The sequence below is a fragment of the Megalops cyprinoides genome, chromosome 15 (assembly GCF_013368585.1).
Source record: "Megalops cyprinoides isolate fMegCyp1 chromosome 15, fMegCyp1.pri, whole genome shotgun sequence".
In the NCBI taxonomy this organism is placed as follows: Eukaryota; Metazoa; Chordata; class Actinopteri; order Elopiformes; family Megalopidae; genus Megalops; species Megalops cyprinoides.
The window spans coordinates 11,889,031-12,007,403 of record NC_050597.1 but is presented as its reverse complement, the minus strand read 5'-3'; the positions used below and the strand labels follow the sequence as shown (position 1 = coordinate 12,007,403).

Sequence of the window (118,373 nt, the reverse complement as noted above, 5' to 3'; positions counted from 1 at the left end):
AATAACTCTAATTGATTACCATGTTATTTGCTGGAATCATGGGAACACATTAGGTCACATAGAGGGGGGCAACTATAAAATCATTCTGGATGATTGTATTCAAATCAAATTTCTTCCATCACAAGGTAAGGATTTAGTTTTTTTTTGCCCACTGCATGGAGCACATGGTTTGAGTTCGATGGTTTGAGAGTGATGGCATGTTGGGCACCCTCTGTACAAACAGATGGAATATATCGCACAGGAGAGATTACACAGACACCCAAGAATGTGATTTGAAGACCAGGAAACAGATTTTCTAGAATCAAGATTTCAGGAATAATGTACCAGGTACTAGCTGTTGGGCAGATGTTGCTTATTAGAATTTCCATTTGACTTTAATTCCTTCAGTTTATCATAGATTTTTTTTCCAGGAAATTATTTAGCAGTGCATTTAATAGAGTATCTTCAAATTTAACATAATGTTGTGTGCAGGGGCCAGAGCTGACATGATTACCTCATGAACTTCATTATTCTGTGTTTCCCCTGGTTTCATTTGAATTGGAATTGAAATTCCAAATCTTGTGTTGCAAGAAACTAATCATGGTTGAACTAAAATGTATGGATCAGTATTAGAAGGTCTGTTCCCTCTTTTGACTTTTGTTTTAACCTCACTGATGTCCCAAGTTTTCCTGACTTCCTTTGACTTCACATTCAACTCCTCTCTGCAGGTCTAGCACTCACAGCAGGAGATTATTATCGGCATTTATCGTTGTGAAGTAGTGGTTGCCTATGTTATGCTAGACACAATACGATGATACATACCAGTAAAACCCTTTGAATGAGGTTCCTGCAGTTGCACTGTGAGGCAAACTCAACATGTGTAGTACTAACAAGTGCTCACAAAATATGACAGTTTTGCTCTTCTAATGGTGATAATGTGGTGGTAACATTTTTTAAACTTTAGATGTGGTTCTAAATATCATCTGTTACTTTTGGCCTTTTCATCCAGCTTCCCACTGTACCTTTGGCCCAGCTGTGAGGTTTTATTCAGGCCTGCACAGTGGGTCTTGGTTCTCCTGAAGAGCAGATTCAGGCACGCTAACAGCATGTGAAGGGTAACACACACACAGTGCTGGCACGAGTTAAGCCACATTCGCACCACGTGGCTGCCGTGACAGAGTTTGCACAGTCTTAGTTTACCTTGGCAGCATCGCAGCACAGTAATCATGACGTGGTGATCATTACGGTGGCGCTGACGGCCTTCGGAGCTGTGGCCAGGCCAGGAGGTTCAGAGCGGATTACTGTACTTTGTCTGGAGCATGTGGAAAAAGTCCTTGTTATTATTGTTATTATTATCATTACAGAAAGGAGCTGTTTAGGAGCGGCTTGTCAGCCCTCAGACGCAGCCCTGGCAAAACAATGTGGCACTTCATGGGAGACACACACCAGGTCAGGAGCAATAACAAAGTCTCTTTAAAGGAAAACAGAATGGAGAAAGTGAGAAATGTACTCACCCCCCTCTGCATCAGCAGGGCTACTTGGCAGGGGAATACAGGGTCTTTCTGTGCTTCTCTGCTCTGATGCAAATGCACGTCAGCGTGCAGAAAATGGGCTTCTTGTGGCTGTATTTTAAACGAATGTGTGCTGGAAATGACAAATGACTTAATCCTGGCTGATTATTTCCCTTTTAGCGTTAATGGAAGAAAAAAAAACCCAGAGGAAAAACAGCTTTAAGGATGCTAAACATATCAACATTCACAATATCTTTTTTTACTTATTCAAAATGAAGAATGTCAGGCTGTGCTTTTATGAATTCTGGAAGTAGGTCACCTTTATTGGATAAGAGTATATAATTCATTTTATGTGAGAGGTGCTAGTATTTTATTGCTGACACCTGTGGGTCCTTTAACTTGCCAGGATGGTGCATTGGACACGGATTTGGGCAGGTAGAACAGCTGTAGTGTAAATTAATATTGCATGTTCTGGAAATAAGTGTGAGGGGGCCATTGCATTATACTTTCCTATTTATTTTAACACACCAGTGGAGAGGGCTATTGCGGTGAAAATTTTCATTGCTGTCCACACTTCTGGCAGTCATGTTGGACGAATGTTTAACTGTCTTCATAGCAGCTGGAGTTTGAATGAGATTGAGAGTGCTGATGAAAGTGCACTTCAAGGTGTGATGTGTGAGCCTGCTGCTCATTGGCTGCTCCCCAACAGCAACTCCCTCCTGGGATTCTAGATGTTAGAGCCAAAGGGGCGTGTGGTTCCTGTTCCTGAGCTGTAAGTCTCGCATGTTGTTCTAGTTCTGTTTGAAGTCAGAGAGTGTCCTTTCTGAGCATGGGTCTGCTCCATTTCATCGGTTAAATCAACATCTCTTATCCTGTTTATTACCGGACCAATAGCTTACAGTCGCTCCATGAAAGCATTCCAACCATAGATTAGTCTGTCAGCCTTAAAACCAAGCTTGCACTAAAATATGCAGCAAGTTATTTGAAAAACATACAAAGAGATAATGAGTAAATAAATCTGAGATTCTCTGTTCATGCTTGTGGAAATTTTTACTTTCTTTTTCGAAGAGTTGATTATAACAACAATCTGATTCTTCATTGCATCTTCCACTGCACTTGAAAAGGGTATTTTTCCACTTCATTTTACTGGCTGAAAATGGATGTGATGCACTCCACAGAGATACATCATCTATTGACTTGACTGCATGGAAGCTCACCTTTTCAACTACAAATTCATCCTTGAGGTTTTTTAGTACTTTTTTGTCTTTGAAATTCCAGTTATTAGATGAAAGACCAAGGATGGTCAAAGACCAAAATCGAGCTTGAATGCCAATAAACATGGCCTACAACTTCTATCTGATCTGCAGTACATCTGTCTTCTTTCACAAATATATAATTACTGACTTCTGGCACCTGGTACATCATGCGTTGACTACATATTAATTTGGAAAAGAACCTTTCAACCCTTGAAGAATGTGATAGGAAGAATAAACTGCACAGAGAAACAGTACTACACTTCTACATGCGTTATTGGTCATAATTAAGCCTTATTGTTTGCCTCCTCTTAACATGTCTTTGACAAAGTGGTTACCTAATCAATGACAGGGGCAGACTGGCAGAATGAGTGAATGATTGGATCGATACATTTGATATTAGAATGTCAGTATGTTCTGTGAAATGTGTGGGTTCTGATCCACACTCCAGCACGATAGGTAGGTGGCAGGGTGCTTCTTTTTGTCGGCTTGTGTCCAGCTGAAAATCCACTGTAGATGAAGAGGGAAAGGATGAACAGTGTGATAACCTTAAGAAGACAAGAAGAATAGCTTCTACAGTACATGATGTTACATTTGTCCATTATTGTCAAGTTGCTGTGGATAAGAGTATCTGTTAAATGACAAAATGACAATTTATATAAATTCATTTGGCAGATGTTCTTACCCAGAGTGACCTAAAAGAGGTGCACTGAATAGGGTTAAGCGACTATCCACACAGATACTGAATCATTAACAGCATCTATGATCTAAAACTAAAGAAAAATGCAAAGCCTATTATTTTGTCGAACAGTATCATACAGAACAATGCCAAGTCTGCCTCATGTTGTTTGTGTCCCTTTTGTAATAATTGTACTCATTGCTTTGTTTTGTGTGTGTGTGTGTGTGTGTGTGTGTGTGTGTGTGTGTGTGTGTGTGTGAAATGATGGAGTGGGGCATCATTACTTGCTAGCTGTTGTAGGTGTAGTACAGTGATGTGCTACAGTTATGATCTGTGGTAGACAAAATCATTTGTGTCGTCTGACCAGCCTGGAAAAGAACATTACTTTGTTTAATCTGCCTGGGTATTCATTTTTCTTTTTTACTCCCTTCCCTGTTTAATGTACGTGAAATTAATGTAATGTAATCCAAATCAAAGAACCAGTTCAGTGATGATGGACAGGTAGCACAGCTCTTTCTGTTCTGTATGAAAAACCATAGAGGGCATAGTCATGGATTTTGTCTTATGCAAGAGTAGAAAGTGGCATAGTTTCCTCTGTTAGTGGAAGGTTGTTGGCTCCACTCATGAATAAACATTTATATAGGAACGTTGTTTAGGGGGCCATATTTTTTATACAAACCCACTATTTACTCAAGAAGCTAACTTGGTAACATACCTAAGTAGGTCCCATTTATTATAGAATTTATGCTGATCCCACAGGAAGTTAAATGCTCATTTATATGATGAAGGGATGTTTTGCCAAAAAATAAAATCATTTCCACAAGGAAACCGAAATGTGTAAATTCAAAACCAGATACACCGTGAAAGCAGCAAAAATATAGGGGGTGAATGTGGTCCAAGTTCTCACAACACTAGTTAAACACGTCAAGTTCTCTCTGTGTGGCTCTGCTGCCATTCTGCTTACAGTAAAGGTACCTTTGATCTTCTGCAGAAGGTGCATTTGGTTCTGAATTACAAGTGTACCATTGGACAGGGGAAATATATTTATTTCAAAATATCTGCATCTGTATGAATCTGACCTTCATGTCCCCACATTTCACATCCATAGAAAAAACGTTTTGTCAGAGGCATGCTCCATCAATAAAGATTTTGATCACGTTTCCTATAGAAGCATAATACCTGCTTTGTTATCTTAATTGTGGTTCTGCAGTTATTATTGGTAAAGAGCTGAAAAGAACAAATATTTCAACATAATTCTATATTTTTTTATTGTCATGCTCCTTTTTGCCATTCAAATAAAACACAACATAGTTTAAGCATTTCTCTTTATATGTCCTTGATTCTTGATTTTATGAACTGTTTTTATTTGACCTTTTTTGTAATTGCATTGGCAATTGGTGCCAATAGCTAGTCTCTTGAATATAAAACCTTTCAGAGGATAAGTTCATATTTTAACAACACTAAATTGAAAGCATGTGAAGGGGCTTGTAGATCTCTGTACCTTTCTGTAATTATTCCACCAAAGGACTCTGAGACCCTTGAACAATGAGTGAATTGTACCATAAGGCTTTAAAAAGATATTTCTCAGAACAAGGTTCCTGAAGCCTCCATTTTGGATCAAAGCCAATTGGACCTATGTGGGTGGGACCAATAATTCTGCTGTGACTGTAACCATGGGAGAGAACTCCAGTGCTGTGCATGCAGAAGCAGTCCAAAGACTGGCCAGCTTAAAGGACTCACCCCTGACTCATGACTGTCGACAGCCTTTTTGTGCATCTCTGATGACTCAGTGCTGAACGAATAATTGATGATTCTTATCATCTTATCAAAGATTTCTAGCAATTACTATGTATCACTGTCAGACAAGATCTCTCATCTGGTATATATCTGAATAAATAGCTTCTCCTCTGTCTTTTATGGTGGTCACATTGCCAGGGCCAAGGTTACCACTGTGTCCCTCTGATTCTTTTGATAAATATCGCTGCTCGCTTACGTGCAGTACACACTCACCTTGGCCATCTCTATCTCCTTTTTTTTTTTTTCAAAATTTAGCTATAGAGGTGAACACATGGAATGTTCCACAGTTTTTGAACTCACAAATAGATCCTGCCCTAAAAATACCAGTATGACTAAGCCTTGTATAATCATGTATGAGAGTTACTGATGTTGAACTATTATAAAGTTTCTTTTATAGTGCACAGTGAAGATGGGAATAATGCAGATGCAAGTCAGATATGAAATTTAAGATCTATTGTATAGACCTTGAAAGGTGTTACAGTATGGTGTAATGATTTATGATCTGACGCCATTAGCTAAGACTATAATGAAATTAAAAACCAACAATTATCAATGACCAATATCGATCTACTGTTTAGGTGTATAACACTTTAAGGGGAAAAATGCTACACTAAGAAAAATGCCATATTTGGTAAATTACTGGGTTAAAAATGGTGACTCAACCCCTCCCAGATGTGCAAGATAGGCACTTAGACTGTCTTACACCTGTATTAATATTAACAGTTTCATATCTTCAAAAACACTGAAAATCATGTTTTAATTAGGTACAGATACAGTAAGGTGACAAAAGCTATGCATTGTAAATTATTAGAATCAATTTTTAGTAGACAGCCTATATATGTGATATAACAAGTAACCATTTTATGACTGCATTTATGTGCTATATTAATAAAATATGAATCTTGAAAGGTATCTAAGGCACATATGGACAATATATAGGAACTACAAAAAGGAGCAGTGGAAAGAATATGCACCTAAAAAATCCCAGCTGGTTTGAAATCCATCCAGGTTAGATTTTAGGTTGAATACATCATCTTTTAGGGTCATTTAACCCAATATTTAAAGTATGTGTCCATGTGTTTGTATCATTACAGAGAAAGCTTTTAAGGATGTAATAATGCACATGACCTTCTTAAAGAGCAAGGCCCAAAAAAGGCTTTCAGAGGAAGCTTGAAAATTAGACTGCAGTATCAATGGCATAATGAAATATTTGCCTCAGCTTAGTACAGATGGGTTATTTTTGTAATATTGATAAGTACCTTTACCTCTTCTCCTGCAGCACTCTGAAGGATTCTCCATATGCTATACTGTTCACCCCTTCCTAGTTTATAATTAAGTTTGCAGTCTTACACCTAGATAAAACTGCTGTCTAGTTCTTCATTTAATGAGACCTGAGGATCAAAGGCTGGTCTTTTTTGTGAGGAAGTATGGTTAAGAATAAACAATGTAAACAACGTCTGTAAGGATTAGACTGATGGCAGTTTACTTATTGCCATAGAAAGCAACTACCAACGCATCAAAAATAAATGCTGAATACTGTTATGAACCTCAGAGCAGACATTTCTCTAAGAATTGCTGTCTTTCTGCTTTTGGTGCCTGTAACGTATCTTCCATCTTTCTAAAAGAAATTGACACTACCAGATTGACTGGGGCTGAAGGTGGAGCAGAGGTAACACTATGAAAGGGAATTCAATGAAAACACAAAAAGAACCCACACCATCTTTTGATCTGTGGTCATTACATCCTCCTAAATTTTGGTTTATATAGTTGAAAATGGGAGGTTGGAGCTGTACCCTAACTTTGTGAGTGAATTTGCTGAAGGGGCAGATCAGGCACAGACACCTTTTATTGTGTGAAGAAGAATCACAGCGAGGGAATTCTCCCCTTTTGCAGGGGAGGATTCTGGCTGTAGAAAGGATGCAGGAATGCAGAAAGGGTTCATTAAGACGAAAGCTTGCTTTTTCAGGGACGTGTTGACCACTATTGATTATGTGCTCTGCCTTTCACAGCCTTTTTTAAAGCTTCAAAGTGAGTGCCAAAAGAGACAGTTTAGTGTGTGTGTGTGTGTGTGTGTGTTTGTAGGGGGGGGGGGGGGGGGGGTTGGTGCATGGATCATTACACTCCTTAGCCTGCAGTCTGGCTGCCTCTTTGTTGGGCTTTATCTGGAGGAATGCCTGCGCTTGAAGGTTGCACACCTTGGACATGGTCCACATGGTGCCCTGAGGGAGAAAGGCTTAAAGTGAATCTTCTCTCTTTGTGACTCAATGCTGTGGCAGTGGGACAGAGCCAAAGGCTCTGTCTGAACCTCCATCTCTCCCTGAACCCCCCGGGGTTCCCTCTCCATCTCCACTGCAATTCCAGGAGCTCATCCATCCACCCCCCCCCTCCTTTTTGCCAACCCACTCAGGCTCTCCCTATTCCTTTTAAATCTGCAGGGCTCCATAGCATTGTAGTGCTATGACTATCAGAGCAACCAAATGCACCTCAGTCAGGTAGACCTAACTATGTTGTAATAACTAATTTCAAAGAGGCACAAACTGACTGTACACCACTAATATCTGTCTGATTGCCAGATGAGCTGAAAATGCTTCCATTTACAATTCACAAACCACACCATTGGATTGTTGTATTGTTCCCTTTTCTGAGGAGTCAGACATTTATTTTCTTGCCAGGCCTTCTCAGCCAGGGTAAATTACATAGCTTACTTCTTAATGCTCAACAGTCCCAATAGCAGGTATGCACTGCTGCTCAGGATAAGATTCAATTCAATGGGTGCCGATCACTCCCTCAGTCGCGGCCCAGAAGACCGAGTCAACATGACAGCTCTCCCCAGGCTTCCCTCATGGGTCGAGGGCACAGTTCACGCGTGCTGGGACCTTTAAGAGGTCCGCCTGTCTCCCCCGGCGGGAGAACTCGCCCAAGTTATTCCAACCGAGGATCATGCTCACTGACCTCCTGCCCCACAAGTGCACATGTATCTGTCCCGGTCAGAAGGGTGCAGAGATTAAAGAGCGATTGCAGGAGCCCCAGGGAGGGGGAGAGAGCTGCTCCCTGCACCACCTCTGTTTACTCATAATTCAGAAGGACAGGACAGCTAACGGCTCCTCTTTCACGTGTGCCGAGGCCTTGCAGCCCCGGAGCGCTAAGGGGGTCAGGTGATATTCCGACATGTTCCGTTCACGTGGCAACCAATCTAGTTGTCTGCAGCACCAACACAATACTCCCCTTGCATTTCTCCGGTGTAGAGAGGACAAGGATGTGTGCCACTAAAGGAGGGAGTGCTTTTATTGAAAGCACAAGCTCTCAGGTTGGCCTATGGTGCATTTCAGCTCATAAGTACTCTCCTCCCCTCTCTCCTTCTCTCTTTTCATCTCCCACTCTCCTCCGATATCACTTCTCCTCTCTCTTCCTCTCTCTCCTCTCATCTCCCTTCTCATTCTCTCCTCCCTTCTCTCCACTGCTATTCTTATCTAATCTCTCCCCCTCTGTCCTCTCCCCCAATGTGCTGATATCTTCCATACACGACCTTCAACATCACATGATTTTCAACACTGCACACATCTATGAGTTCCTGTCCTGCACTAAACAGAAATAACCAAATGAACACAACTGGAGCGAACAGAGATCAGAGAGAATGCAGTTATGTTTCGTTTCAACGTAATCAATTGCGTGAGAATCGTTTCGTTGGAATTCTTGCAGCTTTTTTTCATAAGGAGAGGAAACCTGTCGGAGCAAGCGATCATTTTACAAAGGGTCCGTGCTAATGTACCTTCCCTCCTGACCGAGCACAGACCACACATTCCAGGTTTCTTTGCAGAGACAGCACAGCGCTGCCCGGTTCCCCAGCTGTAACGCAGCTGTACCCTAACACAGTGGGACAATGTAACGATGGCATTCTTTACATAGTGCCGCAGTGAAATAGGGAGACGGATAGCGCGTCGCATACCATGGGCTATTCATGAGAGTGCCGAGGGAGGACCTCCATAAATCTGCTGGCCTCAATACCTGCTCAGCATCCTGCAGGAGAGGTTAACGGCATGTGAGAAAGTAAACTCACCGCATCCAGTCCCGCGTTAAACTCTCTGCCCATCAGTCACACCGCGCCCCTATTTCCTCTGCTGGTGAACTCAGCCACTCCCATCAAAATCTAGAACAGGCTCAGGAGTCCGCCGTGGTGACAAATGGATGACAAGAGGAAAGTGAAACTCCTCCCATGGATTTCAAAGCAACTTTGAGTTCCTTTTTATCAGAACAAACGTTATCTATGTGGAAGCTGGACACAATGCAGGTGTCATCTGCAATGTTTAGCTTAATACAGTCCTGTTTGGAAGATACGTCCTCTCTGTGCTTCACAAAGCAAGATAGTGACAGTACACTCACGCTGAAGTAGGACATGGAACATTATGTAATCTGCAAGATTAATGAATACATACAGTCTATAGGAAATGAAATGTTTTGCAGCGTGCACTCTGTTAGAGTGAACATTGAATGTTATATAAATCACAGTTGTTTTCAATGTTCAGATCAGGCCTTGTGTTGATATCCTCCATTATCAAGACCCGTTCCATCCTGCCGCCAGGCTGTATACGAGAATGACAGCAGGAGCGTCGACTGGATGTTATTATTGGCGCATGATTTCCAAGGATTTTGGTCTGCGTGGAACTGAAAGTGTTTACGTTCTTGCGTTTCACCAGCAGATCCGGGGCGCTTTGATCTCCGCAGACGTGGCGTGCCTGGCCTCCAGGCCCCGCTCCTGGGCCACAGATTGCCCAGAGCCAGGGGCACAGCTGTTTTCCCTCCGAACAAAGCCCTGGGCCTTCAAACCACAGGAGCCACAGATGGGAGTTAAACACTTTCTCTGGGAGCCCCCCCGCCACAAGCCACATGTGTCACTGGTATCCCTGTGCCCTTAGAGAGCCAACCGCCACCGTGACGATGTGGTGTCTGAGGTTTCTGGGCCTATGCAGGCTTTTGCAGGGATGATAACCTGTAATTTATGCAGTGTCAACAGGGAGGATCGCGTGGCAGTGGCGTAGGAGGAGTGGGTGCTGGAAGCGGGCACACTGGTCTCGGCCTCCCGTCGGGCCTGGTGGTTTGGATGGGACGAGGGAGGTGCAAGTGCAGCGCACAGCGCGAATAGTTTCAAGATGCGGTAAAGCGCTCGTAATGAGCACGTAGGGGGAAGACGTGCTCGGCCTGAATTTTCACGTCTCTCATTAAAAATAGAACATTTTTGGGAGGGGAAAAAAAGAGGAACACGGTGACCCACACGAAGGAGATAATCATTCAGGCGTGGGTCGGTCACGGTATGTTTGAAGGAATGCCACTCGCTCTGCCTGGGGGTGCACAGCACTTCCGTGCACACACATGTCGTTTTATTAATGTGACGACGTTCGGCACATTAGGGTGTTTTAGCAGCGGTTGAATGCACTTTGCCTTAATTACGGGGTGATTTGCTCTGAAAGCCATGACAGCTGCAGTGAAAATGGATACCTTTAATCTGTTAAACTCTACATGCCACGTATGTTTTACTCTGATAACATAGGACTTGGAAATGAGCATGTACACTGAAACAGCAGTGGGTGATCCCTGATCTGTACAGAGATATGAAATACCTAATTGATACGAAATAGTTACGTAAGGGTTTTCTACATTCAAAGTTACTGTGCACCCACATCTTGAACTTGATAAGATTTTACAACCATTTCCTGTTATTCAGCATAGTTATGCCTCTCTCCCCTCAAATCTATGTTTAGTTTCACATATACCTCTCTTTCAATGATAAACTATATTTACGTGTTGCATAATACAGGGTTTAGTGAAAATTCTCCAGTTAAAAAAGGAAAGTAACAGCAAGTTTCCAGATGTCTTTCTCAGGGAGGCCAAAGTCAAACCTCTTCTTGACTGGACCGTCTTACAGTGGCACTCAGCGGTACAAGCAGAGCTCTGTTCTCAAGGTCATGTGACAAGGTCACGCCTGCTGTTGAACTCAACGTGTTTGGCTGGCGAGGGCTTAAAGCACTGGACTTAAGGCACCGGCGGGGTTGGCAAGGTGACCCGAGAGGACCTTGCTCCAAATGGACAAGCCTTGGTTTAGCTTCTGAAAGGAAAAAAACCAGAGCCCTCTTCCAAAAACAGCATTATTCGCCTTCAAAGGGGGAAGTGCAGCCAAGGGGGGCGCGTGCCTGAGGTTTCCCTCACAGATGCAGGCCTTATAGACACTCTGCAGAGGGGGGACTGGCGTGGGTGCTGATGTTTGGCAGGGTGTAAAGGTAAGTCTGTGCCTCTCTAGCAGTAGAGGTTGCAGGCGTCTGCCAGCTCCAGCACCTGCAGGTGTAAACAGCTCGGACGAAAATGTCAAATTAAAAAATGCCGCCGGTATGTTCCTGTATGAGGCTCCAAGATGACGCCTTTGAAAATCAATGAAATTAAATCTGCTACATAAGGCCAGGTCCTTATCATGTCATAAATCTAACTTTGAAATATCCTGCAGTATGTGTAAATATGGATTATATAAGTTGCTCCGGTATGTGGATGATCTGTGAAGGCTCTCTGCGATGTGAACGTTGCGTGATACTTGATAAAGAGACCAAGGGTAGGGGCTATGGAGCATGTAATCAACGTTGACAGAAAATTAAAGTGATGAGTTTCTGGTTCGCTAGGTGATGGAACGCTTTAAGGTGTAATTCACTAATTATGGTAATTCTGTCACAATCCCTATTCAATTTGAGCATTTCTTCTGGAGTTATTCAGGACAAAAACTGAACCAGCTATATCTCAGGTAGTGTTATAAAATGTATATTTTTTTATCACAGTCAGAACCACCTTGCACAGTGTCACTTTTAACAAAATGTCATAAATTTTGAAAAGGAAATTACACACAGTATTTGTCTATATATGAATAGTAAGGCTCACTAGGTTTGACAGATGAGTTAACCATTTGATATTAAAATAAACCACCAAACATTTGCCTCACCATTTTTTGTGCTAATCATTGATAGCTCATTCAAATTTCACTACACTACACACTAAACCTCCCAGCAATAAGTAATGATCCAATGGCTTATTTATTTCAAGGGTGCATAAAATTGGCTTAGCATGGTATAAACAAAGAAGATGTTCAATAGATACTTTTGAAATTGTAAGAACTGTGGAATGCACAATTATATACAACCTTACATAAGCACATTCATTTCACGAGAGAGATATTGTGGATGTAAAGGCACATTCTCCCAGGCACATTAAACAACATGGAATGAAAGGTGTCATATTTGATCACAGTTAATTTTAATACACCCCCCCCCCCCCCCGCCCCAAATTCTGCTGCTTAATTTCTTTGAAAGCATGTACTTTTTAGGTATTTTGAGTTATTTTGAGCATGGAAAAAGCTCTATCTATCACAAAATGTGGTACCTCCAGTGTGTTCTGACAGCAGCAAAGACATGATTTCAAAAATGGCCAACTGGACATTAGGTCTTATACAAAGAGTTCTCCTTTAGATGAATGAAATATATGGTGCTGTGGAACAGCAGAGATGTCTGAAAGTGCCATACAACATCAGAAAATGCACGGAAAGAGCAACACCATGCTGAAGTGCGGATTTGGAGCATGCATATTTTTCTGCTCATTAGTCATCGGTAAACTTGAGTGCTAGCCACAGGACGTCAGGCCCACATAGCAGGGTTTGACCACATCCCCCCTGGGCCGGGGAGCAGTAATCCAGGGGGGTTATGGGAGGTGGGGGATGACTGGCATCTGTTGAGGGCCACAGGCCCAGGCTGGTCTCTCTCACCCCAGGCCAAGCTGATGAGAAGCGAAAGGTCAATCCATTTTGGTTTGTTTTTTCTTGCAACTGTGTCCCACCCCAGTTCGTGGCAGGTTTTGGTATTATGAGAGAGGCAATATGTTCTGTTCTCCTTCTTCTGTTTAGTGTCATAGTAACAGTCTAAGAGTTTTCTTCTTAGAGAAATGGTGAATAAAAAATAATTCCTAAAAAATACAGCATTAAAACTGTAACTGTCCATTTATCTTACAAGATGTCCCCTTTGTCTTTGTGCTCTGACTTTTGGGAAAATTGTATCTGATTTTCTATTTCTGAGGACATAATATATGACTGAGACAATGGCCTTGTGGGGATAAGGATGTTATATAATATAGCACAAAGTAGGAGTCTGTGGTCATGTCTGCGTGTTTTGAATTATCTGTATTTCTGACAACCTGTAGCTCTGGAAGAACGAGGTCTGTTCAACATCAGACTTGAGCATACAAGAGCATGGTGGGGAGATGGGTGGAGGCATGAGTATGTGAAATAACTATAATTGTATTTATTCAAATTGATGGTTCAGACATACAGTAGGTTAAATGCACAGTGCTTTGTCCTTAACTTTAATAGTCCAGCTAAGCATGTGTTACTTTTTTCCAACAACATTATTGTTTGAAAGTTAGTAGAATGAATTGTGATTAGCAAAAAAATTCAAGTCTTTCTCAAATTTATTTTCATAAAGGAAAAACTGCACTGCAGTTTGAATGGGATGCGCCCTTAATTGCATCCAGTGTCCATTAATATCTAAATGACCAAGGACTTGACTGGACTGGTACTTTGTGCAGACCTCCATGTGGGTCTCAACAGTAATGTTGGCTAGGTCATTTCACTGCTACCTTCAGGTGAACACTTTAAGTATGGCTCTCTGGGGGGGAGCCAGGGGTTGGGGGGGGGGGGGTGATGGTGCACAGCAGTGTCTTGATCAAAGGACTCCCAGCTGTCAGAACAAGGAATCAATGGGGCGCGTGAGGCAATCGCAGAATCACAGAGACAGGATGTGCGCAGAAGCCACGAGTTCAGATCTGGGTGCAGACATCGGGCAAATGAGGGTGAGGTTATGCTACTAACACCCCCCCCCCCCTTCTGTTGAGACTGACATGGTGATTTCGCCCTCAATCACACACACAGCAGGTGTTGTTCAGGCGGGTTTGAATCAGGAATTCATACGCCCTCCAGGACTGAAATCACTCACTTCTGAGTTCCAGCAAACAATAATGTGCATGCTTACGTAAATTAATCTAGATCTTTGTCTTTGTAAAGCAATATTGCAGGCTTACAGGGCACTTGGAGATGCTGGTGCCATACCACACATGCCAAGTGTAATGTAGTCTGACAGCTTGTAGGAATCTCCCAGACTGGGTTCTGTCTGCATTGTTTATTTGCCAGAGAGATGCCCCAAGCTTGGGTGACTTACAGTTTTCAACTCATTTCACTAACTGTTGTGCTACACTCCCTCCTATTGATGGATTTGTAATGCTGATTAGTCTGGGATCCAGCAGCCCATTATGGCTGAAATCATGTTTATATTAGCTCAGTGCTTTGGGACTCTGCCCATGTCTCTAGAAGACATAACCTCAATCCTCAACATTTTCTCTGCACCATTACAACGTAAAGAAACTAATCTTCTACTTTTGAAGATGCTCCCAGGCATTTGCATTGGTCAACGAGTGCTCAACATTTTACATATCAACAATATGAGTGAGCAGAGTGTACACTGGCTACAGTTATCAAAATTAATTTAAGAACCATTCTTGCCTGACTGACCAAAAAGGAAGATTGAAAAAGTATAGTGAAGAAAAGAAAAATATTGGCGCAAAGTCTAAAATAATCCAATGGAAAGATGAATATGCATTCTGAAACTTGGTAAGACTGTTATTTGAAGTGTATCAAAACTACACATGTACCTTTTAGATCAGAAAATTCTTAGAATCAGAATCAGAATCAGACTTTATTGGCCAATTATGCTTTTACACATACAAGTTACACATTATCAGTGTTATGTCTTGTGGATTTACATACCTGGTCCATCACAGTCAGTCATATGGCTTTTATCAGGTGGATGGATTATCATCAGCAAATAAAATATTCATCCATTTGTACAGGTGGACATTTATTGAAAATATTTGGGTTGCTAAACAGCACTGCCCCCTATGACCACACCATCTCTCCTAGTTTTAATATCAACACACTACATTTTCATACACAAAACAAAAACCTTTTTAAGGTCATAACAAACGTGGGTGTTATTATTCCGCTCCCATCTGTAAGCCTTGTGTCAGATGTTTCGTGCTTGTAACACACGTGCTGGTGAGTCTCTCCTGCTTGACTTCTGAAACACACAAACCGACAACAAGGGTCAATCAAGTTCTAATCCTGGCCTAAGGCAGGCCTCTCCAGCTGCTCTGCCTCGGGCGTCAGCACTGCTCACCTATACAACAGCACCTTCATTTTGACTCCCTCCCCTACCGCAACCCGACTGCCAACACACCCAGACAGGTAACGCAGCAGCAACAATTAGCCCTCAACAGATAAGGCCCAGAAAAACATTCAACGTTGCCCGGCTCTCAGGAGGGTTGAACACTTCTCAGTTGTCTCAGGGGTATTAACTAAAAGCTTCCCTACTTGCATGAGTGCATGCATGATCTCTGCTGTCTTTGGATTACTGCCATGGGTAACCATGACTTCATGGAATTCAATTTCCTGCAGAAATGTTCCAAGTGCACACTTACAAGAGGTTCATGTGTTCATTGCTGCTGGCCCTGACCTGTAAGACGATGCAGGCTTACACACAAAGATCTGCAATGAGGCTAAGTATCTGACTGGTCAAGCGCAATGCGTGCCTAGCGGGGAGGGTTTGATAATTGCATCAGGGTAATTTCAGAGGTGCTGGATGTTAAGGTCAGAGGTTATGTGGATCAGTGGGTGTGGGTGTACATGGGGGCGTGCATGTACGGGGGGAAGTGATAATCCCCTCTAAGACACAACCCTGCTCCAAAGGCAAGAGCAAATGCAATCGCTGGTCAGCTAAACCCTGTCCTCTGGAAAGTGGGGCAAAGGGGCAGGAGGACAGTGGGGCAGGAGGAACAGTAAAGTAGAAGAGCTTTTTTCCCTCATCGTCGCATCAGGAGGGCACCCTAAGGTGCCTTCCTGCGACATCCCCTTCACATTGTCCCTCCTTCTTCACTGCACCCCACTGCCAATGCCCCTACAGGTCTGACCAAGCCCAGAGTTCGCTTCAAAGTTCACCTGAGAGGAATGCGCTCTTTGAGAAAACAAAGCTAATTAAATAAGAATGCCTCAGTGTGGGAGCCGGTCTTCAGGTGTGGAGTTTCAGCCCTGTCACTCACAATTTTCACCGCAGACACGGAGCACATGCAAAGGGTAGACTCCCCCTCAGACCCACAGTGCTTTGGTAAGAGAGACAGAGAGGTCTGTGTTGACATGCACTAAAAATGCAGCTGAACTGTTGTACACTCAATACTTTGTATGCACTGCTTGACTTCTTTCCCAGGAAGTAAATTAAGATCAATGTAAAAACTAAGCCTGAGCTCCACATTTCAGCAAATGGAGCATGCATACCACTAATTTAGGCAATTTAGCTTTTGAGCTGCTAAAAGTAAAATGTATTCATTTATAACAATATGGTTAATAATTTGCTTTGTATTAAGTTCATTTGTAATAAAGGGTCAAACTGAAAGGTTTTTCCCCTAATGGGTGGTTCACAGAATACATCCTAGCCTGCTCTAATTATATGCAGTGAAAGAATGTTTAATAAAAGATTACCATTGTTTAATTCCTGAGGCATTTGGAAAAAGAAAAAAAAGTATGTGGAAGAGAATTTAGGTCCAAAAAGCTCTGAGAAACATTTCTGTGTGTCAAGTTTAGACATGACAGATGTTTTTTTTTTTTTCTTCATTTAATTTACGGCTCTCTGGCTGCAGGGTTTGGTGTTTTAAAAATTGTCAAAATGTCACACTAGAGGCAACACAAATGAATCAAGATCACATGGGATGCACAGAATTTTGTTTATGATCTTGACATCATCCTAACAATGACTGTCTTCTATAAATCTAAAATCACATCAAACTAAAACCATGTTTAAACGTTTTTTAAAAAAATTTAAATTTTTTTAGATTAGTTGATTTATTGTAACTTTCGGAGTTAAACAAAACATGTAGTTTACCAACTGGAAAAAAAAATGTGTGTTAAAACAGTCATGCTTTCATGAGGTGCCAATGAGTTACAAAGTTGTCACTGAGAGACGATCCAAACCATTAAACAAATGCTGGCTCTCCTATACCACACTGGGGGCCTAGAGCAGCGATTGGCCACATGCGAGCATATCAGCGGATTTCTGTCATTGTGTTTGCCAGCAGTGCCACTGAGCCACTTTGCTGCTGAGCATTAGTCTTTCCAAATTTTGGCTTGTCTGTCAATATAAAGCAAATTGTATTTGAAAACGCAGAGTTTCTTAAAATAGCCTTACTTTCAAGCCAATTATACATTATATGCAAGCACAGAGCTATCTTTCATTACAAGACCATTAGGAGAAGACAGCAAGCCATGAGCTCATGATATTCAATGCAAAGATTCAGTGCAGCTATTTACTGTAATAAAGGGTCCCAACATAACACAGGAGCACAGGAGACGTGTTCCTTACCAGTTCTGTTCACAGGCAGCATTGGAGAAACTGAAGCATTTTGTATGTGAGGCACGTAGATGCATCCTACAAGACTGATGTTGGAGAGACGGATGGATTCTCTGTCCACGAATCTGGGAGAAGGAGGGAAAGCACTCTGTCACAAGTGCTTTCCCTCCTCGGGCCTGTAAAAACACTGTAATTTCACTCAATTAGACCCTATGTGGCAGGAGGGAGGACATTATCTAACCACAACACAAAACCACTCTTCACAGCGGGGAAGTCTTTTCAGAGGCACCTTGGGGTGGTTACTCCACATTTAGAGATAACTAATAAGCGAACTTAAGCTTTTTAAATTGAATAAGCTTTTAAAATTTAATGTGTAACTGTGTAATGTGTACTCCACTACGTGCAAATCTTTACAATTCACCCATTAATGTGCTGTGACTCAGGCAAAATCCAAATAAATAGTACGCGCACAATTTGACAGAGGGCACATAACAAGCTAATTGGCAACAAGTTAATTCGTCTAAAAAAATATGCTGCTTTGTTGCCAGCACAGACGATGTCAAGGTTTCAACAGAGGTAAGCGCTACAATGCTAATTAAATTTCAACCATCAGAAGCAGATGCCCCTCCATATGTTTCAAAGGCAGTGCCGGGCAGTGCGACTGCATGGCAGCTTGCATCAGAGTACCAGTGACTATCAGACCATGAATTCAGGCTTTTGTTCACACGGGCTCTTATTTAATTAGGCTTTATTGAGCGGAATACAAATGAATACTGATCTGGATTTGACATCACTTAAATATTGGCAGTTGGGGTTCTTTGTTTCACACATAATGCATTTTATCTGTGCAAAGCACAGAGAAAATGTGTTTCTGACATTTTTTCTATTCATTTCATCCCCTGAAACAAATTAGTAATACAGACAGGCCTTCAGACTTACTGATTGAGTAATTAGTTGTTCAATGGGGCCTAGAATGAATAACTGAACAATAAAGCTGCATCACGCCAGCTACAGTGAACTTCTGTTATGTTAAAACATGTTGAATGAGTTTCCTTTAAATGCAAACACACTTCCAACAGCACATTTCTCTCACAAAGAATTTATTTGAATGTGAAGATGTCAAATAAAGATCAATATTCACTTAACTCAGTCTAATGTAATTTAGAGCTTGGTTAAAGTGAACACCGGCATTGCACATGTGAAACACTGCTAAAACAAATTTTCTGCATTAAGCGGGCCACATGGACAGCCACTCCCTGTTGCTATTTGAAAGCAGAATACAGCCTTGGTGTTTTAGGAGGCACAACTAAATGGCTACAGTGTCTGTTGTGCGAACACAAGGAGATTATACTGTCAGTTTAACTCCCTGGAAATTCCTGGAATTTCCATTATTTCCTGTCAGGTCTCCCAGTGGACCACCTATATATATGAAATACAGTGTCCGGCTTGAGTGATTTTTCATGGACGTAATTAAAGCGTATAGGCCATTTTTTGTTCTTCCCTGTCTCTTTTTTCCCTTTCATTTTTGCTTATTTTAGTTTTCACTTCCCCCTTCCTCAGTCTGCCACCTCTCCTTTCAAAGTAATCTTTTCATTAAACACCCCCCCCCACCCCCCATTTCAAGTGCTCATTTGAGATATATATTTTCTCTGACCAAAAGGGGGATTTTAAAAATATCCCAGACATGCATACATGCCATTGGACAGGAGTTCATAAACAAATAATGAGCTAGAAAAACAAATCCACTCAGACAAGACAGGCATTGGAATTGGATATTAAATTGACTTCTCTTCTTTTCTCCCGAGGGAGTGGAAGATAATATTCCCCAGGGTAATGCAGTTATGCTCTTACTTAGAGTGTATGGGAAAACCTGCTTTCAGGAGTGGCGCCACATATAGGTCTGAAGACTCTCTTCCATGTGACATCTAAAATGTCAGTTTAAAGGAAAGGTGATAAAAAATGACTAAAATGTATAATTTGGAGAAAATCACTTCCCACCAGGTAATAAATCCACAAATAAATGGGGCAGGGGTTCGAGTGGAAGTAAATTTTCCAGTCACTTTATGAAAAACACTATAATTAAAAATGGTCGGATGCATTCGTGACTGGCCTGAGGAAATTTTCACCGAAGGATACTGTAGTGCAAGTACATGCGGAGAGTCAGTCACGAAGGTGGGTCACACACATCGTGCACTGTAATGTTTTGATAACATGTCATTTGAGGAAACATTCAGGTTTATTTTCTCAGTTGGTGAGTGGCTCCCCGCTCAGCGTGGTGAATATTATTTCAGTTAATATGGGCTGGTGTGTTTCAGCGTCAGTGGCTGGAGGATATTCCTCCCCCACAGGCCCTTAAGAGTGGAGAGCAGCCCATCAAAGGATCTCTGTCCAAGCGGAGCCATAGTTTAAGCAGGATGCTGGCCACAGACTTAACTCTTGACATTGCTGTACATTAATTTAATAATTGATGTGACAAGCCTGAGGGCTAGTTTCTGAAGATTGACAACTTTGGAAAATGGAATTTATACATAACTGCAGAATGCTCATAGGGATCATGATGGAAGGGATCTTCCTTTTCAAAAGCTTTTATAACATGGCTGAAATACAGAGTAGATTAGATTTTTTATCTGCACAATTTTTGCTCTCAAAGAGACCAATTTTATGATAATATAATTCATTCACCAAGCCTTTACATCACCTCTGTTTAGCAGTAATGGCTAATGATTGGCAATTCTTTGAGATTAGGCCTTATATTATTTTGACAGATATTATTTAAAGAAAAATAAATAAAGTGTCTCTAGAAGGTTTTATAGTTCTGATCTGAGAGGTAATATGATTTTTCATGGCCACTTATGCAAAGGAATGGTAGTGCCAATTAAAACTAAATTTATGTCTATTTTTCTCAAGGTAATGACACAATAATTATACAGTTCGGAAATGCTAAAGACAAAATTGAATATGTTTTACAGCATATGAATCGCAATACTTTCTGCAAAGAAAATCCTAGTATTCTGGTGAAATAAATCCAACTGGATGAGTAGACTGAAGAATATGGGGGCTGTTAAAATGACATTTTTATCCCTGTGAATAAGGATGTCTGCTTAAGCAAATAAACCAAACAGTAGATTAATAAACCTCAGACAGCATAATTAGAACTGAATTAAAAAAAATGCTGCAACCCCTTGCCACGCCTGACCACCATGGGTTAAATCAGAGTAAATCTTGAAGAAGACTGCCTGTGTCAAGGACACTTGAGGTGAGTGCCATTTTCCCCCCTTGTGCGTGAGAAGAAAAACACAGGGCCCAGCACAGTGCACCCCTTGCAGGACAGCTCTGAAAGGACCTCTTCAGCCTCAGCATCTGCAGTGTGTTTCCCAAGAGCCCCAACCTCAAATACACCTTTCATTCTCCCCCAGGAACGAGGCACACACACCAGTGTTTTCACTGCCCTTTCCCCTCACCTTGGGGCCACTCTGTAATAAAAACGCAGCGCCGGGCACAGGCCAGAGAGCCCAAAACTTCTATTTTTACATTAAAAAAAACATGATTTCCTCCACTTTTATTACATATAAACGTTTGGAAGGAGAGCACTAAGCAGATTAAAAAAAAAGTTCTAACGTTATAACGTGCATTATAGTAGCTGCTCTATGTGAATAACCTGACTGTAAGAACCACAGGGGACTGGATTTGTTTTAAATTTAGATTGAAATAAATATCCATAGATGGTGCAGCCTTAGTGGGAAATGTGCCATGTGTGTAATCACACACCCAAGTCAGTGAGTGTACTGACTGTGGCAAAACCTGAATTTATTTACTGTACTTTATATATATATGTTAATGTCTTGCACACAACGCTGCGTTCATTGAAAGAAAGAAAGAAAAAAACAAACAACACGTAGCTATTCATCTGACCAGGAGATCTTGCCTGTGCATCATTCAGACCTGTTCTGCCAGGTGAGGTCTCACATCAGAGTCGCTGTGCCTCCTGCCTGAAGTCTCATTCTGATCATCTCTCAAACATTTGAAACCTGGCAACCTCCAATGTCCGCCACTTCACTGCTGTCCACAGTCATTGCAAATAAGACCCAGGACATGTAGCTACTCAATTCAGTGCAGGCTGACCACAGCAAACTGTTGAGTGACTTTTGGTGCTTTTTTTGTTTCTAGCATTCAACCCGGAGCTAAGAGATGGAGAAACGTGGAACAGTGGCGCCATCTTCTGAAAGGTGGTGACCCTGCATGTTTGTGTGACTGATTCCCATTATATATTACATTGTGAAATTTCAACTTGAAAAGTATGTTAACCATAATGAAGAATAAGAAATGAATCTCAAGAACACTGACAGAATTACAAAATGGGTATTTGGCTCATCTTTTATTCAAGAGAAGCCTCTCTCCATAAATGAAATTTGCCAATTGGAAAGAAAATGGCATAATGCCTTCCTCTGGAAATAATCTTTAGTTTTAGCTGAATGCACAGCCACTTCATTTCTCCCTGTAATATAAAGGTGTTAGGCTGATGAGCAAAGTCCAAAAATGTACTGAGACAGTAACTGTCAAATAAAACCCAGCATGTAAGATCTTTATTAACTTCATGTCTTAACTGAAGCCTGCCTCAGCAATCCTGTAGCCAAATGAGTCTTCAGAGAACTGCATTCAGACATGAGCTTTCTGTAAATGAGCACATGATTCATTGCTGTAATTTGATAAAAGCCAGTAATTATGCCAAAATTAGATCATAATAAAGTCATAATAAAGAAAGGGAACTAGAATTACAGCCTATTCCTATTAAACACGTTACATAAAACAAGGAAATTTCTCTTCTAAATAAAGCACCATTTAATGTTTTCATCTAATTTTTGGTGATCATATCACTTTCCACAACATTCCCACACTGCTCACCTTTCTATACAGACAATGTGCCACCAACCCAAACAGATCTTTCCTGAAAGGCACAAATTCATGTCAAATTTATTGTGTGTACAAAATATTTTATGAAGTCATTGAGGGCTACTGAACATAAAAATACATGCAGTTTTTAATTTGCTTGGCTGTGATATGGCTTGGCTTGCCCAATTATTTTTCTTGAAACCTACAGTATTTTCATTAGTATCTTCAACTTAAGCTGAAGCATAAATGCATTTATTCAAAGAGCAAAAAAGAAACCTTGCACATTTCTCCCCAGATCATTGAAGTCCTTTATATTAATGTACAACTAGGTACTAATGATGAATCTGTAAACAGACTAAGCACATAAAAAGACAACATAGTTGTTCTGAATCTGCTGAATGAAAAATGAATATGTATTGTAATATAACTTGTAATATGCAAGTTATTTTGCCCCATTCATATAGAGACAAATGTTATCTCCTGCAGTGCAGTTCAGAAAGTCAAACACATTCGAGCATTAATAGCTCCTACCCCTTTTTGTCATCGGTTCAAAAGGCAAACTTACTTAACTGTAAAGGTAAGAATAATCATTCTTACCAGAAAGGTTCTCTTGACCTTCCTAGTAATTTGCCCTTTATCTCAGTGCATACTGTATACAAGCTACATGTGAGATTGTACACATCAATACAGACCAGCTGCTCATTATTTGCTAACTAAAGTATTCTCTCTTTAGACAAACGCTTCATGTTCCTAATTATTAACATGAATAGCCGGGGAGATGCCTGGTTGGGTTTTCATGTCCAAAACAGCTTTTGGATGGTCTGGATAAGACCATCATGGTGTCTTTCATTGGTAACTCTGGAGTGTAATGCTATAATATTCAGGCCTTGACTGAGTCTTAAATAAATATGCGTTTTTTTCCCATTAGTGATAAAAACATGTTCATTTCAGAGGCCACCAAATTCATAATGACCTATTATTAGCAGTTCAACTGAGCATGCGCCTCAGTCTGACAATGTGAAATTTTTTTGGAATTAGACTCATTTGTACCTTATGAGTTTGATGACATAAAATTTGAGAGCAAAGGTGACACACTTCAGAAGCTTGTTCTTCAGTCGGCAACCATTCCATGCATTTGTGTTTCACCAAGGGAGGTATCGATATAAACAGACCTGCAACCCACCTCACGAGGCAGGACTGGTTATCTTCTTTTCCATAAGATGTAGCTAACCTTTTAAACTCCACAACATGACCGTCACAACAAAAAAGCACAAAGGGACACAAACCCACAGATAACCAGATGCAGCAGGTGTCATAAAAAAATGTAAGCCCTGAATCGGTCTTGTTAGTTTATGTATACATATTAAAAAAAAAAAAAAAGACACACCCTTGGAGAATTAAGAATAAAATTCCTTTGGCACAAAATGCAGACAGGATTTAAGCAATTGTAGAGCAATTGGAAAAGAATGAATGTGTAGACACAAGAAGTAACAAGTAATACTAAGAGTAGTAACAAGAAAGTAACCCTCCTATTTAATTAAGGCACAGGTTTTTCAAGGCCCTGTATGCAGTCATTTAACTCTAGAAATTCAACCTATGTACACAAAAGAGAAAGGACTTTCGATTTGGGCTTCTGCTACATCTTGCATTTGAATTATATTTTTCATCATTTCCCTCTGCATTTTGTTGGTGTACCTTTATTGCCAAAGACATTCAACATGGCCAATGGGGTCAGGATTCTATATATTACAATACATATCAACATGAAACTGTACACTTACATTCCTAAGGGTACATGTTCAGATGCAACATCAGATCACAGGATAAAGAGCTCTATTTTTTGAGCTGCAGTTATTTTGTCCTTGCATGGACTACTCTTAGCTGATGGGAAACCATATGAAATAAACCAGAATCCTTGGCTTGGTGTAGCGTTCCCATTTGCTTTTGTTCTTCCAGTGTCAGTTTGTTTTTCAGCTCCGAGACCGAGGCAGGACAGTCACACGGCAGTGGTGTCCCCATACTCTTTGTTCCAGCGCACATACAGGTCAAGAGTCTGTGGGCTCACACTGCGCTTGATCTTCTTCAGCGACTCAAGGAAATCGCAGAATTTGATATTCCGCATCTGCAAAAAAGAAAAAAAAAACCCAAAGAATCATAAAAGAGTGCGCAAAATCTTAAGTCACATACACAGTGGCATTGATGGGTTTCTTAAATGGCCTCCTCCATCAAAATGAGATTATTTTACAATGTAGACAGAAAGATACGTTTTTGCAACAGTACATTGTGCTTTGTTTTGTTATCCTTTAAATAAAGTCAGATGATTTCCTCCTCGTCGTTGTGGGTACAGCAAATTAAACGTGCAGGTTACACATGCTTACCTCGTTTGCAGCCATGTTCTTTACTTGCTCCGGTCGAAGTTCTGTGGGAAAGCATCCAACTTATTTAGCGAGCACAGAAATAGACAACATCCATTAACCCTGAGGTTTTACAATTGGACCACCGAAGGTAATTAACACTTACAACATTAAAGTTGTTAAAAGCAAGGCCGTTAAAAACAAAGGACTGCTTTTATAGGAAATTCGTTAACTGATCTATCAAAGGACACATGAAATGAGACTCTTGTCTCTCTCCTAGTGTCTCACCTCTGATAGGTCCAAGTGCAGCATCTTTAGCCAGTGAAGTCAGGTCACTCCCTGAATATCCTTCCGTTAGCCTGAAAATATGTATATTACAATATTACTCGAGGCCACTTAACTCACAGACATTCTGGCTTAAACTTAACTTAAACATAAACACATTAGCTCATCAGGGACATATTCCACTACAGTGCATCTTGTGGAGATCAACTTCAATGTACACAGGCAGGAAGAGTGCCCCTCTACAGCTCAGTTTAACTGGGATCTTACTTTGCAAGTTGGACCAGTTCCTGATGGTTAAGTGGGTTTCCATGCTTTCCCAGGAGGTTTTTCAAGAGACTGAACCGTGTCTGAAACAAGCAACATTAATCCCTTAACCTCTTTAATTCCAGAAGCATGTTAATAGTTTTAGTGGCACTGTATATGGTAGGAGGACACTGATATATTAAACGACCGTGTATTTCCAAGAATTATCTGGAATGAAACAGTCTTTCAGACTGTCTCCCATTGCAGCCGTAGTATGGCTACAAAGTACACAATGGTAATCAAGTCGACTTTACTGACAAACATACATTTCAAAAGACGCAACAGTGAAGTACAGTGACACAGACACAGCTCTGACATACCTCCTCTGATGGTAGAGTCACATACACCCTTTTTGGAAATCGCCTGTGGAGGGAACGGGTCATCATCAATGTCATTAGTGGTAATATGAAAACAAGTATCAGTAACAATTGTGTACAAGACTACAAGAGGAAAGTGACAAGTCTGCTCAGGTAACACTCTACCTGAGTACTGCCTCATCCAGCTCCTGTGGCCTGTTGGTGGCTCCCATCACTAGCACCCTGTCATCCCCTCCCGACTGCACCTGTCGAGGAACGACGCCATGGTTTGTGTGCATTACAGTATCAGAGCCAGTGGTAAACACACACAGCCAGATGAATAACTACCATAAAGCATGCAGGAATAATGTAAATGACAAGCACCTGGACTAGACTAGATTTCAGTTTCATTGAAATTCACCTAATGCTGTCCGACACGCACAGAGCCGCTTGAGCGAGCTCGCACTGAACCTGCTCCACGAATGATCCATTCCAAGCCACAGCGCGAACAGCCTGCGGCCGCACACGCACAGGAGTCTTACCCCATCGAACTCGATTAGGAACTCCGTTTTGAGCCTCCGGCTGGAGTCATGCTCGCCCTCTCTCCTCTCACAGAGCAGGCTGTCGATTTCGTCTGCGAGGGAGAACAGACAGAGATAAAGTGGCACGCTATGAGAGAGAGTGCCCTCTTTCAACATACAGGGCACGGGTGGGACTTCAGGGAGGTAACTGAAAGCCTCCATAACACCCATCTTACCTATGAAGATGATGGACGGCTGCAACTCTCTAGCCACAGCAAACAGGGCCCGAACAAGCTTCTCTCCCTCTCCCACCTGCAAGTCACAAATTACACTGAGCCAAATGGAGTTCTCAGCTACATCTAGTCCCAAAGAAATAATGTTTGCCCCTTGAAACATACTTACATATTTTGAGGTCAGGCTAGCAGCACTTATGTTAAAGAAGGTGGCATTGGATTCCATTGCTACAGCCTTGGCCTGTTTATGAAAGACAAGAAGATACATTTTAAAATAGACACATTGAGAACAAAACTATGTGCCCAAAAATTGTTTCTGTTATTTCAGATAATTTTGAAATTCTGGTTAATTTTAACACTAAAAGCCCAAAGCCCAGACACTATGAACTACTTCATTCCATGTGAAAATGGAAATTTTGTGACAAGGTTTAAAGAATCTGGACAGATCTCATTACTGTATCTGCCTCATGTTATTACACTTCATTTCAACCCTGAGTCATTTTAGATTAGCATTTTATGTTAATGATTTGCAAATGAAATGTTGCCTCATAGCTGCAGAGCAATGTGGACACTACACACATAAGAGGCAATGAAACAAAGAAAAACAGCAGTTCACTTTAGGCGCACTGATTATTGCATATCCTGCTGTGCCCTGAGGCGAGCTTTCACATGCGTTTAATCAAGTTCAATGCAACTTATTGCCATGAGTAATACCAGTCTAATCAATATTTGAAATATGAATCATGAGTCATAACACTTAGAACTGATCTGCTTTCATTTCTGACCAGCAGGAATGCAAAGTCAAAATGAACTCATTGACTTGCTGCATGGCTCAGCAGTGGAGATTCACAGGGTCACATGCACTCCCCTCCGCCCCCCCAGCACTGGCTCACCAGCATGGTCTTCCCATTCCCCGGGGGTCCGAAGAGGAGCAGACCGCGTGCGGGGGCCCTGAGGCCAGTGAACAGCTGAGGACAGAAGTACAGACTGCATTCACCACGATATACTGTGAGCAAATGACAACCAAATACAAGCACAAACCATTCTGACATCCCTCCTCAGCAAAACACGAAAAACTGCACAGAACACTGGTGCCCTGAAGCGAGATCAAGCTACTCTCGGATCTCTTTTCTACCCACCCTTCATTTCACGCCACAGTAATATTTCCTTTGATCACAAAGCACCTAATAACCCATGGCTTTTTCCTGCCTGCAGACATTGCTCATCATATTATTTTTAATCTCTTCAACTGCTGCCTTCATTTTTAATATGCAATATGCTTGATACGTAGAAACATTTTTAAGATGTTGTTTGATAATGCTACATTACAGGCATTTAGTAGACACTCTTATCCAACACGACAGAACATAAGTGTATCCATTCAATTTAAACGAGCAGCTGTGTCAGACCAGGCTAACAACACTCCCAGACCAGTGATCATGGTACCATAATTATGTCATGCCTTATAAATTCCTATCCCGCCCTCACCTCTGGTCTGAGGGACGGAAGAATGACGATCTCCTGTAGTGCCTGTTTGGCCAGTTCTTGCCCTGCGATGTCCTCAAATCGAACCATTGTCCCACTGAAACAGAGCGGCATAGATCTCAGCGGGTCCCTCTCTGGCACCCTCTCTATTGGGCCAGCAGGGGCCCCACTTCCACCACAGCAGCAACAATCCAGCACAGAACCATCTCTCACCTGTCCACGATCTCGTTCAAAATGAGGTTCGCCAGCCTGCTGTCCACATTCTTGAAGTTTTTCATGTCTTTCTTTCCAGTTGTCTTTGGTGTTGTAGGTTTGTAGTTCTGTCGGTTTCCAGCTTTACTGGGGACCTTAAGGTAAAAATTCAAGTGCAACAAATATGTCAAACAATTGTTGGGCACAAAATTCGAAAACCCAACACTGAATGGCTCATTCAACAACTGTACAGAATTTGTAAAATTCGACATTTTCTTGTATGTTATCCTAACAGAACATGAATTTTCAGTACTTTTCTATTGTACAGTGTACCTATGTTTTATGCTTCTTTCCTGTTCTGTAAGTCACACTTGATGAGGCCATCTCTAAACAAATAATAATGTTCACTTACATTACTGTTTTTAATGAAAACAGTATTTTTTAAAACAAAGATGAACAAGACTGGTAATTTGCATGTGGTCTCAACCTCTACATAAATGTGGCGCTGTACATACAACTGAATGGTATCAGAGTAGACAGCTCTACCCATGGTGGTGCGTTTTGGGACACAGAAACAGAGCTATACCTGTGTGATTGGTCCTTTCTGGGACTCAGAGACAGGGCCATACCTTGCTGTTGCTGGAGTGCTGAGAGGCTGGCCTGGCAGTGGTGGAGCCGTGGGAAGGTCCAGGCAGGTTACCGGAGGAATTTCTGGGTAAGTTCTTTGACCGAGGGAGTAAATGACTGGAAGAGGTCACGGGATCCTTCTTTTTGGGAGCTGCTCCACCTCCTGCAAAGGACAGCATTTAAATCCTTACAGCTCAGACATGACTTCAGAAACGAGTTTCTGAAGAGCTTCCCTTCCATAGCTAACAGATATCACAGGCTATCTTCAGTCAGTCAGGAAAAATGACCTGTTTTTTATGCCTCAGAGCACATATTCCTGTGTACAGACAGCAACATTGATCCATCTGAATTGATTTAGCTTGTTTTTTGTGACTGGCTTCATCATTATTAACCAGAACATTCTGCATCATTGGCAAAACAAACAAGGCAAAACAGATCAATCCTCCAAACCTGAAATATAAATCACAAACCCATGTGTAAATTATTAAAGAAACTGTCAATGTCTTCCACAGGAGAGGTTTATGATGCTCTATCCTCTGAATATGAAAGATGCTGTCTGGCACAAAGACATCCTCACGTGGATTTTGTCAGGCTTGATATATTTCTTTTTAATATTCCTCTGCTTCTGCCTCCTGCGAGTCCCTCGTAGTGTCATCCTCAATCATCCTAACTCTGCCCTGCAAAGCCTGGCCGACAACTCATCTCTGCCCTCATATCGGTGATACGTCTGTGCTCAATAACAGGCTCGGAGCAGTGAAACATCACTCTTGTGACACAGGAATGCCCCATACACAGAGCACACCATGAATACATTCACATGTAAATACAGTACCAGTCTAAAGCTTGGAGACGCGTGATTAAAATAACAGGAAACATGCATTCAAAGAAATTTTTATCTAAAGACTTATGCTTAAATGCTCAAAATTTGTTTCTTCTCACAAATATAAAGAGTGAAGTTGATGCCTATGTATTAATTTCTTTCCAAAAAAAAAAAATCATTTTAAAAAATATTTTTTGACTACTTTTAGAATATAAGATAGCGTAACACGTTTTTGGTCACTGCATTAATTCCATTTGTGTTATTTCATAGTTCTGATGTCTTTACTATCATACTTAAATATGGAAAATAGTACAAATAAAGAAAAACCCTTTTGTCTGATACTGTACATCTGGAGCACAACAGCATGAACGAGTTGACTGCACTCTCCAAAAAGACTGTTACAAGCTACTCTGGATCAAAGAAGCTAATAATTAATGTGATACTACTATTATTTGGGTCCATGCATTTTAGTTCACTCTTGTCAGCATACTTGATACTTTCATGGATGCAAAATATAGCAATTTTAATGTTGCAAAAATATGAAAGCACATTAAAAGGTGTTTCAAGCAGCTGGCAGTACATCAGCACAAACAATACACTCATAACAGATAAGTACTGAGGTTTACACAAAATGCATAATTCATAAATTATTCAATATTCTGTGAAATGTATGCCAATGTAAGGACAGATGTCATTTGGAAAATTCCCTTAATTTCCCATAAGCATAACATTAATACAAGCTTAATTTCACAACTCAGCACTACCAATGAAGCAGCAATATGCCTTCAGGTACAGATTTAATTCTTGAAATAAGGTTAGTTATATCCCACATCCTCCACTTTAAAAAGCAAAGAAAAGGCTGCCAAATCTCTCATCTTGGATGAATAAAATATGAGCCCCCCATTGGGAATTATGAAGGGAATGTTAAAAAAAGAGATAAAATACATATCAGCCAAAAATGAAATTATTGCTACATATTACTGAGCAAATTTATTCCTCCTTTTTAAAGCAAGCAAACCTATTAGATCTTCTATCATTGCCCATATTTTAGGTAGTAGGCACACAATTATTTAGAACATATTCTCCTTAGTTTCAACATACTGCTGTTCAGTGACAGACTTCATTAACTTCAATTGGAACGGCTGCATTCTGCTCTGTTTAAAATTTTGATTTATAAAATGACATGCCTTTCAGCAAGTACTGTGATCATTCCTCTTTAATGTTGTATTCCTTATTTCCACTTGAAGGCGCTTCTGGTCCTTTTAAAGAGTCGGTTTATCAATTCCACATGACAAGTGCAGTGATCCCCCATTCAAATAGCAGACAGTCTTACAGAGATTCTGTAGTATACACAAGCTTCTACTAATTACTTACTGATGACAAAGTACCTGTCTTCCTTTGTTTCCATGTTCATTCTCTGATGAAATATCCAACTGCATACCATTCACAGACAAGGGCTATACTCTGCATAAGTAAACTTGATCATTTTAAGGATACTGTTCAATAACTACAATTACAACACATGTTTGACCTGTGTGTAGGTGAGTAATGCAAACAGATGACTCAAAAGGCAGTCTGCACTCACCTGAATGGAGATTGCCACTGGAGTTTGTACCTTCTGTATAGATATCTTTCTGAATGGCGCCTGAGAGCTTTGCTACCCAATTGGGAAAAGAAAACATATCCATGAGGGGAAAAAAATGGACCCTATCTCAGTTAATCAGTGATGTGACTAATGTGAGAACTCAGAGGCTTTTCAAATCAATATTTTAGCAACATTTTAAAAGCAGCAAATTTAAAAGCACTGCAAGACTTTATTGATGATTAACACCAACCACCCATCAGCAACTACCCATCAAGCACTGTATACCACAGAGTGACTATGACCCCTAGGTTAACAATAAATGAAATACCACAAGACAAATGAGAAACCATTGTATTACAATGGAAAAGGCAATTTGCAGTGAAAGACGGCTGTGCATTGCTCATTGTGAGAATGGCAGCAGTCACAGGCAGAGTGCAGGTGCAGTAGTAACAGCAGCAACAGCAGTAGCAGTGATAAAAGCAATGAGCTGGCAGCTGCAGAAGCAGCAGTATCAGCAGTGGTGGCAGGGGCAGTAGCCCCTTTTTGCCATTTCGATCTCTCAATTTTGTAAGAAGCCACTATACTTGTAAAACAATATATACTAATTATCATGTTTCAGTGACTTTTACAACATTGTATTCCACTCACACACAACTATTTCAAATTAGGAGCACAATTATGAAGGTAACGTCAGGTAATTGTCTTAGGACAAGCACAGTCAAATGCAAGAGGATATTGGCGAAGTAAATTTCTGCGTAAAAGTCTTTGCACTTATGTCTCACCTAAAAGCTCCAGGCGATCCTTGGCCATGATCAGGTTGGTGGACATCTTGGCCTGCAGGCGTTTAGCTCGCTCATATTGGTCCCCTTGAGTGTGACGGGCGCCACCGAGGGTATCAGAAAGAAAACACATCCTGGTTTGAGCTCCACTGTGATATACTGGCTCACAGCTACAGTGTAACATGACATCAACATGTTAGCCTACAGAGAAATGGGCAAGACTTGATATGAACCAAAAATAATGTGCACGTTAAATATGAATGAACTAAATAATTAAAATATGATCTGTTTTCCCAACAGACCCAGGAGGATAAATCACAACTTTCACAACCTATATAAATGAACAAATAAATTGACAGCTGGAAAAAGCATAGATTATGAATAATGCAGACATCGAGTAGTTTTATGAAGACAACTTTAAAGTGAAGGAAATTACCTTCCCCTTTAATGTGAATAGCAATGCCCTTCTCCAGCTCTGCAATGCCTTTCTGGTACCACTGGACAGCCTGTTCCTTGTTACCTGGAATTAATGGATCAATGAATAATGAAATAGTCCTACACTCACACATATTAATAAAGACATTAAACCATGTATTCATCAGAAACAGCATGATAGTGCTTACAATAAAACAGCACACAAGAAGCCTTCATGAACACTATCCCATCACCCCCCCCCCCCCCCCCTTTCTTTTTCATCTTTTATATTCAGTAATAAAACCTCTGGATGCTTTTCTTAATCACATAAAACCATCAGTGCAGAAAATTAGGTTTCCTCTTCATCAAACAAGGATGCAGACGCACATTTTCATGTCTTCAAAACCACTTCAGACCATTGCAACTTAGGAGAGAGCTATGTGCAAAAAACAGCCTCCCCAAAATTCCCCAGTAAATGAAAACATTCAGAATTTTACCGAGGTAGGGGTAATGTTTTTGGGCACAGACAGATTAGCATGTTATGATTCCTTTAATAGTATTATTACCTTCAGGCAAAAATCATCATATTGCCTGTACGGATTTCTCTCCACAGACACATTAATAAAATTGCCCATGCTGATATGCTGTTATGCATTTGAATAAGCTACATTGTGATGAAGGAATTCCATGGCTGCCGGTGGCAGTCATGTGCTGGCAAAACTGCAAGTCAGCTGTGCTGATCATTCATCCCAATGAACCGGGGTCATTTTATCTATCTGTGCTTAATATATCACATCAACTCTATTGAATTCACTGCCATATACTGACTACACTTTTCTTTGTAACAGAAGCTAGAGCCAGAAAACCATCCACAAAACATGCTGCTGTCACTAAGGTGGAGACCACACTGACTGTCAGTTGTACAATGAAAGCAAAATTTTGTAGCATACATTTAAAAAAGGCATTGCAAAAATACTTAACTAAAGGTGACAAAGTTTTTAAAGTGAGGAAAAAGCTTTGAATTTCCTTTTTCCCGCCAAAACTTTTAGGGTCTTTATCTTAAGAGGAACTGCAGCCTGGTCTAAAAAATAAAAAGCAAAAATGCAATCAGAAGGACCAATATTGTCTGCTGTAGGTATTCTGAGGACAGCAGACAAAACAATTAAATCTATTCAATAACTGATGAAATCTTTCCATATTATGTATGTATTTAGTTATTTAGCAGCCGCTCTTATCCGGAGCGCCTTATGTAGATTTCAGTTCTAACATGTTATTCATTCTGGGTTCAGTACTTTGCCCAAGAATACATCCCAAGCACCCCTGCAGGAAACTGAACTAGTACCCTTCGGTTATGAGACCTGCTCCTTACCACCATTCAGTATTCAGCCATAATACACTGCCTACACTGTTACGGGGATATGAGGTTAGTTTACCTCATGATCTTAAATGCGGTAAAGGATCATTTCTAATTTTGCATATTGCAAATGCATATTGTTGCTAAATGTTCAGTCCTGAAGGATCTCTGTCTCGACTATTTTCGATTGTGTTCTGTAATGGCATAACAAATAATGTGGTCAAAACTGTTTGTCGACACCAAGACCCTACGTCTAAAGTATTATGGCTGAGTTCAGCCAGAAAAAAAAAAAATCTTCTGAATGCACAGATAATTACTGACGTTCGTCAGTGTCATTGATGCAGAATTTCTCCTAGCTTATTTTTATCACTGGTCTCCGTCATAACACGGAAACACCACCAAGTGCTAGAATTCACACACTGCCACCACCATCGGTCACCGGATGCAAGAAAGCCTGAAACCATGGGAGCACAACAGTAAATATGCACACAGGCCAGGCTATCACCAATTAATCATATCAATATCAGGTTTTCAAACAAATGCTCAGAGCCACAAGACTCCTATATGCGAGAGGCAGGGCGACCCAGCCGCGTGGAACAAAGGAGATGGAGAAGCTAAGTGAATCGGATCCTTTGTTCTGTCATGCCACTGCGGCACAATGAGGTTACAGAGGGGGAGTGAGTACGCCATATTTAAGTGCCAGCGAATCCCTGTGGCAGGATGTATCCATGTGCAGAGACACAATAATTAAGAAGTGACATCATCTCTCACACATCGCCCCTGAAATAACAGAGGAGGAACGTAAACAAAAAAAGCAGTAAGGTTTCTGATACTACACTACTGGCAGAGAGGACTCAGAGGCAGCCACAGACAAAACTGAAGATGAACACAGCATGGTCACCTGGGTGATGCCATCTGTTCTTGCACAGATTTGCTTCAGAACCCTCGCACCACTGTGTTTTGCCGCTCTTTAACCACAATCTATCATCTTTTTCTCCCTATACTCCCTCACGTCTAATAAAGTTTCCATCTGCCATCTCTGAGCTGGTTTCACCCCAGCTGGCCCCACAAGACACAAGACGCAGCAGTCAGAGGGACTGTGATGCTTTCAACATTCAATCAGCCGGAGACTTGCCTAAACTCGTATGTGATGAATATGACATTAGGCTTGAAGTCATTTGCACAGCAGACTTTAAGTATCTTTTTGCTGTGTCCTTTATCTAGGTCACAAAATGAACAAAAAGGCTAGGATGAATAGTGGTTACGGCTGAAGTGGTAAAAGGGAAGCAACTGAAAAGGCAGTACAAGACAAACTAATCTGTACAACAATATTGGAGATATAAGAGAGAATCAGACCGAGTAAGAGCAGCGCACCGCTCTTGTCATCATTCATCAAAAATGATGAATGGATCCTGAAGATTACTCCTTGTGGAAACAAATAATCAGCTCGTCTAATTTATGCCTACTGAACGGTTCCTCATGCTTTCCACATCATCCTAACTTCCCTCTAGCATTTGGGACTGTGCACTGATAATATATCACATAATGCATCACAATGGGAGGGAGAGAGGCCACACAGCTGTCCTCTGGGAAACCCGCTGTGGAACTCAAGAGATATACCCACTGATTGCCAACTCTCCCTGCCAGCGTTATAGTGGTAATCACAATTAAAGCGAAGGTCCTCCAGGCAAGAGAGGGGGTGAGATGTGTGGCAGAAAGGGAAAAATAAGATTATACGGCAAAAAGGTAGCTACAAGCATGTGTGCTTACTCTGCACCAAAACAGCTAATATTTCAACCAGCTAACCTCATAGTGCTAAATTGCAGGCTGATGGCGTGGGTGCCATCAAGCCAGGTGCTGGCAAAAGTGCACCTGCTTGAAGGGGTACCTGCAAAAATTGGCTAGTTTTTCTCACTCTTAACAGTACTGTTAGCAAATCTGTCTCATTTAAGAAAAGAAGAAGTTAAGAAGTTGATGTTGATGCTGCCATAAGCAACATATTTATGCTGCTTGCCCAATCTGCCTGTAGTTTCTGTGTGTAATTAGGCCAGTACCACTAATGCTGGCAAGCTGAGCCCACAGGGAGCAGCAGGACAGTCAAAGATCAGTCTGGTTAGACTATAAAATGAACAGACTGTAGCTTCAGGTGCAATGCATTGGGGATGTTTCTGTTTTATTAGAATTGTCAAGGGTTCTCTCATCTTTCCAATGTGATCTGACTTTTCTACTCCAAAGATAGAACCAGACTGGCTCACACATAGTTCACCTTCCTTATGGCTTCCCATGATCTTTTACTGTCCTGCTACTCCCTGTGAGATCAGCTTGGCAGCAGTAGTAGTACCGGCCTAATGATGTCAACAGGCACACTAGACAAGTCCACTGATTGTAGACAGGGCAAGTTCCCATGATTCACTGTAAACACTAGTGGTTCAGAACACCTCGTGTAAACATGACGGGCAATTGGAATTCAAACCCACGCTCCCACATACTCTTCGACGTGACGTTTCCAGAGAGAGCACGCGGACTTTCACATTGTCATCCCTTTAATTGACCTACACACCTACGGACCTAGAGGAACATTGTATTTTGCTCTGCTGGGACGATATCTAGAGCACTTATTTAATCCAGATGCTTCCTGCAAAATCATCAAGATAAAATAAATGGTGGGCGTTTTGTTTTAACGTACGTCTGAAAGTAAGAGTGCATTTGCAATTATTCGTAATGGTACGACGAAATAAGTTCTGTGATGTATATGGGGGAATTCATCAGATTCATGACAGGTTTAGGCGTGCAGTATTCTGCAAAATGCTCAGGTTGCGTTTCGAATCGAGTGATGATCAAGCATTAGTCTTTGATTCATTCCCTTTAAATACGTTATCTGGTCAAAGAAAATACGTCTGTGTATTCGATTAGACGTAATGTTCTGACACTCTCCGTTTGGAAACATGTTGCCAAAATAAGTAACTAGTCTAACGTTATTTGCAAGTCAATGTCAATCAAACAGCTGTGTCTATTTCTGATAAGAGCGTGAGACTGACAACAGCTATAAAAATGCATTTTAAATTAATTCACCACCATCTATAAAAAAGCATGACCCAGTAAAAACGAATGTCAAAGACTGGAACCAGACACACTCAGGTGTAAGCAAGCCAGAAAACTATCTTGTTTGGGGCCTGTCGATTACAAGAAGCAGCCTAACACTGCCACCAAGTACATGCACATGAGACAGTATGAATTTAACTTTCGACTTCGCACTTACAACAGCTATAACAGCTAGCTAGCTGGCTACATGTGAGGATACACCTTGCACCATGGTCATCAAGACGGGCAGCTGCTTCCTCAGCTACATCCCTCTCATTCCAAAGGAAAGACAGCATCCGTTGTTTACCTTTTTCATCTTCGTCGATCCTTAATGCCACAGATATGTACTCAAACGCCTGTTTGTGATAGTTTCGGATCTCCTCGTATTGTGTGTCTCCGACGTCCGCATCTCTTCTAACTTTGGCCGCCATGACTCTGGAAGCTTGCTGACACAACCAAGCGATCAGAATGCCCAGACAAACGACAAGGAGTCGTACAAGAGCGAACACGGTCAGAAGTGGGTAAAAGATGTAGCACAAATGACGCTTGAGTAACGACACCTGATCGGGCCCGTTGAAGCAAACACTGCCATCGGCTGAGCCTTTCTGTCTACCTTTTCCGTTTAGCGAACTCATTCACCTTCCTCACCGCCGCGTCCATGACATAGCTGGCCAGCAAGTTAATCGATATCTAGCTAATTCGGTACTCCACCACACTAGTCCCTTAGCTACCTAACGGCCTAATTGTCATAGAGCTAATTGTTAAATGCTCTGACAGCTAGCGTTAGCTAAAAACGAGGGGCGTTACCAATCGGACGTCACCAAGGAAAATGGAGAAGGTTGAAGCGTTTTCGTTCGCTAATTCATACGCATGCGCATTGACGTCGTCCCAAAACACTAGTGCGATTGAGCTTGGCAATAGTGAACTTTAGCTTTGATTATCACTTTTTTTCTAATGTACATGGTGGCCGAGGTTTATGGTTAGTTAGTCTGCTAGCGTGTCAGCTAACCAGTTGGGTCTGGATTAGCTAAATAGCTGCCTACGATGTGGTAGGCCATATTAAAATATTATATCACAAATGTATTTCTCATGAAATGTAACATTATAATGTGCATATGCATTCATATCCAGAGTCGCCATGGCGGGATATATAAGGTAAGTATAAAAAGCGAACGAACAAGAACATGTATGGATAATTGCAATGCAAAATCACGAAATCAGATACAAATATATACCTTATATATAAAATGATCTGAAATCATAAACCTTTCCCCATTCCAATGTCTGTACTGCCAAACACCTTTAAGAACCATATGAACTTAGCCAAATCACATCCACAAACAGACCAAACACTGATCGATAACAGCAGCTATACCAGACTTTACACGCCTAAGGGGTGTTTAAGGAGCTGACCACAGGACACATTCTTGTTCTGGGAAGCATAACAAGCATGCGTACATGAAACCGGTTTGCAAGCTAATGACATAGTACAATGGTTTGAACATAAAGTTCCAAAGTAGAATGCCTAATATTCCTCCCGGAACTCATATTCCCGCTGATGAATGTATGGAATAGAATGGATTGCTTCCTATAGATGACAGAGTTAAGATGAAACTCAAGCACATGTTCAGTATCAAAATAGAAATATCCCAGATTATTTGAGTTGCCCAAGTAGAAAAAAATCATCGCAAATATTATAAGAGCAAGTACAGTAGGCAGCAGTGTTCCAAAGTAAACAGATGTAATAAGTTTATTATTATTGCTTAAGTTACATTATTTATTAACTTATGGAACAGCCACAGGAAACGTCACAAAAAAAACTGATACTGAACTGAGGAACTGCAACTGTTTCGATATAGACTTCCGGTTTAATCGTCTAACCAATTGAGTAGCTGCTTTACTTTTCGTTGTTGTAATTGGTGGGTTAGTTTTTCTTGCGGCATCGTTCAGAAGTCAAATTGCGACTATGGCGGATGGTATGTACTGTTAATGATTGTAGCGATTGGGGACTTTATTAAGGTTATAATGCAACACAAATCAATTCTGAAGTTAGGCACAGACAGCTCATTGACGATCACACTGTAGAATATCGAGTGCTTTCCGTCGACGTAGAGGATCCCTAATGTGTCGCAGTCATTGTTGTCTGTAGTTGCAGAGAGCCTTTGTATTACTAGCTTGCTAGCGATTACTGAGCGAACCGCATACTATAGCTAACGTTTGCTAGATGCAGTAGAAAGCTAGCTCAGCTGCTGAAGTGTATTTTGCTAAAATACATTAAAGTAATGAACAATCAGCTATGCAGCTACTCAGCATTAGCTACATATTCTAATATGCGTAGACGTTATAACAATGACTATTCGCAAGGTGGCTATATTGCTAACTGTAATCGGTCTCCTTACTACCTTGGTTCAATCTATCATATCTTTAGTTAGCTAGAGTAGCTGAATTGTTAGATAGATAGCTTTAGGTACTCTGAATTCGAGGAAATGATTTTAGTGCCAGAGGCATCAGTTAGAGAAGCCAAGTAACGTTTGCTTTTATTTCACATTACACTTCATTTCCTGCTTAGATCACACTGATGCAGACCAAGGCATGGAGGGACACACGCCGGTAGGTTCCACAGTTCGTTAGCCGTGTTAATCGTCTTTAATAATTTATTGTTATGTCATCGTAAACAAAAAAAATATATCTTTCGTTGCAGGTTGCAGAAAATCCACATGCGGAATATGGGCTCACGGAAAACGTTCAGGTACTGAACATCTTTGCCAAAACGATGTAAATGTCTTATGGGTGAAAATGTGATATACTTACGCGTTTGGTTTTTCCTGTCCTTTCGCCTCAGAGAATCGCAGAGAACGAGAAATCGAACGCAGAAAAGGCTTCAAAACAGAAGGTGGACTTGCAGTCCCTCCCCACACGAGCATATTTAGACCAAACAGTGGTGCCAATTCTTCTACAGAGTCTTTCTGTTCTGGCCAAGGAAAGGTACGTCATCCATTTTGATAGGACTACATTTTTGTAACATCGTTCGATGTATCGATACCACAGCTCCACAATTAAAACATATTTCAGCTGTAAGATCTTTTAGTTGACGTGCCTAAATACCCGTGTTTTTCCCTTTAGACCTCAAAACCCCATCGAGTTTTTAGCAGCACACCTTCTCAAGAACAAGTCACAGTTTGAAGATCGAAATTAGCATCGTGGAAGTCTTACTCCTCAGTGGCCATATTTTTATTTTGTCAGTTTCATTTGTGTGTTATAATGACTGCTAAGTATAATTCTGTTTTAAATATTCACAAAACAGTTCCTTTTGAAGGAACATGTTCTTTTGTTTTTAGTCAAATAAATAATCATTGAGATGACATTTTCTTGGCTGTATGAGACAATTTGTCGACTCTTGATTTTCACCTGGAATAGTGTAAGTGGTATATTCCATTGTGCAACAATCTAGATGGATCTCACCCCCTTTATGTAATCCTGCAAGATTCCTTTGACTAGAGCAATGACAAAATGGCTCCATCTGAATGTGCTTAACAGACATACATATGTGTTTTATTGGACACTTAAAAAACATGAAAGGACAAACAGTTTATGACATTTTAACAAACATTCTATGGTAAGATAAAAAAAAATGTTAAATATTTTTCTTTTAAAGATGATACACTTTCATAATGTCAGATGGCCTTCATTAAACAGTGAAGTACCCAGAAAAGTTCTAAATAAGTTTTTATAGCTACTTTCATCACAGTTGAGGTGAGCTTAGACCTGCTTGGAATTTTGGTGCTTTATCTTATTTGTAGTGCATTCCTTCAGCATTGCATAACACATACACACTTCAGCCCTTTTTCTGAATGAAATGATTCCTTACATATTCCTTGTATGAAATAAGGAATGGAAATGGAGCAAACAACCCATTTGCCTTAAATTTTCACTTCGTAGGTTAAAAATAAACATTTTAACATTGAGTCAAAAATTGCACTGTTGATTGCAGGTAAGAGTGAAACAGATTCTCTGTACTGGCCTTGACATGTCAATAGATAATTCATTGTTAAAGGGGCAGAGATCCATTACACCATCACACACATACTTAAGAATCAAAACGGCACTATCAGCTGAAATATCTGAGTAACAGAAAATCCATTGTAATTCCTCTCATCACCCTCTCCTCTGGAACAGTAGTGGCACATGGTGGAAACAACCCAGAACCCTTAAAACATGTCATGTCCATGAAGGTGACACTGTCGTCAGCAAAAGTCAAATGTAGTACTGGTGCGCAGCCAGTTTGTCCATGAAAGGCCGGACCAGGTTGTCAGTGGAGAAGTAGAAGATGAGGCCAAATGTAATTGAGATGGGGAGGGCAGGAAGGGCCTTCTTGAAAATTGCCAGCAAGAGGAGCGTGAGGCACAGACCCTAAGTGACAAAGAATGGAGTTTTTTTTATTAGAACATGTAGTTAACTTGCAGACATTCTGCATTTTTTTAAAAACTGAAGTCTATTTTTCTTTTTTGTGTACTAGTTCGTGCTGCAGTGGGATATTTGGAGGCTTTGTTGTTTCTTATGTAGCCGATAATAAAAACGCTCATAGTAAAACTAAATGGTTGCGCGGCGTTGCTACAGTTGCGACCTGCTGTTCAGTCACTCACAATGAGAATTGCCACGAAGCAGGCCAGGGTTGTGTTCCAGTCTTCTCCTGTGGCTGCAGCCTTCCCCACCAGCACACTGTAGAAGATGAAATCCCCCAATCCCAGCTTCACCCCTCCTGTAGCAGAACAGAACACTCAGGAACAATGTGCCTTGTTGCTGTTGGGATTAAAACTGTATAGTACTTTCAGTCATAATATTAGTAGAATTAGTAGTTTTTTAATATACGTGTATTTTATCATAATTTAATTCAAACAAATACGGAAAGGAAAAAATCATGCTACATAGGAGTCATACAAAATATTGCATTTTCCCGGTTTAATCATACTTAATATAACTGTTCAAATCCATGGGTTTATAGAGAAATTCATTCCATAACTTAATCAGAAGATATGTGGCAACTCCACTCTTAAGAATGCCATTTCCTAAAGCTTGCAGAGGTGGACAGACTTTAGAACCAATGTCTGGATTCACTTACTTTCCTCCTCTTGCTCCTCCTCTGGAGAGTATGTCCTGCTCCTCTCTGTGAACACCTGATTTTCTGCCTCCTGGTTCCTCTCAAGGACCCCATCCTCACCCAGGTGTACCTCTTCATCTGGGAAATACAAAAATGGCATGTGCTGGAGGAAACCAAAGTCTGGGTTGTTTCAGCTGCAGTTAATTTTGGACATAACCACAGACGTCACAAAACAGCACAATAATGAGCAAGCAATTCTGGGCACATATTTATTCATTAAATATGTGAAAGAAGCCCTCGTGTTACTTGTCATTGGAACAAGCTCCTGTCCTCATTCTGTGGTTTAAGACTAGGTACACCACGTACATTGTAGGTTTATTTTAAGATGTGTAAACACTGTAATTCTTCTCTAAAGTGAACTGCAAGGCACTGTTCCTCTCCTAAAATTTCCCAAAAATGTAATTTATTTTTCAGGCTGTAAAAAGAAAATGTCAGTCCAATAAAAATCTGCACTTCCTTAACATTCTTATTTAAGTATCTGGCCACGCCACTCTACTCTGTGACTGGAAAGAAGTGCTCCCTTTATAAAATCCATGTGAATCGATGTTGCCCACTGACCTGTATCTTGATCAGAGGGCTCTGCAGCAGGACTGGATGTTTGGGCCATCCCCACCGTCCACATCATAGCAGCTGAAGAGCGGGGACCAACAAAGTGGGTATAAGAACTTGGTGCTCTTGACAAATTGGCTTCAGCACAGCGTTTAAACCTGTCAATTAATCTTGCCCCTCAAAATGGGTTAACCATTTGTGTCCTCCCCATTCTGACTAGACTCAGAACAGTCAATTCAAAGTCAATCTAATATATGCACAGATGCAATGAGGAAAAACACATGACACAGCTGTACAACTGTTTTGCTAAACAAGTAGCACACATGCTCCAGTCCAACCACTTACAAGAGTATATGAGAGCAGGGAAAATGGGCTCATTACGTTCCTGGGCTGTCTCCACCAGCATCCTTAGTGGACCTTTTGGACATAGCACTGCGATCAAATCTGAAAGAAAACAAAGCCTTTAAACCTCAGAATCCTTTCGATAGCCACCCATTGAAAACATGTCACGAGCAAATAAATTTTAAAAACACTCCAGATTATGCAAAAAATCCAGAGGTTTGCAAAGCAGTAAATGTCAGGGATACGCTTTACATTTCGGTTAGTTTAATGTGGGAGAGCCTCAAAGTCATAGAATAGCATAGCAAAGAATGTCAGTTTTATTTTTACCATACACAGAGATGGCACCCAAGATGACCCATGCTGACCACTCAGGCAGGTATTTGATGAAGATCAGGGCCATGAGGGCACTGATGAGGATAAGATAGGCCTGTTGGAGTTGCAGGGGGCCCTTCCAGTGGATGCAGACCATCCCCACTGCCCCAAAGTTCCAGATGATCATGACCAATGTGGGATAATCCATTGCCACATTGTAGGTCTTGAACACCTCCCTGTAAGTTTGTGATAGAGGGGGAAGAGAAATTTAATTTATGTGGTCTTTGAGGACACAGAGACAATTCATTGTAGTGTTCAGATATGAGTTCATTGCTAAAAATGTTTTTCAATGATGCAGACAAATGTATGTTTTTTTTTTTTATTTTCTCCTGCTGTCATGTGTGATTCAAGGTTGAGGATGCCATAGCCATACAATATAAGGCTTCACTTTACTTATGGTCATTTTAGTGACTCAAATCTGGTTCTATGGAACACCAACTAAAGTATGACTAAAGAATGTAACATATAAACCCTGTTATAAGTCTCTGTCGACAGCTTTATGATTCTAATGTTTGGTTTAGAAGCAATTACATTTTTAAAATGAGCCAATTATGTTACTTTGTAGTTAGAAATTGTAGTTATGAAACTATCACAAAATGACCTTATGTGCCACAGACCACACAGAGATTGTTGCCATTTTCTGAACTGACAGAATTATGATTTGAAATATAGGACCTACTGATATCCCTTCCTTCTTAACAGCCCCACCCCCAACAAAAATTAACATAATTTTAGATAACAGACTTGATTAGACAATTATATCCTTATCCTGAAGTTGAAGCCTTGGTCGGGTTAAGATCAATCACATGTTACACGTGTTCAACATCTTTCATGCTATATTGTTAAAACAACAATGGAGACACTCACCCTAAGTACATGAAGCTAAACCAGAAGAGTAGAATTAGAGATGAGAGAATCAACCACCCATGAATAAACTGAAAATATAAAAAGGACATTTTCGCAAAGTCTGAGCTAATGTGAAAATGTATAACAATTATTATGATCTTATAATTGAGCTACTGGAATATTAAGACATTGATCACTGTGTAGGTAGTGAGACAAGAAGCCCCCCCCCCCCGTACTTTATGGTTCAACCACAAATGGAACATGAATTTAGGATGATGTTCTCTATTCACATATAAGGCAGTTTAAGATCCTGTGCCTGTACTATGACATGGAATTAAAATATAGAAATAAGGTAATTTTTTGATGCCAAGGGAACTGGGTACTCTCACCTTGTAACAGCGATACTTGTATAGCACAACTAGGAATATGGTCATCACTACAATGACGCTGATCAGGATGATGGTGTTTAAAACAGAATTGAGTAGCCGTTGACCCACTGATGGTGTGTCCTCTGTGAATGGTGTGTAAATCCTGTTAAACAGAAAGTTTTTGTAAGTGAGCCCACCGTGGGTGTGAAAATTCACTCTTTATATTGAAATGGATTGACTGGTGATGTGTTCATGCCCTGTATAATAGGACCACAAACTCAGCCAACAGAACTGGAGTAAGAATATTGTCTCCAAAGCCAAAACAAAAAGGTAATCTCATTTGTCTATTTGGCTGTGACAAAAAGTAAAAAAAAAAACAAACACCTACAGCTGCTGGCCATTCTTCTCAGTGTAGAAGCTGACTGACTTGATTGTAGCCACAACAACGACCATGCATAGCGTGACCGGCACGAAGAGCATGATCACGTGCTTGGCGCCATACTTGAGTGTGAGGTCCTCATCATCTCTCTCCACTGCAGATTCTTGCTCTGCTGATCGCTGTTCCTGCGTTTCTGATGCCTGCTGGTCACCAACCAGCTGAGGCTATATGGGGGACAGAGGGCAAAATGATAAGGACAAACACACTCCCCTGTGGCATATTATGTGTCTCCACAGTCCAAATAAAACCTACCCTTCTGATGTCATCGTTCACTGATATAGAATGTTGTGAGTTCTGGTTGTAAGATGGTATGGATGGACTCTCAGCTGAAACCAAAGCTGTCCTCTCATTGTAAAAATCTTCTTCGCTGTCTGAGGTACTCATGAATGGACTCTCACCGTGAAGACAAACAGCTTAAAATGTACAGAGAAGAGACAGAGGGGAAAATAAATCATAATCATAATCCTCTTAATGACTATAATTACACCTGCACAGGTTATATCCGCACACCTCCCCATTGGACGTTCATGTCTGTGCATTTCAAAAATAGGTAACTACGCAGCTGCAGTTTGCAAAAACAATCAATAACATTAGGGGATGTAAACCAAACATAGTCTACATGTCATTATCAATTTTTAAGTCCGTCACAGATATGCGTCGCTGGATATAGCCACCATAACCAATTAAATTAACTACACTAGCCAGCTTGCTAGCTAACTAGCAACTTCTTAAAAAAAAGTCTCTGTGTCCACACATATATAGGCTAAGGCACGAATGGTTTTCGGGAAACTTACAAACAAAAGTTTCAGATTACTTCTATTGATTGCAGCTCGGAAAAGAATGGACGGGAATTATATGATCCTGTCAGAGTAGTACAGAATACCCCAGCTTCGCTGCGCGAAGTCCAACTAGGAAGTAAACATTCATCAGCTGATCTAGAACAAGATCACATGACACAGACAACGGCAACGTGTACGGGTTAGTGGAAACAGTAATGGGGTAGTATGTTAGCGTGTAATGGCTGCCCACAAACACTGTACCTCTGTTTTTTAATATAACAGCATAGCCCCCCCCCCCCCCCCCCCCCCCGTCCAACAACCCACAACAGGTAAAGTAGGTACGGGTACCTGTGTGTACTGTTTTTTTCCCTCACAAAAAAACCCACCCGCCTTTCACAAACCCACCATTTCAGCCTATGCCACTACGATTAATTAATGGATATGTGCTGAATCTGTGATAATTTACCAGTATAATTTACCAAAATTATTTTAAATATTTATTTTATCCAAAGTAAAGCAAAGGTTATTGAGGGGGCATTGAAACACACAGATTGTTCTTATTCACTCGCTCATTAATGGTAGGTGGATGGGTGTTATCTGTGTCCATTATCAGTCAAACCTGACGATACGACGACCTAGGCCAGCTCAACGCCTACTGTAATGTGAAGCTCGTGTACGGGACCTGTGCTGGTGTTGCTGCACCTGCAACAGTGTCTCCCTGTTTCAATGCTACGATATTGGCATTTCATTTTATTGTAATGCATGTAGAATAAAATGAATACCTCCACAATGAGGCATACATGCAAGTAGCACGTGATTCATACACCAGAAGACGTACAAAAAACAACTACTAAAAATGATTAAAAATTCTGTGTTCATATTTTTAGTGAATCAAGAAACATTTTGCAATCGCAGGTAAAGTGCGAGCAGGAAACACTAGATACCCACAAGGACAGGTTCTTTACCAGCTGCCATGGCCCAAAATATGTCAACGTTAACTGATTCATCCCGGTGACACATACTACTCTCGCTGCTTGATTTTTTTTTTTTTTTTTTTTTTTCTTTTAGTTGAGCGTTGAGCTGAAAACTGTCTCCAGGAAGATCAAATACGCCAAGTGTCTCCTCTTCGCCAAATGTAGAGCCGACCTATGATTACAGGATGCATTATTATATACCATTTATGGGGTTTATTCGATTTACATTGCTCAACTAATGGTCATCGGCACATGTTTAGACTGATTTTTGTATGCAAGTTAAATATGCACGTATGTCCACATTCATATGATATATCCACCTGAGAATAAATTGCTTGATACGTGAACTGGCCCTACACTCAAGGCACTTGGAATTTGAATAAAGGGTCTATTTAAAAGAAAGTATAGATCAGGTAATTTTACACTGTTTTTGAGATGTGCGCCAGCATAGTAGTCACTAGTGTATGTGATGTCACTCATTCCGGTTAGATCAGTGCCTAATAGTGCACACCCAACAACTACAATGCAAGTGTAATGAAAGTGAAATGCAATGAAAGTGATATTGTGAGGATCACAACTGAAAACAACAAATTGTACACTCAATTATGTTATCTTTGAATTTGTTAGATATGTATTTTAACGCATATTTACAGTCAAATCAAAGATTGAATTTTCTTCTTTGTGGATTGTTCAGTAACCTATACATCAAAACAGGCTGTGGAGTGTCAAAAAGGATGACATTTCCCCCACTCTATACTTTTTCTTCTACACGCTGACGTCATGTTAACCTTTCTGACTGATCTTCCCTTTGACCATAGTGACAGAATCAGCCAATCCTGAAGCTGTGTGCTTAATATTTATACAGGACGGTGTCAGCCACACCTACAGCAGTTTCTCCACAAACCAAATCCCCCACCAGTGCTGCAATTATCCAATCCAGTTAGCCTTACGTAATTCCTTTAAATACTTGAGCCGCACCTCTTACCTGCCTCAAAAATATAGCCAATAGAAATATACCAATTGATTATAAACCAATAGGAGTGAGCTGTCTTTCCTAAGGCACGGTAGCCGAGTTATGCCAAACCACCGCCAGCTAGCAGTGCGTTTCTACCAGCAGATAGAAAACTGGTCAGGGCTTTTGTTCTTCACTTAGCTAAAACCAATCTTTCGGTTGGATTTTTGTTTCTTTCACAGGCTATATTTTTGGCGTGCCGTTCTGATCTTTATCTCAAAATTGCTGTATCCTTTATCAGATACACCCGCATCTTATACTTCTGTTAGTGGCTAGCTAGCAAGCTAGCTAGCATTTTTTTCTGTTTCCCCAGTGTTTCTACTTTTTTTTCCCTGATAAGGTTTTTAACTGACCAAGATAGGCGGCTCGGGCACTAAGATGTCGAACCGAGTGGTGTGCAGAGAAGCAAGTCATGCCGGCAGCTGGTACACCGCCTCAGGTAGAACCGGATACAACGGGGTATAGATTGGGCTTCTTGGGGCCACGGTCCGGGAAATGTTGCCATGGGGTGGAGGGCAGGGATCAGCTGGGAGCTTTAAACACCACAGGATTTTGAAGGGAAAGAGACAGGCCGAGGTTTACTGTGTCGATGTGTGGCTAGCTAGCGACTGCTTATCGTTTGTTGGCTGACTCAGCACGTGTAAATTAGCTAACGTTAGTCTAGCTAGTTAACTGTTTAATGCACCTCTAATGACACGTCAAAACTTTGCATTTGTTACGGTGACATTTGGCAGCAAACGACTTTGCTATTTGTTTGGTTTTGTTTTCCGGCTCGGGCCGCGTCCCCTCCCTGTGCCTATAAAAACATAGATTGCTAGCTATCCAGCTGACAAGGCATTGCTAGCCGGCTAGATTAGTTAGACCAGTTACCTAGCTTGCTGTCCTTGATCTAGCGATAGCTTAGTTACCTGGTTTGGTTGAGAACAGCGGTGTGCCACCAGGATAGTTAAGACTAGTTGGCTGGCAAACTAGCTAAAAAGTCATTAATGCTAAACAAGCGTTTATTTAGTAATAACACCCTGGTTGAATGGAACTTCAACCACACTGTCTTTGTGTAGTCTGGCTAGCTAGCTAAACTTGGCTAGGCTATTCAAGGTCTGTTTCGCACGGATCAGGCGTAATCTAACAGCTACCTAGGTAGTCAGTAACTGAAACTGCAGCACAAGTTGTGACCTCAATAGCTCGCTGTGTTGTTGTAAATTACTGTGTTTTTAAAATGCGTGTGAGTGGGCGCATTCAGCACCTTTGTGTCCGGGCCGGCCGGCTGCTTAAAATACTCAAAACAAAAGGAGGAAAAAACAAACGATTTAGATGGGTAGGGCCCCGTTTGAAAATACCGGTGCACCTTATGAGAGATTTTAAGACTAGCTGGAAGTAAACGAAACTTTCTAGAATAACATTGGCCCAGGAAAGTTATTACTTTTAATCTTAGCAAGTTTAGTACTTTAGTTTTATTTAGGGAGCTGTTAAAGACTAAATATTTGGGAAACATTGTCCGCAAACTAGTGTTGGTAAATTAGTATCTGCTTAACTAACGGCTATTTAATAGAACTGCATATGTTCAGCGTTGGATAACTTTATATCGGCTCAGTCTAAGACATATCTTCCCCTGGTCTAGTTAGACAAGAACTGGATTTGGCAGCCGTTTTTGGGTTTCCAGTTTCATCGACATGTTACACCGGGGTGTGCTAGCTAACTAGGTGCTTTAGTGAGGATTAGCGTTAGCCACAGCAAGATACGCCTCGGCAAACGTGCATCTCAGTTTTTTATGGTTGCACTTTAACGACCTATTGGCTAACGTTAGCTAGATTTGTTGGTCGTGCAGTTACCTGTTACGTTAATATTACTCATAAAGGTAGCTAGCTAGTAACTTGCTTGTTAGGTGGGAAAGGGTTCTCAAAGAAGGGAGATCTAAGTGTGAAAAGACGGGGGTTATCTGAAGGAATCTTCCAGATAACCATGGTTATCTAAAACGGAAGCCCACCTTACAAGACTTTGAAAGACACCATTTAAATGACCATATGAAAATTACATTCGTTTACATTGGGCGGAAGTTATGGTACCGGATTTTGATTCCCAAATGGTGGCAAAGGCTTAATTTCTTGCAAAAATGAGAATCTCAGTCTGTCATTTTTATCAGACAGCATGTGGCTTGGAAGTAAATGGCTAGGTGTTTTTTTTTTTTTTTTTGTCATGAATCCATTCTTTTGTCTGTGTTCATTGGTCAGGTACAGTTTTACTTGAATGGATTCTGTGGCCTAAATGTCAGGAGTGAATGCTTTCTGTAATGGGAAATGGAGTTTCTAGTCATACCACAAAGATGTGCATGCTGCTGAACATGACTGGCAATCTTAGTCAGAAAAAACGCAATATCTAATGTTTTGAAGGTTTAAAAACCATTCACCTTTCATGTTTTTAGCTGTGTAACCCATATTCACATTCACTAAAAGATAATGTAGTGAGTGTGTGGCAGATATACTGTTAGTATGTACACTTGGGGTGGTTTGACATTGATTTCCCTAATGTGACATGCATTACTTACATTTTAAAAATGTGCTGTTCAGTAAAAGAGGGAGACTGAAGTTAATCTGTAAATACTTCTAAGAAAAGTATTGCATTATTGCATCAAAGTCAGGAGTAAAAGTTATTTTTGTCATTGTAAGTGCCATTTCTGTTCATAAACATCTATGTGCCTAATCATCTCTGGGGTCTGAGTGCTCTTCTTACTGGCCCTTAAGGAGCTTTTACAAAGTGTAAATTGATACCACCATGCATGGACCTGCTCAGTGTCTTTCAGTATCTATTCTCTACATCACATTGTTCCATAACCAAAAAATGTTCTGAGTAGACTGTGTCTGTGTTAAATATATACCTGTGTATGTGTGGGGTCTAGACCTTGCTGAATTTCTGTTTTGAATTCCTGACTGAAGAAGCTAACCTGAGTTTTGCAGCTTACTTTTCCCCTGGCTTTTCTCTCCAGTCTCATCACCCACATAATCAGACTGTGACACCATGTGAAGCTATCTCTTGCTTGGGGAAACGGGGAGCAAAGAAGGGTTTTGGAATGCAGCCCCAATCTCTCTATTGAGCTTTCCACAGAGTGGCTTGACAGCACTTTTAATCACAGGGATCGATGAGCTCATAGCCTGACTCTGAGCTGCTGATCTCTGCTGTGTGGAATTTTACAGCTTACATGGTTGTTTTGGGCATGTCTCTGCACAGTGCATCAATACAGAACTAATAGATACCACAGAGAGGCTGGGCTTATGCTGCCCCCCCCCCCCCCACACACAACAAAAAAGAAAAAACATTACTCCCCTCAAATACAAAGACCTGATAACCAGGCTGCTGGAAGACTAGATAAGGGGCTGAGAGTTGGATAGTGCAGTACATTTTCAGTGAAGTAATGGTGGGCTGTCTGGGAGTGATGTGTGCAAGGTCAGTGGTGGCCAAAGGACATGGAGAGTGTGGTGAGCCTCTGTGCAGAAGGAATGGGTAGAGTTCTCTAAATGGATTAAAGTGCTCTTACTGGCTGGTGCTCTCCCTGTAAGTGTGGCCAAATCGCTGGTGCCTTCCTACAAAGGTCATGCTGCTGCATGAGCTCCAAGCTGCAGCTTAGGTGACATCCCAGGTGCCACCTCTGAGGCGGCAGTGGAGCAGTGTAGACGTGTAAGGAGAATCCCTGCCTGCTTCATCACAGAGAAAGCAGACCTCTCACCACGAGGTGGATGGCTTAATGGAGTGAATGTGGCTTTGTAGTTGATGAAAAGTGAAGTCCGTTTTTCATCACCCTTGTATTACTGCTTAGCTGCACTCGACACAAAGCTCTTTTCAGTGTATCTCATACTGTAAGATATGGCCTCTTATAATGCACTCCCATTTAGAGGTGTTAATGGCAGCTCCATTATAGACAGTTTGCACCTGTACAGACATAAGGGGCTGTTCACTTTTTTGCTATTAAACGTGTTTTCTGAACAAGCTTGTCAGCTTCATTCAGTGAAAATTAACCGTCAAGATTACGCTATAAAATGGAAACAGACTTGTGCACTCTCTCCAGATCTCCAGTGCGAGACAAGCTGCTGCCCACTGTCAGTTTCTTCATAATCGTCTACATTCTGGAGGGCCTCTTATACTCTCCCAAATGATCAGCCCACAATGGGTGACAATTAGCAAAACGTAGGCAGCTGTTTGTTGGAACCAGTTACTGAACACATGTCATCTAATCTTTCTGTCATCCAATCTTTCTGCATGTGGAAAACCTGGAGATTAAAATGAATGTGTGCAGTTATGTATTGTCATTAATTTTGTTTGTCATTTCTAAAAGATTTACAGGGTGGCAGGAAAAAAAAATCTCTGGAATTGAAATTTTAGTATTAAATGTATTCCATCTCCCTCTAATTGAGTTCTCACTTTCTCACACTCTCACTTTCTCTCTCTCTCTCGCTCTCAAGGATCCCAGCTGAATGCACAGTTAGAAGGCTGGCTGTCTCAAGCACCGTCCTCAATAGGACCTGCAAGAGCCATCATAGCACCGTAAGCACAGATATTCAAAAAGCCATGCTATCAGGCTTTTCATTTTGACCATGTTCTGGTAATGAATAAGATGTTTTTGTACTTTGGTCTTTAAAATTTCATAGCAAAATGATAAAAATATATTAATTGCCATAAATTGTTGTATATTTGTTACTGTTCTGTTGCTATTACATGCTTATTGGCCTACTCTGCAACTTATTTGTGTGTAGGCATGCCGGGTACACCTACTGTGGAGCGTGTGCCGCTCACGCCTACAAGCAGGTGGATCCAGCCATCACGTGAGTGAACCCAAATTCCAGTTTGAACATTGTTTAATGTAGAAATTAGCTGTCTGAACATCTAGCGTGCTACAACAAATGAAAAAATACTGTTCAGAACATTTGTGTGACAAATCGCCCAGGCAGTAAGACTCAATGCTCAGATAGGTAGCTAGCTGTTTTTTTTTTTTGTTTAACTAATTCTCAAGCAAAGCAGTAGCAAATTAGGTAGCTAAACACCTATCGTATGTACAGGTGTGTACACTTGTAGGCCCAGTACCTTCAAAGAAAAGCATTCTTCCATATCCATGTATCAAATTGTTTTATGTCTAATGCCATAGAATCTTAATTCCTTGTAGTCTCACCTGTCAGGTGAGTCATTCCCCACACTGTAATGAGGAAGTAAACAAATACTGATGGGACTGGTGAAGGCAATACCCTTTTCCAAGTTACGTCATGCCTTTCTAGAGCCTGCTATTGGGCCACGAGAGGTGGTCTTTTCCAGCTGCCCTGAAAGGACCCTTCAGGATATCTGGGTGACCCCTGTGCTGTTTGTTTTTCATTTTCATACCTGCACCTGTCCTCTGTTGGTTAGTGGACTATTCACCACTCATTGCGCGAACGCAATCAGGATATTATTCAATTCACCAAAGTTGATATCAGCTGTTTGTGGGTCCAGCCTGCAGCTGAGTAGGATGTCTGCTTCTCCCAGGTAGCTAAAGACCAGACTCAAAGAATATCAGACTATTCTGCTTTACCAAGGTGTAGCTTCAAATAGTCTCGCAGTTAGTATATGTGCCAGGACTTGAAAACGTTATAACAGAACAAGTGGATGTATCTAAAAGGGCTTTGCCAGAGTTATGAATAGCATATTAACTGAGTGTCTTCAGACACAGGGCACTTCGGGTAAAAAGCTGAAGGATTCCAAATGGGTGTTCAGATTTGAATAATTTATCTATTTTTGTTAGAGACTAAGAGCCGATTGAGAGAGCCCTGGGATAATTATGAAAAGTTTAACACTATTGTTGGCTAACTTCAGCGTGCCCCACCCTGAATGACTTCATGATCGCATCATTAAGGGTTGGGTTGTTTAGTACTTCAGATGCTACTCATTTGAGGCCCAACAATGTCAGTGAAATCTCCTCTGTAGATAGTTCATAAAATAAACTATGTACTCAAAGATTGGTAAACAAAGAGTGCAAGTCAATGAACAAAAACTTGACACAAACTTCCAGGTAACCACAGTTGAGATCTGCAACTCTAGCCGTGTGACAAAGTGGGCAAGTTGTAGTTACGGTTGCCGGTGCGAATCAGTGGAACATCTCTTCTCTTGCAGGCAGAGGGTGTTCATTCTGGGCCCGTCCCACCATGTCCCCTTGTCCCGCTGTGCCCTCTCACAGGCCGAGATCTACAGAACACCGCTGTACGACCTGAGAATTGACCAGAAGGGTAAGATTCCAGAACCCCAGGTACCCCTTAGCTAAGGATTAGCATACACCACGCAGCTGGCTGTCTGTTTCATCAGATACTTCTACCTTTAAACACCAGCAGAGAGGCGAGTTAGAAGGTTCTCTAAGGAACAGGTATAGCTACATTTACTCATGATGATTTGATCATCATAAATTGTAGACATATGGCAGCATAAGGGATGCACCTGGAATGGTGCCTCTTTTGTACACACCATAAACCCATATTTCTTGTGTGGATAAACCTTGCTATCAATGGTTGATTTGTTAATGGGAGAGAGAGTTAGGTGACTTCCTTTATTTATGTTGTAGGTCCAACAACATTATGTTAATATGATTAAGTTGGGAACATCTTTGAAAAACTGAACAGAATCTTTGGCTTGGCACCTTTTTTGTATATAAATTAAGCACTGAGAGCTGTGTAAGTGGACATCAGAGTTCCACTGAGAGATCCGCTGTCACAAGAAAGAAGCACGAGTGTTGGCACAGCTTGTTGTAACTTGCCTTCACATGGTTGTTTTTCAATAAATGGTGCAGTGTATAAATTTATTCCTGTGGAACAAAGCTATATATAGTCACATGCTTGGCTTTTTTGTTTGTTTTTTTTCAGTTTATGCTGACCTCTGGAAAACTGGGATGTTTGAACGGATGACTCTGCAGACAGATGAGGATGAGCACAGCATTGAGATGCACTTGCCTTACACTGCAAAAGCCATGGAGAGGTAGGACGAGCAAGGTGCTCTCTGAAGAGCGCGGCAATAATCAAATGGTGTCTGAAACAACCGCATGGTGCCCACTGAGTTGTGAACAGAACCACAGGAAGTAACCTGACGGAGAGAAAAAAAAGTAAAGTGAGTCTGGTAAACAGATGACAACAAAGCTCACCAGTGGGTCCTAAAAACATACCATGCATAAGGCCAGCTTTCAAACATCATTATATTCTAGATGCTGTGACTGTACCTACTGCTGTTACAGCATTGTTATAAGTTCTCTAACCTGAAACATGGAGATCAGCTTTGAAAATGACTAGTATTTATCTTGCTATTACAGAAAACAGTATTTACTAAGAGCCAAAATACATTTTAATGTATTTTAGGAAAACTGTTTTTAAATGGATCTCCGGGTGAAGTATTTTGATGTATCAAGGATGCAACAGATCGGTGACCCTTATGAGCCTTAGTTTTCTGGTGTTTGCCAGGTCCAGCCAAAGGCTGTGCCTGAGTTTCTTTTATTATTATTTTTTTTTTTTCTTTCCATAGAACCACCCAAGGTGCCTTAAGTCATTGCTGCTTCCACTGTCCTGCAAAGGCCTAATTGGATGACTCAAATGAAATTAAAGGCCTAAGCTAGAATGAGAAGCACATCCCCTGGGCTTTGTAGTTGCTACAGTTGTTTTAAGTGACTCATCAAGGACTTCTTACCTTTGCTGTGACTCAAATAATGCATTCAGGTGCTCTGCAGTTTGGCCAGATGTAAAGTGAGTTGGACAGGGTTCTGTGGATGACGATGTGGGTGTTTTCAGATCCAGACTGTGGCTGATGCAGAGAATACTGATGAAGTCCTGTGACACTTTTTCGCCGGTGCACACTTCTGTTCTGTGCCCCACAAAGGCTCACATGAGCTTAGGAGACTTTCGCAACTTCACAGAGAGAAATCCATGGTGGCACCCAATGGGAGGCTGTAACTTTGTGTCTGTACAAAGTGTGTAGATCTTGGTTTCCCTCTTCCCATGATTCTTGGCCTTTAGCGGGATGGGGAAGCCATCTTTCTCAGTTCTCTTTGGCAGTATATGGTTTATGCTCTGCACTTTTAAGGTCTTTGATTTCCATCTTTTTCATTCTCCAGAATTGCCAATCTCTTCTCCCATTTAAAAAAAATAGTTTGAAGTGCAGTTTTCAGTCCCACATAGCTCTCCCAAAAGTGCTGTTTATTACAGTACATGAAGTGTAACTTGATGACTCCAAAAGTATGTTTTGAGTATATTCCAGTTTGCATTGGCAAAAATTCTTTTGATGCAGGTTTTTGTACGGTTTAATTTCAGGTTTTCACTCTGTCACTTCAGGAAAGCATTAAATTCCCTAGACAATTCAAAATGTAGCAGTAAAAAAAAACATCTTGCAGTAATAAGTCTTAGCTTTGTACAACCTCCTGAGGCTGATTGTGCCACTTTTTTTCCTTTTGTCAGATGCACTCAAATGTCGCTAAAGTATGCTACAGAATAAATATATTTTTCCCTTTCTTCCACTGACTGTCACTCAGTGCCCACACAGACATGGTTTATAGCCACCACTGATGAACTGGCAGTAACGCTAGCAGATTGCAGCCTGAGGTATTCTGTGTTTTTTCTGCATGCATCAAGGAACAAGAGGGGTCATGTTCTCGCCTTGCAGTCCGTTTCCTCATCCAGTTTCCTGCTTTGTATCCAAGCAGCCCCTTCTCTCCGCTGCATATGTGAATTCTGGCTTCTGCCCTGAAAGGAAGCTCACAGAGCTCTCTGCTAGTCACTGGTTATCAAGTGACAGGTTTGTCCGGATGACCAACTCATTATCATGCGAAATGCAAAGCGGCAGTCATTGGCCAAAAGCTGCTTTTTGATTAATCTCTCCCATCTCTAGTCACTATGATGTGAGATCTGTTCACAGTGTCTTTGCTTAATTTATCCTCATGATGGATGTCCAGTGGTGAAGCCAGCTATTAACAAATCTGACATCAAGTGCTCCTCTTCCTTGCTAATGGAGTGTTTGCTCAGCAAGCTGACGTTTCTCTAGGAATTCATCAGTAAATTCCCCCCCCCCCCCCCCCTCTTGCAATCACAGCCATAAAGATGATTTTTCCATCGTTCCGGTGCTGGTGGGAGCCTTGAGCGAGTCGAAAGAGCAGGAGTATGGGAAGCTCCTCAGTAAATACCTGGCTGACCCCTCAAACCTCTTTGTGATTTCATCCGACTTCTGCCATTGGGGTGAGTATGATGGAGCTGACAGGGCAGACTGACAGAAGAGGACACCCAGGGAATGCCTTAGCAGTGTTCGCACGCAATCGAGCTGTGGGATTTAATATAAGACAGAGAAGAGAAGTTGCTAGGAAAGAACACCATATGCTGGCGATGCTCTTCTTTTTTTATCTAGCAAACGCGCACAGTCAGGGGCAGATTCAGTCTTCTGTTCAAAGTGGGGAGCGGTGCAGCCCTCGGGACACCATGCAGCCTAAAGCACTTTCCATTTTCCACATTAATTTTTACAGAGGGGTATAAAGTAATGCACCCGTGTTGTGTTCTTTTTTATGTTCGCATTTTGTGAAAAGAAGCTTCCAAAGATATGTTTACGCCACAGTTGTCATGTAAATTGATCAAAAGAGATTACCTTGACCTAAAATAATTTTTCAATTAATTTTCGAGATGAACGTTATATGTATGTATTATACATACACTATATGTATGAAGGTTTTTGCATGTATTATTGACTGTGAAGGCCAGACATAATTGCTGCTTTTATCAGGTTGTCTGTCTTATACAGCCATGGGATTTCAGCCTCTATGACTGCAGAAGACATAGTAATTTTTGTTCTGAATTCTGCTCGACATTTACATGGATCTACAAAAAATGGAATAATTAGCTTTGGTGAATGTAATTACCTCTAATGGAGAGCTGTGAAGCACTTATCCAGAATACCAGATAATGTTGATGGTAACATTTCGTATAGAGCAGTGACTCATCTGAATGCATCATTGTTGTGATATTTCCCTTCGTGAAGGGCAACGATTCCGCTACACATACTACGACGAGACCCAAGGGGAGATCTATAGATCCATCGAGCACCTCGATAAAATGGTAGGCCATCTTTGTTTTCTGTGCAGGCATTTTTGCCAGTGTGCAGATGTATTTCTCAGATTGGCCAGTGTCTGAGAGAATAGATATTGATATTGGGGTAAGTTTCTGTAGAAAAGTTTGTGCAGTGTGAAAGTGGGCCAGGGTATGCATTATCACTTGAATTGACTGGTTTTTACATCACACAGTCACCCCCAAATGGAAGAATCACCTTTATATGTTTCTGCTGATATTGCTGAAACATGAACATGATACATATTTTTGAGTTCTATTCAGAAGGTACAAATTTATGCTGAGAACATACTCAGTTTCAAGCTCCTGCTGGGTGGTCGATGTAGTAGTGCAGACCACAGCAGCTCTGTTACTACAATTTTAGTCAAAGTTGCAGGTTCATCATTGCAGTGTAACCACCATTCCAAAGTATTACCATAAAACACCTTTGGCTGTTTGCATGTGTGGTTCAATGCATGGAAATTATCAGACACACAAACACATGTGTGTAAATATTGTCCCTTGTAATTATATTTAGCTTCAAACTGTCAGATGAGGCCACGAAATCTCTTCCTGAAAATTTCTGTCCTGCTCTGGCCTCAAAGCCTGTCTTAGCCTGTGAAAGGCTGTGGAAGGTGTGCAGAAGTGGCCATAGGAACGTTGCCATGTCAACACTGTTTTGACAGGCCTCTAACCTGTCTAAGGAAGCAGAGACTGGTGTGCTAATTACAGTCTCTGAGGAGGTTCAGATAGCAGATGTGTGCAAGAGGATTCCCTTGTTAAAGTTGCGCCTTACAGTCACAAGGTTTATGCTGGTGTCTTAACTGTATCACGGTAACATATAAATGTCCATACCCACGAGCCCTTTTTAAATATAGATTGTTTACAACCCATATTTGTTAAACAGCACACCATTTCCATCTTTCATATAACAAAAGTTTATCTGTGCTGAGCTAGTTATTAGCATTTTTTTTTAACTGGTGTCAGATTTTTATAGGGCCTTTTCATTACTCGCATTGAATTTGTATTATGTCTGCACTGTGCACTATAGAGGACCTTCTGTTCTCTTGTGTATTTATAGTGGCACACTGTTCACTGTGGTTGCAAGACAGTACGGTCATGGCTCAGCTGGGCAGTATCCCTGTCAGTGCGGCAGCTTCCTGGTTGAGGGCAGTCACTGAACTGAGCTTGAATAAAACATGTTACCTTGACTTTAAGCTCTACTGTTGCATCCTTTTGAGCACCTAAAAGTGGCGTGACCTCCCACCATGAAGCTAGAGACCAGCACATGCTATGACAGAGTAGCAAGGCACTTCATGTTAACTGATAAAGGTGTTAAGAGTGGAAAATAAGCTTGTTCATGGCCTATGCCCTCACCATACATGGCTTCCTTTGATTCATGAGCGGTAATTCACAGTGCAGCTAACGTACTAAAAATAAAAACATGGCCCAGGCCTATCAAAAATACTATTTAAGTATATTAAATATTTTAGCTATTTAAGTTGACAAGCCTCATAGTTTGAGTATATCAGTGCAAGTGAATTTCACACCTCCTGGGGACCAGTGTTATACTTTGCTGGAAGGTTGGATGCCTAAGATTACTACAGTCTTCTACTACTACAACATAAATTTGACCCATTACCCTCTAGTCAGCTGTGGAACACTTGTACCTACACAGTGGGACTGAAACTGGCTGAGAAGCTTCCAGCCCTTTTATGCTTACCAGGAAGAAGGAAGCCCTTCAGCCTCCTGCATCTTCATTGCAATTCTCTGAATGTGCCAGACTCTAATCTGGGCGTGAAAGCTCCCAGCTCAAACATCTGCATGAACCCACTGCTGATCTATCTGCTGTGGAGTTTGGCAAGCAAAGCAAATTACGTTTCCCTCAGCGGAGGCTCCTGTTTATTGATACAAAGCTGTCCGGGGGTAACTGATTCTTCTATTACTGGTACAATCAATCACCTACCTGCTATTTCAAAATGTTTTAGCCATTTGTCAAAGACTGTCACAGTGACATTAATAGATCTCATGGGGTAGGGAAAAAAAATGTCAGCTGTCACCGGCTCTCTTCCTTCCTTCTCCAAAGGGCATGGGCATCATAGAACAGCTGGATCCTATATCCTTTAGTAACTACTTGAAGAAATACCACAACACAATTTGTGGACGTCATCCCATTGGAGTGCTGCTAAATGTGAGTATTGCGCATATTGATGTGTCTGGATTGTCAGTTGTTACTTGGGGATGAACAACTTTGGAGAATGACTGTATGAAAAATAATTAAAGTGGAATAAAAAGTAAAGTGTAATTCTGGTGTGGCTTTTCCAAGCAGCTTAAGTCAGAAGCTGTTCTGCATGCAGTTCTATGGTAATTGGTTCAGGATGTGTTGTAGAGGAAGAACTCTTTCTGCACCACACACATGCAAGCTGTTGTGGCAGGCTTTGTGATGGACATTAAACATTAAAATGTTAATGTGTTACCAAATATATTAAGTATATAAAGGTATGATTAAATGTTCTGAACTGTGGCATCCAAGTCTAGAACTCAGCCAACCAGTCAGTGATACAAACAAAGCTTATGACCACCCATAAGCAAACATTATAAACATACAGTTTATATTTGGAATAGCCAATGGTGCATGTACTTAATGCATAGCATCAGATGTACCAAATTTATATGTTTGACCAGAGTTCTCTTGTAACGGATAAAAATGAAAAAAGTCAGAGCAGTTTTGACAACTTGAAGGATCTTCTAAGGTCAGGAACACACCTGAGGAGGGTAGAAGTCAAGGTGCAGTGAAGAACGTGCTTTTCATAACTGTGATCAATAATTTTCCTTTGCTCACATTGTAATGAATTAATATTTCATGCCGTGGAACTGTCAAGGGTAAATAAAGAACATATCAGATAGAACTGGGGAGATTGTGTTATTTGTTCTCAGCTCTTGGATGTGGTGTTTTCGTGAGGAGCGTGTGACCCCTGCATGCGTGTTCAAGCGCCGCCCCTTCTCTTTGCAGGCCGTTGCTGAGCTGAAGAAGAACGGGGTAGAAATGAACTTCACTTTCCTGAACTATGCCCAGTCGAGCCAGTGCAGGAACTGGCAGGACAGCTCCGTGAGTTACGCGGCCGGGGCTCTGATCGTCCACTGAGCCCCTCCCTCTGCCCCTGTCGTCTCAGGAAGCCCCTCCCCCCTCCTCACGCCCCGCCCTGGGACTGGACCTGAAGCCCTTCTGCAGGAACGACTGGGACAGTCTGAAGCGCTTGAGTATCGTCGACTTGCAGCAACAGTTTTACAGTGCGTTAGAGAAAATTCACCCCCTACCTGTTCTGAATGAGCTTCAGACCTGATGGGAAAAGGTATATTTAGAAGTTAAGTTACAGTTTGTGGTGCCACGGGGCAGTGGTTTGATTTTTTTTTAGGGGTTTTTTTTTTTTTTTTTACTTGGAGCTAGGTGGAGAGGGGCATACATGGACTTCACAGTCCTTGTTTTCCTGAGCAACACATTTTGAAATGAATAAAAAGAAAGTAAGTCTGAAAACATTTTATCTTTACATCTGCACTCTTTGCAGCCCTGTGCACATGTAATTGCTTCAAGAAAAAAGGAAGACATTAAAAAGATGAGTTCTGCTGGATATAAATGGAAACAAACACAAGAAGCTTACTTTAATTAATGATTCCTGACAAGAAAGAAAATTAGTAGTATACTGACTGCTACTGTATCCGATTGCAACCTGAGAACAGCAGTATAGGTAGCTACTGCCAACATTGTACAACTTTGGCCTACAGTTGTAGTTTGCTAATAAAGGGCTTCACACAACAAAGTCCACTAACATTCTGCTGTTAGATCTATACCAAAACCAAAAAACTCCTGTTTTCTAATGTTATTCTTATTAGCCATTTAAAATGCAATTTCTGCCTCTTCCTTATTTCTTCTCCTCTCGTTCCTCCCTTTCTTTTCTATGGTTTTTGTTGTTAATCTGCAGGTTTTAAGTTTACCCAAAAGCAATTGGTAGCACATTTTTAGCACATGCATAAAGATTTGCTCTAACCCTTTTCAGTGTAAAAGTAGGTTTGTGACTGTGTAGCTGTTTGCATTTGCCCGGGTAACATGTGAGAGGGAGATCTCTGGAAAATTTTAAATTTGTTGTTCTGTGATATGGATTCAAGTATTTGCATGTAAGTTTGAGCATACACAATCACATTGTGAGCATTAAACCCAAGCCCCTTCTCCATCAGTTGGCCTTAGTACCAGTCGGAGCTTTTTATTAGACCGACAAATATAAATCGCTTTCATTGCCAGGGTTTTGTAACATGGACAGCCTCTGATCACTTACACATGAAGAATGCTGTACGAAAAGCTTTTCATGAGTGTCTGGATGTGTAGAATGTGTATAATGATGCCATGTTGAAACTGAGCCCAAGGCAAGGCTTTCTCTTTATGCAGTTCATCTGATGATACCTTTCATGAGTATCGTCTCTCGGTTGTAGTTCTAAACAATGAAATTGTTAAAACTGATAGCAAGCAATTGTTTTAGAAGAAAACTTTTCAGAAAAAGGAGAGATGCATTCAGAATTAAGGTATATAAAAGAAAAGAAGTGCTCCATAAATGTTTGTAAAATTTAAATGCTTTTACACGTGAAATTCTTACTCCCCAGCCTTATAATGTAAACTCAGATTTTATGGTATGAAATGAATTAATGGCAGCATTATTAGAAATGGCAGAACCGTGTGAGTTGGATCATTGCGAAATGGGGGCTTCTGTGCATGATTCTTGGTGTCTAAGTGACCAGAGGAAAATGACGCTTTCTTTGGTGGGTGTCTATATTTCGATGTCCTCTAATGAAAAGCTGTGGCTCAGTGAGTCCAGTGTGGCGTTAATTATGAGTGCGGATTGGTTGGCTTGCAGTACATGGATTGAAATGCTTCGCAATGCGTAGAGGTACTTGAACCGCATCAGAAAACTTATCAAACTTAAGCTGAAGGTCCAGTGCTCCCTCTGTGCGTAAAGCAACATACCAATGTTAACGGATGCAGTTTTCTCCAGCTCCCTTCAGAAAAAAGAGTAACTGTAGTCGAATTCTGACATGAAATTGTCTCAGTGAGTACACCTCAAGATGAGCATTTCCGAGTGTGGGGTGCCACTACATAACTGCATTCAGTCAACCCCCACCAGGGGCTGATGGAGTCATTTATTTTATTTTTGTTCTGGGTCAGCATGTGTCAAAAGGAGACCAATTATAATGGAAACAACCTCGACAAACTGTGCAGTTGTGCCTTGGATTACTGTTACTCATTTATCAGGAAGTATTTTCTAATTGAATTTCTTTGCATTTCATGAAAAGGTCATTGTGTTTCCGCCTTACCTTTCATTCTGTATTCAGTCCTGGTATGGATTGTCATTTCCACTCCTGACAATAATCACCTTCATCTCTTGCCGAGAGAATCTGTTATTTTTTTTTTTTGTCTGCATACTCTCCCAGTGTTGGAAATGCTGTCAGCTGTTTGGTGTGAAGTTACTGATTGTGTTTTGGGGTATTGTGCTGTCCAACATTCTGTGCAGATTCACAGACCTGTATGGCATGTGGATTGGCTGATATGGGGGGCATATTGGTACAGAGGCAGTGCGATGCCCTCAAAAACACAACCTTTATTTTAATGAGGGAGGTGGTGTGTGTGCTTATGAGCCCCGCCCCTGATGGTGGTGAGCCCGTGGGAGGACTCCAGCACAAGAGCTGTCCTAAAAGACCCCCCCCCCCCCCTTCCCCTAGTTGTGTTCTACCGTTAGTGATGTTTTAAGTTACCTTTAATTGAAGAGAGAATAATGGTGTTGACACTTGGAGTCAAGAACCTTTGTTTGGTAGAGAAAACTGAAGTGCTCCTAAGCGGAGTATTATTATCTCAGGTTCCATTGATTAATCACCCCAGTATGCTCTGCAGATCTTATCTACAGTTCATTGAAAATGGAGAAAAAAAAAAGAGTAAAATACTCAAAAGCATTTTTGCATTTGTGTCTTTCTGTTAACTCCGGTGTGTTGTATGCTTTCTTCGCGGTACTCAGTTCTCAGAGTGGCAACTTTAATGTTAATGAGTATGTTTATGGCTTTTAGTTTATGGGTCAAAAGTGTCCACTCTAAAGAAAAAGGTAAAATGCATTTCATTTGTTTCATTGCCAAAAGGAAATGGTAACAAGGCAAAAATAATGTTTCATAGGGATGGTTATTTACCTGAGGATGTTCCCTGTGTGTCATGGTTTTGCAAGATTGCATACTAATTCTTGCTTTTAGACCTCGCACAAATAGTACAGTAAAAGCTGATGTATTATGTTTATGAAAAAAAATCACAAGCTTTTTTATAACATTGCACAAAATATGTGCATGCACATTTCATATCCTTTCATGGTGGTGCCTCGATTTTTGCAGAGATCTTGAACTGAAGTCTGCCCCCACAAGAGGGAGCCTTATTACTGTGGTTTCCATGTGAGCTTAACTGACGCATGTTCCAGATATGAGGCATAACACACAGTCACATACATACTACACATATCAAATTCTAAAGATGCTGCCTTGTTACGAGCAGACTCTCTAACACTGACCTTCTGTGGCTCTTGAACTGAAAAACAGGAGTGAACAATTTAACGTAAACATAGCTTCAAAGGCCCTAGTCCACAATTCTTTTGAGTACCCACCTTGGTCTCATAACCAAGGACTTCATTAGTAATGCTTCAAAAGCTTTGATTTTAAAAAGCAATTGAAATGGAGTACTGTGAAATAGTTATTCTGAAGGCTTTATGAAATAAAACAATTCTCTTAAAATTGATTACACTTTGAGGTCATGCTGAGGTCTCCTAAATTCTGAAACCAATCCTTTGCTTGTCAGTGTTTAGAAGTCCTACACAGCAATAATAGATTGTTATGTGGATCCCTGAGGAAGCTGCAGATCCACATCAGAAAAATGCATTAAAACAGCTATTTTCTGGAAAACATTCTGTACAAAATGCTGTAGCGTAGAGGGACCAAATGGGCCAAAATCAGCCGAAGCAAACCACTCAGTTTGTCTCTTTGCAAGGGAATTCATGAGAACATTTTAACTTCAAGATCACCTTTATGTTTTGTCTTTGCATATACACAAAAATAGAAAAAAAACACCAAAAGAATATAGTTCTCATGTCAGCTCTGATGATTCATGGAGGCGGAATGGAGAATGAAAAGGAAACACTACTTTGAAGATAATGTACTCTGAAGGGAAAACGTGTCTAAAGCCTTGATTGCATTCACTCTGTCACAGTTCTTTTTAAAACGTGTGGTTCCATGGCAGGAAGTTAGGCTTGTAGAGGCAGTTGCCATTCCTTATCCATTTGCTTAGTGGTCAGCAAGAGAAAAGTAAAGGAAATGTTAGCAAGGTTTCATATTACATTTGGTGTCATTTCACCCTTGCATAACTAGTGTGTTTGAATGTCACATGTGTCTAGTTGGGCAGAGGCCTCTGTGCATCAGAGTGCATTTCTGAACTCTGCGTGACAAATGTTCCTGTACCAGTGGCATTCAAGGTAAGACATCTGACATTTCACTGCTGCTCAGAACAATACCTTTATGTCAATGATTACTAGCAGCAGAGGTCTAAAACCAATGTGATTTTCGGATTATAGCTATTCAAACAAAAAGCAGCCTCAACAACCATTCTAAGGGTGTGCTTTTGATTCATTTTCCGTGTGTGTGAATACAAATCTACCATTACTCAAGGAACAAATAATTTAACCCAGCTATTGCTTGTAACATCATTTGCATAAGAGTAAGACCCTTTTATCACGGATCCTTTAAAACAAGTCGAAGGCAGTAGACACAAGCGTACAGACTCAGCACAAGCACATGTGCACTGTGAAAAAAACCTCTCAGCACCAGCTGCCATGCATATTTATGTCCTGGATCGCATTCGTCTTTCCTTGCTTTGTGATATTCAATGATTTTGTCTCACGGGAAGCCATAAATACAGGTTTGTATTACAGTGGGCTGTGAGAGACAGGCTGATACAGTAAGTGCCTCCAAGACTGCACTATATGGGAGGTTGACAGTGCAGACTGGAATATGCAACTCCCCAAATTATTTTGGTGAACCCACATTGTGTGACACAAATAAAAATCAGAAAAAGAACAGTGATTGAATCACTCATTTTAAGATCACAGCAACCAGCCCCAGTAGCGGCACCACAACTAACCAGGCACATTGGTTCTAAATAGATGTGGCTTATTAGCCAATGGCTGGCCTTAGAAACACATTCTTCACAAGGACAAGCAACCAGTTTTAATAAAGTGATTGAATTAGATCAGATATTGGCAAGATGGTGAATGGATGTAGACATACGATCCTGTAGACGCATTCACATGAAGGTTTAAATTCAAACAGCATTACCAATTAGACTAAACAGTGAACCTCAGGGGTAGGCACGGTTAATTCCCCTCCTTCACAGTCTGCATGCAGTGGTTTTTTCACCCTCAATGTCTCACACTCCACAATGCATTATTCACATTGTTTGCATTCTTTATCTTTGGGCTTTTTTTTCCATCATTCAGCAAGCTTCTTTTGTTTCTGCTGGACATGCGCTTTCCCAGAGAAGCTGAGGGAGGATTCTGTGGTCACTTTCTTAGATGCAGGATTTTATTATGCTGTGAAATGGATACATTGGCCCAGAGTCGAGGGATTATTCTTTCTTTCCTTGCATATTGTTTTAGAGTGCTTTGATGAGTTTTCTTATTGTATTATGAGCCATCTTGTCTCCTGACTTAACACTAATTTCTCCTTCAATTTGCAGTTGTGCCTCGTATCTTCACATTGTCTCAGCGTGGTAGGAAAACACAGTGAGGTCTTTTTGGACATGGCCACCCACAAGTGTTGTTGTTTGTTTGGCTATGGTACCCTTTGTTGCCAGCCCTTTTATTTTATAATTTCTCTTTCTCTGACTTGGAGAGCACTTAATTACAGACAGGAGGAAAGAGCTATACTGGTGGTTTTCGCTAATGGATGAGGTGGGTGATGTCTGGAGGTCTGGGCTGTGCCACATATGGCTTAGCCTTCAACTGCTTTGGATGCCACCACAGTACACGGAACAGTCTACACTTCAAATACATGACATTACATTACTGACATTTAGCAGACACCCTTATCCAGGGCAACTTACATAGATTATTTTTTTTACATGTTAGCCATTTATACAGCTGGATATTTACTGAGACAATTCTGGGTTAAGTACCTTGCTCAAAGGTACGACAGCAGTGCCACAGCAGGGAATTCGAATCAACAACCTTTCAGTTACGAGACCCGCTCCTTGCCGCTATGCGACACTGCCACCCCAAATACTGACAACTGCTCCTTCTCTGACAATTCTGTTATTTTTAATTGCACCTACAAAGCATAATCTTGCATATGTCTTGTAGAAAAGACATTTCCACTGTTTTGAAAATTCTGATGGAGTGAATTTTCAGGAAAAAGTAACCAAATCTATTCAGTTTTTGGTGCTAAACATGAGCGTTGGTGCTGTACTCCAGGGTGGTTATATCCTTTCTTTTTTTGGTCCAGGGAACCCATTTTGTGGTGATCTAAATGGAGCAAAAGATCAAGCCAAACCGAAGGAATGGTCTAGTTATGCACCATAACTAGCATGCACTCAGAATTATGAGACGTGCTGTTTGGTTGTATACTTCCTACCACGTACGCAAGTTACGCATCTGGTTTATTAGAATCCAAGAATTTTTTAAACAACACCTTGCCTTCAACAGAAACTGGGATCGAGGGTCCGATGTAACAAGAAAGGTCAAATACATGGAGTATTTTCTCCCTCTGACAACAGTGTTCTCTGCACAGTGCCTGTCCATGGCTTTAAATGTTGCACTCTGGGTGCCAAAAGAAATGAATGTTTCATGCTTGATGATGCCTTATAGCTCAGATGGAGCTGAAAAAACATTGAGGGTGATTTAAGCCGCTAAACAGTATTGGCTTTGCTATGAAAGGACCTTAAATTGCATGGGGTTGAGTTAATTTGCTGGAACTGTGGGACAGTCAAACCAAATTTTGGAGGACTTGGAGAGCAAACCACAACTCCTGTTTATGACACTGGCAAGCAAAATAAATTCTCAAATATTCCATGTTTTTTATTTGGTCCATTATTCAGCAGACCAAGGCTGTAGGATTGAGGACAATGTGTTGGAAGGGAGGGTCGTATTGATACAGGTCGTATTGATACACATGACAGTGAGATGTGAGTTAGTGTTTCCCATACAGTTATTATGAACTTACATTACTTCAAAGCAATTAAGCTAAAAATTTTAAATTGGGCTGGCAATTTCACTTTATGAAAGGATGAAAATGTTTTCTATTTACCTTATTTGGACAAATCAACAGCAACAAATACAGTAAGACAGTGGATAAGTTTGTGTAAAGCAATCCTTAGCCTAATTCCATCAGCTCATCCATGCATGGATATTAAAGCCTATTATTATTTGTTGGAGCATGTGGCTCATTTATAATGCTGTAGCTCTCGAAAAGATCTCAGAGGTTATTGAATAACATGCTAGATGATCTATGTACAATCAATGCAAAGATTGTTACATAGAGCCCTCCCTCTGATCTTTTCTTATACCATGAGGGGTAACTTAGGTGAAAAGAGCCTGAGAGCATTGAACCCTGGAAAGCTCTGGTACCCTGGTAAGGAGGCACACAGAAGCTCAGTTCTCCATCATGGCTAACAAATATTCAAAATATTGTGTTTCGCAGCATGTTTTACAATTAAAAATACATTAAAAAAATTTTACTTTAAGCTTTTAAAGGGGAAACAGTACAAACATTGTTTATGCACAGGAGTTACCTAAGCTGAACCAACATGCCAATGAAGCGTGGAAGGACACAGACCACAAACTCACACTCATGAGAAAATGAGGTAGCATGGGCAGTTAATTAGGTTGCGCATACTGAGTGGAAATTCAGTCAGGAAACTCCCGGGACAGTTCTGTTTTCTTCTTCTTCTTTTCAATTCAGGTTGGGAAAAGGCCATTAGAATCTGGCATATTAACCTGGAGGACTGTGAAGCCAGGGGGCAGGAGAGGGGAGGGGGTGAATGAGCCGAGACAAAAAATACAGCAAACTTATTGAATTTCCAATGATGAATGCTGGTAAGAGCAAGGGGGTTTTAATGTTTTGTGCTTTCCCTGTGCTACACGTGGGAAGGTTAGCAATGTATAGAATTAACGTTGCACATTTCATCAAGTATAACTTCATAAGGCCTTCATATAGCATACATAACACTCAAGTGCGTTGAAGTACTATTTTATAAAACATTCATGAACAGCTTCATGACAGTAGATGTAGACTGATGCATAAAGCATGCTATGTCAAAAGTTAAAACCATGTGTATGGAACTCATGTAACATATCATTCCATGTTATCCATCATAATGCACAACATTTACATTTACATTATTTAGCAGACGCTTTTATCCAGAGCAACGTACAAAAGTGCACACAGTAAGTATTAGCGACAGCGTTATCTTTACTTATAACATGTAAAGTATAAAGTTAGTATGCATTAACTATTTGCTGTCTCATTGTATTTAATGAAAAACTTTGCAGTATGGACACAGTCAACATTAGTCCCAAAAAGGAAACTATTACAGTAAGGCATTTTATGGTTGTTGTTCATGCTAAATGTAAGCAGCAATGAAAAGCCTGTAAATAATGAAAAACACTGTATTAATGAGCTGACTCATCCTGCGAAATCTGAGAGAAACCACATGGAATATGGGAACGATTTTTGGGATGGATCCCTCCATGTTTGCCAAGGACTTAATGATGTTTCACACAGCGAACAAAGCTCCTCCGCTGGAATGTTTTAAATCAGTGCAACAGGATGGAACTGAGCTCACACTTTCTTGAAAACTAAATCATGTTTGAGGCTACGTGTCTCAGAACGCATAACATGCGCAAAGTATTGTTCAATAAGGGGTGTAAATGTTTCCAGTGAAACATTACGCAGCTCCCTCTGCTAATATTTCATTTGTCATGGGACACTTTTTTAAAAAATATACTCATCATCAATACTGTTAAGATTCTCTCTGTGGGGGGAATATGCCTGTACCTATTGTATTGCATGTGGAGTGGCTCAATCTTTTTCGTTGTAAAATGTTACACTTCTATTTAGTGCATGGATTAGAAGATAATTTGTCCTTTACAGACAAATTGACGATGGATACATTCAGAGATAATGGCACAACAAAGCCATTTGGGGATCAGAGCCAACGTACCATGACATTGCTGTTGACATATAAAGTGTACCGAGCACTTCTGCTTCTTCTTTTCTACACAGTCATGACAATGTTCAATTCAGGGGAATGTTACTTCCCAGGTCAGAAATAACTTCAGATGAGAGTTTTTGGTGGAGGTGGTCCTATAAAGTGCAATAAAAATTAAAGGACGTCAAATGCAATGTTTCATGTGGTTATGGAGATGGAGCCTTGTATGCTCAGTAACAAGAAAACACAACATAAATGGCTACATTTAACTCAATTCATTTCTGTTTGAATTGGTTAGCAATTTTATGGATATTTTATGAATATCAATACAATTAAAAGCTGCCTATGACTTATGATCATCTTTGTTTTCTTGGTGAACCCCTCCAATTTGGGATAAATTCCTGTTGCCTATGACTGACTCACATGAATTTCTAAATCCCTAAGGAGGGCCAGTTATGTAGCCGATTTCCTCACTGAAAAATAAATAATAATAACAATGAAAAAAAAAACAGCACTCAAAGAAATCAAAGAGAAAGCAGGTGAGGTTTAATTTCACAGGGCAAGCCCTAGCATGGGGTCTACCTTAGATGCAGCTGCCCTCTCGGATTTCAGCAGTGACCACTGTTTCACTTTCAGTGCAAGCTCTGGCTCGTTTCGGGGAGGAGCCTGGAATGCTCTCTCACAGTGTGGAGCGCGACAGGCTTCCCCAGATGGAGAGACTGCTGCCCGTGACACCTCGCGGTGACCCTGCAGACGCTGTCTGAGCCGGGAGAGAATGGCGTGTCAGGAGCAGGTTGTGTACAGCCTTAGCGGCGGGCTCATCCTGGCCGGGGTCTGGTTCTTGCTCCGGCAGCTGAGATTTCAGATGCCTTACGGGCGCTACGCGGGCTCCTCCAAGAGGTGGTTGGTGCCTGCCAAGGTGGCCTGGTTCCTGCAGGAGCTGCCGTCTTTCCTGGTCCCCGTGCTCCTTCTCCTCTCCACTCACCAACCTTCCATCCTGGGAAAGTACCTTCTGCTCTCCACCTTCTGCCTGCACTATTTCCACAGGTATGCGTGCTCAGATGTGGTTCTGCGATTAGTATGATGGGGTCATGAGAATATTGCCACCTGCACAATGTAACACAATGGGCATCAAGGCAAATATTTGATTCCTAATGATAGAATGGGATTTCTAATGACAGAATAGCATATGAAAAGGGTAACCCTGGCTGCCCTCATTTAAAAAGTCAGCTTCTGGAGCTTCTCACCACTCCTACTAGTGTTGGAAATAGACAGTTCCACATTTCTGACGTGCAGATTGGCACACTAAACAATTTAAAGAAACTATACACTAACAAAGAAAGAGGTTTTTGTTTAAATTGAAATTGTGGAAAACTATGTTGCACGGTAATTCTGTTATCATTAATGCAATGTAAGTGATATTGGCTGTTTTGTTACCCCTTATACTGGTTTTGAAGTCAGGATTGTCAGAACAGTGCAGTGGTACAGTGCAGTGCCACTGCAGCACAGTTATAGCTAATTACATTCAGTCCAAGGTATCTAAAAAGAGCATCTCTGTTTACATCTGTCACAGTAAAAGATTGGAGGTTTTAAAATAGGACCAGAATATGCTGCTCCATAATAATATGTCTGTTACATATTAGATGGCTGATGGCTGGGAATGGCTGCACACTGTGTAAGGATGCCTTATTTTACAAGCCTGGCCACATTCTGTTATTTTTCTTGATGGTAGTGGACATTTGGTTTCCTGCTTCATGCCTATGGATCTTTGATTGATTTATTGAGCTAGTGTTGCCACGACAGTGGAAGAATGAAAAAAACAGGAAGTGCTGCACTAACTAACTTACAAGATGACTTATTTCCTAAGCTTGTTTCAGGGGCATATCTGGCCCGTGTATGTAAACCACAAAAACATCAGGGAGGTCAAAATCTGTATGCTGCATGGTTTCTGAAACACCCTCGTGTTCTCAGTAATGACTAAAATATAATTTCCTAACTTCAAAATAAATACCTGTGGTGGTGACAAGATTTCTTGGGATTGAGAGTTTTCTTAGAGCTTTAGCTAGTTGTGTTTGAAAGTTCAAGACAAGTCAATTAAGCAAAATGCTTAGATCTCCCAGCTTTGAGTAACTTATCATATAGATTCAGTTGTTGTGTCCCTACAATGACTTTTGTTTAGCTAACTGAAATATGGATAGTGTATATACAAACACAACAAATGCCTGATGTTAATGTAGATACTGACTTATTCCTGTTGTATTGATTTAGTTTTATCTATTTTTATTCAGTTATTCAGTTGTGCATTTATGCAACCATATAGATGTCTTTTGCTATCGAAAGTAGCCGCTGAAATCTTGGCAAAAAAGGTCAAAACAAGGAACAGGAAACCCTACTTACTAATGCATCTGGCTGCTTTTGTATGTTAATTCCAGACCTGAGAGAAGATCAGCCCTTTTGCTGTTCATATTAGTCATTTTTAATTGGTGTGTATTGTTTGTAATTTCAAATAATTCATTCCGGCCCACCTTTGTTCAAATTACTGTTTTTCTTGGCGCATTCTATTTTTCATTTTGGAAGCTGCGTGCCAGTAGTTCAGCTTTGTTTTCTCCAAAACGAAATGACCTGGAAGAGTTCCAGCACAGTGGAACCGTTTCTTAATGAAGTATAAACACCTGTAAGAACACTGTCTCCAGCTCCTGCTCTGGGCCTGGTGCTTTCCCTGTACCATATCACAATACTGATCAAAGTCATGCAGCTTGGTGCTCAAGTACTCTGTCCTGCCAAAATTTGGTATGGTGTAAGCTGCGTATAGTGCAGGCAGAGAGAGGCAGGTGTTATTATTTGTTGTGCTTTTTCTACCCTAGGCTAAACATTGTCTAGCTTGACAGATTCCATTTTTACAATAAAAATAATTTATTTTTGTTGGAGATCCCATGATTTACTCAGCATTGTGCCAGGCTACTCCCTGATTTTATTTGTTTCATACTCCCGCCTACATCTCCCATTTTACCATGACCACCATCTAAGCATGACAGAGCTGCATGGGCATGAGTGAATATGCCTGAGAGAGGAAAATTCTCATGTTTCTCTACTGTTTCTCATGGTTGGAGCCTTTATATGACACATTAACTGTATGAATGTTTATATACTAAGTAATTGTGCTCAGCTCTGTCATTTCAAATAAGTGTTCTCCTGCTAGAATTTAACAAAATGGGGAATTTAGTTACAATTAAGTATATAGTGTTTTTAGTTTGTCTTGATTTTACCCTTTATCCAAGTGTGATATTTAATTCACATATAAATGTTTTATCAATGCAATTTTAGATAGCTCACTGAATATCAATTTAGTAAATCTAACATGCAATTTATCAGGTTTTTTTGCTCTTGCAGTGGAAAGAACTTATTTTTTTGTTTTAATTCCTCTGAATATTTTTGGGTCAGATTTTGGGACAGTCCAGCATTAGTAAGGCAGTGCTTTCATTGGTCAGTTGAGAAGGGTTGCTCAACCAGCCTTTGCGTGGACGGATTATTTGGTAATTAAAGTTTGTTTTGACTTTGTTGCTTTATTTTACCATGTTTTGCATCACTGTCACTATAAAAATAAAACAGCGTTGCCTTTTCTTGGTTGCATTTCGTACTGTTGCATCATTGGTTTTTACTCAGGACAGTGATTTGGCTATTTTGCTTTATAATCCTCCACTGGTCATTTTGGGTGTACAAATGATCAGATCTGAGTCTTACTTGTCATTGTGGGTAATTTTATTTACTTGAACAGCCACAATCATAATAGTGATTTGATAGATGGTTGTTCCTCTACAGGTTTAGGTGTGATCATTGTACATTGAACATTACTAATATTAGAATAATGTAGTGTTTCTCTAACATACAGGATTGGGGAGAAGAAAAATGATTTTGCTATTCCATTGTCTTTAGATCTATTGCACCTGTAAAACACCAGTAAATGGAGCTGGAGCTACCATTTCAAAACTGATTAAAGCATTGCATCATATGCAAACCTTTTAGGATTTGTTAGTGCCACAGATTAAACACGAGAAGGAGCCTGAAATTAATTCAGCAGTCTAGTCAGAAGCTGCCTCTTGCAGATTTAGACCTAGAGATGTTATGCCTAGTGTGGTTTGCATGTAATGGCATCGTTCTGACATTCCATGAGCTGCAGTATTTTCAGTTGTTTCAGCTGAGGTGACTAATACACAAAATAAGTGGATAATGTCAGAATTAGCCCACTCGCTGTGAGAGTCCTGATGTCTGTGTACAGTGCAATACAAATCCGCGTCTGTATAAAAGCAGTGGAGTGCAGCAACAGCTGGGTCAAAGGTTCATCACACAACAGGATTTCACACGGATTAGTAAAGCTGTGTTTATTTTTACAAAACAGTGTGGGGATTTATGCTGCAATTTTTTTACGTAGAGATGCCACAGGCATGTAGCCTTTGTACAGCAACATGTGTGATTATTGGGTTGCTGCCTGCGTATTGATTTGAGAAAGGGGTCTTCAACCATAATACTAAAATTAAGTTCCACTTCCCCTACTAATATAATTATGACTTATTACGAGACTTATGAGATGATATATTAATATCTTTTTTGTTACAATGCGCAGTAAGATATTTTTACATTTGGGAAAATGGGTACAGTCAAAGAAACATTTTCCCAAATGTAAAAATATCTTACTTTCATTTGACATTTTCATGTCTTTAAGCAATAATTTAAGCAATAATAGTGTCCTTTTGATTTTTCTTTAAATAGTAGCAAGCACCTAGGAGTTTCTGGTCTTAAGACATCACTTTTTGAAACTGCTATAGGTGTTATGGTTATGGTTATGGTTTGTTGGTTTGTTTTAGTGAACAAGTCCTCTCTTTCATATTTATATGCATCATACTCTATGTGCACCCAGTTCAGGTGACCACTACCACAGTATCCCTGCATATAAATAGTTAAGAACAATCATGTTGGCAGACTCCCTTCAAAACCATGTCAGACCATTAGACCCAAAAACAAATTTTCAACTAACCACCATTGGCACAACTCAGGATGACAGACTCCAGAGTTTCCAAATAAGTATTTCACAATGACAGAAATGACTAAACTGCTCTGTTGCAGGTTTGAATGTTTTCCTTTTGTTTTTATTTTTCAGGACATTTGTCTATTCCCTCCTAACCAAAAGCCGGCCTTCCCCTCTCAAGATAATGGTCTCTGCCTTTGCATTTTGCTCTTTCAACGGCTTCTGCCAGGGCCACTACCTGTTGCACTGTGCCGAGTACACAGAGGCCTGGCTGAGGGACATCCGCCTTGTGACCGGTGAATGACAGGGACCTGATTATAGCTGAGAGAACAGATTTCAAAGTCTTCTGACAGATTGCTTTTGACTTTCAGACAAAACAAGCTACACACTATGGCTCTGGCCCTGGACTGCAGCCAGAGAATAGTTTTAGACAGAGTAAATGCTAAATGCCTCATGATGTCTGCTTAATTAACCATTGGGGTTTTGCCTTTATAAAGTAACCTTAGTTTGAATGATTTTAATGATAACTGATACATGAAAATGGAGACATACCTTTGTTCAGTCTGGCTGAGTGCCTAGCCTAACTTAGTGTTTGCAGCAAAATAAATATATTATTTTGGAAACTATCTAGCTTTTATAACTTCATAAATGGAGTCTTATTTTAATAACATGATTCTCATTTTCAGGTTTAATCCTGTTCTTTCTGGGAATGGCCATTAATATCCATAGTGACTACATTCTGCGTTGCTTGAGAGAACCTGGTGATTTCACATACAAGATTCCCAGAGGTATTTTTATACAAGATTATGTATATACATAATAAAATTATTGTTATACACTATTACTGAATACTCTCATTCAATAGCATCAAATTTGCCTTGATTTAAGTACATAAATGGCAGTGTGCAGTACAGCAGAAAATACCTCATAGAGTATTCAGGAATAGCCTGCATAACTGTACTCTCAGCTGCATCACTTCTGTGGGTACTAAGTGGTTACTTTTCAGTGGAGTTCAAAGAAAAGTGATAACGTTTTCCTTCTTTCTAAATTCCAGGAGGCCTGTTTGATTACATCTCTGGGGCAAACTTCTTTGGTGAAATAATGGAGTGGTTCGGCTACGCCATAGCCACCTGGTCCATGCCAGCCTTCTCCTTCGCATTTTTTACCACATGCTTGATTGGACCCCGAGCTTACCACCACCACAGGTACCTGACGAGCATCCCCACACTCACCCTCAATGAGGCAACAGGAGATCCACCAACACACCTTGGTGTCTCTGGCCAGGGACAAGAGAAGCCCAACAGAAAGGCAGTGATACAAGAAGCGGCACATTTCACAGAGACTCCTCTGAGTTGTCTTGGTTTACTAGTCCCTGCAATGGGTATACCAATATATTTGAAAGGAAATTACCTGGCATTTTAGGATTTTGGATTGCTGAGGAGGAACAGCAAAAGAGAGAGAGAAAAGATAGAGCACAGATCTCTGTGCTTCAAAATCTCTGCCTCTCTTTTGAAGCGTTTATTTCATAGTCATTTTGAGTCCTGATGAGAATAAGCATATTTCACAATCATTTTCTCTCCCACATCTGTTGCTCAGATTTATCTGGCAGCAGATATATTGTTCAATTGTAATGGTTTTGATGGGCTTTTAGATATAAACATTTGTAACATTTTAACATCTTTGTTACCACTGAATCACTTAACAATGGTGTTCTCTGTGATGAGTGTCTTTTTTTTCTGGTGTTACAGGTACTACATAGAGAAATTCAGTGATTACCCCCGGGCAAGGAAGGCTCTGATTCCATTTATCTTTTGAGAGAGGGGTAACCCCTGTCATCCTTAGCCAAAACAGGCAAAGATAGTCTTTAGAAGAAAATTGAAAGACATAAGTAAAATGTTTAAGGAATAGCCGGGAAAAGCAATAGATTGCAGACCTTGTTAATAGACTTGTCAATTGTTTACATTATCTCTGTATTTTCTAACACTAGAAAAAGGCATCTACATATGCAATGACTCAGCAAGTCTGTTTATCAGCTGAGGAACGCATTGTATTCCCCCTTACAGCAATATGATCATGTTTTTTCAGTGCATGCTATATTATCACGCTTTGTATACATTTATTATGGCTTTCACTGGCATTTCATCTGTTAGAATATCAGAGCAGCAGTGTGGCATGGTGACAAGGAGCAGGGCTTGTTTCCCAGGTTTGATTTCATTTGGCCAAAGTATTCATCTTGAAATGCCTAAGTAAATATCCAGCTGTATAAGTGGATATAATGTACAAATTAAGGTATGCAAGATGTAATGGTATGAGATGCTAAGGGTAAGAAATGTAACAAAGGTAATGTAAAGTCTTTCTTTTTAAAGCACTGCAAGCATCTGTGCTTGTCAAGCTACAACAGAGAGCACTGAAAAGAAGACAGAGTCTTGAGCTGGAAACCAGCTGAATAAAGGGATGCTTTTTCAGTATGGCTAGTAGAATTGGCTTCTTTTCTCTGTCAGACTGATTAGAGCAAGGAACAATTTCTGTAGAAAATCCTTCCAATTCCCTTTTCTAACTTTCATTCTGACTTCATTAACACTTACTCATTGGTGTCAGGTCTGCTCCTATTTAAATCAGTCTGTGTCATTTTCCTTTTCTTTTTGGGAAAAAGTGCTTCACACCCATCTGGCTTCTCTTGGTTTCTTGTCATTCCTTCTCTTTCTGTCCTCGGTCTGTTCTTTTTTTTTTTTTTTTTTTTTTTAGGCTTTCTTCGCAACACATCTTGGGCCTTAACATTTTTTGAAACATGTCTTTGGTCCTCTTATGTACCAAACATATCAGAGATGTCAATACAGACAAACGATCTTCACCAGACTTTGGCAGCCGGACTGCTGAGAATATCGGAAGGATGACAAACCTCTCTATTCTCGCTCCCTGTTTACTTGGCAGACGGAGCTGCGGGGTTTCAACAGCGCAGCTATGGAGAAATGAAATGAGTGACAAAGTACGTGGAACATTGGGAAAGCTACTTAGCACTCTCGGGCACACGGCAGCTTACACTGCATAAGGGCAGCGAGCAGCAGCAGTGTGGTGGTGTCAGACGGTGGTGTGCCCGGATAGGAAGTGATTAGCTCAAAATCGATGTTTTCACAGCTGAGCTTCAGTAGACAGATCACAAGGACTTATGGCCTGTTTGCTGAGATATTTAAAAGCAATACACTTGATCTCTCTTCAGAGGTTTCTGGCTAGCCAACTTTGAGAGTAAATATTATTCCAGTCCAATAAATATGATTTTCATATTGCCAGAATTCAATCAATTTATTTATCATGGAGGGAGAAGTGCAGCCTGTGGGTCATGACAAATATTTGTAAAAAATACTTAGCAAGATATTGCAAAGAAAAATAAATCACATAGAAGAGGAAGCCATTCACCCTGGAAAATTAGGCTGACAAGTCCGAAATGAATACTGAAACACTACCTTAAATTTTCTTGCGTACGCTGCCCATCTGAACGACTTTGAAACCAGCAGATTGCATGACTGTGTCTTGATTATTGACAGTATTTCTCTCTAGCCCCATAATCCCATTTTAAGCGGTATACTATAGGTTTACTTAGTGAGAAATGAATTGACACATTTCATTCATTCAGCCTATTCAGACTAAGTATAAGTGGATATAATGTACAAATTAAGGTATGCAAGATGTAATGGTATGAGATGCTAAGGGTAAGAAATGTAACAAAGGTAATGTAAAGTCTTTCTTTTTAAAGCACTGCAAGCATCTGTGCTTGTCAGATGCTTGACAATGTACAATGTAACATCTACACATCAATATATACTGTGAATTTCAAAAACATTTTTGTTACATAAGTATCAACATACTGTATTTGTTCTTTCTTGTCAACATATATTTACTGAGGAAAAAGTTCATGTTCTTGTCCATGAATTATAATATCAAACATCATTAAAAATAACAATTAGGTGCTTTGTAGTAATGCCATGGTTTGAGTTCAAGCTGTGCTCTATGGCCCAGGTTGGACCCCACCTTGTGACATCAGTTGATGACTGGTGTCCCAAAAGCCAAAACTGGCTTTGATCTGCTGGGGGATTGGAGCGGAGTATGTTACCAGGAGGTGTTTGTCTTACTGCTGTTATGCACCCTGCAATTCAACGACAACCTGCGAGTTGCTTGGATGATGTCAGAGAGCAAGAAACCAGTGGAACCATCCACAGCACTCCTGTACATCATCCCTAAAGAGTACATCATCAAAATAAAATCAACCTATTAAATGAATAGAAAAAAATGAACCGATTAACCTAAAATTAACCTATTAAATGTCTACCTTGTACTGCAGTATGTATGTATACTGAAAATCACTGAATCTATTTTCACAGCGAAACCTTTTCTTTTTCATGATAATGGCAGGCATACGATCATCTAATGTCACAAAGTCCAATAGGAATGATAAGCAGTTCCACGCTTATTCTGTGTTCATGTGGAAAAAAAATCCAGTGGTGAATATGATTTAGAAACATCCACACTATCATTTCATTTCAAAATTTGAGTGAAGCATCAGTGTAAGCCCACTTGTTAGGGTTCACTTATAGTACATTCGCTTGCAACACTCAAGAACTATCAACCTAGGCTGTCCTTCATTTCTACCTCCCCACAATGCCTAGAATGCACTGCAGTTGGTAATGTCCCTTTAACCTGTTAGCACAAGGCTAGCACACTTCTAAAGTGGATATAAATTCAAGCTCCATACAGCATGACAGAAGCCAGTTTAACACAAACAGACTAAATCAACAGCTTAGCTATGCAGTTGGAGTTTGTATAACTAAGTGATACAAAACCCCTTTTCTCAAGAATGAGTAGCAATTAGGCAAGTTGCAAATGAAATCGGTAACATACCAAAAAGATGAGAGATGAAGCAGTGGATTCTGGGTGTTGTAAGAGGGTTCTATAGTCTAAAGCTAGTTATGAAACCACAAATGATTTCAACTTAGCATTCAGTTATTAAAATAAATCACAAGCTTATGAATATAGACATCAGCTATTATAAACATAGGAAAAAAATAGTACATTAAAAAAACTTGGTCTCACTGAATATTTTGCAGTTTTCCTACCCATTAAAAATCAGCAGATGCTGCCACCTAGTGTTATGGTCTGAGAATTACACCCAGAATGACAAATCTTGGTATTATTTGGAGAAGTCAGCCATGCACATCTTTTGCTTTTACCTCATTTATTTGGGTTGAAGACACAACAACCAACAAAAACCCCTGAGTTAATTTACATCCTGAATAATATACTTCAGATCCAGTATGAGATTTGCAGTCTCCACAGCCACCTGAAGCGCATTGCGCTTGGCTGGAAATGAGTCCAGCACCTGTGGCTGAGTGGCTATGTTGACAGTTTTCACAGGAGAGAAGGGTGGACAGCCCGCGCTGAGAGGAGCCCACTCCAGATCTTGGCTGGGGGATATCAGGCCACACCCACAGGACCCCACCACGTCCTTCCACGTGGCTTTAGGTTCCATGTCCCCCGGGACAGCCCAGCGATGGCCATGGGACAGGTCAACAAGACTTTCCCTGCCATCGTGCTCCAGTGCTCTTGCTACGGATTCCAGCGAGCGACAGAATCCATCAGTAGCTAGCAGGTAGTCAGTGCGTGAGCAGCCCAGGTCTGAAACGGCTCCGGAGACATCACTGCCGCTCTGTGAGGAGAAAGGAAGTTATGCTTACAGCTGCAAGGAGTTCAAAGGAGTCGGTTAAAAATGCATTTCAGCAAGGTTGAAGTTACTAGAAGGGCTGCATTCCAACTGACAAAAACACATCCACTCTCCTTGCCTCATTCACTCACTCGCTCACCTGTGCTTTTGCTCACCATAAAACACATGTTCATGAAAGGAAACATCAGGAAAAGTCAGTCAATGGTACAATTACTGATGTGAAAATAAACTGGTTTAATCGTTCATCTGAAAGACTGCTTCCCCTGCTGTCTAATTTGTTATTGTTAATTCTATTGCACATCTGAAAGCAACCAGTCTGCCTGTATCCTGGTCTCAACACACTAACTTGCTAGAGGGCTGTTGGAGATGGTTTAGCTACTGTCCTAGTTAGCAAGTATTGAGGAAAATAAGGGTTACTAAAACACAGGCTGTCTGTCAAGTTATGGTAATCTGCCTCAACATTTAAATATCGATAGCTAATGTTACCCCTCTATGTGTGTATAAGGAGACTACTTGGAATAGGTTATGTCAGCCAACAAAAGGGAAGAAAAATGTTTTCAATATGTATTATTATTCTGAAGGCGGATTTACAGAATGTCTGCACACTCAAAGTCCAATGATATTTAAGCATTCCCAACGCATACATTTTTAAAATACACAGCATGAAGCCTCGCGTGCATTTCATAAATGTTTCATGCACTAAGCTCGTGTACAAAAGCTTGGTAGCTGGCCAACAGTCTAGCTAGCGTTCAGCGAAGCTCAGAATAACACTGCTGTATGGTTTAACAAGTGCACAGTGAGAGGAAGGAAGTCTCCCCAGGACATAAGCATTGGCTGAAATGGGAGGGGTGTTAACCTTGTGTCTGAGGTAAGCTGCCAGGTGTGTTTCTGTGCATCCTCCTCCCAGCAGCGCGTATGGCTCCTTCAGAGTCAGCCTCAGGACATGGTCTGCTCTCTGACACACCACCTGCGGTAAAGCCATAGTCACTGAAATCAATGCAGCGAACTGTATTTTAGACAGACAAGTTTACACCTTTTTTTTTTTTTTTTACACAGGACCTCTGAAATGAGGACTGGCTGAAAAATGACAGCATGATGCTGGGCCCGTGCTTGTCATGGCGTCTGCGACACGGCCTACCCTGAACTCGTTCAGCATGGTCTCGTTCCTGTGGCAGAGCATCAGGGTGCAGTGTGTGCTGTCTCCAGCAGGGAGTAGATGGAGCATCTCTTTCATCCCACAGCACCGGACAACGAGACCTGTAACTTGTCCGTAGGACTGGACTGGGACAGGGGCCTGAAACGTGGCCACTGCCTGTGCACCTGTCTCACACAAAACAAGGCCCAGCCCAGTTCTAAAACCATGGTAAAAATGATCAAAACTGAGCTCACATATCAACATCCAGAAATTTCAGTTGAAGTGTGGTCAATGAGCCTGTAGTTTGTAAAGACTTTTACCAAGTTGAGAAAACAATGACTTTTCTATAGGGCTGTATTTTTTTTAGGGCTGGTAATTTTCATTTCTAACAAAGTTCAACTCCTCATATTCCACTTGTAAAACCATTCCTGACTGCTGTGCTGGCCTGATCATTCAGGTGTTAATCCATCTCATACTGCAGGATGGGCAAAACTGTTCAAACTAACCTGTCACTTGGAGAAGTGGCTCCAGAAGACTGATTCCCAGTCTCTCCACCACGATCACACCATGTCTCTTGAGGTACTGCTGTAGCACAGGGTGAACTACCCGCTGGCACACAAACAGCTCCACCTTGTCCGCCACTACCTGCTCGCCGAGTCTCAACAGCTGCTCCAACACGGCTGCCTCTGGGCAGGCCGAGCCGTCGACCTCCAGCGCCCCCTCCTCTGTCTCCGACAGGTCTCCAGCCAGCGACGCGTTGAACACCACCACCCTGAACGGCCCCGGCCCCAGCTTCGCCACATCAGCGAGGCACAGGTTCTCGGGCATGTCCACAAGCAACCCGGGAAACACCGCTGACTCCTCCACAGGCTGGCCTTCCACGGAAACTGTCACAACCTTCCCCAGATAAACACGGCCTGGGGTGTCACAGGGGACAGTCCTGAGGAAGGCCTGGACCACTCGCGAACAGATGTGTTGAGCTTCTCTGCGTGTCAGCATGCATGCGGGTTTGCTGGTTATGACGCTCTGCGCCAGCACCAACAAGCCGTGGCTGCTGCTGAAGTCAACCTTAACCTTGCAGCTGCAGTTTTCCTTAGTAAGATAGCTGGTGCACATGTCTAGGAGTCGCCTGTTCACCTTTATAGCCAGGCTGGGCTCAATGTCGAGGCTCTTTGTGTTTTCGACGAGGGTAGAGCTGAGAATGGCGGTGAAAAGGCCGCAGTCGCTGAAGCGGGAAACATGGTTGAGGACAGACGCAGACAACAGCTTCAGCATAGGGTGCGACAGGGTGAGCGCTTTCAGCAGCACCGTGGAGGTGGAGGTGGTCAGGACATGGCCTCCCACGTTGTTGTGGATCTGTTTGAGTCTGCCCGAGGGACCGAAACAGGACGCGAAGATGCGCCTGAGCAGGGCGAGCTTTCGGCACACCTCCTCGTCTGTCAGCGGATTGCTTGTGCAGAGAGAGGGGTGCTTCTTGCAGAGACGAGACATCTTTTCAAACACTTCACCAGAGATAGAGAGATCTAAATACTGAAGAAATGCTTGGGAAGTTATCACCTGATTGAATTACCAAAATATTTAGAATGGTAGCTATAATGTTTGACACAAACCAAGAAGACTACAATCCACTGACAGTGTCTTGTTCCGTGGTATTTACTGATTTAAATATATTTTATTGGCTGTTTATGCAGTCTGTGACATTATTTCCGTAGTTTTCGGTCGCATCTGCACCTCTGAAGGAACTAAGCTTCTCATGGTTTCTCTCTGCAGTACACGCTATGTGTACACACGGTGGTGCTGGTAACATAAGCTTGCTTATGTCTCGACGGTTTGAAAAACAATTTATGAATTAAATCTCCTCACATTTTGTATCGGAAAACATATAGTATAGCGACACAGTTTGCTACTTTGCTGGAGAGGTTGGTATGCGTATAAAAAATAAAACACCCATCGGGATACAGCGAGGGGACTAACGAAACCACGGATGCTCAGACATCATCAATAAAGAGACTAGGTACCTACGCAAATGGCATGGCTTTCCTTCCTAGTTCGATTAAAGACATCCTGTTTAAAATTTAGCGTGATACGAAGTTAGAAGTTCCTCTATCACCCCCACACCAATGGAGCGCACAAAATTACTGTGTTCCGTACGTTTCGTTACTATGGAGAATATCTGATTGGGTCCTCTTTCGAGACCTAATAATTCGATAATAATTTAAGATAACATTTTGCTCTGAAAACAGGTATAACATTTCACAATTTTCCCACAATGTTTCCGAAATTAACCGAGGCATCTAACGAAAATGTTATAACAGGGCTTGGTAATAAATTATAAAACTTAATATTGTGTAGTTTGTTTTTTTAAAATATATGTGATTCTGGAGGATATCGTGTCATCCTTTTTATATCTCCCCCCCCCCTTTTGTTTATATTACGTCGGTTTTATTTTCAAGTAAAAATGTATTTCAATTGGCTTCTGTGTAGCCAGCTATGATCTTAGCTTCTTCGGGGTCCTTAGACCCACGTGATGTACATTCAAACCAAAAGGCGGACATAGGTGACTGCTTAGGCAACGTACTGTCGCAAATTTGGTACGTTAACCTTACAGTATTGGTGTGAAAGTGAACAAGCTCGTAAAAACACAGCCTGAATGGGATACTGCTGTTCACTTAACACAGTTGCTTGCCAGGAGAATCACATATTAATCTAGCTGGCTAGCTACGACCCTGTCTCCCGAACGTAGCTAGCTAGCTAGCCAGCCAGCGAGTGTGTAAAATGATGAGCTAGCTCGATTGTTAACGTAGTCGACATTGTAGCTAATTTGAGAACTCAGCCTTTGGTTGTTAGCTAGCTGGCAAGGCACCTAATTTGTGTGAAATGTTTTGTGAATGTAGTGTACGTCTATCAATCTAATCTGTTTATCTATCTATCATGTTGTGTGCCTGATGCAGTTAGCCGGCTACCTATAATAATAATAACAATAGTGTTCTTTGTCAGATCTGGCATCACAATATGTCTTGTTGATCCATGACCTTGAAACTAATGCCTCGACGTTTTTGTTGCTAAATTGTCACACACTCACCACAGTGTCAGTCTGCAATGCTTGAGTAAACAAATACCACTTGAATACTCTTCAGTTTCTAGTGAATGCCATGGTACTCAAAACCATGAACCCTTTTAGATAGATAAATTCTCATGCCATTGAAGAAAAATGCCTGCTTGGTAAGGTCTGGTTCACTTCCAAGTGACACTTTGCAATGCATTGAATAAATACATTTGAAACTTAAACTGTTAAAAATCCCACATTACCTGATATCAGAATTTTTTTTCCTTGATATACAGTTTGTGAGCGTTAGTTTAGACTTTCAGACTTTCAGTTGTCCATTTTACTTGTTCAGTAATAAGAGGCTTGACATGGATGGAAGGTTTTTGCAATTGATTGTGTTTTACGATGCATAAATTAGCTGTAGGCCTATTGACAAGCATACTTTCAAGCATGCACATTGTTGTAAATGGAGAATAGAATTTTCTTCCAGTGACAAAATTGTAAGTTTAAATAGTGACAGATTGCATAAAAGGTCTGTTTGGGACAACAGTATTTCAGAAAAAATCTTTCTTTTTTATTATCATTTTGCAAATTGTAAACTTCAATGGTTATGTCTGTAACATGCTTCAGCTACAGTGTACTTTTGTTCAGTAATACCAATTTAGATAAAAAAATCTCTAGCAGTACCAGTTGTACATAATTTGTACTTCACTAAGTTTGTAATGATATGCTGTGGTTTTTTATTTCCAGGTCATATCTACATTCTTTCTTCAGAATGTCTTCTAGCAAGTTTGTGGTAAAGGTATGTTTTATGTAGCAGTTTACAAATAGCTGTTTTTACGGAGTTTGTTATGATGAGACTTTCAAAAAGGGAAACACCTAAATATGCAGTTATCAAGGTTATTAATCCATGCTTTGTAGAGAACATGTCCAAGTATACTTTTCCATCTGTATGTTAGAGCACAACCACATATTTGTGAAATTTGTAAAAAATCATTATTGTAATATTTTCATCATACATTTTGCTTGTTTAAGTATCTTTGCTCTTGTGACCCATAATTTCTAGCCAGCATTTGCTCATTGATTGCTCATTGACTGCTGATTCGTACCCTGAGTCAGTCTTCTGTTTGTGTCTGAACAGACTTTTCAAAAGATTGCAAAGATTGCTAACATGGTCAAGACTGTCATATTAACTTTGTCGTTTTTAACCAATGCACAAATAATGCTGTTGAATTTCAGATAAGACAAGAGATTGCTGCTGCGGTGCTGGGGATGTCCTTTAAATATATGATAGTGTGTGGTAAATAACTGATGAGAAAGTACTTTGTGTTGGCCAGTAGAGGGGGATGTTGTTGTGTATTTCAAAGCAAGCATTTGCAGTTAGACACTCTGTCCCTGTGGCTACAGTTTGCAATATGGGATTGGAAAGACCACTGTTTTCTGTAACAAGCTAAAACTATTCATGTAATCCAGACAAGTGTGTCAGAATTGTTTTGTCTGTTAATTAACTTTCGTTGTTTGTTTTTTATGGTCTTTGATTATCCTGCATTGTGTATGTCAGATATTTAAATCTTTAAATACTGTGTGTAAAGCTTTATAAAAGCAGTTGATATCATGCCTGTCAAGTACAATTAAGGATCAAATCCAAGGCTGAATTTTTATTCGGTGTCATCATCATTACTGTTTCTGACTCAACAGGAAGAGACAATGATCAGTCCCAAATGCAACCCCACTGACCCCTGACAGGAAATCCAATATTATTCTTTCATTGTCTGATGGCAGGAATTCTCAGAAGTGAGATGCCACTTGTGTGTTTCAGCAAATGCAATTTATGAGGCATTCCTGGGCTTGTGTGTGCCATCGTTCGGGCAAACTACTGAAGTGCCTTTTCATTACAGCCTAATTAACGTTTTATTCCAGAGGTCATATTCCATTTGAAGTGAAGAGTCACTTCCTGTAAACTCAGGGCCCCGACGCCTCCCAGATGGAGCTGCAGCCAATGGGATTTCGGCTCACGGGAGCCTAGATGTCCAGGGTCCAGCAGAATGCCAGGAGTAATGTGCATCAGATGTGCGCCTCGAGTGAAGCGAAAGCCGCAGGTTTCCCTGTGTTGATGTTTAATCTATTCAGGGATTTAGACCAAGATTTTGGATGTCTGCGCTGCTCTCTCGCATCCCATTTAATTGGATGTGCGTCTCAGACGAGGAAACAGACGCAGACAGCCAGTCTCTCGGCGCGCGCATTCCTGCTCCTCGCCGAGGAGCGAATCGGACGAGGAATCACACAGTTAAAAGCGCTGCCTCGGTGCCAGGCGCATAACGCTGCGTTCGCTGCTGGAAGTCCACAGAGTCATTATCGTGTTCAGTGGTGGAGCTGCAGCGGACCACCTAGACAGAACAGCAACAACAAAAGAAAAATCATGTGTAAAATTTTTAGCTTTGCCTCCATCGCAAAAAGCAACTTGTGCAAAGGCCTCTGGTGAGGGGTTTGAACTTTTCTGGAGGGAGGCTGAATATATTCTCCTCTGGGATCCGCTCTGTGATGCAGGGCCAATTAAACTGAGAGGCTGAGATGGAAACATGACCCCCCTCTTTGCTTTAGCATGTGTTCATTTTGCAGCCTGCTATGCGTTTGGGCCTGACAACACAAGGCCGTGTTATGACTATTTCATGAGGTTGAGTTTTAATGCTGCTTTTTAGAGCCGGGCCTGCAGCTTGCTTGCCGTTGTAATTGGATGAGGTACGAGTGTACTCCCACTTAAGTGGGCCATGTGCACAGTGGCGGCTGCACTGTGCTGGTCTCCCCCGATGGGCCGTGAGCGTCTCCGAGGGTATCTACTATTTCTGTGAAAGCCTCCCGGTCATGCCTTTTATTAGGCTGAGCTGACACTGACATTCACTGGGGATGGGAGTGAAACTCAGGACTCGGGCTCTTTGTTGCTGGAATCTTAAGTACGTGGCACAGTGTCAGACAGTTGTGTGCCGCTTATGCACTCCACTCCATCCCTGCAGGCACAGTGATGCCAGACCACACACGTGAAGCTCTTTTGATCACCAATTTTTTATTTAACTAAAATCGGGCAATGATTTACCGTTTGAATAAGAGTGGATAAACAAATGCTGAGGGTTCATGGTTACTGGTTGGGCTCCTCTTGGAAGCATTATTTTTAGAGAGCTTTTTCTCAAGGCTATTTTTTTTAGCTTCTGCAGTGTTGAGACGTCATATTCATCGTTCCTAATGAGGCAGAGCTAATATCATAAGAAAGCCTCGTGTCTTAACTTCTCTGTCAGATTTGTCAGTGTCCAGGGGCGGCTCTGACACACAAATGTTTGCTGAGCATTACCTGGAGATATACCTGTCCATTCTTGCAGTAGGAATTCCTGTCCTGGGATGTGCCCACTTCATTATTAAATAAATAGTGTTCCGGTGTCTTAACGTCTTGAATGAACATGGCTTTGCTTAAGGAATACCTCTGCATACAGGGTACATGTCTATATACGCATTTCAGGCTTTTTGTTGATATGTTTGGCATGGAGACCTTGATTGCATTTTGTATTTTCTGGTATGTTAGCTTTTTAATAAGGGAAAAGAGTATTGATGTCTGGGGAATTCCAGGTGACTAACGCCCTTCAGCATCAAAAAACCGGTGCTGGCACAGCAGCTGAACCTGAGCGGACACACCCACCGATGTTAGCAGACACTGCGGGCAGAGAGCAGTGCTCCGTGACCCGTGGCTGTGGGAGAGGTGCGGGGAAACAGGCTCAAGGAGTTTTATGGAGTGAGACCACGTCTCCCATTCTCTCCCTCCCACTGTAAACATCTGCGGCTTGTTAATGTTAGACTTGGCGCTAAGTGCAAGAAGAGGGGCTGGTTCCTGAGTGACCTGGGTTGAGAAGACAGACAGAGGGCCTGATAGCAATGGCAAAGGGCAAGGAAGGGGGTGGGGGGGAAAGCCCCCGTCACTCAGGGCTGCTGCCCAGGCAGATTGAGGGAAGCTGAGAGAGAGATAAAGAAGGAAGAAGAGCAGCCTGGGAACCGGCGATGATATAATGCAGGCTAGGGCAGGACCCTGTAAGAAAAGAGACAGGAGACCCGTCTCAGTTTTGCTCCTCTCTTTATTTGACTGCTGATTAGTGGCATAAAAACGGAAAACCCCGGTAAACACGGCCAAGGGCAGTGGTGGGGAAGCTGCTGCCTCTGAGGCTTTTCAGCAGTTTTTTTTTTTGGCAGGTCAAGCTAGCAGGATCTTTGTGGAAGGAAGAAAAAAAAAAAGGAGAGGTAGAGAGGATGTGCTCTGCATGATGGGAGACTCAGGTTCATTCACGGAGTGACAGCACACAAAGGCTGCTCAGGAAATGAACCGGTATTAAGCTTCATGGATTCCCGTACCTTTTCTTGTGTCCTCACGCTGTGTGTACAATGATGATAATTGCCCTCTCTTTGGCAGAGAACAAAACAGCGGTGGCCCATTTTACTCCTGAATGAAACAAGAGCTGCTTCTAAACGTTTCTGTCAAAGTTACAGGTGCAGGATTTTGAAGGCGTTGAGTTTCAGTTCCTCTTGTTACAGTAACATAATCATACAGGCACATTAGATATGCTTATGTCCAAGGGCAGGCGGATCAAAGACCCATCTGGCTGTAACCCTTTGTTGATGCTTCAAGTGGTATCAGAGGGCTAATAATGGCTAGGAGCTTCATTTATTAAACATGCGTAGAAGTGCTTCGATTTTGATACTTATATACAGAATTTAGAATAATCACATATTACGCCAGAGTGGCCAATTAAAAAAAAAAAACACCCATATGCATGTTAGATAAATGAAGTCCCTGGAGGCATATGAACATGCATATGAGTCCGTTTATGCTGGATTTTTTACATGATGTACATATTTTACATGATGTACATTTACATGGTGCTATTCCCCCCCTGTGCAGCATCGTAGAGAGGTGAGCAGTGTCGGACCCACCGGGAGCTGGGGAGTCCACTGACATGCACACCTCTCAAGCAGACACGTCTGTACAGTCAGTGTGCTGACAGCCTATAGACAGGTGTGGTTTAGTCTGACTCAGCACCATTATTACTGTTTATTTGCTCAGCAGACCCCCCTTAATGGGGATAACCTGAGAGCTTGCATTTTTTTATCATACAGAGAGATATTTTCTGAAGCAGTTCAAGTAGTGACCAGATCTCCAGTTACAGTGCATGTCTCTGTACTTGGTATACTAATGCAATTGATATGTACCCTTTATAAAGGCCTTCCCATCCAAATGCCAACACACACCCACACTGTTGTTTGCTTACTGCCATAAGGTCACCAGAAAGCATTGTTGTTGACAGAAAGCATGTGAAGAAGGTGCCAGTCTGTTCTCGGTGGTCTTTATGTCTGTTTGTTCTGCCTGTGGCTTCAGGGATTTGGGATATCTTACAGTCGTTCCGAGATGACATGATCGGAGGGCAAAGCAGGAGATGATGTGAGCAGTACAGAGGTCAGAGATCGGCTCAGTGCCACCGCGTCGCCATCGCCAGCCTGACCGGGCCAGCCGAGGTCAGCGTTAAGGTCAGAGGTCACCCTCTGCACTTTGGAGTGGCTGCACAACGCGGGGATCACATGACGGCTTTCCTCAAAGAGTGTGCCTGACACAGCGCCTGCGCTAATGTTGTGAGCGTTTAGAGCCTGAATGAAAATGTTTGCGCGCTGACGCGCAGCTGGGGATTTGGTGTCCTGTTTTTTTTTTTTTTTGTGCGAGAGTAAAAACCTTGTTTTCGCGTTTGCGGGGTGACTCTTGCACAATGCCATTTTTTGTGAGGGTATATTTCTTCATATGACTGCGAGGGTAGCAGGAACTAGCTGCCAACCCTTGTGTAATGTAATGTGGCTGTGGAAAAAAAAGAAAAAAAAAAACCCTGGAATTTCACACAGACCAGAAGGCCCCCTGTTCCGCTATGCACGGACCTCCACATTGACACACACCCTATGGTGACAGACAAACAAACACTGTGATATTAAAAGAAGGCTGCAGTGCAACTCATGCCACATGCAACTTAATAGCACCCGCAGAGAAGTCCTACTTCATATTACAGCAGTATTTAGAAGAGGACTTCTGCCTACGAAGCATCATTTTGTGGTAGCTAGTATAAGCTGCAAATGGTAAGTTCTGACACCAGTTAAAGGTAACACACGCTTAAATCCTGTTGGTATTCCCTGGATGTGTTTTAACATTACAGTACAAAATAGGATTTGAATTTCTGCCCATTGGATGTGGGTTGTATATGTGTCTACATTTTTATTTATCCAGGTTCGGTGAGGAACCAAACCCTTCCCTGAAAGAGGTTATGGAACAGCATGCAGTTTGAGGGGAGGTGAACAGCACACTGTTTATGCAGTATTGCTCTGTGCTTCAGTCCAAGTGCAGCAGTAATTTGATAAAAGGGAGCTATTCCAGGCCTAGCCGTCTGGATCCCTACCAAGTAATAAACCCAATCAGAGCAGATTTCACAGTGATTTCATAAGCCTGCAGGTTAACTCCTGTGGTATGTCTGTCTGCCGGGCCCTCTTTTACTCCAGAAGGACTGTGCTCCATCCCTTCCAAGAATGTCTGCCTTTGGCCCTAATTAATGTTTACATTGTTCGTTTGCTTTGCAGACACCTTCATCCAGGGTAACATATGTAGTTTACATTAGTACTTACACATTTAAGTATGTAGATATTTATTGAAGCAATTCAGCTTAGGACAGTGTCCCAGACTTCTGACATGTGTTCAGTTTGACTAGTCCCACAGCCAGAAAGGGTATCCGAGAACACTCACATGACTCAGAAGTGGGATATGCAAGTGACTGGGAGCTTTTGCTTTTTTTATGCTTTAATGAAATATAAGAGATCCTCAAAAAAAAAAAGCGATTCCAAAATGATTTTGTGGCCCAAGGCAAGAGAAGGCATCGCAAGGCTTTGTTTGCTTTTCAGGGAGTGATTGACAGCAGTGATCCAGCCCCTGCTCTCCTTTCCCACGCCATGGTAATTGTCAGAACCAGTCAACCGAAACTGCTGGTCAGTGGTGGATCGCCACAAGACAAAGGGCAAGGGGGACATATGTAAAACTGTCTTTATGTTTCTACAAACATATTCAGTGTCGCACGCGGGGAGCGTCCCGGGACAGCTCATTCAGCGCTTTCATCAAGCTTTTCCTGAGTCTCATTTGAAAGTCTGTCTCTCCCTTCTAGTTGGAACAACTTTTTTTTTTGCCTGCGACAGTAACATTTCATAGGAGTACACTCAACAAATGTTAGGCATGATAATCATGGAAGATTTTAGCATGGATATGAAGGCCTGTGTCATTGCCAAGATCAATTCAAAGATCATCCACCCATGAAAAAAAAACAACTAGAAAGAAAGAAAGTGCTGTTTAGCTTAAACTTAACAGTTTAATTGTAGTACGACTTCCGGCAGGTGAACTAGCTACAATTAGCTTGGTTTGCAATCTGTGATAAGGGTGTAGTTAATCTGATGATCATGGGGTTGTGGGAAATAAACAAGCAACTTAAGAGCAGGGCTGATTTCCTTTGAGAATTCATTTAAATGTGCCTTGAAGGTTACATTTTTAGGAATGCAGATTTTATGTCCCTGTGAAATAAAAAAAAAAAAATTGGCAACTGCAGTCCTTTTCTTGCGATGGGAAAGATTCTAGACTGGCCATGAGGGGGCGCTCTACATTTGTTGCTCTTTATGACTATATGACAGGACAAGTGAAGCCAGGAAACTTGAAGTGAGTCAATTCAAAAGAAAAATATTTGCTTAAAATGAACTCTTTGATAAAATAATTTGTATAGAAGCATTTACCTGCTGATTTTGTCCTCTGATTAAATAAAATGTTTGCATCCATTGCTGATATACTTGAAAGACAAATGAATATGTAGGAAAATTCCCCCCACACTGGGATCAAGGCGCTGTTTTGAAATATTAGCCATCGCAAATTTGACACCCTGCTTCCCAACCCAAAAAGTGAAAAGCGTGTTTTTGGTTACAGAAGCGTAATTTCTTCATTCGCTGTTAGAGATTGCACGTTAGTGAATTTGTTTGGTTGCGACGGTGCAGTGCACAGAGTGTTTACAGTTCTCTAGCTCATACCGAAGGAGAACGAAGCCAGTAGAAAAGGGAAGGGTTAGCAGACCTGAAAAAACACAGAGGCAGAACTTACCGGTTGTGAGCCAGGAGAGGTAGGCCTGTGAGACAGAACAATGGGCTCTGGCTCACACACCCTTTTTAAATTCACATTCTCATGTCATTCCACAGCTGTATTTCACAACCCGGACAGATGCCTCCCCTTATAACTCATATTGTACTGTCAATTTCACTTGCACACTAATGTGGAGTAAATGCAAAGTAAAGTGAGGCTGCTGCTTTCCTTGTGGCTGTACATCTGTACACTGCACATTGACCCTCCTCCACATTTAAGGTGCTGCTGTGTGGATATGGTATTTTATTATTTATTATTGTGCACTAATACAGAGAACAATAATGTCTTTTTTTCCTACAGAAAACTTGCATTGTCCTTCAGTTCTGGTCTTGTCCAGGGAAAGATTGATTAACTGAAATGTACTGTACTCTCTTCCTGTGGAGGATTGCTTTGTAGTGATGTTTAAACTGTAATCAATCTGGCTTAAAAGAGCAGTGGCAGTGAGGCATTTCTGGCCTCTGAGTCCGCAGTGACTAAGTATTGGTGATGCTGTGATGTAGGCTATCAGAAATTCCAGCCATGGATAACTCACTGGAGTCCTCGGGTGGCATTCACGCCATGAAATAATAAACTATAGCTGTGGCCTGCATTGTTACTCTGTGGCAGTTTGTGTGCAGTTGATAATGCCACCATAACCCTATCCCATCTCTCTGACACATGTTCACACAAGCTTGTAATGCTATTGTTAAAGAGGGAGCCAGTAGATTGTAGTGTCAGAGACCTGGATGAACATGACTGTCTCAGGACAGCATATAGAAACACTTAACCATTGCTTGGGGTACGGTTTTCCTCCCTTTTCCCAAGGGACCTGCTGAGGAGTTGAGGTTGGGGGGGGGGGGTGTTTCTGCACGGAGAGACGGAGAGAGAGCGCGGGGGGCATGAGGCCTCTTGGAGGGTGGGGGGTGGGGGGTGGGTTCCATCAGTCTCTCATTTTGTGGGGGGGTTTCCTTTGTTATCCCCCCCAGGCCATGCGCCTGGCAGCAACCTGTGTCTGTCCCCCTTTGTCTCGCAGTGTGGGAACTTCGCCGTCCTGGTGGATCTTCACGTTCTGCTCCCGGGCTCCGGCGGAGATGCCAGCTGGTTTGCCGAGAAGCACAAGGAGGTACAGGGAGGCGGGGGGTGGGCGGAGAAGGGGCGCGCTCACTTCAAAAGGAGAGAAGCCGCAGGGAGGAATCTAGACAAAACCCCAGCAATGTTTTTTTTTTAGATCTCCATTTCTATTGTTACAGAGAGACAAACCATCACCTCACCCCACCCTCACCTCTCTCTAGCTCTCAGACGGGCTTCCTGCAGGCTCTGTGTCCCTTCTCCAGGGTTGCATACTCTTATGTTGTTGGAATAAGAGCTGTTTTTACACACCGCCGGAATGTATCTTTATTGCCCCATTAGACACAGTACAGAACCTACCTGCTGTGCATCTATGGGGCTGTGTGTGTGTGTGTGTGTGTGCGCGCGTGCGCGTGCGTGTGTGTTTGTATGTTGGTAAGGAGGGGGTGATTGGGGGGGGATGAGTGAATTACACCCATATGCCACAGCACACCGCTGCGAATGACTTACATGTGACCAAAATCAAGCTAATTACTCCCTTCAAAAGAAGTAAACCGATGTAATAAACAGATGTAAACATATCTCCTCATGCACCTGCTGACTTGTGTGCCCTCCAGCATTAAAAAGCATATTTACTGTATCAGTTGTATGAGAGGAGGGTTTTGAATTCCACCCATGTTTTTTCCTGCGCTCCAGGAAGTGAGTGCGATGATCAGAGATGCAGTGGATCAGAGAGTCAGGCAGTTCCTGGAGACCAGACACCAGAAAGGTCAACCAAAGCCAAGGAAGGAATTAACCTCAGCCAATCCCCTGTGTATTAAAGGTAGGGGTGTTCATTACTTCCCCCTTTGGGAAAATGCAAGCATCCCAGGACCAGGTTCACCACTGAGGCTGCTTATTGGCTTTGTGTTATAAATGGAAAGCACCAATTTTTTTCTGCTCTGCTCTGGCTACATAAAAGTAGCTAACTGCTGTGCTGTAAAGGTGGGTTCATGTGCTTGATTATTGCAGTATTAAAGGTTAGTGGACGTGAGTCAGTGATTTATACCTGAAACATCCCTGAGCTTGCCTCTGCTTGTGTACACTCAAGTCTTCCCCCCCATAGATTGCAAAATCTGGATATTAGACAATTTAGCGTCATGCCTGATGGCTCGTTTATGTTGGCAACAGTGAAAACAGAGACAGTTGGGGGCTAGGCAGCCTTCAAAGGAAGGTGTGACTGATCAGATGAGCCGCGCTGCGAGCGCTGTGTGCTGCCCCCCGCGGCAGGTGTGACTCGGCTATCCGTCACGGTCTACTTTTGCTGTTTGTCCCGTGGAAAAGGTGATAGCAGCGTCTGGGCTGGGGTGTCTGCCCGATGGCTGCACACCTGCGGCGAGGTGCAGCGGGAGACGGTTTGAGGCGGTCGTCGGCCTAACCCTGCCTGGGGGCGTGGGGGGGAGGGGAGGGGAGGGGACGGCGGCATGTTTTGTCATCATACCGGTCTCCCACTGAAGGAAACCTCACATTAACCAGCGCTTACTGCACTGCAGTCCGAGAAAATCATCACCCGCAGCACAGAGGAGTGAGGAGAGGGCAGGCGCAGTCACTACTTAACCTTGGTTAAGCGACGCTTAAAGACGGTGCCGGATTACAGGGCGGCCCGTCAGCTCTCTCGCTCTGCAGTTTCTCCTCCGCGCAGCGGCTCTGTCGCGTCGCCCCCGAGGTGGCTGTGCCATCCCGTCCCGCCCCGCCCCGCCCCGCCCCACGCCTCCCCGCGCCGGGAGGAAACGCCGCTGCCTTCACAGGGGTGTCATTTAAGCCCCATTTTCCCCGTTCCGGGTGGTAAATCAGCGAGGGCCGCCTATCACGTTGCAGAAACTCTACTCTGGAAGAGAAGAATGAGGAGGGGGGGTAATGACTCGGTGTAGAGTTCTCCTCCGCTGTCTTTGGAATTCCGTCAACAATAGCTGACATGATTAACATGCGCTGGGAGCGTCACCCAGAGCGCCCCGCTCACGGCACGCCAGGAAAAGGGCTGAGGTTTTGGCTGAGTCAGGCGGCCAGGCCAGGCCAGGCCCGCTCTGTGTCCGGGTCCCTCACGGCCACGGCCTCCCCCTGGCTTTGTGACACCTTCCCCCAGGCCAGGTTCTTGCGTCTCACAGACGGCTGAATTGCGGTCCCATGAGGGAATGATGAAAGGAAGGCAGGCACATTGATGGATAACATGGGGTGGTGGGACACATACACAAAGAGCACCGATGAGGAGAGCAGAAGGTATAGCTGCGTTCTAAAGTTTCACTGACAGCATTGTTTGACTGGAAGACGAATACCCTGTTACTGTGTCAGGACTGATTTTTTTTTTTTTTTTTTTTTTTGCAAAAAAATACTATAAAAATTGTAATTGCACTGTTATGTTTAATATATAATAATAATATATAAGAGTTACTAATTTTACTGCTAAAGTTACCAATGTGGAATAATATAGTTGATTAATATTGTTATATTGTATGTAACATTGCATTCATGGTATATCACTCATGTTATAGTATATACATTCACATTTTCATTCATATAATGTTTAGATTATCATTACATCATATAGCCTTGGCCTTACTAACAAATGCAAGCCAAAAGGAAAAGAAATAAGACCAGATTTGTGCTCCTGTACGTGGATGGTACAGTGAGGTTCTACCCTAGCTTATCCCGTTCTGCTGTCCCCATCTCCGAAGAAGAAAAAATGTGCTCATGGCTATTCAGCCACCCCCCCAACACACACACACATGCACACACACACACACACACACACACACACAGAGTGTGTGAAAGCTGAAGATCTGAGCGCGCTGCCGGTGTTTTACGGCGCGGTAAAGCCAGACGGTTGGCCACTAGCGCCGCGGAGTCGAGCAGATGACACTGTGTGCTAATGAAAAGCCACGGCGTTCCACACAGGAGCCGCGGTGCTTTACAGCACAGACCCCTGCGTCTCGCTCCTCACCGCGCGTCGGCCTGCATCAGCGGCTGCCTCACAGGGACAGGGTCTGACTCAGCAGCAGCTGATGCCCCCGTGGAACCCTCCCTGCCCAATAAGAGCTGCATATCCAATCACAGGGATGCAAAGGAGGCTGCAGCCCAATCAGAAATGCTGCGGACTAAAACATAAGCAATGAATGACCGGAGGGGGAGAACAGGCTAAGGAGCTGATTATTGTGAGAGTAACAGAGCTTGGTTATGTTGATTTGTGTTGGCTATATACATTGTGTAAGTGTGTGTGTATATGTATATATATTTATATTTATATTTATATGAGTCAAAATTAAGCTGACCCTCCCCATCACACCCCACCGCACCCTCCAAAGAAAGGGTGGCTTGACCCAGTTTTTCTTGGTTTCTCACATTTGTTGAAATGTTCAGCACATACCCTGGTGCCGGTGTATTACGCACTCAGGAAATGCAGTCGTACAGTACATTAACATTGTTGGCAAGGAAATGATTAATGCCGGGTCCTCTGGCTCCAGCCCCACCCTTCAGATGTTTTGTGGGAGGAGTCACCGTGACAGGGGTTAATGCAAGAACACCTTATCAGAAGTGTACAACCATCTGTGTGTCTTCAAAGAGTTTGGTATGCACTGCTGTAAGTGCTTTCTAATACAGTTTCTGAAGGGCATTTTGAGCACAAAGTGCTATGTGGAGTTCATCTTCCTCTCATTTGTCCTCTGCCTCTCTCCTCTCTGTATTTGGAAAGAAAAAAAGATCCTTCTTTTAGCCTTATGGGGGAAAGATGTTCTTAAAAAAGTCAAACATGGGTGTCCTTTTCTGCCTGTCCTGTATACATATTTATATGTGATGTGTGTACAAAACAGTAGTGTAAGTTGAATTGTTTTGAATAGAAATAAGCTTCTACAAAACCGACCTGTAACTAAAACTGTAACTTGTCAGCAATTGTCTGTCTCAGTGAAGCAGAGCTGCACAAAGCTCACATATTCAACAGTCCAGAGCCCCTCCAGATGGTGTTTTAAAACTGAGGAGTTGCATGCAGGGCCTCCCTCTGTTGCAGTTATTATCTGGCTGTAAAAAAGAAGAAGAAAAAAAAAAATCAAAAGAGGGTGGAGAGAAAGGCCTGAGGTGACGTTGGTGGCTTCTTCGTGAGCGTCAAGCACGGCGAGGTCAGGGCCTAACCCTCTAATCTTCGGAACGGAACTGGATACGGGGGCTTGGCCCGGGCCGGCGAGGAGAGACGGGCGCTGCCGTGACCGTGCCGCGGGTAAGAGTACCGTAACGGGCTCAGCTGTTGCCGCTTCAAACGAGCCATCAGCAGCTTTTAACATTCCTCGGTCCCTCGGTGCGTGCGTGGACGGCGCGCATAAAACACCGTGGATACGTCAGGAAAAAGCTGTTTATACAGCCAATGTAAATCCCGACCAGACCCAGTCTCAGCTGCGGAGGCCGTTCTCCAAATTTTGCTCCCTTTTCTCCTTTTTTTTCTTTTTTTTTCCCCGCCCCAACGGCGAGCTGCTTGAGAATGCGCGATTAGCTCATTGTGATTTGATTTATTTGTGTTTTCCTGAGCGCTGGAAGCGAGAGCCGTTTCCCACCGTGCACTTCAGCTCAGCTGGAGCAGGACCCGACCGGAGCGAGCGGAGGGGGAGAGGAGGCTGTGCGCGTAGCGCGTCACCTGTGTTTACCAGGAGGGGCTCATTAGGAGCCGAAAGAGAAAGAGCGGCGTGCCCGCTCCCCGCCCCCCCTGCGGGGCCAGGGTTGCAGGCAGCGGGCTTGCGTGTGGTGCCGTGACAAGTCGGTGAAGTGCTGGATGCATGCAGCGCTGGAGAGGGGCTCGGTTTTCTTTCTGGCAGCGCCCCTGCTTGCTGCAACTCACTTTAAGTGCCAGCCAGCCTCTGGGCCGATTGACAGGAAGTCCTTGTCAGCCCTAATCTCCTATATACTTGGAAAAGTCACCCGCACATACAACATTTGATATGAAAAACGCCCTGATGTATGTGGAATTAGATGACCCAAATGTTTTTTTTTTTGGTGTTTTTTCTTCACTGCAGAAGTGTGCATGCGCACGTGCGTGTGCATGCACGAGTGCATGCATGCGTGCGTGCATGCGTGCGTGCATGCATGTATTATTTTGAAATGTAAACGGAAAAACCTTTTGAACCCAGATCTGGTTAACATGCAATCAGCAGACCGACCCCAGAACATAAGCAGATTTGTTTGTATGTACACATTAATGTAGTTATTGATTCCTGTCCACTGGTAGTCACAGGGCCAGCAGGCCTAGCGTTGTCTATCAGGGGTCCTTAGGCAATGAAATAACAGGTATGGAGTTTGGAGTCGGGCACCCAGCCCCTGGCCATGCCCAGAACCTTCTGTGGCTGTACGGTGAAAGTGTGCAGGTGCTGTGGCCTTCTGGGAAGGGAACACCTGCCAGCCTGTTCCTGATAACTCTGCTGCTCAAAGGCATTTTCCCAGGCTCCCAAATGACTGGTCAGTAATAGCCGTGGGAGAGAGCTTTCCAGAGCTGCACAGAGCACCACTGACTCCACTTGGCAGCCTTTATGAAGGGCTTAAGTCTGCTTGGCCGTGGCCTCGCTGGAAAACAAGTGTTGCTGGATAGCTTTACCACGCAGAATGTGTTCATAAAGAGCTGCCCTGGCGAACCGTCTGACAAACGAGGACATTCTTTCCGGCATTCGCTGGGTTAAATAATTCGTCTCACGTCGTTGGAGCCTCGACGCCCTGGAAATTTGCGCACATTTTCTAATTCGACATTAACTACGAAGAGCTCGCTCGGAGCTCGCCGGGTTGGATTTCAAAGCGCTCGGAGTGGATGAAAAAGCATGGAAATTCTGAAAAGAAAGGAGACTCCCCCAGCGCTTTTAAAAGAGGCGGCCCACGTCACGTTCTCCCCCTCTCTCCCTTTCTCTCTCTCTTTTTTCAGCCACTCGGCCTGGCCGAGGCTTGTAAGGGCTCTTTATGTTCATTTCACTTCCACCGGCCCAGCTGGATATCGCGCTAATTTCAGTGCCGGGGCCGTCATTCCGTCACATTTCCACACGGCCCGTTCGGGCGGGCGTCCATTTTCCTCCCTCCTCCATGTTGTTTGCCGTCGTTACTAATGGGTCACACTGTAAATGGAGAGCATGTGGCAGTGATACCCGGCCTGTAGCAGGTGGCTCAGCAGGGGGTGGGTAGGATTAAGAGCAGGGCAATGGCAGGAACAAAGCTCGTCCTAGGCTCCTAGGCTCGTTTCTAGGCTCGTTTCCTCACTACAGCACCCCCCCCCCCCCTTCTCCTCCCACAGCCTTTCTGCCATACAGGTCTCCTCCTACCTCTTTTGCTGTTTTTGCTGTTGTTTTGCAAGTCACCCTTCTGAGGTGCTGGTTGTTTAGCAGCTCTCTGCTCTGGCTGCCGCCCTCTACCCCGCCAGCCTGCCAGACTCCGAGTTCACGAAAGGTCTAGATTCCTGTTTGTCTCTGCTATCAGGGACGAACCGTGAGGTGCCTTGCTCTGTTGAAAACTTGGTTGCTCGCTTGTTTGTTGCCAGTTTCTGCACGGTTAGCAGGGATTTTTGGTGAAGTCATTTCCCCGGTAATTCCCACCCAGCCCCGTGGCGGTGTAGCGGTAAAGGAACTGGGCTTGTAACTGACAAGTGATGTCACATTTTGAAGGTGTCGTTTTCATTCCAAGAACAACCGCAGTTACTTGAGTAAATATCCACTGACAAATTTCTTTCAAGAAAATAGTTATGAAAAATAATGATCTGAAGCGAGTTATAAAAGGATTTTGCATGCGCACACACGCACACACACACACACACACACACTGTCTCACTCACACGGCACTCTCCAGGGTCAGCAACATGTTCTTAGGACACAACCCGTACATTGGCCATACTGTCATGCTGCGCACTTTACGTATAATTAACTAACTCAGAAGAATGGCAGAATAAGCACTAATGTATTACTCTGGCCTTTTTGCTCACCACATTGTGTCCATGGACACATCATATGATCACAGGACCACGTTCAAACTATTCAGTTTGACCGAATGTTTACTGTAGGAATCGGTGAATCATTCTGGAAGTAGGTTCATTTTCCTTTCCTTTTCTGTCTGTCTTGGGGAATAAATATCTTGCGAGCCAAGGTCCCGTATTTGTGTTATTAATGGATAGTTGCATTTTGTTGAAAGGATCTGTCAAACAAATGCGTCGATATGTTTGTAACCTGAGATGCGTCGGGATCCCTGGGCTTTCCCATAATATCGGTTATTGTCGTATGATCGCTCCATCCATTATTCTTTATTTAACATCTAGATTTACTGGTATGATCAGAGAGAGCTTAAAGATAAGAAAGAAAGAAATCATTTCAAAGGTATGCTCATTCCGTAATCCTCTAGATTTTGCCGTGTTCGTTGAAGGTCTTCACACGGCCACCCTTGATTGTATGGCTGCATCTTACATAAAGCTGTTTGCAATGTGCTTCTATACCGTACTTCACTGATATCTGTACAATACCTCAGTGAAATGCATGTCTTGTTCTTTTTACTTTCAGTTTTCAGGTGTATGTAGTATAAAGCCAAAATGCTGTGCAATAATAAGCTGAATGAGGCTAAGTTATGTAATTATTTCCTTGATAACAGAATTTTCCCACTGCCAGTAGCCTGTCTTCAGAGGCATACTAACCTGCCTCCAAATATTTGTTTTGCTTTTGAGAAAGGGTCACAACTTGGAATCAGTGTAACAGCAATTGAAAGCATCAGTCAATTGAAGATACAGGGGATATAGCACGTAATTCTAAAAGGGCTCTCAGATCGATCTCAGATCGTCATTCAGCCCTGCATACATGGGAACATGTTTGGAGATGGAAATTTTCTAATTTGTGGAAACAGTTATGGCTGCAAAAGAGAAAGGTAAACCAAAGTATAGCATTTACATATCACACCCCCCTCCCCAAGGAAAAACACCTATAGAATTTATGAGCGAGCCTCAGGTTGCCAGCTGGCAAAGCTGTTGTGTAATGATAGCTGAGCGATCATAATGATTGTTCCTTCAACAGTCATTATTGTTCAGCATTGTGTAACTGCAGCTGTAGCCGGGATTCCAGATCTGCTTGTATCTTCAGGTCGAGTCATGTTTGGTAAACAAGTCACTGCCCTCGTCATGTGCTGGATCCCTCCTTCGTCCACAATACTACGCTGCCATATTTCATAACCGTGGCATCCAGGGGGTCACCAAAGTGTTAAATCCAACACTGGTGAGCAAATATTGTTTCAGGTGGACGTTGCCGATTGATAAGGCCAGCCCAGAGCCACGGCTGCGGCCGGTGTGATGTTCTTCCAGGAGAGCCTGTCAGCCCCTATCATGTGGCGAGCCCGCTCCCGCCCTCAGCCCCGGCAAGAAGAAGGGAAGATGAAATGCTGCTGTTAGACATCAAAGCCTCGGGCAGGCAGGAGTCCCAGCTGGCAGTGACCCAATGACCTGCATTTCCCAGTGACTCAGAGGTCGGTCACAGCACCGGGAGCACCGCGAGGAATGCCGGGAAGATGGACCGCGGAGACGCCGCGGGACGACTCACCTGAGCCTCATCCCCGCGCAGGCTGGGAGGAAGAGCTCGGCAAGCGTGCGGACGCTGTGTTAACCACGCGGCGCTCAGACACGGTCATTTACCCACCACATAAAGATAGGCTTGGGAATGCCTTCCTGTCCCTCAGTGTAATAGGAAACTGGATCACAAGAAGCTGGTAGTTTTTTTTTCTTATTTCCTTCCATTTTTATTTATTCATTTATTTATTTTGCGCTTCTACACACTCGGTGGCACAACTCCTGGCATGTTGAAGATGACCCTGTTTTGTTTGTCTTTTTACATCCGGTGTAATGAAATCCGTCTTGCAGTGGGGCCTAGCAGGAGGTGGGGTGGAATGCGCCCAACCTTCACGTGAAGGAGATGGGATCTTTTTCGCCGTCCGTCCAGTCCTTCGCCGCAAATTCCCTGACATTTCTTTGGTTTGTTGACTTTTTTCTGCCTCCATTGTTTTGACAGGAAGCGGTGAAAACGGAGCGCTTGTGCAGGGTGTATTTCTGCCCTGGCAGACTCTGCTCCGTCTGGGGGGAGGCCTGTTGTGCTGCTGTGGCACATTGTAACGGAGGCTGCGAAGACTCAGCGTCAAGAGGGGCCCCTCAAGAGTGACACTAATGAAGAGTGACACTCGGAGCGTCTTAGAGGGGCAGAAACACATTTCCGATGTCAGTTATTATATCATGAGAGTAAATAATTACACTATTTGCTTTTCACTTTCCCACCTGCGCTGTACAAGAAGGTGCGCTCTGGTTTTGTTTGCTGACAGACCTGAGGGCACTATTGCAGCATTTAGGGTACTTAATGTCAGATTGCCTACCTTGTCCGGCAGGCTGATTTCATCACAGGGGAATGCTCAGAACAAGCTCTCCGTCTGTCACTGTCTGAAAGGTGCTTAATCTGCTTTTAAACTCTGTGACACAAAGTCGGGCAGAAAAAAGCCTCCTCACTGCCAAAAAGGGGACTAACAAAGTGTGTGAAACGCACATAAGCGCAGAGTTGAGCAGTCAGTACAGGCCTGGAGCCAAAGCCAAGCCCAGACTGCACAGGGCTTTTTAAGGACTGAAACAGCAGCTCAACAGCTGATGTCTCAACTTCAGCTTCAGCGGTTCCCAACGTGGTGTCCAGACGTCCCGGCCGGGCCTTGTCCTGGGAATTGGCAAGATCAAGTCACCAGGGAAGAGTACACAAATACTTTAGACTTGGTGGAGAGGACGTTCTTCGGGTCTAATGGACTAAATCGAAGCTTTGAAAAACACACAAACTGGTGGGCAATGAAAGATGCTCATTCCTCAGTCTTTCCTGTTTCCAGAAATGGGAACAGAAAAATAAAGGGCAGATACCAATCTGGATTTTGTAACATAAAGGCATCCACTGACGTAAAACGGTAAATAAATCACCATCTGTCAGTCCGTTGGCGAAACAGACCAATGTTATTCTTCGAGTTTTATTTTCCTACCGCTTCCAAGGCCACCATTCCCACTGTAGCCTTAATCGGTCCGGGTTATGAAACTCACCCTACTAATAAATAAATAAATTATGTGTGTCTTCCCTGACAAAAATCAGATTGCTACAGACAATCTGAACCCTAGTGCTGGAATATTATTTTGCACCCTGAAGTCCTCCATTAGTGAGAGCAGGCTCTCGTTTCAGCCCGGAGTACATATATTCTTTCCATATTAAAAGGACAGGGGATACCCTTTCCACAGCAGATAAGCGATCCCTGTCTCTTTTGATGCGCCGTGTAGGCTATAACCGGAGCCCTGACATGACGGAACGTGTTCCCAAAAGGCGTTCCATTAATATGAACCTGTCAAGCAGCTTCTTCATGTTTACGCCTCCCTCTTCATAGCTATTTCAGGTCTTCGGACTGCTGTTCCCAGTCCCATTGTCACATGCGAAAGCACGTCTGCAGCCCGTGACGGCTCAGGGCCGAGTGAGGTTGAGCGTGCTTAATATTATTGTAGGAGCCAGTCAGTTCGGTCTTTCTGGGCGGGATGGTGTTCTGCTGTATGAAATACATTGGAAATAATTATTAGGTGCCTTGGTAACAATGACAGCACTTTCATAGCTGAAGGTTTTTTTTCCCCGACTAGTTGTTTATACTCCTAGTCCACAGTAACTGAAATTTCAAGTTGTGGAAGTATTAAGTCGTTCCCTGGTGTTAGTTATTTGTTCATTTGTCATATTTTATTATTTTTAAAGTGGTCATTTCCTTAACAGGAAAGATTTTCTAAATCAGTTTGGTTTTTAAACCAAACAAAATTGATCAGTATTCCAGTGGCTGTAAATTTGTATTTAGCCGTGCCTATGGCTGCCCAAAGGATTCCCTCCATATGATTAGAAGTCAGGGGAGAGGGGAGATTGGATAGGGAACAGTCAGTCATTGACCAAAGGGCTTAACTGTCTACCTGTGACAGTTCTGTGGTTTGCAGACAACGTAATTGCATGTCATTATGCAAGCAAGAACTGCATGTCTCTTTTTGAAGTAGTTTATGATGTACAGCTGCTGGCTTTGTACTGAAACGATTTCAGGAAGCCTGGGAAACGGTGAAGGCTTGGATTTACATACAGTCTGTAGAATAGCAGCCCATGCTTTTTAGAACATACTGTATGCACTGCTGTGGGCAGGCACTCTCTCAGTGAAAAGGCAAATCCTGTCTCTTTTATTTATTTTGAATAAGCTTGCTTTGTGTGTACGCAAATTATTTTTATAACACCAGAAGCATCAATGTTGGTCTTGAATGCTGCCACATGGTGTCCTTCAAGTTTAGTTGAGTGAGTGAAGGGGGCCGGGTGTGTCTTGGTGGGTTTGTGGAGCAGACAGTGCAGTGCTCATGTGGTTTCCCTGCTGGCCTGGAGGTAGCTATTGAACAGATATGAAGTCTGGATGATTCTCCAAGGTTCAGAATGAGGTCTCCAGGCTTGTCATGATGTTGTCTTGTTTATAGAGTACAGCTAAGCGTGGAGGATACCGTGTTAGCCAGACTGTGTTGGTGATAAATTCCTCGCAGATTAGGAAAGAGCGTCTTGTCTCTGCTGAACATGTCTTGCATTCTTCGCTCTGTGACAACCAGCGCCAGAGCTGTTGGGTTGTTTTCCTCTTCCCTTTTCCTGCAAATTGAAGCATCTGCACACACAGTGTCTGTCCCATGAATCAGAGATAGGAGTAGCCTTCAGTGGCATAAACTGAGATGCAAGTGCAACCCTTGGCCTCAGCGACCATTCCTGGCCACACCGACATTGTGTGTGTTTTATGCAGTGCACGTGAGGAATTACCTCTGCATCAGACAGTATCCTTTGTCCCGATGTACACTTGCATGGCCCTTAAAACAGAAAGTTTTAGACTCTCAGTCCATATATTTGTAGAACTTATGGAGCCCTTCAAATGTAAGAAAATAAAGACTGAAAATCTCCTTTACTTAATAAAATTTGCACCTGAATCTGAGTATGTGTTCTTTTGATAATTCATCACACATTGTAATTAGAATAAATATAAAAGACTTTTAGGGTGTGGGCATTTCATAGGGAAGGAATGTTATTTAGATTTTTAGTGCGTGCTGCCATGTCAACATGTTTTCAGGGTTACATTACATATAGAGGAGATGTCATGTCATTTTCCCCCAGGGGATTACAGATACAGCCAGATCCCAGCTGGCAACCAATATAAACCACTTGTGAAGCCAAATTTCAAGTTTTCACCAACACATAATGGCAATGGCTTTGAACAACAGCAACAATAAAAAGAGGAGCCTTAGCATATTTGCTGGTACTTGTGTGGAATTTCTAACCAATTTTCTGTCAAATTCAGAGTTCACTCTGTACCTTTGAGCTGTTCACCCCTGTGCCAAATGTGGTGATTGGAAATATTTAATTTGCATTGACATTTAAGCATTCCGCTCATCAGCAGCTTTGTGCTGCAACTGGTTCTGGTGCCATGCCACTGCTGGGTGAAGATCTTCCCACACACTGAAATGGCCACACATAGAAGTAGCTTATTTGCATTTAAAATCCTCTCAGTTTCCACCACCTCTGTAAACCTTCCTCATGTGCGCATGAAAAGTAGCTCGAGTTTGTATATCACTGAATCGTGGAGCTTATTAAACACAATGTTATCGGGCAGAACAGTAAAAACATAATTGTCCCCTTCGTAAAGGCTAGCCTCCAATGCTGACATGAAGGATGTGAATTATTTAGCTTATTGTTATCATCTCTAAAATGTCCCCTTTTTTCCCCCAGCTGTACACATTCCTGTTTTTGGAGATCAGAGGAGAGAAACACCCCACCCTCCTCTGTACATTGTCTCTGTCTCTCCAGCCGTTGGTCCTTATCTCTGTTTCGATTGGCAGGGGAGCGCTTTCGCCTGGCAGCCTACTTCATGAAGCGTCACGTGAACCTGAGGTGCATAGGGAGGCGTCCGCTCGGAGGTATGTTTTGTGAGTAAGGACATGCTGTCAGCACACACACACACACACACAGGAAGGGAGGACTCTGCTCCTCCATCAGGAGAGAAGAGCAGAAGACTCCAGTCAGACACCTTTCTGTAACATGCTCATGACTTCATTATCCAGCAGAATGGTTGCATATTGCATAGAGCTCATGAGGGGAATATAATATAGTTAACACCCCTTTTTAAATTCAGAGTTAATACCTGGGTCTGTCATGCTAAGGTTCTGCAAAAGCATGGCTGAATCTGTGATTTTGAAATATCTCCGTGGTGAACTTGCCCGCTGCTTTAGCGCACTAGCATCTTTTAAGTAATCTCACTCACATGGTTCCTATGTGGCAAGTGTGAGCTTCAGTTATTCCCGTATGTGCCGGGGTGTCATTTAAAATAATTTCAGAAGGGTTTCAGTTAAAAGATTTAATAAATAAATACTCACGACTTCCAAATGCTGGGTAATCACCAGTGAAAAAAATAAAATAGGAAAAACGTGACTCATAGTTTGGTTTGCTTTGACATTATTCAGGATAATTATCTGGAGCTAGAATAAAATAAACAGGCATACGTTATAAAATGTGGTTTGTTTTGCTTGCATCCTGTTACACTTAGGTGCCTTATTGACTACAGTTTACCATGCCTCATTATTGACATCTGCCACTAATGGATCCTTCCCAGTTCACAAAAGCCTATTACTGTGGCCTATCTATGGACCGTAAATATGGACTCAAATTGTCTGTGTGCCTTACAAATTAGCATGTATGCTAAGAAAAATGTAGCAGTTGCAAATACCTGCATTTAATGATTTCCTGTTTTTATGCTGGTTTGTGAGGTACTTTGTAAGATCTTTTACTTTTGGAGCTCCAAATTAATTTAAAAAGTGCACAAACTCGTTAAAGTGCCGTGTGAATGCTGGTTTAGGTAGTTGATGTTTGTGGTCACGATGACAGTTTTTCCTCCCTCAGAGTTGCGTGTGTTTCCCGAGCGGCTCGTCGTGTGCGTGAGTGTTCCAGAGGACGCTGCGGAGCGCGGTGGAAACGTGAACCTGACCGTGGTGAGTGCTGTTTACATTCCCCATTTCCTTTTCCAGTCTCTTGGCAAAACGGAGCAAAGAGGCCTGCGGATTATTACAGAGCGGCCGCGGCCAAATTGCGCTCTCGGTTTTTATGACTTGACGGTGTTTACACGAGACGGCCCCTGGACCCCGGACAGCCATTTCCCCAGCGTGTCTGCTCAGGATGGGAAAGTGAAGTATTTAGGAGGACCAGCTGACCAGCGTTGGAGAGGTCACTGTTTAGTGATACGGTCTGTAGAATAGGACTCAGGGTCCTCCCAAATGCAGAGAAACGGAAGAGCTTTCTTTTCTAGCCTTTTACCCTTACCTCCTTTACTTCTGTCCTATCAGCATGCCAGCCATTCAAGAGTGTCTGACAGCAACATTTGGGAGAACCGTTTCCTCTCCCAGGAAACACTCTCAGAGCGCAAAAACCCGATTCCCACAAACCGTTTCTATCCACTGTATACTGGATTTTGACCACTCATGAAAATACCCTTTCTTGTGTGAAAAGCCTACAGTAAACACCCAAGCCTACTCCTGCCATAAATGATGGCTGGCTTCCAAAACATCCTGGCTCAGACATCTCAAACTCTTTGGGTGTTGTGACTTGCAGTTCTTGCAGCATGCAGTTCTTGCCTTTTGACGCAATTTTAGAATATTTAAAGAAATTAAAACCTTCAGGCATCCACAAATAGGCTCCTCTCATTAATCTATACTGGCATAGGCAGAGATTTGGCTTGAGATATACCTGTATAATTCAAGATATGTTTCCCCTTGAGCCAGGAATGAAAATGTGTGCAGCCTTATTTCTATGAAGGTGGATGTGATCAAAAACGATGACACTCCTCGCCTCACACGAGAAGCTTATAAGCACCTTGTTACTGACAGGTGGAGGCTTATCATAGAGCTCTCTCTGACGCTCTCATGCAAATCCTGGAATGAGAGTGCATCATACTACTATAGAATTTTCAAGACAGGATGGTCCTTTAATGACGAGTCTGAAACCATCAGTTGTATCCCACTGTACAGCAGTGGGAATCAGGGCCCTGCAAGGGTAGGTTTGGGCCGGCGCCGCCCCCCTTGGAGCCCTTCTCTGTGTGTTCCCAGTCTTGTTTGTGTCCTGCCTCTGTGCTTCCACACGCCCCCTGTTTCGCCGGACAGGCGTCCTTTGGACGTCTCCTCGAAAACCAGCCGGCTCTCCCAGGGGGTTGCTGGGAAGTGCGAGGAGACTCTTACCTTGGCACGAACATCAAGCAATCCCATCCCCTCTATCCCACGATCAGCGATGGTGCTTCTAGCGCAAAGCTTTTTTACTATTGTTTTCCTTGAACAGTGTTTTTTTTTCCCTCTCTCTCCTTCTTTACTTTTGGCTTTCACTGAAAGCGACAATTGTAATATTTTTAGAGAGACGCATTCGTGAGTGAAAAGTTCAGATTGTGTAACTAATTTTCCAGCTGAGGGAGCCATAGCTTTCGTTCGCTTTTCCCTCTCTCAGGATGTGGGTTTCGTGTCTTGTGTGAGTTGGGGCTGAGGAGGGGGGTGGGGCTGTGGGCTTGTGGTGAGGCCCTTACTCGCTTAACCTCTCTGGTGGTTTTTTTTTTTTTGAGGAAAGGTACCAGACAAGCAGACTGGAGTTTTTCACATGACAAGGCAATTATTTGTTTACCTCATTCATTTTGCTCAAATTTGTCAGAGGGTTTGATCCTGCCAGAAAAAGTGGTCGAAGTGGAAAACGTGGTTTCACTGAGTGAATCACGACTGATGCAAAGTCATGTCATTAAAAGTGATGGTGGATCGCAGCTTGTCACTTCCTCTGTGGGCTGGGGTCTATGACAGGTCGGTCTGTGATGTGCACGGTGTTGCGTGACGGGCTGCATGTTTCCAGTGCTTTTGGAATGCACTCCCAGCTACAGGTGTTGCTTTCAGGTGGTTCGCCGCATGCAAGGTCAGACCTCTTCACAGCTGCCTCATACATTGGCAGCACCATGTCTGCACGTATTTGAGGGTTAACAGGTCAGGCGTCACAGAAAACAATGTGTCATCATCATTTCCAATAATATATGAGCATCATATTCCCATGCTTTTGTTTATTGTTTATCTTTCATGTTGAGGGCAGAAACATTAGTCATATCCCGAAGTGCGGTCTGCAGAACAGGGACTTTTGAGAGATTCAGTAATGTCTGTTGTAATGAAAATGGTGCAAACTGCCTACAGGGAGCAAGGCGGCCAGTAAATTACTCCGACGACACAAACAAAACAAGGGATAAATGTGGAAAAAGTAACAAAACAATGAAATAATCGTTTTCCGTTCCAAACCATGAACTTTTACTATCTTTCACTCTATTACCTTACTATAATGAACTGCATTCAACTAAGAGGAGAGAACCTTTTTTTTGCCACATAAAAGTTGGAACTTTTTCACAGAGGATCCTGTCAGGCCTTAGCGAGTGGATCTGAGCGGTTTGAAATGTGCACAGCTCAGCGCTTCAGCCTGCTGCCGCTGACCTCTCATTCCACAAGGTCACGGGCCACACTTATTCCTGCCGGGACCAGCGGAGAGAGTTAAAGAGAGAGAGAGGGAGGGAAGAGGCGGGGTTTTTGCCTTTCAGACTCTCAGAGAGGGTGCTGGCAGAGTTCCGGGTGCTGTCCCACAGAGACGTGAGGCATAGTATATAGAGGCAGTGAAAGGCATGCGTTGTCACCCCTCCTGTATAGGAAGTATGGAAGCCTGTGATCTGAATTTCTTCGTAAGCCCTGAAATGGTGACTGCATTGCTATTCCCTCCCCCCCCACCCTTTTACACACTTAATGTGTAAAATGTAAGAACGCACCTCCCTCTCTTCGGGCATTTAGAGTGCTTTCCGCTTGGGCCTGTTCTCCAGTTTTGTGGGATCCGCAGTTCAGCTCACCGAATCCTGGCGCTGCCGCCCTGCAGACGACCCTTCTGCTGTGACCCTGTAGGGCTTGCTCTCTGAGAGCGTGCAGCAGGGGTCTGTGTGCTCTGTGTGAGTGCGGGTAGCAGCCCTGCGCTGGGAGAGTGGAGGCGGCGCGTCGGAGATCCCGCAGGTCTCACTGCTCCCTGTCAGGGCTGGTTTTCACTAGCAGGGGCAGGAACCCTTCACAGTGCTCCTGAAAAAAAAAATCTGCGTTACCTAAACAACTCTGATCTCTTGCTTACTGTCACCTTTCCTTAATGGATTGTTTTACCTTGATCTGGCACAAAGTGTCAGGTATTACAATCTCATCTGTCTCCTCTCAGAGAACCTTGGCCTTTCAGTGCCAGTGTCTTGGGCCCATTGACATTTTTCCTTTTAAAAATGGTAAGCCAACACAAACAAACATGTTGTCTTCCATGGAACTGAGGGCGTTATCCGGTCTGTAGGCGAGCAGAAACAATCAAGGTGAATGAATCCTCACACACAGTAACCTTTTTCAAGAGGTCATTCAAAATTGTTGCTGAATCAGCAGCAGCTGCATTCATCAGAGGTGCTCATCTTACCAGTTTTGCAATAAACATGGTGAATCTGAGTACAAGCTGTCATTAGTCTTGATTTTCATAATTGGGTTTATATATTGGGTGCAGTTTTTATGCTTTGATGTGGCCATTGAACATATAAAAGAATCCAAGGAGATGGTCTGGCAGTGCTCAGAGTATCTGTGCTGTTAGCTGAAAGTGGTTCAACAGCAATTCACCCAACGGTATTTTCCAGACAAAGCATGTCTTTTGTCCGAAAACAACCTCAAATAAACCAGAACAACTGAAGTCCTAAAGCATATTTCATATTGAGTCAGTCATTGTGGATTATTGAGCCATCATGGATAATTATTGATTTTCTGATTATGAACAAATATAAGCAATGCTGGTAGGAATACAGTGGTATTTCGTGCCTTCTTGTCCCTGCCTGTCTCAGTGCCTTTGTAGGACCGTAATTGTGAACCACCTTACTCTTAGATTGAAGGTCATATAGGCTATACAGATGACTTGTTTGGAAAAAACACCTTAATTAATCATTCCTAATTTAAACAACTACGGGGGACACTCACCACTGAAAAAACAAGTGATTAACATGTAATAATTTAACTATCAGGGGATTCATATGCATTTTAATGTTGAACAGGATTGCTGCCTCACTTGACGATCTGCTAGTCCGTACGCGTCTCGTGTGCAGTCCTTTTGAAAGAACACAATTTACTGCAGTCTGTATTTCAAACAGTCCTCTGAGGTAAATGTTTGAAGTGAAGTTTGTCAGCTGTGTCTGGGAGTATAGCTGGAAGGCAGACTTTTGACATTAAGGGTAGGTTATCCATGCTTTTACTCCAATGCCAGGTGCAGCAGTAATGGAGAGGCCTCTGGCCTCTACAGCATCTTCTGACGTGATGCCAGATCTGCACTTTGACCACTTCGACTTGACGTCATGTGTTTGGTCCATATCCCAGCTGTACAGGAAGGAGGTTTTTCTTAAATCTACGGCTGCTATGTGAAGGGGGAAAACACAAGTGCTTCTCTGACTTAATTTTATAGTGTCTTACATTGTTACCCATTTTGAGGAAACAGTGAATTGTGCATATCACAGTCCTCTCGTGGAAGATGGAAGGCCAGGGGACAGAGGGCCTGACCCCCACACAGATCGAAAGCTAAATAACATCCATCCTTTGATTTGCTTGGATAATACTATTTTGTCAGAGTGCGTGATCTATGTTGTGTCACAGTCTCAATGATGTTGACCCGCTGTTGCTGAGTGAATGTATCTGCAGGTACAAGTGCATGCATGTGTTACCCTGTAAAAATACGGAGGGGAGCTCTTAAACAGTGGGCAAAGATAGCTAGGCAGAACGACAAAAAGGTTAAAGGTCAGTATTAACAGCAGTCGTCCACAGACTTGGTGGCATTTGAGTCTGTTGTTTTGTCTTATTTACAGCCCTTTCTGCCCTGTGTGGGCTTTCTCCAGCCTTAGGGAGTTTACAGCATTCCTCTAAAGCTTAGACTCCAATGTTCCCACAGAGTTCTCAGAGTCTGAGTCATACTCCCCTTCATCTTAATTATTCAGTTTTCAAAATACACTCCTCTCCTTGGAGGGTGTGGCAGGCAAAGAAGAAAGCAGACTGCTTCACTTTCTCAAAGCACATCCCACAGCTTTTCACTCACTGTTTGTTGAAATCACAATGACTTGTTTTTTGTTTTTTTTTTTTATTATTTTTTTTTCTTCATTGAGAGCCAACAGGCTGTAAAAACTTAATGTGATCCTGTCCCACATCTCACTTTCAATAGCCTCATCCCGTTTGTGTCCGTGTATGCCCTGGAAAGCATCCACTGTCCCTTGCTTGTAAGTCGCTTTGGATAAAAGCGTCTGCCAAATGAATATATGTAAACGTCCCTTTGGGGACCAAGTGAGACATACCCCCAGCCACGCTCAGACTTGGGGAACCCACACGGACGCGAAAGCGCTTCCAGAGACTTCCTCCTGGCTAGGCATGTCAGACAAAAAAAAAAAAAAAACACAGCTAACTCCTGCATTTGTGGGGCTGCCGCAGGTTTGGAGAGTACTGAGGTCTGGAGATGCATCTGCTTGGATTGTAATTTTTATTTTTGTTTTTCTCTGTCCTCTCATCCACTTCTCCAAACCACAGCTCTGTCACAAACACCAGTGCTGCATTTTGCAGCCCGTGGACGTTGAGCACCATCAGATTTTTATAACCTCTTTTGTAATTACAGGAGTAAAGCCTTGCTTCTTTGTGTCACAATTCTTTATGTGCTGTAATTATATCCTTGGTTTATGCTTTTTAATAAAAGCTGAACAAAACAGAATTTGTTTGTTGTCCTTTGATGAAACTTCTCAGGAAAGAAGATAGAGAACACACTTGTTTTTGTGAGAGGTCCATCACTGGCATATTAGAATAACATTGGAATAATATTAGAAGTAGTTGATTTAAGATTTTCCATGTTAAATGAATCTGTTTCCTAAACCAGCGCCTTTCCCGAAGTCCCATGCATGTAGTAAGTTATAGGGTTTTTATTCATAGTCTCTGAAAACCAAATGAATAAAACTCAGTTTTTATGAAGCACCATTGATTTACAACAGAGTAAAGTGTTTCACCTCCACTTGATGTTCAGTTAACCATACAAACCTGCACACTGTTCTTGCTCAGCCACTGACTGTACCCTTCATTAAGCCTGATTGCCAGTCGATGAAAAGCAACAGTAACCTGTACCTGCTTTGTTACGGCTGGAAGAGTCTCCACCCAAGAGTCATATTAAAATGGGAGACCTCAATGTCTCCTGTTCATTGAGCAGAACTGTTAATTAAGCACTGACCTACCAGCCATGTACCAACCATGTACTTCTCTGTACGGTTTTCATTCGCTGTTTTCAGCACTGGCTATTTCACATGTTTAAAACCTTACACCTTCCCCTTTAACATGCCTAATTTTTTTTTGCACTGTTAAACCTTTTTTTCCCCTTAAAAGTAAAGCTGGCTACAGGTTTCTGTCCAAATCACGAATAATTAATAAGACAAATTTGACTGAAGTCATGACTGTTTGACATTGCCATGTAACAGATGTTAACAAAGACCTCTCTGAAACTTCAAAGGCTTTGAAGTCTCTTTGCTTGGCAATTTCACTTGTTAAGGGTAAAATGAATCCTCTTTTTCCATGGTTCTCAGCAGCTAACATCATTTTTATGTTATGAAAATGTGTTTTCATAGAATTTAGCTTAAGAAATGTATCAACATGCTTGCTTGTTATGTAACGAATGTGTTATGCCATTTAGCATATGGTGTTTAATTTGTATTAACTTGTAGTGGCAAAGTTTGCTCTTGAGCTTATGGTTTCCAGTGGAGGCCAATAAAAACAGTTTTTGCTTACACAATTATTGTTTGTCTTTTTAAGATGGAACACAGCGGACAAAGCAAGTCGGAATATTTTTCCGGCCCCCGTGAAACTCAAGACCCATTAAACAACTCCACAATAACAAAGAGGAACACCCTTCAAAAGATGTGAGTATTGCCACATTTTCCATCAGGGATCAGGATAATAACTGCTAAACAAACACGCCGTTTCCGTTCGATCCCTGGCAGTGCCAAGAAAGCGAGCGCCCCAGACTGTCCGAGCCGTCGGGTCCCGGGACGAGAGGACCCAGGGGGAGAGCCACCCCGTTCTTTTCCCATGGTGACGGAAGCGGGGCGTGGGGGGGACGCGCCCCTCCTTTGCTCGGAGGACGCCGAGCCGGGGGTTCAAGCGGTGGATGTGCGAGGGACAGAGGAAGACGAGAGCGAAAGTAGAGCTCTGGTACCCTCTCAACCCCCACTTGTGGAGTTGAGCGGCAGCAGCTGGACGGAGGGCCCAGCCGGCCAGAATCGACCCCAGCGCGAGGAGCCACCCCAGGCAGGGGTCCCTGCCCAGAGCTGTGAGTCAGCACTGCCACAAGCAAAACACAGCCGGGGCAAGAGGGGAAGACACAGATCTCAGGAAGAGGGAGAGGGAGAGGGTGCCAAGAAAGTGTGCTTTGGACCGGCTCCAGCATCCCCTGGTGAGGTCATAACGAAAACAGATTCTGCTGAGTCTTCCACACAAACATCCACGAAAAAGTCTCCGCTGGTATCCAAGTCATGCCTCGCTCCAGGGCCAGCTGAAACCACGCCGCACCAAGACATGCTTACTCCGGGAAAATGGGCCCCGAAGCCTCTCCTCGCTAAAAACAACACGGAGCAGACACACCAACACAGCCAGGCCACCAGTGTAAGAGATCCATCTGTCAAGCTCGCAGACTCTCAGTCATACATCACATTTAAACCTTCAGACGGAAAGGAGGGAGTGGAGAATGTGCCCAGAAAATCAAGATTACGACGGATTAAGAAATCCTGAAAGCAGACAGACAGAGAACACTGTGGAGACGTGTAAGATTATGTACATATTTACATCACTCATACCCACATCCTGTGCATTCTTCAGATAGTCTGTAGTTTGAATTTTTAATAATTTGCCATAGAGTTTTCCAGCAAGACCCTTTTTCCCAACAGAATGGCTGGCAAAGTTTTAAAATGAGTTTTAACCCCAAAAATAGAACAGGATAATTATTTTCAGGTTTAGATGTGTTTACCCACTTAAGATGTCAGAATTATCAGACAGGCAGGAGCAGAGAAATGCTGGGCAGGGTTTTGACTGCAGTTTGTCTGAAAATGTCCAAAATATTGTTGCCTTATTGCTTCATTCCTTCAGAACTTTTTCAGAACTTAATCACACCTGGCCTCTGGGTTACTCACTGGTTTACCGGCTAACGCTATGGAAAGGTGTGTAACTGTAAATTAATCTGTCTGCTAGTGATAAATAAAGTCTTCCATAGAACAAAGGATGTTTTACAATTCAAGTAATGCATAGTTTGGAAAGTGTGTCAGTTCAGCGTGCTTTTAGTCCTTTTAAACTCATACTCCAATAGATCATATGAGTCAGTGCCTGAAAGAACATGCTCGCTGTAACGGAGGGCCTCAGTAATGTGCAGACTGGGCACCAGTGTGACTCTCCATTGCCCCCGAGGGGGAGGGAGGGAAGGAACAGTGAGGACGCTGGCAGAGGGCAGGGGACGTGACGCCACCACCATCGCAGGCGCTGTGAGGACCCCCTTTGTGAATAATGCAGAGTTAATGACCAGGCATCTCCCTGGCCCGCTGTGCAGACCACCCAGAAAGGACCCCGGACAGCCAGGTGCCAGAGGAGGGTCCGTGCTCCGCACTGCTCCGGGCTCATCCAAAGCGTGAAGCGCCTTTAAAGAGACGATTCATAAAAGCTGACGCCAGTGTTGATTTACTACTTCATATTTTTTTTTATATTGAAAAAAGTTCTATGGTTTTAATAAAGATTTTTTTTTCTTCCCTAGAAAGAGTCCCCTTGTATTTTATGGAAATTTGTGGACGTGACATGAATACATAGGGATGCAACAGTGTAATAAATCCATCCTGTTTGTCAGCAGCCTCTGACATGAGCTCTGTTTGTCGGTTGGAACAGTAAGAGTAACAGCCACAGCACCCTCCCTGGCATGTGATGAACAACAAAAAAAAAAACGTGTACAAAATTTGTGCTCGTCTGTTTGGAAAAATTTGACCAGAGAAATGTTGGGAGCTACATTTGGAGCTTTTAGTGTCTCTTTCCCTAAGGTTCTCTCCATTATTCCCCTCCCACCAAAAAACTTTCCTAAGCTACCTTTCTGTGATGTATTTGTTTGCCTTCTCCAGATAGATTGTACATAAACAAGGCTCATATTGTATTCCAATTGCATTGTTCCTCTTTCATCCACCAAAGTAGATCCAGACCGCCGCAAGTCGACCGTGATCTCCGATCAACAGCGCTTGAGGAAAACCGAGGTCTGTTTTGGACACAAATTTTGGGAATTTTGGCAATTTGGTTATTTATCAGAAAGCCTGTTTAACATGCTTTGCTCATTTCGCCTTCAGAATCGCTCCGTTTAGCTATGGCAGGAGGCCACCTGCGGAGTTTCTGACAGTGCAATGAAGCTGTCACTGTCAGTCCTGGGTTCCTTTTTAATCAGCTCAGTGTTTGTGGGAAAGTGAAGAATATGCCTTGAGTGCATATTTTGTGAACTTGAGCCATTAGATTTGACAGCTCAGGGACAAGTGTGTAATTCTGAAAGGTGAGAGGTTGAACGGTGATGGGACACAGCCTGCAGCACTGATTCACTCTTTCAAAACTCCGAGAGGAGGAAAAGACATGGGGGACGCGTACCATGAATATCCGTGTGATTTGATAGAGCCATTTTGCAATGTGCCCCAAAAATTATGTGGATGTGTGAAATTTCACATAGACTTCCACGCACTACAAACAAAATACAACAACAGAAGTACAGGTGAGGGCAACAAAATCACAGACACTAGTTTTGCTAACTTTAGACTTTGGAGGTGATCATAAGCAGTTGAGTGTCATCTGCAGTACACTGGAGCAACATGAATTTTTTCAAACGCGTGTTGTGGAGCTGTGTCTCTCTAGTCCCTGTGAGTTTAAAAAAAAAAAAAACATTGAGAC

General features: G+C 42.3%; 6 protein-coding genes across 7 annotated transcripts; 3 read left to right on the top strand and 3 right to left on the bottom strand.

Annotated features, from left to right (window-relative positions):
- Positions 1-23,675: 23,675 nt before the first annotated feature.
- On the bottom strand, positions 23,676-37,690 carry LOC118789876 (spastin-like). The gene is made up of 17 exons (XM_036546595.1): positions 37,216-37,690; positions 32,496-32,579; positions 32,063-32,146; positions 31,281-31,352; positions 28,878-29,038; positions 28,270-28,403; positions 28,060-28,153; positions 27,465-27,539; positions 26,741-26,812; positions 26,575-26,650; positions 26,360-26,451; positions 26,004-26,083; positions 25,842-25,884; positions 25,486-25,565; positions 25,222-25,292; positions 24,958-24,998; positions 23,676-24,701 (listed from the first exon to the last, which is right to left on the bottom strand). The coding sequence occupies exons 1-17, from the start codon at positions 37,541-37,543 to the stop codon at positions 24,576-24,578; spliced, it is 1,713 nt and encodes a 570-aa protein (XP_036402488.1). The 5' UTR covers positions 37,544-37,690; the 3' UTR covers positions 23,676-24,575.
- Positions 37,691-38,823: 1,133 nt separating this feature from the next.
- Positions 38,824-40,130, top strand: LOC118790481 (protein dpy-30 homolog). Its single transcript, XM_036547413.1, has 5 exons — positions 38,824-38,884; positions 39,478-39,518; positions 39,610-39,657; positions 39,751-39,893; positions 40,032-40,130. The coding sequence occupies exons 1-5, from the start codon at positions 38,875-38,877 to the stop codon at positions 40,102-40,104; spliced, it is 315 nt and encodes a 104-aa protein (XP_036403306.1). The 5' UTR covers positions 38,824-38,874; the 3' UTR covers positions 40,105-40,130.
- Positions 40,131-40,591: 461 nt separating this feature from the next.
- On the bottom strand, positions 40,592-45,878 carry LOC118789998 (presenilin-2-like). 2 transcript variants are annotated; one of them, XM_036546780.1, is made up of 11 exons: positions 45,777-45,878; positions 45,235-45,395; positions 44,932-45,146; positions 44,565-44,706; positions 44,197-44,264; positions 43,285-43,505; positions 42,961-43,059; positions 42,625-42,696; positions 42,028-42,144; positions 41,552-41,667; positions 40,592-41,318 (listed from the first exon to the last, which is right to left on the bottom strand). In XM_036546780.1, the coding sequence occupies exons 2-11, from the start codon at positions 45,364-45,366 to the stop codon at positions 41,163-41,165; spliced, it is 1,338 nt and encodes a 445-aa protein (XP_036402673.1). In that variant the 5' UTR covers positions 45,367-45,395; positions 45,777-45,878; the 3' UTR covers positions 40,592-41,162. The 2 variants fall into 2 exon arrangements, with proteins under 2 accessions (XP_036402673.1, XP_036402674.1); XM_036546781.1 differs by having other exon boundaries at positions 45,046-45,146.
- Positions 45,879-47,818: 1,940 nt separating this feature from the next.
- On the top strand, positions 47,819-62,097 carry memo1 (mediator of cell motility 1). Its single transcript, XM_036546782.1, has 9 exons — positions 47,819-48,186; positions 52,199-52,280; positions 52,490-52,558; positions 53,874-53,986; positions 54,614-54,725; positions 56,820-56,962; positions 57,753-57,829; positions 59,904-60,008; positions 60,831-62,097. Exons 1-9 carry the CDS (start codon positions 48,126-48,128, stop codon positions 60,960-60,962), a joined length of 894 nt encoding a protein of 297 aa, XP_036402675.1. The 5' UTR covers positions 47,819-48,125; the 3' UTR covers positions 60,963-62,097.
- Positions 62,098-70,863: 8,766 nt separating this feature from the next.
- Positions 70,864-77,508, top strand: srd5a2b (steroid-5-alpha-reductase, alpha polypeptide 2b). Its single transcript, XM_036547124.1, has 5 exons — positions 70,864-71,135; positions 75,244-75,407; positions 75,798-75,899; positions 76,166-76,316; positions 76,860-77,508. The coding sequence occupies exons 1-5, from the start codon at positions 70,864-70,866 to the stop codon at positions 76,924-76,926; spliced, it is 756 nt and encodes a 251-aa protein (XP_036403017.1). The 3' UTR covers positions 76,927-77,508.
- Positions 77,509-80,380: 2,872 nt separating this feature from the next.
- On the bottom strand, positions 80,381-84,074 carry mkks (McKusick-Kaufman syndrome). The gene is made up of 4 exons (XM_036547355.1): positions 82,466-84,074; positions 81,963-82,144; positions 81,681-81,791; positions 80,381-80,809 (listed from the first exon to the last, which is right to left on the bottom strand). The coding sequence occupies exons 1-4, from the start codon at positions 83,448-83,450 to the stop codon at positions 80,381-80,383; spliced, it is 1,707 nt and encodes a 568-aa protein (XP_036403248.1). The 5' UTR covers positions 83,451-84,074.
- Between the last annotated feature and the right edge of the window lie 34,299 nt (positions 84,075-118,373).

Bases quoted from the DNA above. Each gene is read 5' to 3' on its own strand.
- LOC118789876 (XM_036546595.1), bottom strand. From the start codon at position 37,543: ATGAGTTCGCTAAACGGAAAAGGTAGACAGAAAGGCTCAGCCGATGGC. The intron at 25,566-25,841 runs GTATGTCAGAGC...TGCTTGTTTCAG, and splicing joins TGACTCTACCATCAGAGGAG to ACACGGTTCAGTCTCTTGAA. The intron at 25,293-25,485 runs GTAAGATCCCAG...ACATATTTTCAG, and splicing joins GAACTGGTCCAACTTGCAAA to GCTAACGGAAGGATATTCAG.
- LOC118790481 (XM_036547413.1), top strand. The intron at 39,658-39,750 runs GTACTGAACATC...CTTTCGCCTCAG, and splicing joins GGCTCACGGAAAACGTTCAG to AGAATCGCAGAGAACGAGAA. The intron at 39,894-40,031 runs GTACGTCATCCA...TTTTCCCTTTAG, and splicing joins TCTGTTCTGGCCAAGGAAAG to ACCTCAAAACCCCATCGAGT.
- LOC118789998 (XM_036546780.1), bottom strand. From the start codon at position 45,366: ATGAGTACCTCAGACAGCGAAGAAGATTTTTACAATGAGAGGACAGCT. The intron at 43,506-44,196 runs GTGAGTGTCTCC...ACAAACTTACAG, and splicing joins TTTAGCTTCATGTACTTAGG to GGAGGTGTTCAAGACCTACA. The intron at 41,319-41,551 runs GTGAGTGACTGA...TTTGTCACTTAG, and splicing joins GCTTCGTGGCAATTCTCATT to GGTCTGTGCCTCACGCTCCT.
- memo1 (XM_036546782.1), top strand. From the start codon at position 48,126: ATGTCGAACCGAGTGGTGTGCAGAGAAGCAAGTCATGCCGGCAGCTGG. The intron at 52,559-53,873 runs GTGAGTGAACCC...CTTCTCTTGCAG, and splicing joins CAGGTGGATCCAGCCATCAC to GCAGAGGGTGTTCATTCTGG. The intron at 60,009-60,830 runs GTGAGTATTGCG...TTCTCTTTGCAG, and splicing joins CCATTGGAGTGCTGCTAAAT to GCCGTTGCTGAGCTGAAGAA.
- srd5a2b (XM_036547124.1), top strand. From the start codon at position 70,864: ATGGCGTGTCAGGAGCAGGTTGTGTACAGCCTTAGCGGCGGGCTCATC. The intron at 75,408-75,797 runs GTGAATGACAGG...TCTCATTTTCAG, and splicing joins GGACATCCGCCTTGTGACCG to GTTTAATCCTGTTCTTTCTG. The intron at 75,900-76,165 runs GTATTTTTATAC...TCTAAATTCCAG, and splicing joins CACATACAAGATTCCCAGAG to GAGGCCTGTTTGATTACATC.
- mkks (XM_036547355.1), bottom strand. From the start codon at position 83,450: ATGTCTCGTCTCTGCAAGAAGCACCCCTCTCTCTGCACAAGCAATCCG. The intron at 81,792-81,962 runs GTAGGCCGTGTC...GCTTTACCGCAG, and splicing joins CCATGCTGAACGAGTTCAGG to GTGGTGTGTCAGAGAGCAGA. The intron at 80,810-81,680 runs GTTAACACCCCT...TTCTCCTCACAG, and splicing joins CAGCTTACCTCAGACACAAG to AGCGGCAGTGATGTCTCCGG.